At 39.4% G+C, this 144,179-nt stretch overlaps 2 protein-coding genes across 10 annotated transcripts in view; both read right to left on the minus strand.

Annotated features, from left to right (window-relative positions):
* DNAJB6 (DnaJ heat shock protein family (Hsp40) member B6) overlaps nucleotides 1-26,869 on the minus strand; it is a 182,851-nt gene extending 155,982 nt beyond the window's left edge. For 4 of the 9 annotated variants that reach the window (XM_041408330.1, XM_041408332.1, XM_041408334.1 and 1 more), the window contains exons 1-7: nucleotides 25,566-25,711; nucleotides 17,664-17,772; nucleotides 16,200-16,309; nucleotides 13,473-13,532; nucleotides 13,007-13,117; nucleotides 1,586-1,720; nucleotides 557-701 (exon numbers count right to left, since the gene is read on the minus strand). In XM_041408330.1, the coding sequence (XP_041264264.1) occupies nucleotides 557-701; nucleotides 1,586-1,720; nucleotides 13,007-13,117; nucleotides 13,473-13,532; nucleotides 16,200-16,309; nucleotides 17,664-17,728 (626 nt within the window). In that variant the 5' untranslated portion in view covers nucleotides 17,729-17,772; nucleotides 25,566-25,711. Of the gene's footprint in view, nucleotides 1-556; nucleotides 702-1,585; nucleotides 1,721-13,006; nucleotides 13,118-13,472; nucleotides 13,533-16,199; nucleotides 16,310-16,838; nucleotides 16,949-17,663; nucleotides 17,773-25,565; nucleotides 25,720-26,820 lie in introns of those variants that run through there. The other 5 variants (XM_041408329.1, XM_041408326.1, XM_041408327.1 and 2 more) reach the window with 4 other exon arrangements.
* A 9,658-nt stretch (nucleotides 26,870-36,527) lies between these two features.
* Nucleotides 36,528-106,977, minus strand: UBE3C (ubiquitin protein ligase E3C). Its single transcript, XM_041408429.1, has 23 exons — nucleotides 106,623-106,977; nucleotides 96,198-96,251; nucleotides 93,410-93,484; nucleotides 92,616-92,762; nucleotides 91,816-91,931; nucleotides 90,243-90,400; nucleotides 88,074-88,227; nucleotides 87,080-87,300; nucleotides 86,644-86,798; nucleotides 84,691-84,878; nucleotides 77,503-77,589; nucleotides 76,720-76,877; nucleotides 75,940-76,172; nucleotides 72,093-72,197; nucleotides 70,960-71,047; nucleotides 67,540-67,637; nucleotides 64,095-64,227; nucleotides 63,103-63,350; nucleotides 50,400-50,612; nucleotides 43,251-43,439; nucleotides 43,087-43,153; nucleotides 42,114-42,244; nucleotides 36,528-39,010 (listed from the first exon to the last, which is right to left on the minus strand). Exons 1-23 carry the CDS (start codon nucleotides 106,686-106,688, stop codon nucleotides 38,840-38,842), a joined length of 3,255 nt encoding a protein of 1,084 aa, XP_041264363.1. The 5' UTR covers nucleotides 106,689-106,977; the 3' UTR covers nucleotides 36,528-38,839.
* Between the last annotated feature and the right edge of the window lie 37,202 nt (nucleotides 106,978-144,179).

Below are 144,179 nucleotides of genomic sequence, written 5' to 3' on the forward strand. Positions count from 1 at the left end.
AGCAGATGCTAGGAAAAATTCTTTCATAACATCTGCAAAACTAAAATTCTTCCCAGTTCCCAGTTATAAGCTTCACAGTCCGTAGACACCAAGCACACTTTCCTTACACAAGTTCAAGCTGACTGGTTCATAACATCTGCATAACATCTACAAAAATTCTTTCAAAACATCTGCAAAAGTTTCCAATTATAAGCTTCACAGTCCGTAGACACCAAGCACACTTTCCTTACACAAGTTCAAGCTGACTGGGCAGACCACAGTCAGGACCATAATAAAAGGTGCAGCACCACACAGGAGGTTCTGAAGCCTAAAAGAGCTCCAGCTACAGCATTAAGTAACTCAACAATGCCAAGAAGAGACAGAGAACCCAATAAAGTATTTCAAAATGTTTTTAAGCATTCAGAGAAATCCAAGTAATATGATGAACATAACAACAAAAGTAAAACATAAAACCTTATGTGTGTGTGTAAAGATGCAATATATTTATATGCATGTAACTATAGGTATCTAAGTCTCTCTACATATAGTTTCATATAAATATATTTATATCACTTACCTCTTTGTAGTAATTTTTCTGCCATTAACTATTTTAGTTGAGGTTGATACTGATTTGAAGTTTCCCATTCCACTGCCACCAAATGACGTAGAGGAGAATGATGAAGTAAGGCCTCCATGTCCCAGGGAGCCAAACGAAGTAAAACCTATTGAAAAAAAAGGCATTTGAATAAAATGTAATTTTGCATGATTGTGGGAACCAAATTTATCATCCACTCAGACTACATCCTACTTTCAGGAAGCCCTCAGCTGGTTTCATCACGTAGCATCAGTGATCAGATGGCATTAACACCAGCCTGAGAATAAAACCACGGCTCCAGCCCAATCCATTTCTCTCATATGGACCCAAAGTTCAAGTTCCAAATGCACAGCATTGTCCAAAAACCATTTGCCAGCTCCTCCCCTGAAAAGGCACTCAGCCTTTATCCACACTCTGCTCTCAGGGGAAAGCCAGCAACTCTAATGACTGATCATCAGCTTTAGTGCAGATGTTGGGATGCCCCGAGCTGGCAGACAGAACAAATCCTGTATCAGTAACACCCCAAACAATGCCCAGATTCCCAGCACTCTAACTAAGTAGCACCGTGGGATTTAGGCACATGTTTTTCAGGATGTGTAATAAAACTCATCACACTCCTGAAAGCAAACAAAACAAAAGAATTCTAAAGCCATGACGAAACTGTAGAATCAAAATAATAAAAACAGAAAGTTCCACTTCTCAGAGATCTCTTCACTCTATATGAACTTTCAGGCAGCCCAAATACTCTTAACTATGGCTTAATTTTCATTTACACCCTACAGATAGCAGCTTAATTTTAAAAAAAAAATCAGTCACAGAATTGCCTGAATGGAGAAGCCATAGCCCAAATACTCTTAACTACAGCTTAATTTTCATTTACACCCTACAGACAGCAGCTTAATTTAAAAAAAAAATCAGTCACAGAATTGCCTGAATGGAGAAGCCAGCTTGTTGTATTACAATCCTTTATGAGCCAAAATTGCATTCTTTCTTAAATACTATGATATTTACCTGTGTCAAATGGAGAGAAAGCACTTCCAAAAGCAGGGAATCCACCAAAGGCAGAGAAAAATGATCCACCACCACCTCTGTTCCTGCTTCCCCTTGGACCCCGCCTGCCACCGAAGAAGTCCTCAAAAGGGTCTTCTACGAAACAGAACATTTAAGAGTCAATATTACTGAGTGATTCTGTATTTAACCATTAGGGGTTATTTAATTTAAAAAAAAAAAAATGTTAACAGGCAAGATTCTTCCTTTGAAACATCTGAGGCTACTGAACTAGGATTCCCCCAAAGGTAATTGCTATTCTCCTTCTGGTCTAAATTCTGCTTGCTTCTGGACCTAAAAATAATTTCATATGTATAAAGTAGCTGATTTCCTTATTTTACCTGTTTAGCATTAAAAACTGGTAAACCTATTAGAAAATATTGCATACAGGTACCTGAATTTTCCAGCTTATCTCTATTCTATTCAAGATTTATTGTGGATCACCATGATCTGAAAAGTAACTTCCAGATAGGTTGTATTAATTATTGAAATCTAAAAACAGCAGCCAGGGACTGATGACTCATAATCCTAAAGTGTTCCAAGTGTTTAATTTAGCACTTGCCATATTAAATACTCCAAACATGTATTCTGATGCACATTTAGCAGCAAAGCATGAAGGTTTACACACAGTGTCCCAAGGAGGCATTCAGTCTGTACCAAGCAGGAAGGAGAGGGCAAAAATAGAGAAAGGGGGTCATGGATAAAATGATTTTCAAATTCTAGTTCCACTGTTATGTCATTCAGAACAGCTATTGTTCCACCCTCACCAGGAAGACAATAGTCTCTTTCCAAAAAGGAAAAAAAAAAGATGGGGGAGGTGTTGGGCCATGGGGTACAACACCAGACCTATACAAGCAGTCTTTATTTACCAGAATTATCAGAAAACTGCTTTTCTCTAATTCTCTTGAGACAAAGAACAGGAAAAAAATTCATAAACCAGAAAGTCAATAAGCATAATACTTGCATTAAAACCAGAAAAGTTTAGCAACTACAACTACTCTCTTCATCAATCACAACTCTCCCAAAATGAGTGTTATTGAGAACACCAATGATTTTATCAAGTTCTTCAGTACTGAAAGTTTAGAATAAGCTTTTAATGAAAACTGAAGAACCTGGTGATAGCAGCAATAGAGGTATGAAAGCAAGGAAAGACTTGTGACTGCCTGACTGTTCAGAAGTACAACTGACAAAGTGAAGGTCAGAAATGCAGTATTTGTTCCACTTCTGGTACCTCCACAAAAATCCAAGCTGATTTCTAACAAATCACCAAGTTAAGACAATATGCATTATGCATCATTAAGTAATCAATATGATAATAAAAATATGTAAGTTACCATCTGGTTTAGGTGCAATTACTTAAATGTGAAACGCCACAAAGTATTTCTGCTGAACAAGTGCAGCTGCTAAAAAATACCCCTACCCCCTTCCCAACCTTCATAGTCATTGAGTAAAACAACACAGGAACAAACTTTTATCTTACATACACTAGCAAGCAAGTGGTAAGATTTTTTCTACCTCAGACACTTTTTGTTTTGTAGCTTCTTTTTCTTCCATGTAAAGCAATTTTTCCTCAACATAAAGTTGACCTATTAGTACCTTTATAGAAGTCAACCAACACTTAATGTGGAAACGTGGGAATTTTATAATTTCCAAAACAAGCACTATGTCCATTTTTAAAACAGGCTAGTTTTGTCAGTCTATCATATCAACCAGCAAGTACAACCACAGCAGTTAATTGTTTTGTAGTCCAATTTATTCTCACAGGAATGACTCATGGGTTAGTTATGAAGGTCATTCACTCACGTGTACAATGATCTATATACTATATTACTCCCACTGTTAAGCTTTCTATTTATAATCCAAATTTTCTCGTTACCTGGAGTTTGAATAAAAACAAAACAACCTATCATGTAAGCTCTGAGTTTTTAATCTCCCACAGCGTATCAGCCTATTCTCCAAGTGAATCTCTCCTCCCCAGCACAACAGCTGCAGAAACAAAGTTATTTAAGGAAGATCATGGACTCTCCTAGAGATCCCTGATATCAACCCAGCTTCTCAGTGGATTATTGCCACACCAAAGCCTAACCAAGACTTGGCCATGCCTTATCAGCCTGCACAGCAAAGGAAGAGGTCAGCACTTGGTATCAGCACGTGTTCAACCGTCAGGTGATTGCTGTCAGCAGCCTGGGAACAATTCTCCAGCGCTCTTCCTGTAATTCTCTCAAGTGAGACACAGCAACCACTCTACCGCAGGGCACTGCAGAATGCTCAGCAAGATGGATTATGCTGAGGCAGGAAAAGGGGCAGGACTTGTCAGAGAAACTATTCCTTTATGATTTTGACAACCAAGTACAGCAGGCAGAAGAAAAAAAATACCAAAAGCACTGAGAGAAGGCAGCAGGAGGCTGCTGCACTATCATTTGTTGTATCTACCACCAAATACACATTAATATAGCTAGGCAGACCCTGTTTATGCTTTTGCTCCCTAAATCAGGATGATTAATAGCACCACTCAGCAAATAATAACATTTCAGCCCTCTAAGTCTATTTTAGCAGAACTTTTCCATCCCTGATAACCTTTTCACAAAAAAAGGCCTGTTCCAAACAGTACAAATGCAGGGTGTTGGGTTTTTTCCTAATGATTCCTCTTACTGTAGTCATTTTGGTACTTCCAGTCAATTTTTTACTGAATGTGAGCAGCATATCAGATTAAGAAATCTAAGCAGCAAAAAGAGAAGGGGGGGGAAAAAAAGTCAAGGCATTTCTAAAAAGGGGAAAATACTATATAAATACAACTTCCAAGCTTCAGAAAATCCAAATGTTAAACCACTGATACTTAAGAGTATTACCAACCACTGTCTGGAGATAAATTCAGTATATTATAATCTAGGTATTACCAGAAGCTTATGGGAGGACAGAGTATTAGATTCAGTTTCAATAAAAATGTTGGAGTATACTCTGTCTTCTAGTGCAGAATTTGTGGTGCTGTAAGAACAGCAAAGATCAAGAGAGAACAAAAGGTGAGAAGCCTCAAGGAAGCCAATAAGAAAGACTTTTTATCTATCAACAACAGCAGATGACATGAACTCTTCAGAAAAAGGCAAATGCTTAAGCAAAGAACTCAGGGTAGCCCATTACCAAAACACCAGGCAAAATGAAGGACCTCAGGACTCTTGCTGTTACTAGGTAGCAAGACTGAAGTTACAGAAGCCAAAACGTTATGTGGATTTTGGAACACAAAACCCCCAGCAACACAGAAAATTGTACACTAACAACTCTGCCTGAAAATAACTGAATTTCAGGTAATGTTTCCAGGAAAATCATTGCCAATTCAAATGCAACAACTGTCTTGATCCTCTGGGTAAAACATTAAACCTGCTCCCTGCAAACCAGGGAATAGTACCTTGCTTTTCTGTAGTCAGAGGAAAAGCATTTCACCTCTAAACAGGTCAAATAACAAAAACTACTGTAATAAATATAACACTAAAGCTCAAAATAAGGCAGGTCATGATCTCTCCACACTGAGGTGTCCCCAGCTGTAACACAGAAACAGGATTTTTTCCTTTTCAGCTCATGGCAGAATACGACTTAAAAGACCTAATTGTTTTCCCTTGCTGCCTTGTGATCATAGAACCAAATAAGTTGCATTAATTCACTGATCCAAAAGAAAACACTGAGTTGTTACTTTTACGTTGCACCCATGAGCTAATCTCTGATTAGCACTGATTAGCACCCATGAGCACTGGAAAGACTCGTGTATCAGAAAACAAATGGGCAGGAAAGCACCACACAACAGGGGAAGGCAGGAAAGGAGTCAAACCCCACAATTTGAAGCAGCCCACAATGCAGCTAAAACTCAAAATTCATTATAGCAATCTAAGGCATTAGCTGAAATTGCAATGCATGATAAACTACAAGTGTCACATTTCCTATGGCAGTCACTTCTACCAAGACCCCTGTATCCTGGCTGTTGCTTGGAGAACTAGATCAGGAATTGATATGCTGAAAAGAACATCTCCAGATGAAAGCAAGTTCACCCACATCAATTCTTTGCTAGAGTTCACAGGGTGGCTGTAAAAGCAAACTGTGCTGGATACAAGACAGGCAGCAGCACAAGTGCCCAAGAAGGGCCAAAGGCAGCACAGGAAGATTCTTTCTGCCATAGAATGATGCCATCGCTGAGTGCTGAGCACATTCCACTGCAATGCCATCATTCACCTCCAAAAATCAAAGGTGTTGAGATAAATGGTGAGCTGTCAGCAAATGCTCTCCCATGCATGTACTGTCACAGTCAGAGATGCTGATAATCTTTTCAGGACAGTATGCAAAGGGAATTACCCTGTCCAAGCAGGACCACTGCTCAGGCCCCACTCACTGCACCACCTCCCCAACCAGTGAACCTTCTTTCCTTTATTCTTCACCACCAGAGCCTGACCACTGCCTCTGCAAAAACACAGCACCTGAGCTGAGTGCTCCTGCTGCAGATGCAGGAGGCTGGCACTGGCACAACAGAGGATAATGGAGAAAGGATAAAGGATGCTGTGCAGACCCAATGGAAGGGCACAGCCAAACCCAATGGCACTGAGTGCTGCTGCAGTAAGCAAAGGCTGCCTGCCCCATCCTTTCCTCATATCAAAAGCATCCTGTAATGACTTTACACATCCTGCCAGAAGAGAGTATCAATGCAGGTCTGAACTGTGCTTACACAAAGGGCTGCAGACACAGTACCCAGAATACCCACAATACCTAGACACAATACTCAGAATTCTTGGAGTAGGTGTTTTCTACCTTGTATCCTGTCTGAAAAAAGTTTCAAATATGCTAATTTGCAGTAAACACACACAGAACCTCATGCTACAGCTCTGGAGAGCACTCAGGCACTAAAAAACTTACTATCAGAACTGGAGGGGCCACCTGTAAGCACTCTTGCATGGAAATATTTTCTTCCTTACAAAGTAAGCACACTGTTGATGCCCCTTACTAAGGAGAGACACTAAGATGTTGTTGCAAGCACTGTTGCTTCATGTGCCTAATGTTTCAGTATGGTTTTTGTAAATTGGTCTTTTCTTTGGTCTTTTCATAAATTATATGTGAAACAGATGTTTGTCCCACTCATTTAACAAATTACCAGAAGAAGCATTTGGAGGTCCTTCTAGTGATTTATAGCAGAGATCTTGGGATTCATTCGTTTCTAGAAAAGGAGACCTAAAACATCACCTTTGAATGCCATCTAAATGGTAATTACAGAGATGCTGGAGTATGCTAATTAGCATTTCATACTTATCAAATGAATGCTCAAATGTTCAGGCACACCTTAAAAATGGAGGCAACTTCCATTACCTTCCATTTCTTATGACCTGCTCTCCTTAGAAGATGTTCAGCATTTGTGCTCTGACCCATTTAACCAGCTACCTGTCCAAGAAAACTGAATGAAAATATTTTCTTGGGGATTAACAACCTCAACTGGACTAGGACTCCCAAGACACGCTTTGGCTAGTATGCTATCAAACAGTTTCTCAATCTATCTAATGGGACATTAAACAAAGATTAAAGTTTTAAGATAAACATAAGAATTTGGAGCAAGGCCTCCTCCTTTCAGCAGGGCTAATTATGTATTAGTTTGGCCATGGAACCACAGCACTACCTACTCCTGTCTGATAATGCTGTCTGGGTGAGACAATTCCTCTGTTTCAAAAACCCTCTTTGAACCTATCAAGTTACTTCTGAAAAATTCATAGTGAGACTTGGACCACTCAGATCTAAGACTGGTGGTTATGAAATAAAAATGCACATTCATACCAAAGCAATGAATGCACATGCAAATCTGTCAGCACTTCATAAATTGCACCAAAAGCACTAAATTTACATCAACAAAAAGATTCATTACCAAAAAGACACTGCTGTTCAAGATAGCTTTAAATGAAAGCCACCTCCATTTTCAGTTTTAATAACCCATTTTACTAACAAATACATTTTGCATTAGAACATTTAAACAATCAATTATCAGAAATTGGATAGCATGTGAATTAAAACCATGATCTGATTCTTATGTGAATCTTTTGCTACAGCAAGACAACTTTCTGTCCTTGAGACAAGTAGTTGGATTAAGCTGTCCCATTCAGTAAAAGCATCCTAAAGCACCTATCATGTAGAGTTTGCAATGATTACTGCACATAAAATTTCCTCTCTCTTGTCAGGTTAAGACTCTTTTGCCTGGATACTATAAGTAACTCACTATACTTTTCCAGAATGGTCCTGCTTCTTTTTATGTAATCAGTATTACAGTAATCAATCTGAAGTAATTCTGACTTTTGATGGAACCAAACTACACACCAGATAACCAGGCTAGCTGACATTCTCTGTGACGAATATTTATATCTAACTAGTTGTATGAAGGTTTGAAGCTTCATTTTACCTTTCATTTCCAAGAGTAGATTTTTAAATATCTCATAAACCAGGTAACCAGAATTCTCAGGGGAAAACTCCACAGAATTCCTATGGGCTTAAATGCATTTGATTAAACTACATTGTGAATTCTACTTCACAAACTAAAAAAAAAAAAACATTTAAGACATTTATATATTACCATCTCCAAATGTACATTTAGAAACCACAGCGAAACTGTCAAGGCTACAGTCAATGTTTAAAGAGACCCACAAACAGACTTCTCCTGGGACATCAAAGTCCATAGGGGGCATCCACCAGGAACAATTTATAATGTCACATTAATAACATATTCTGCCAGGGAGAAAAGCCTGGTTCCTTGTGGAATTCATTTAACTACACACCCCGGCACTGGAAGCAGTTTGAAATGCCCTAAACCATCCTGTCAAGCTTGTAGACACAGCTGCTGGAGGATATTGGTCTGCTGTAGGCCCCGAGTTGTATTTCCTAGGCCACACACAAATTATTCAGGCATCATTGATACATCTGGAGTCCACTGAGATGGTTTAGGGTGGGTATGCAGTTCAAGTGTAGGAAAAAAAATAATTAACTCCTTAAGAGGTTTCTGTTGGGTAATGTCATGGTCATGCTATACCAAGATCATCCATCTTTCACAGTAACTCCTCACTGACAACACCTTCCAACACCAAACCCACTCTTGAAGTGAGACTCTGAAAAGCCTCTAAACCAAAACCAAATCAATTCTTCAACAGCCCAGAAACACAGCCCAGCCTACACCAAAGCACATAATTTTCTGTCCCTCAGCCTGAAGCACCAGTCTTTCATCAATACACTTCCATTACCAGTGGTAACACTGGAACCTTTCTCTCCTGTGAACTGTTAAATTACAGAAAAAAAAAAGGTCCTTGAAAAGTTTACATGTAAAATACAAATAAAACACAACACAGAACACAAACCAAATCAAAGCAAGCACCACACGGAGTAGGATATAGCTGAAGTATAAAAGTTTAAGTACACTGACATGAAAAACCAACCCTTACATTAAGAGTAAACAGTCAGAGAGCCAGAGGTGTATGGGACAGACTGAACAGCACATCACTGCTATACCAAGGCAGTACTTTGCAATGCAAAGTGTAGTGCTGCATAGGAAGCACCAACTTTTCTTCCTGTCACAAGGAGCAGCATCCATCCATGTCAGCAGCTAAAAACTATCCCTAGGAGAGCTCACCAGGAATACTCACTCTGCTGTAACCACGTGCCACAAAAAGCAAGCCCACAAATCTCAGAGTAAGAGTTAAGTATCTGTCATAGGACCAGATCAAGTTTTTAAAAGTACTTGCCTTCATGCACCCCTAGATTTACAAAGAATTTGCCTGGAAAAAAGCAATGAAAATAATCTGTGACTGTCTCCAGTGCAACACACAGCACCTAACATTAACTTTGCTCCATCTGGAAGTGTTCAGAGCTGTCTCCAACAGTATTACAGATTTTCATTTGAAAAGTCTGAAGGGACTCATCATTTAAAAATCTACAGTCTCCTCTTTCCTACAGATGAATAAAGATGCCTCTGTTTATAAAGAAAACTTTCTGTAACTGCAAGAGCAGTGCAGTATAGTTCAGTAGAGTTGAACAGACTGAATTCATAGCACCATTTCAGAAATTCTTCAAATCCATAAATTTACAGGAATTATGCATATGAATGCTGCTCTTTACATACTCAATGACAATCAGGATATAGAGAGGCCCACCTGCATTCTGTGGGCTTCACTACATGCCACTTCAAACTGCATAAAAAGTACAAATGTTTTAAAGTATTTATTCAATTTCGTCTTTGATTCCACCAGTACACATTTTTAGAAAACATGACCTCAGTACTTATTTAGTGGCTTAGAATATCAATTATAACCTGAGTAGGTCGTTAAGAAGTTACTAATTCCACAGAAAACTCATCAACGAGTTGAAAACTCCTCATTTTTAGAAGATAAATTCTCTTATTATTCAGGACAGAACTGTTTCATTAGTGTTTCAACCTAGCAGAACCTATAAGGGCTGCAGTTCACCAATACAAATATTCATGCTATACATGCAATTCTACTGCTTGCTTTTGGAATTACAAAATGCACTACATTCAAATGAAAGCACGCATATTTTTATGTTGTACTATCTTGAAATATCCATGTATGTGCAAAGACCAATTCAAATACTTTTTACAGAAATTTGTGGAAAAAAATTGTTTGGAGTCACAATTGTTAAAAGTCACAGATTTTTCCATGTTAGAGAACGTCTTAAACATTTTAAAGGAAAAAAAAAAGTGCTCACTTTGAAACCTTCCAGCTACAAAAATTTCAGGAGCTTATGCTCAAAATCCAAAGCTTAACTGAGGGTTTTAGGCCTCTGGTCACTGACACTGCAACTATCCACATAGAGAGGCAGCTTAGGAACGATTAGTTTTCATTAATAGGAGTGCACACAACACTGCTGCCACCGCCAGAACGTTGGCAAGAAGCAGAGCCTGTGCTCAGTGCTCTTATCTTCCAGCTGACAAAGACAGTGATCAATACATGAAGTAGATAACCTGCTTCTGAATAAATAAATAAATCTGTGTGTTAAGCAGGGGGAGAATGTCTCTCTAGGTCACTAGTGCAGAGGTACGTTGTTAAGTCCACTGTTGCCCAAGGCAAGATGGATCACAGCCTCTACAGGAGGGGCTGTTGCAGCTGCAGTACCCCAAGGAACACTGGCAGCAGTGGTACCTCCATTTGATAAGGTGGACAGCTCTGTGCACTGGGCTGTACAGCCTTCCTTCTAAGGAACCCAAAAGGCAGGGCCTCAGCTTTCTTTAAGCCTATCATTTATTTAACAGCAGAAACTAAACTTCATGGCTTTAAGGTTAATCATGAATACTGACATTTTCAGAGACAGGAAGTTAAGTCTTCTGCTAGTCTTGATGAAGTAAATCCAATCAAAATCAAACACAGCCTATGTCAGTCTCCCACTAGTAGCATCTCACCTATACAATTTACTATAAAGATATTTGATTGAGAACCAACTATTTTGTTTAATAGATCTTCAATCAAAAAATTAACTAACTAACTGAACACTCTCTCCCAGCTCCTCCACACTAGCTTCCTACTCAACAGCTTGCTGAGATTTTTCCAAGTTTTCTATCACACAATCACAAAAAAACTGAGTTTGACAAGGACCTCTAGAGCTCATCCAGTCCAATCCCCTGCTCAAACAGGATGTACTGGAGTGGGATTTCCAGGACCACTCCATATGCCTTCTGGCTATCTCCAAACGTGAAGATTCCACAACCTCTCTGGACAACCTGCTCCAACACTGCTGCCCTCACAGTACAGATGAGCTACCTTAAGTTCAGGCAGAGATTCCTGTGCTTCCATTTGTGGTCATTGCCTCTGAACTCTCAACTCCCTTCCCAATGCACTGATGAGACACTCTCATCCTGAGCTTTCTCTCCACTGAACAATTCCAGCAATTCTCCCAGCCTGTTCTTCATGTGAGAGAAGCTCCTGTAATTATCTTAGTGGACTCTTCACTGCACTCTATCCAGTAGCTCTGTTTCTTTTACTGTGGAGCCCAGAAGTGAACCCAGTACTCCAGATGTGTCCTAACCACTGCTGAGATCGCTCACCTAAATTGAAATCCTTGCCTAGCATTTCCTAAAATTCTGCTGCAAACAGTGAAGAAGTTGCATTTACGCAGTTCAGAGCTCATTCTACTCATCAGTATTTTGCTAGAAGTTTCCTCCAATCTTCCCTTTCCTACTTTTAGCTGATTTCACACTGGATCCAACTGCCCAATTCAGCTGCCTATCTTCTACCAGATTCTTCCTCTAGCTACTCACCTAATCTCATCTAATTCATCAACTACCATTCTACTGCATTCAACCTCTAGCCCTTCAACCCCCTTTCTAATCCTTCATTAGTCATCTAACAGCTGATGATCCTGAAATAGCAAACCAGAGAAAGACAGAATTAAAATCTGAGCTGAACTACCTCCTTAATGCTGCCAAAGACAATAAATTACTTATAAAAGTATTAAAACATTTACAAACATTATTACAGAGCTAAATCAATATCTACCTACTGAACAGGAAGAAAGCCTGGTTTTTCAAGTACACTTCTTACAGTTTTCAGTGTGGAACTTTCTCACAGTAAATACTGAACACAGGATCTGTTCTGCTTTATGCGTCAGCATTTTGCTGAGCTGAACACACAGAGAGAGATTGCATAAGAATCAGAGCACCTCTGAAAAGACCTTCACTAGAACAAGCAAGAAGACCTTCGGCAAGAGGGCAAAAAGATTACTTTGACAACTTTTATCACATATTGCTTCCTTTAATGAATGCTTCCTAAATGAAGAATTCAAGCCTCAAGAACTATTAATCTGAGTCTCTAAAGGTTCTATACCCCAAGCAAACAAGTGACATGAATTTGGAGTGCCTACATTATGTATACAACTGTTCTTATTCTGACATAAGAAAATCAGTCCTGCTAGGACATAAATTCACACTGAGAGTTACGGTGTAACAGTGATAGTTAAGCTGTCCCATTCAGAAGCTTTCAAAGTTTTATTTTTTCATTTATTTACAGGTCAAAAGAGAGAAATCAACAGACTAAGTTAGCCTGCTCAAATTCTCAAGAGAAAATTCCAGTATGCACTTTTTCTGTTGAATATGATTTCCTTTCAACTTAAGAGACATGGCAGACATCATTTTATGGTTTAGCAAACCAGGCCTTCCAACAAAACATTAACTGGCAAGCCCTACCTGTTCTGTAGTATAAAATTAACCAAGAAACGGGTATGAAACAAAAATTTCAAATATCATACAGAATACCAGTTGTTTGCCTCATTTTCAGAACTATTTCTAATAAAACTACATTAGCTATGTTTGTTTTGTAAGAGTGAAGTTTTAGCCACACTTTAGACACATGTAACTAAAACCAGGGGATCACTTACCGAAGAAGTCAAATGAAAAGGGGTCCCTTCCACCAAAAAACTCCCTGAAGACATCATCTGGGTTGCGGAATGTAAATCCAAAATCAAATGGATTATCATGATGATTTCCACCTGCAAACAAAAAAAAAGGGAAAAAAGTTAAATTTCAGTTACTTTCACATATTCTTACTTATAAGAAAGTTCACACCTATAGGGTACTTGAATAATCTAAAATTACAAACAATTCCCAAAATTTCTCTTTCAGATATCATTTAACTTCAGTACACACATTACTTCATTACTTTTTATAATAGTTTCTCTGTTTTCACATAACAGCAATACCTTTTATAATAACTAGAAAAAACTGTAAAATAATTGCAATCTTGATTTTTAAAAGACTGAATTTTAGGCCCTAGTACAGGCATTTCCAGATTCCTGTCTTGAAAAGAAAATAGAGAAAGCAAAAAACTGCTGGTTGTCAACATACCTCCACCTCCATTTATTAGGCCTTCTTTTCCATATCTGTCATAGATGTCACGCTTTTTAGCTACAAGGAGAAGATGTACATCAGTAAACAGGTTTGTTGGTTTTGTGAAAAAGTGTGCAAAAACACTTAACCAGCATTCTCAGTTAAGCATCTTCTCAAAGCTAGTTTATTTAAGGAAGTTCTGGCTGAGCATCTTCAACAAGAACTGCCAAAGCAATTTACTTCAGAAAGAACAGTTACTGAAATTCAAACTTAAGAGTAAGTTGTAGAAAGTCCAGTCCTGATGTATAAGAAAAAGTTTGGTTTAAGAAAATAGAAATTTGCCTTTAAGAAGAATATGGCAGATTTCTTCTTTGGACAGCCACCATGAAAAGCTTTAAGGCTGTGAAGGACCTCTGGACTTCAACCTGCTCCCCCACACAAGTCTAACTGTAAAGTTGGTCACATCTTGCCTGAACAAAATGCTGATGGCATCAATTTCTGAGAGAAGAATTCTACAGGCTCTCTGGAGGGCAGTTCCAGTGCTCAGGCATTCCCTTCCTTCCATCCCACTTGCAAACCTTGACCATTGCCTCTTTTCCTTTTCTTGCACAAGGCCAAGCCCATTGTGTGGAGGTTATGAGAACAGGAGACCAGTGTTTATATGAATGACTGCAAACCCCTAAAATTAATTATAACCACTTCTGCTGGCTTAATTGTGGGATATGGAATGGAGAATGAAGTGATGTTCCAAAATGCCATGGAAGGATGTGACTCAAACTGCTTGCTCTCTATTACTTCAGAAGGCATGGAATGACATTAATTTCATTGCAGAACAGACAGTATTCATGAGAAAGGAGAGAAAAGTGAACTCTACACTACTGCACAAGATCAGATGGCACTTTGGTACTGGAAGGGAACCTGAAGTCCTTAAAGAGGCAGACAAGACAGTTCACTTTGCCTGCACTGTTGTGGGAGTATCAGTCAAAAACCAATCAGGGCATTTGATTTTATTATCTTAATATTATTATGCTTTTCCCAGTGGAATCTCTTCAGTGAAAGATATTTTTAAAATTTAAACAGCATCACTGAAAGAACATGCAGTTACCTCAAACAGATGCCTGAAAGTAAAATACTTCTGACTAACAGGAATTAAAATTTTATATAATGGTTATCATCTCAAGTAATAGGAGCTTGCAATAGGTTCACATGCAGACAAATCCCCAAAGCTTGATACATTATCTGTACTGCCCTTCTAGACAGCAGTTTTTAAAGAAAGGAGGTTAACATACCCATCAGATTATGAAGAAGAAAGCAGCAAGGTAGATAAACTGCCATGGGCAGGAAACAGCAAGGGTGCCCTGAGGGCTCACAAAGACCAAAATTCATCTTGAAAAATGTTCCATTTTTGAAACCACAAGGTTTCCCACAAGGGAAGTGTGTTCAATGATCACCCAATTTCAGTTTTGTTTTTTTTTTTTTTTCTTATGTAATCCCTTACAAAACTATTCTTCTGCCAAAAATCTGTCATCATTCAAGCCTGTAATGGTGTCAGAAAATGTAATTAAGTTTGCAGAGCATTTGACTGCCTCTCAACCACTGGGCTCAGGATTCTGGTATCCCTGCTGCACAAATGATTGTTAAGACACCAGTAACTTAGGATTTGGCATAAATCCAAAAACTGGCAGCACTTTTAGAAGCTGTTCTAAAATTCTAGCACTGTACTGTTTCCAAAGAACTTAGAGATCTGTTTAACAACCAGACCAGTATCCTATTTTTATCCTGCCCAAAAAAATTAGCTTAAGAAGGATAAAGTACTCTAAAAGACAAGTATACAATGAACTAATGATAAATTAAGTTCTTTTTCTCCCCTGTTAATTAAATATCAAAACCAAGCAAAGAAACACAGTGTACGAGACTGCAGCTCACTAAATCAGGCTGAACTCTGAGAGGTAATCTAGATGCTGCTAGAGCTTTAAATATAGCTTTCCCATGCTCACTGTCTCAGGTGAAATCAAGGACACTTCAGAAATAGCATATAGACAGCTGCAGTCAATTACAGAGGAAAATAATCAAAGTAGCTTAAATCACTTTGTTATGATTCAGGCTGCTTTTGTCAGAACACTGGCAAAAGTTAATGATACTCTTCAAGGAAAAAGACATGGGTGAACTGTAATCTGCATTCCTGCACTACGTGGGTCAGACTAAACACCTCTTTCAGAACAATTCAAAATAAACACTATCTTTAGTATCACAGTTGACCGAATTTACAAAATTCACTCAAATGAAATTCAAACTTTCAGCAAGTATGCTTGGGTTTTGTCAAGACTAGTTTACTGTTACAAAAACTAGAAGCTGTAGGCCCAACAGTGGATACTTCAGAGTTGGTGTAGCCTGACTTTAGAGGATAAACACAATACCCCTATATTGTCAGTAACACTGGCCTCACCTGCTAACATAAAATTAACCTTGGGATTCACAGAAGTCTCTACAGAAATGTCTAGCAGACACTGAATTTCAGTTTCTAGTAGTTTGATTACCTATCTAGAGAGATCCTGAATTTTTTATTTCAAAATTTCTGCTTATTCTGTCTTATCTGCAAGCATCTTTCTCTTTCCTTGCTTTTCAAAAGGAAGAAGTCAAGCTGGATGGTGAACCAAAACTACAATATCCTTTCAAAGATCAACACTTTCAGTCTTATCCCCAGGACAGAGACAGGCAGTTCAAGAGCCCTTTTGAAATACCTACCATCTGACAAGACTTCATAGGCCTCAGCTACTTGCTTGAATTGCCGTTCTGCCTCATCTTTATTGTCTGGATTTTTATCAGGGTGCCATTTCAGTGCCAATTTACGGTATCTGAATGGAAGGAAAACAAAGGATAGTTTACTCTGAAATAATAAAATATGCTATAGAAATAAACACAATGCTGTCAGGTTAAACAGGTTGTCAAGGATCGAAATAAATTCCTGGTGCTTTGTACCTTGCATTTAGATGTTGGGACCAACAGATCCTGCAGGAACACAAAGAACCCCCTACTCAGATATGTTTTAAATTAGAAGGTAGGTTTGGGGTTCCTAACTTATTCTGAAATTATTCTTGTGCATTTCTGATGATCCACATCTGCGAGACCTAAGCAAAACATTCCAAAGTATCTCTGCTGTGGGCTTCTCCTTAGAGCTCTGTAATTATTCAACACTACAACCAACCAAGAGAAGCATCAATAGGGACCTGGTATGTTAAAAGTTGATAAAGCTCCAAGAACAAATAGTCAAGCTGGATGGTGAACCAAAATTACAATATCCTTTCAAAGCATCACAGATCAACACTTTCAGTCTTATCCCCAGGACAGAGACAGGCAGTTCAAGAGCCCTTTTGAAATACCTACCATCTGACAAGACTTCATAGGCCTCAGCTACTTGCTTGAATTGCCGTTCTGCCTCATCTTTATTGTCTGGATTTTTATCAGGATGCCATTTCAGTGCCAATTTACGGTATCTGAATGGAAGGAAAACAAAGGATAGTTTACTCTGAAATAATAAAATATGCTATAGAAATAAACACAATGCTGTCAGGTTAAACAGGTTGTCAAGGATCGAAATAAATTCCTGGTGCTTTGTACCTTGCATTTAGATGTTGGGACCAACAGATCCTGCAGGAACACAAAGAACCCCCTACTCAGATATGTTTTAAATTAGAAGGTAGGTTTGGGGTTCCTAACTTATTCTGAAATTATTCTTGTGCATTTCTGATGATCCACATCTGCGAGACCTAAGCAAAACATTCCAAAGTATCTCTGCTGTGGGCTTCTCCTTAGAGCTCTGTAATTATTCAACACTACAACCCACCAAGAGAAGCATCAATAGGGACCTGGTATGTTAAAAGTTGATAAAGCTCCAAGAACAAACTCATTGCGACATCCTAACATCAATGCCTTCTTTGACAGCTACACCTGCACACAATTCCTATCCTCAAACGAAACATTTTAGGCTAAGTGTTCATAACTTCTTACTTAGAGGGGCAAAGCTAAGCCTGCCCCTAGGTTGATGTACTTTGCAATCATCCAAGATCACAGCTCAAACATTTGAGTTGATAAAGTAGCATGTGCAGGAATTTGCAAAAGAACACAGGAAGACAACGAAGCGTGAATCCAAAAACCATGTTATTACATCTGTCTCTTAAAATCCATAACATCTACAGCAGTGACACTCACGCTTTTTTGATATCCTCTGCTGAGGCATGCTTCTGCACTCCCAGAACTTCATAATAATCCACCATGTTTCAGGAGTTCTTGTGGTAACAACAGCCGAGTCTTTCCAGTCCTGTAACAACAACAACTTGTAAATAAAGCTTGTCCAGTACTGCTACCTCATAAAAGTCAGGTAGGAGCCTGGTATTGCCTTGTGTCAAACCTGACCGAAGAAAGACAAAGTTCAAATGCTCCAAACCCCAAAAAAAGAAAACCACTTTACTTTAGGTCAAGAGATCAAACAATTACTTTAATTCAGATTTTTATGTTCTTTAATCCCACTGAAACACAGTACACAAACACACAGATATATAGCAGTTCCTGAAACAGATCAGACTGATAAGCTAAATTTAGTCAGTATTTTAAGAAGGGCATCTGGATCACAGTTTTCATGTAGATATTAATAACTCTGAATGCAAAAGTTCACCTGTCATCTATGACACCTGTCATGTCTAAAGCACATATGGGCATAAACAAAGGGATCCATCTTTCACATCTGTTCTTCAGAACATTACTTCCACTGACATACTCCCTTCAGAAAAGCAATGTTTGTGCAGGTCTTGGAAATTTAAAACTTAGTCTTGGTGAGACAAAAAAGCCTTTCTTGTACTCAGACTTTGACAAAAAATGTGCACGTTGCCAAAGCTACTGAATACCATTTGCCTCCTTTACATTTACCAAGAGAAGCACATAACCAGGCAAGATTGCTCCAACTGCAAGGTAACAAACCAACTCAAGTGCAGAGGCACCTAGTGCTTGTTAGTATAAAGAAACAGTTACCACAGGCATCCTGAGAAACCTAGAAGTTAAAAAAAGTAATTTAAATATTAACAGTTTCTTGTCAACATTAGAGAATAATTACAAGGAACAGTTACACTGACCATTACTCCAACTAAATGACTCTAAGATGAAAGAACCTTTCTAAAAATTTTCAAGAATGTTACATGTCTTCATGCAATGGTGCCCTTCTCTCCACCATTAAAATATCTCCATTCTGGCAAAACTTCCAAGCCCCTTTCCATCCTACCACTGCTGGTTTGTTTCAATTTAAGGAACAAGGAAATAGTGACCTTTACCAGTAGTTATCAACTTGTTGCAGGGAAAGTCACCTAAATGCTCTCAGAACATAATACAGTAATGTATTAGTCACATTTTCTTATCTTGTGCATCAAGAACAAAAATTCATTGAAATAACAAATAATCTTTTCCCCGTCAAGTCATTCAGCATTTTTCATTTTAGCCCAGGCAGTCTCAGTTTCCTTTTCTTTCCTATAAATTCTGAAAGAACCAAGTGTGATGTAGCCTAGTGAAATATTCTGAAATCAATTTATTGATTTTTTACATGTATCTTTCAACATTCTGGGATATAAACACTCAAAAAAGACTTCCTTTTAAAATAAACTGGTACATCTTCAAAATATGTTCCTGCTGTAGGTTAAAATTTAATTAACTTTAATTATGGATTATGGTTACACACACATTTCCTCAAATGGTGAAACCAGTTTAAGAGATACCCTGCCATGCTTCTTGCCCTCTCCAAACTACTTAAAGAAGCAAATGTATTGGAGGACCCACGTGTTTAAAACTTGCGTGGTTTTAGCAATCCACTTAACCATACAGTCCCACAAACACAAAATTAAAATGTAGCAAGTAAATAGCCCTTTGAAGAAATCTCCACATCAAAAAAACCCGTAAGGGTATAGTTAATACTGTGACCAACACCAAAGGAAGTTGGGGGACATACATTAACATTAAGAATGCCAATAATAATATACTGATGGCAGGGTTCAATATGTAAACACAGAGATTACCAAAAATATCCCAGGATATCTGCTATCAACTGGCCTCTCCAGTCTTGCTGTTTCCCACACAACAATTAGAACAACTCTGTGAACACAGAGGCGAGAGCAAAGTCAGTATGGTTAAGTGTGTTATCAAATCCCACAGCCAGCTCATGAACAATAGTGTACATGGAACATAGAGGTTGCAAAAGCAAATCAGAAGGAGGGAATCCAGTACGAGTCAAGCTTAAGTCTAGAGGTCAGAGCCCCTCCTAAAAAGAGAGACAAGCCTAAAACTAATAAGCAAACAGCAAGAAGCCAAAAGAACAAGAGCAGATACCATGATACTAAGTATTCTTTCCATACTCTCCTTTTCTTACATACAAGATTTTCAATAGCTCTCCTCCCAATTCTGGTACCTATCTTAGAGGGAAAACTTAAAACTCAAGCTTCTAACTAGGAAAAGCAACACTTAGATGTAAAAAATAAATCACATCTTTTCCTACTGAACTTTGTACACGCAGGTAGTCGTACTGATTTCAACACAGTATTTTTTTTAAACTTTCCTGCTTGTTTAAAAGCAATGTTGCAGATCTGTGATGTTCAGATTCAATATAAACACTATATATCCTCGATAACAGAAGCCTGAACTTGGGACAAAAAAAAAAAAGCTGAAGCAACATGATGACCTCTTAACAGATAACTGTGACCCTAAAAAGCTATTCCTACAAGATAGAGAAATTATTTGTTTCAAAGAAATATCTGGGGATTGCATATTCTGTCTTTAGCGAGTGTAAACTGGTCAGTTTTCATTTGTCACTAGTATGAAGTTTGGAATTAAAACAAGCCAGAAATCTCCTGAAGAAAGAAAGAACGAGAATATTAAGAATTTGTTTTGTTTCTTTCTCCTAATCAAAGTGTCACTAAAGTCAGGTGACAGGAAGCATTCATCTCTGATATCCTGTTATTTCTATCTGCTACTTATCATAAAGCATAAACTGTACTGCTGAAAACTTCAGTTATCATAGGAACTTTTTGTATGTAAAAAGGTTTTTAAAATATTTACAAGAAAAAATTCTGCAGCGTCTTTTGTCCAGCTAAAGAAAAAAAAAGTCAGCTTGTGTTTAGCCCCTCAACAGCTGGACAAAAAAACACCATGCACACCCACAAAACCCCCCTCGTCCAAACTATCCAACAATATTCACAAACTAGAAAATACCTCTATCTGCAATCTTTTCAGGACAGAATAATTTAAAATATTTACTCAAGAAAACAGCCACCATTAGCTTATAATAAAGCAGAATATGAATGATCATTGACTTAGAAAATAGAAAATGGCCAATTAAAAACCAAAAAACTGGTACTTTTAAGGCTAGTAGAAATATGCATGGTGAAAATCCCACAATGTTTCAAAGATGCAAACCATATACCTCCCTGCAAGAAACCACCCAACTGTCCCAATCAAAATGACATGACAAAAATCTTCTCCAGACACACAATCTGTCAAATAATTTGTCTCCAAATATACAAGCAAGGCTCATTAATTGCCTAATTAGAGTTTTTAGAGTTTTTTCTAAAGCCAGGAGGAAGCCAGCTCACATTAGCTATTTCCTGCCTCTATCCACAGAAAATCTTCAAAATTTCAGAAGAAAAGACAAGCCAAAAAAATAAACCAGCTGAAAGGAGATGTTTCATGGCCTTCATGTTTGCTCGCAAAAATCTGTATTTCCCTGAGCTGGGAACTGCACTATGCTTACAGTCTGCTATCAGCTACTCCAACTCCTTCTCTGGGGCACGAAAATCAAACAGGCAAATGTTTATGTGAACCAAAGGTTTCCACAGTTTATGGATTTCTCAGGCATCACAGCCGAAGGCAGCCTTGTTCTGCTTTACAGAGCAGTGGCCCTGAACCAGCAGCTCAATGCAAGTGACAGAGCCACATGACAGGCCCAGGCCCTCCCCACACAGCTCAGCCAGAGTTACCAAACCTGGCTCATAAACTCTCTTTACAGTCCTCAGCTACACAAAAAGCATAAGAAGTATTGCAAAAGACATATATGTAGAGAGCTCCAAACTTTTATAAGATCAGATGGCAGAGAAAAGCAAGTAATCACACGAACAACCAGCAGGGCTGACAAAGAAGCACCCCTAACTAAATACGGAATGGGGGAAAGCATCCAAACGAGAAATTCTTTAGAGCAGCCAGGAGGGAATTCAGACAGCAAGGGGCATGCGACCTTTGCAGTCAGCTTAGTCAGAAAAAGTTATCTATTTCTGGCCATGAAGCAATGGGCAGCACAGAGAGTCCTCAAAGATGCCAGAACAGCTCGAGCTTAGTGACTCCAGCAGTCACCTGGAGAGCAGGATGGAGTTCCAAACTCCTGATTCACAAAGTTCACAGAGCAGGCACTCATCAACATCCTCTGCAAGTCCCACAGCCACCCAGGTGCCAGCACCTGCCTGCTTTCCATGGCCTTGACTAAAGGATTGCATCCTGCTGTCAGCTCTGAAGGAACAAACACCCTGCTCTGAATCCCAGTTCACTTTGACTGAACTCACAAAAATACGAAAATTCCCACAGTTTACCAGAAAATGTTTAAAGAGTAAGAATGCTAAGGAACAAATAAAGTTACTGATGAGTGCAAGAACACAGAGCAAGAAAACCTGCGCAAGGTTTTAATGTGATTAATAAACCTGACAAATACATTTAAACAAGGCACCAGCATTAATTTTTTCCTCCCACTTATACATACACAGTGCAGTGCAGACTAAAGCATATTAACAACTTCAATACTTTTACTTACCTAAGCTCAGAAAAACTGTTTAAAACAGTTTAACTTCACAGGCTCCTGAAATTTATTCTTTCATGGAAAAATGTAAATTTACCATATAATTTAAATTAATACAATGTACTTAAATAGCCACGTTTATGCTCATTATTTTAATACTCCCTCAGTATCCCCAGGAGATGAATTTACTAAAATGCACATTCCAAAAAGCTTAGTTTAATCTCATGTTTACAGCAAACATCCTGCTTGTATGTCAGACAGCAGAGTGGATTTGGATACAGTTATCACGATACCAGCTCACACAGGGAGAAGGCAGCTGGGCTGACTGCTTTACCTTGCAGTGCATGTTCCACTGCAGAAAAGCCAGCAACAACAAAACTCCACCACAGCCAAACAAGAGACACCTGTACAGGACACCCTCACCCCTTAAGGCAGCAAGCCACAAAGAACTCTGTCCACTCCTCTGCTCCCCAAGGCAGCAAGACAACTCTGGCAGGAATTACGGGGCTTGGTCTGTACTGCTGCCCGGCACATGGAAAGCCCATAGAGGGCAACAAGTAAGAAACCATTAAAAAAGAGTGAACCAACCAAAAATAGAAACAGAAGAAATCCAAAATCTTCATCTGTGAAAGAAATGTAAACTGGCTCACAAAAAACAGGGAAGGATGTGGATCAGTCAACAGGCCACCCTCACTCCCTTGGCTGAGACTCTCCTGCTTATCCATCCGATCTCTGATAAAAAGGGACTTATTCATGATCTTTCCTTAAAGCAAAGGAGCACTTTTCCAAAACAACTCAGGTGTCCAAATTTGGAATTGTGTCGCAAATATCTGGAACACTGTCACCCTCCTAAAAACTAACCATAAAAGGCTATTTTATACAAAGTAAAATCTGTATCTTATCTTAAAAAATGTATGATCTGCATATGATTAAGCAATTAAAAATGGTGAAAGCCTCAACTGAAAGACATGGCCCAGAAAGTTTTAGGCAAATAATAACATGCAATCAGATGATCCTTTAGGGAAAGGAAAATAGTTCAAAGTTTCTACACATTTCCCCTGAAGTGTTTTTGAGTCATGATAACTTTATTTAAGCCAAAAACGAAAAAAGAAAAAAAAAACCTTCCTTAAAGCAAAGAACAAGTTCTTTTTCAGAGTGTTGATAGGCTGTCATGGATTCAAACTACATTTTAAGATAGAAAAAATATTTCTAATCAGAAAAGTTAAAGTTTTAATAAATACTGGCTACAATGTAGCTATGAATGGCTTCAGACTTACTATATGGCCTTTAAGATCCTTGTTAAGTACTGTCCTCGCTAATATCAGTGGGATTTCAGTATCCAGAACAAATAGAAAACATAAAACCTACAACTAGTAACTGTAGGAGTGAAATGCATATGCATGAATTATTTCTTCCCCAGCAGTTAAATAAATAAAGCAGAATTATTTCATTAAGTCTAAAGTACGGAAAATCCAACATCCATCCAAATGTATTTCATTCAAAAGAAAATAGAATTTAAACTGGAATTTAGGATCTGTGTTAAATGCTGCCAAGCTGAATTTTTTTTTTTTTTTTTTACTGAAATATGACCATTTGGGGACCCTCAACTACAGTTTTGTTTTAAATCTATCTTGAAAAAAAACAATCATCATATGCAAGATCCAACAAGTTGTGACAAAGCAAAGCAATTTCTCACTAATCCTTCCATTGCTTGAATAAGACAAAGGAAAAGCTTTGTCAGGAAATGTTTCCAGCGCACAACTGATGAGGTTCTTTACAAATGCTATTAGAGAAATGGAGCACTTCCTACTTAAGGAGCACAATGCTTAAGCATAAACCTCACACAGCCGAACGAATTCCCTGGGAAGCATCCCTGCAGGGCTCAGAAGCGGTGGATGTGCCCTGGAAGGCCGGAGCGGCCCCGGCTGCCCCGCTGACATTCCCGCCCGTTCCGGGCACCAGGAATCACCGCCCCCGTCCCACGCCGGCTCCGCTCACACAGCTCACTGCGCCAGCGAGCGCGGCACGGACGCACAGCAAACCAAACACCTGGGATTTGTTTCTCGTGTACGGTTAGCAACTCCTATATCCTGCATGAGATGATGATTTAACTAAGTTATCCCATCTACCCGCATACATTCCAGAACTTCTAATGGATAAAAAAAAGAATACAGTCGGTAAAGAAATCTATTTATCCATTAAAAAAAAAAAAAATCAGTAGCAAAACACATTAGCCCTCTAACTGAAAGTTCAGCGTCACACAAAAGTAAAGCCCTCCCCTCCTTCTTCCCAAACCCAGCCAAGATAAATCAGCAAACTGCATCGACCTGGGAAGGACAGAGAAAATAAGACAGAGAAGCTGTCTGGGTAAGAATCTGCTGTAGTTTGAAGCACAAGTACTAAAAAGACAAGCCCGATGGACAAGGAGAACTCTGCAGTTTACAGATTTAGTTTACATTATTAGTAGCACTGCAGTCTCAACAGTGCTGACAATAAAAGAAGCAATTTAAATTTCTACTCCAATAGAGCTTATTTAAGAAAATTAATTCTAATTTAACTTCCATTTTCAACACACTCTTATTCTCCACTGAGAAGTCAGCACAGACGCCAAGAGGAGTACACAAAGTTAGAGCAGTGTTGTGCAATAGTTAAAATTCTGGTTGTTTGCAGTAAAAAAGTAATCACAGAGACAAGATCTTTAAGTACATTTACTCATTGGGCCAAACAAATCTTCTTTGACAACATAATCCATCAAACTAAATGGTATTTTCACTACTAGGCTCTTGATCACCAGCTGAACACAAAATCCCTAACTGGAGTGCAAGGATCTCCAAAGAGTAAACAGAAATTAAGGTCAGCAGGCAGCAGTGACTGCAACCTCTGCTGCAGGACGGGAGAGGCAGAGCCTTGCTTCATCCCAGTTGTTCCCTTTGTGTCAACACCTTTTTCTTATCACTTTTTGACACTTTATACCCTATAAACTCTTGGGTTTGATCACCGACTACGCAACGACACAAGCCTAACCATTTGTACATTATAAATGCAGCTTTCAAGTTACCATACCTAAGTAAGTAGCAGTTTATTATTATCATAATTTAGAAGAGATCTGTTCAGTATTTTGAATGATTTCGAACACCTTTGTTAGCATGGCTGAAGCACACGTTTTCAGCAGCCAAGGAGAGCTCAGACAGCAACACAACCCGAAGTGTTGGTGCAAACAGGAACGCGAGCCGTAAACCCAGCCCACTGTCCCCTCCGGAGCGCAACAAACACCGACGACAAACTGTGTTCCTTACCTGGCAGGGTCAGTTTTCAACTCGGCTCGGAACCTGGCAACAGCGAGCTCAAAACACCCGACCTCTGCCGACCTCACCCACAACAAACCTCCCTCCTGCCCCTGCCCCGAGCAAGAATCACGGAGCAGAACGTAACGAAACTGCTTCCATCGGGGGAGAAACACAGAGCGTTTGGCTTAGGATCATCGGGGGTGGAAAATCCTCCGAGATCATCCAGTCCAAACATCCCCCAACACCGCCACTTGTGCCCCTTAACCACCAACCCCACCCAGCGCCACATCCAGGCGCTCCCAAAAGACGGTGACTCCAACGCCGCCCTTGGCAACCTATTCCAATGCCTGACCAGCCTAAATGTGAAACATCTTTTACATGATCTAATCTGAATCTGCCCCGTCTCATCCTAAGGCCGTTTCCTAGCAGAACGTAACGAAACTGCTTCCATCGGGGGAGAAACACAGAGCGTTTGGCTTAGGATCATCGGGGGTGGAAAATCCTCCGAGATCATCCAGTCCAAACATCCCCCAACACCGCCACTTGTGCCCCTTAACCACCAACCCACCCAGCGCCACATCCAGGCGCTCCCAAAAGACGGTGACTCCAACACCGCCCTTGGCAACCCATTCCAATGCCTGACCACCCTAAATGTGAAACATCTTTTACATGATCTAATCTGAATCTGCCCCGTCTCATCCTAAGGCCGTTTCCTCCGGTCCTCTCACTGCGGGCACGGCCAAAGAGTCCGGCCCGTCCGGCCCGACCGTCTCCTTTCAGGGACTGTGGAGAAAACGAGAACACGACACCGCTCGCAGGCCGCCAAGGCACTACCCTGCGCCAAAACGCGCTTTAAGGACAAGATCTGTTTAACGAAACGAGGCTCGCCCTCATCCCCTCGAAACCGACACCACTGTGAGCAAGGAATGGAAATCCGGCATTTTCTCCTGCCTTGCGGCGCGCAGGCGGCAGCGCGGGCCGGGGCCGAACGTCCCGGGGCTCGTCCCGCTCCGAGTGCCGGGGGCAGCCCCGGGCAGCCGCGAGCTCCCCGCGATCCCGGAGTCCCGCCAAGGCCAGGCAGAGCCCCCACGGCACCCGGGGCCGATCCAGCACTGCGGGGCCTGCGCCGGCCGCGCCGCGAGGCCCCGGTACCGGGGACGCCGCTGCCGAGCACCGCGGCCCGGCCAAGCGCCCGCTCCCCGCTGCCCCCGCCTCCCGCACGGCCGCGGCCGGGCTGCCCCGGGCCCGTGTCCCCCGCACTCACCCGCCGGTGGCTCCTCAGCGCGGCCGCTGCTCCCGCCGGGACAAACGGCAGCGGCCGCAAACAGGAAGCGCCGCCAGCGCGCGCCGTCACTTCCGCCCCGCCGCTTCCGGAAGTTTCTGGAACGGCCCCGCCGGGTGTCCCGTGTGAGCGGAGAGCGCCTCCTGCCGGCGGCCGGAGGCGCTGCGCCGAGCCGAGGGCGGGGCTTCCAGTGGGGGCGGGGCTTCATGAGGGGAGGATACACACACATACACATATACACATACATACACACATACATATACATATACACATACACACACACATATACATATGTATATGTTTGTGCACTGCGTGTTTCAAATGGCAATGGCTGCTCCTGGCTCCACAGAATCACAGCCTGTCTGGTGGGCCTGATGGTGTTCAGTCAAGGGCTGGACTCTCAAATTTTTTTTCCAACCTAACTAACGATGTGATTTTGTGAAGCAATGCCCAAAGCAGCCGAGGGGAAAGGAGAAGGAAAAACAAAAAGAATAATGTTAGGAAACATTCTTTGAGTAGGTGAGTTTGGTTGCTAGAAGTGAGATGGCAAAATTTCTTCCGCTTTTGTGTCTTTACTCTCAAAAACTGGGAGTGCCGAAGAGGACGGACCAGGCTCTGCTCGGTGGTGCCCAGAAGCAGGAGATGAGGCCATGGGCAGAAAATTATGCACTGGGGCTCCACTGAACATGAGGAAGAACTTCTTTACTGTTTTACTTCTTCTACTTTAACTCTTTGCTTTTTTACTGCACTGTTTCAGTGCAGGTGACCGTGCACTGGAGCAGACTGCCCAGAGGAGCTGTGGAGTCTCCCTCACTGGAGATATTCCAGAACCATCTGAACACAGTTCTGTGCTGGATGCTCTGGGGTGACCCTGACTGAGCAGGGAGGCTGGACCAGACTGACCCTTCCAGCCTGACCCATTCTGGGATCCTGTGAGGGGAAATGCAAAAAGTGATGCCTGTGCTGTAGGAAAAGGTGGAAAAACAACAAATTTAAGAAACATTGTTTGAATAGGTGAGTTTGGGTGCTCAAGGTGAGATGACAAAATATTTTCCTCCATGTGTGTTTAAGTTGTAGCCTCAAAAGTTGTAACTCAGCCACACAATTCTTTTGAGGTCAGATTCCTCTCCATGCATGTAGCACCTGGACAGAGCCCTGCACTGGGTGAATGTATTGGAGCATCCTTTGTGCTATATTCAAGTATGTCGTCTTCTGAGTGCCATGGCTTGAGAGCAAATTATAGGGCACCAAAGTTATTATTCTATTTTTAAAATGTGGATTTTATCCATGCTTTAAATTGCTGTAAATTTCTATTTCTTGCCCCTTATTTAAAAAATGGAAGCATTAATTTATAGACCACCAAAGTGAAGTTAGAGAGTTTCCACACCTGAAATGTATGCTTCCCAAATAAAGTCAATTAAAAGGCTAGTCATTATTTAGGAAGTGTTTGTGTGGGAGTGGGAGTTCAAAAAGACAAAAGCCGGCTTGGAATAAAGCAGAGGAAAACCTAAAACAAATCAGCAGGACAAGTAGTAGGACAACCCTAAGTATAGGCTTGGGGAAATGCAAGCTTCAAAAGAAATATTGTTGATTGTTGATGCCAAGTTGTGGTCGTGGAAACAATTCTTCAAAATTAGAGCAGAGAGACACCTCACTCCATCATTAGTTTCTCATCAGCAAGCAGCTGTGAAGTCCAAGTTGTTGGTCCACTTGGAAAGAAAAAACCTGAGGGATTAGCAGGTTAGACTGGCTCTTCCTAAGGGGTGAGGTTCAGACCTCAGGATTCACAGCCTGGCAAAGGCAGCTCAGTACTGTGAGGTGTGGGAGGAGACCATATAAAATGTTGATTTAATCCTTTAAACGTTTCTTGATGTGGAAATAAAGGTTTTTCCCCAACCTTTCATAACTGATTACAGGGGAGAAAAAAAGTGAAGAGTCCTAAAACCTGAGCTGCAGTAAACAAGGCAGAAGTTGCACGAGACAGCTTCTTCGCTTTAATAATTTAAAGAGCAGATTTTATATTTACAGTTAAGATATGATGGATGCCAACCATAAAACTTTCTGTTTATCCAAGCAAGCAGAACCTGGCAAAGAAGCATGATTCCATATGGAACTAGAGGGCTGGAATGAAAACCCTGCCTGCATCAATGCAACCAGGACTATGGCTTCTCTAACACAATTGTTATCACTACATTAATCTGCCCAGAGATTTTCTAACACTGTTCTGACTCTAGACAGCACAGCCCTGCTTTAGCATCCTTCAGATATAGGAATAATATTTGGGAAGGCTTAGAGACCAATTTTGCCTTTACAGAAAGGCAGGTATGAGGAGGTAAAGTGCCTGCTCATAGCTGAGGGCAGGGCAGTTTGAAAGCAAAACACTGAGAATGTAAATAAATGTTTCCTAACAATGTTATAGATGAAAACAAAAGATTGTGTAGTTATTTTTTTTAAAAATCAAAAATACATTTTAATTGGTTTATGCTTGTTTCTGAAGAAGATATGAAGACATTTCCCAAGACTTTGCAGAACGGGCAGTTTACAGAGCCACCAGTTACAAATATCATTTATTAGGGCACCTCTTTTTTTTTAACTTACAATCTTTGCTAGCTCAGATTATCTCTAATGCTGAACAATAACAAGAATTATTTATTTTTTAAAAGTTTGCTCAAATTGTGCACATGATAGTTAATTTTCTGTTCTCTGTTACAGGGAAAAGCAGGTGATTTCAATTAAAATAGCACATGGCAAGCCCCACCAGAAGAGCTACTGCAGGGGGTACTGAAGTGTATCTATGATATTTTATTAAAAATCCTTTCCTAGGATTTTTTCCCTCCTGAGGAGCAGGAAAGAAATGTAAACAACAACTATCTGCTGCTGTGGAATGCATCTTCCATTGGTCCATGTGGATTGTTTTCCATTGATCACCAATCACAGCCACCTGTGCCGAGGCTGTGAGCAGTCACAGGATTTTTGTTATGCATTCTATTCTATTCCTGTTCTTTGTAGCCTTCTGATGATCTTTTCTCTCTGTTCTTTCAGTATAATGTAGTATTTTAGTAAAATAGATAAGATAATAAATCAGCCTTCTGAGAAACACGGAGTGAAGGCTCGTGTCTCCACACAGGGGGTGTTCACCTCAGCACTGAAGCACATACATCCAGGAGTGCCCTGTTGAACTTCATGTGGTGCCCTCTGATTTGTCTGGGTCTCTGCAGGGCCTCTCTTCCCTCAAGGCAGTCAGCAGCTCCTCCCAATTTAGCGTCCTTGGCAAACTCAGTTAGTATCCCTTCCAGTCCTGCATCCCAGTCGTTTATGAGGACGTTGAAGAGCACAGGGTGAGGCCCTGTGGAAGCCCACTAGGGACAGGACACCAGCCTGGTGTAACCCCATGCACTGTAACCCCTCGTGCCGACCCGTGAGCCCGGTGCTCACCCGTCCCGTGGTGTGTTTATCCAGCTGTGTGCTGCACATTTTGTCCACACGGATCCTGGGAGAGACAGTATTGAAAGTTTTACTGAAATCCAAAAGGATTACATAACTGGCTCATTAACATATTTCATTAGTTTATTTATAGGACGGATAAAACAGAAACGTTTTCGATTCAGAAAACCTTCAAAGGTATTTGCAAAAGTATGAAGTCGAAATGTCCTGTGTTTTTATGGCTTGCTGCTTGCAGCAGCAGCCTGGAGTACTGTGTGAAGGGGCATTAAATCTGATGTTGCTGGCAGAGCATCAACATTCCAATAACAAAAGAAGGTCTGGTGGGTCTGTTAAAGCTGGTGTCAGAGATCCAGGCTGATATCCAAGTGCTGAGTCATTGAGTCACAATAAATGCTGCTATCAAAGAATCTCAATTGTTTAAGAACTTTCAACTCTCCTCTGGGAACATGTGGGAAAGGTCTGGTCACTTCAGCCAACTTCAGCTGCCTCAAACATCCACTTTGAGGCCATTGACTGTGAAGAGAGAGGAGAGGGCACCTCTAGAGCACAGTTCATCCCATCCTCTTTGGAGAGGGTGGAATTTTAGTTTTGTGTTTCAGTACAGAAGGAACCTCCTGCCAGAGCTCTGTCCTGGAGCTGCCTTTTCTCCCCAAGTGCCTTGCAGCCACGTCACAGATGCCTGAAGTTCAGTGAGTGAATTCAGGCCTAACTGGTAGCTATAACCTAATGATGGAAATCATGTGGCAGCATTCCAGGAGGTATTGGCAAATCACGTAGTTCCCAGATTCTTTTTTTAAACCATCTTTTATGATTTATGGAGGTCAATTACATAAAGCCCATCAGAACACAAGAAATGCTTAAAAATGCTGCATTAGAGAGACATGAATATTAATCCTCCTGAGGTGGTAATGGCTGTAGCCTTCCCAACCTGCTGCTCTGCCCTGCTGCCTTAATGCAACCCGTTTTTCTATTTACAGATTTACAGATTCTCTTTTTGGTGTTAACAAAGAATATGAGCATATGTATCAAAGACTGTTCTCACGTCATCTAATTATAGTACTGCTGGCAAAGTAATTCTGGAAAGTGCCACTTAATTAAATATAAGCATTAACTTTTTGCTGATAGTTTATCAGAAACAATTAGACTTGAAATATGGGGAAGACACCTAGAGTTTAAAACTTCCAGTAGAAGCATTAAAAGAAGCACAAAATAACCTATTTTCCCTTGCATTCTCCAGTGTTTTCCTGTGGAGCACAATGTCATTTTTCATTGGTACAGTGTGTCTTAGGTAATCTAGAGGCTGCAAGTTTATCTGGATTCCTCTTTGTGTGCAAAAGCTTGAGCTAAGTGGATGCTTTTGAAAGTAGTTAAACCACTTCAACATACTTGATGTTTTTGCCAATTCCTCCTGAAATATCAGATGTATTTTGCTGATTATTTGGGGTCTGCACAGAACAACCCAGCAACTATTGGGGCAGTCAGATGATCTCACAGCTTATGCCAAGTGCTTATTCTTTGCAAGGACAGCTTGCTCAGCATTTATGTTCATTAACTTGAATCAGGGATATGCTTTTTTGTCCATGTGACAATGTGAAATATTAGTTAATTAGTAATTTTTCATCAACAGCCAGATAGGTCTACCAGACAATTGTACCTGAAGTATCTCTGCAGAACTTTGAGCCCTGCTGCTTTCTGCCTGAAAAGTGAAGAGGGGAAAAAAGAAAAACAGAGCCGTAACGAAAATAATTCTTGAGGGCTAAAAGAAACAATTCCTTCAGAAGGTTTGTTTGACAACATACAGCCAAACTACATAGCAACTGAGGAGAGATGCTTTTCCCAGGTCTAACATTTGGGCAAGCAGCAGTAGCAGGAGGAGCTGAAATAACACCATCTGGTGAATGCCTGTTTCTTTCTTCAGCAATCAAGAACTATGTGTAACTATAAACAAGGAATAAAATAGAAATAATGCAAAACTACTTTTCAGTTAAATGTTACACAGAATGAACAAACAGCTGCTCTGGGAATGCAGAAAAGAATGATGTTAAATATAGTAGGAAATTTGAGCACGCTGCTCCTATAAATACATGAACCAACTTTGCAAACAGAATGTATGATTGTGGACAGGGAAGCTTAGCCCCAGACTGGAGAGAACTATTCTGGCAATAAATGTAGCAACGATTTAACCATCACACAAGAAGAGCTCATTCCCAGATTTCAGTGTGAAATCAAGCTGCAGGACTTCTGTGCATGCCTTTTTGTCCCATTTTTTGCCAGTCAGAATTCCCATTCCCAGAATTTCCCCAAATTCTCCTGTCTGACTGTCTGATGTGCTTTGCTTAATTCTGGGCTACTCAGCCTTCAGAAGGCAGTCAAAATACAGGAGTTTGCACAAGAGGTTGCACTTGAGTGTTTGATACTGTTGGTGGCAAAAGCAAATCTACATTTAGGTGATTTAGCATTAGTCCTATGGTTTTTATAGAAGCAAATATACATTTAGCATTAGTCCTATGGTTTTTATATCAACGTTTAGCATCCTATCTATAAAAATCTGTAAAAATAATTCTGAGCTCAGTTTTTACCAAGTCTGCTATTTTACATTGATAAGAGATTTGCAAAATCCTCGAAAAGTCAAAGCAGCACTGGAAGTTGAAAGAGCAAAGCCACAAAATCTTAAATCCGACCTTACCTGGTAAATGCCACTGATTAACAACCACAGGAATGCGACAAGAGGTTTACTGTCACTTAACTCAGTCCCCAGTCACACCAAACTCCACAGAAGATATTTTGAAGATGCTGATGGGGTCACTAACAAGCAAGGCAGAGACAAAGATGATTAAGGTTTTGGAGGCTGTGTCATATGAGGAGAGGCTGAGAGAGCTGATGTTCAGCATGGAGAAGGCTCAGATTCCTTAGTACTGCCCCACAGGACAAGATACAATGGCACAAACTGGAATACAAGAAATATGTTTGAACCTGATTTAAAAAGTTTTATTGTGAAGTTAATGGAACACTTAAAACAGGTTGCCCAGAGAAATTGTGGATTCTCCATCCAGTAAGACATTGAGAACTCCACAGGTGAAGGTCTATGCCCAACCTGCTGTAGGTGATCCTGCTTTGAGCTGGGGGTTGGAGTAGGGGATCTCCAGACATCCCTCCTGACTTCAGCTATTCTGTGTTCTCTCTAATGCATTCAGCTTGTGTAACTTCATGATCACTTCTTGCCTTGTTTTGTCTCTCTTCACACATGAGAAATTTAATGCCCTTTCCAGACTACCGGATACATACTGAAAAACAGGTCAGGCACATGGGCATTTGTGTTTTTATTAATGTTACAAATTAGGAAATGCCCTACAAGAGGAGTTTTCTGTAGTTTTATGTTTACCACATTTTTAGTAGCAGGTAAGCTGAAGCCTATATGCTGCTATTTCTAAACATTTAAAAATAAATATCCACAATACCAACTTTATAAAGTAGAACTAAAAGTGTATTTAGCAATGAAAATAATAAATAAGCAAAGGAAAGCAGGTAAGTAATTATCAAAGGAGATAAAAACTAAATTGCACCTTCAAAGGAGCCCACATGTGCTAGAATTCCAGAAGAAGCTGAAAGAGAAATCTTAGTGTGTGCTGACAGAGTAGCTTTCTTCACTACCAGTTACAGCTTCTCAGACTTCTATCCATGGAGTTTTATTCTTTCCAAAGATTCTGAAGACGTTTTCACAAAGCAGAGCAAGTGCATGGTTTGAAAGACACCCTGAAACAAAGGGAACCATCAGAGCTGCAGCTTCCTTGGCAGAGTGGGAAATCACAGCCCAAAAGCTGAAGGTAGGAACCATCCCAAAGCAGAACCACAGGAATGTTTAGGTTGGAAAACAGCGGTGACTGAGTCCAGCCATTAACCCAGCACTGCCAACCCCACCACTGAACCAAGTCCCTCAGTGACACATCTCCAGGAATTTTAAATTCCTCTATGAATGGTGACTCCATCACTGCCATGGGCAGCCAGTTCCAACCATACTACCTTCAAGAGCAACAAGCAGTTAGTATTAGATTTTTTTAGAACCTATTCAGTACCATCAGTTTTTAACAAGAGAATACCCAATTTACTGCAAAAATTGAAAGAGTGTTTCTGCAGAGTTTCAAGAAAACTCAAATTATTTTATTCAGAAAAGCAGAAGTCAATAAAAATATAGATATCCTGATCAGTCTTACAGACCATCTTCATTTCTTCTCTCCTTCACTGACAGGCAAAAGCATAATGAAAAAAAGAAGTAACAAGCATTTATATCACAAACCATTATTAACACAGATTCATGTATATGAACAAGCATTACAGGTCCAAAAAACATTCCCATTTGTTTCTGTGCTGTAGTGGTTTCAGTGGTGGTAAGAATATGTGCTGTCTCACTGGTATTTAACTAATAGTTTTTGGTAGAAACTGAAATGTATGAACTCAGTGCACTCGGTGTTGTGTCTGAATTCCAAACCCCTTTATAGGATTAAATGAGGATGTTTGTGCTATATTACTCACGTGATGCCAAAAAAAAAGTCAACATTGCTACTAATAGCATCAGGAAGCTCATTTTTACTATTCTTATGGAGCACCTCCCAAAAAATACCTGAAGATATCCTCCCCATTCAAATCAAACTTCTATCAGCTAAGTGTTTATGCATGGAACGGAAGATAATCTTTCCTCTTTTGAGGATATATAAATGTACCCTAGAAATCAGTTTTGTAACATGTATACAAGGCTGGCTTTCAGGACCATGATGGAAGACAACAGAGATTAAAGACAAGGCCAATTACTCCTGGTTTAGTTTGCTGTGCTTTATTTTTTATTTTTTTTTTATCCATCTAATAGTACTGAACCCCCATCTGGAAAAACTCTCATTGGAAGAAAGAGACCAAGTGCTAGTTTTATTTCTTTATTCCATTTTTAACGCCTTTGAACTTTGTAGAGATGAAAAATTTGTGAACTCTTCTATCATACAGCCCTTGACAAAAATGTTTGTAGAACAGGTTATGAAATTACAAGCCCAAACTTACTTGAAAACAAAAACCAATCAGAAAATGCTTGCTTTTTCAAAAAGCAAGTACTGAACTAGGAGGAAGAAACACTGTAGTACAGAAACTTACTTTATGGAAGGGTTGTCTTGTACAGAAACCAACCCCAAACTCATAATTATTACTGCTATAATTCTGATGATCAAATCCACAATAAAATTGCAGGTTACTTGCATGCAGAGTGTTCCTGCCTCTGCCTACCTAAACCCTGGGAGCATCAGCACTGGGGGACAGCTTGCTCTTCTTTTCAATACCAGAAAATCCAGTTTTACACAAACAGTTCTTGCTATGGAAGTGCTACAAGACATCATTTCAACCCCCTTGCTCCTCAGGACATGACTGTTACCTCTCACACCTTTACCTCCCATTCCTTAAAATGTCCAGCAATAGATCATTGGAAAGCAGGGACTCGTGCTCCATCCTGCCTGTCTGAGAACAGCTGGCAGAGCTGGAAGCACTGGTTGTAAGGGAAAGCCCCAGTCTCCTCTCACTGCAGCCTGGATTCTGAAGGTGGTGGAGCTGCACAGCCCTGCAGCCTGTGCACAGTGAAATACAAGTGCCTGCCTGTGCCAGTGTCACACTTCACGTGCAGGACACACAAACATCACCGAGTGCTGCAGAACAAAGACATAAAACATCAGAGTACTGCCAGCAAACTCAGGTTCTCCCCTGAAGGTTTCTGCAGCTCTGTGATGGCTGCAAGTACAGCTCTGTGCAAGTCACACTTCCCCAGCCTACCCTCCCTGTGGCACCCGCTGCTCTCCTGGCCACAGACAGCAATAGTGGGCACTGGCTCCTTTTCAAAAGCACTAAGTGGACAGTACCAGTCACCAGTACTTGGCATGACTCCAACACAATCTTCAAAATACAAATATTTAATAGAAAAATTTAATTTAATTTTACAAAATACAGATACAACACTACTCAATGTAGCAAAATAATGGAATTGAAAAATAATTTCAAAATATTTAAAGCATTAGGTTCTAAAATAAATAACGCTATCTAAAAGAAGTGTTCGGGTTTTGCAATTAGGAGGAGGCAGTTTCACTATTACTGATCTCTTTGACTTCTTTACAAGTTTCATAATTTATGTAGAAAAATATACAAGAAAAGAATTTGGGATAAAGAATAGGTTGAGCATGTAACAATTAACATAAATAAAAAGCCTAAAGCAAAACCAAAAAGAAAACCAATCATTTTATTTCTGTACATCAAGACTACAAATAGTATTTTAACACTTCATTTATTACCCAAATTAAGAAATTATACATTTTTATATGGTTACTAGTAAACATCTTAAAACCACTCAGTTTCCCCACATTTAAAAGGATATTGCTGGTTACTGCTTATTAAATAGGAAATCCAGCACAGTTTCCAGTAACAGCAAAATTTTTTTTTGCATAAGAGATGAATACAAATTTGATTGTAATTTTTCATGATTTAAAATATAAAAGTAAAGTTCAGAGGGATGAACTGATGAATCTTACAGTCTGAACTATAATTCCTTTTCTAAACTCACTGGAGTTTGCATACGAAACCCTAAGATGTGCCTACTATTAGAGGATCAGCTCCTTCCATGAGAGCAATTTTCTCCCCAGATATCAAATTACATTAAGCAGCATATTCCCACTTACTTTTCTCAGCAGAAATACTGCAGGGAAATGGATATAAAAGCTGTTTAATCACAAAAAAAAGTTAATTTGTTTAGTGTCTACGGCACAGATATGGCATTTAAGATGGAAAGAAATGATAGGGAAAAGGAATGTGAACACCACAGGCTTCAAATATAAAAGATAAAGCCTGATAACTTTGGTTCAAATAACTTTAATAATTATTACATGTATATTTTTCCAAAGTGGTGATTTCTATATGTACTGTATGCAATAGGAGACTGATTCATTTAAAACCAACCAACCAACCAACAAACCTGTACAGGCACAAAAGACAGAAACAGGACAGAGAAAACCTGGAAAGTCACATCCATTCAGAACAGTGTCCAATTAACAATGATGCAGCAAAGGTTGAACTTAATGCAAATCCGTTTTCTTCAAAGTGTTTCAGAAAGCACAAATGGAATATTACACCCATTTCATCTCAGTGTCTACCATCTTGAGGGAAGATAGTTTGAAACAAAATCAGTTCTGCAACAACTGTCATAGAATCATGGACTATGCTGAGTTGGAAGGGGTCAATCAGGATCATCCATCCAGTCCAATTCCTGGTCCTGCACAGGACACCCCAAGAGTCACAACAAGCATCTGGGAGCATTGTTCAAGCACTTCTTGAACTCTGGCAGACTCAGGGCTGTGAGCAGTCCTGGGGAGCCTGTTCCAGAGCCCAGCCACCCTCTGGGTGAGAAACCATTTCATGATACCCAAACTGAACCTTCCCCAGTCCAGTTCCATGCTGTTTCCTCAGGTCTCATCACTGTCACCACAGAGCACAGATCAGTGCCTGCCTCTCCTCTTCCCTTCACGAGGAATTGTAACTGCAGTGAGATCTCCCCTCAGTCTCGTCCAGGCTGAACAGACCAAGGGACCTCAGACATTCCTCACACAGCTTCCCCTCCAGGCCTTTCACCACCCTCATGGCCTCCTCTCGATGCTCTCTAATAGCTCAGTGTCTTCTTTATATTGTGGCACCAAAAACTGTCCCCAGCACTCGAGGTGAGGCTGCCCCAGTGCACAGCAGAGGGAACAATCCCCTCCCTTGCCCAGCTGGCCATGCTGTGCCTGATGCCCCCAGGACAGGGCTGGCCCTCCTGGCTGCCAGGGCACTGCTGACTCGTGTTCAACATGCCATCAACCAGGACGCCCAGGTCCTTTTCCACAGCTGCTCTCCAGCCTCTCATTCCCCAGTCTGTCCACACAGCCAGGCCTACCCTGTCCCAGGTGCAGAACCCAGCACTTGCCCTGGCTGAATTTCATATGGTTGGTGATTGCCCATCTCTCTATGATTTGTAAACAACTCTACAATATAACTTACAATGTTAGCTTGTCAGAAACGAGCATTCCCATCCTCTCAGTTCTGGGATATCTGCAAACATCTGCTTGCCTTCCTTCTATAAGATTCATTACATGATGTTAGCCCTGTCTCATCCCAACGCACCGCACAGTACACAACTTTATTGCCAGTTTGCAAAATTATTTATGTTTGAACAGCACAAAGCCAAAGCTTCATCTTTGGTTAATTTCACTGAGATGTCACTGTTCTTTAAATGTGCTCTTTCTTCACACAAACACAGAAATCAGCCACGCTGCACACAGCATTCATTGTTTTGAGTCATAAAGCAGTGTCAACGCAATATTCAGTAATGGAAGCTATCTAAGAAATCGTGTTTAGAAATGAAACCTATTTGAGGGCATTTGGTAAGACACAAGAGCTGCAGAAATGTAGACAGAATTCCCTTAAAACTGCTTGGGTAGGGGTGCTGCTTATAGAGTAGGCACTGGTTCTTTCTTCTGCAGGTCATCCACACAAGCATGGGTTGGACTCAGCTGAGTTCAAATCCAGCAGCACATTCAATGGCGTAGAGGAGCTTGCTTCGCATCAGGTTCTCGTCATAAAACTCAGGAAGCTTCAGCAAGTTCATGCAGGTACTGGCAGTAGGCAGCCTGTCTAAATCAGATCCTCCGTTGTGAATGCAAAATGCAGGATATAACTCCTGAAAGATGCAACCCAAAACAAAAAACAACCACATATCAAAAAATGTATACAAGCCAAAATTACCCTGTAGCAGATGGCACACATTTCTACAAAGTAAATCACTAGATGAAAACCTGTCACAATGACACTCAAGTGGGATTTCTTTCATTCCTCATACCACGAAAACCACTCTTGAATTGTGTAGTGCCTCCCTCTGCCTTGTCCCAACAAGATTCACTCATTTGGAATACACGAAGCAATTTATGTGATTCTAAGGAAAACACAATGACTTGTTATTGTTCATACAGTCTATGGTACAAATTTACAGTGCTACACAAATATCATATCAATGTGCATAATGAGTCTGTAACGATAAAAACTTGTCAAACCCTGATTATTATTTGATGTGTTAACTACTGAGCTGAAGAACACAATTTAAAGCCATTTTGTATGTAGTATTTAATTGGTTTAATAATATCCCATTTATCGTCTTCCAAAAAGTAGTATAGTGAAAAATATATTTATTTTTTACCTCCAAATCACTGCTTTTGCTGGCAAGACAGTATTCATTTGATCAAAGGCTTGCCTGAGGTTAAAAAGTTCTGATTTTAGAAACTGGAAAAAAATTCCAGCTTCAAAGGCAAAAGGTCAATGAGATTCTAAGCTAAATTATTGTTCAAATGGAGGCCTTAAAAGTATTTCATGGCTAAAATGTTGCAATTTTAGTGTTCCTTTCAAAATGCTAATTGAATTCCCCTACTCTAGCTTTAAAAATGGAAAAATGGAGTTCTAAATTGAAATGTCATGCCAAGGGCACCATTTGTTGCATAATTAAATGCTGTACAACGGGAAACTGCAATAGTTTGGAAGGGAAAAGTATCATCAATTTATTATGTGACCTGATTGGAACTTAACAATTTTCAACCACACTTTAATGATTTTTTTTTTAAATCTGTAACAATCACATTTATTAAACTTATTAAACTTTAATTAGCTTTAGTAAATGTTATTCTGAACCTGACTCTGGCAAGGAAAGTTGAACATTTTTAAATGATGCAAAGCTAGACTATGTTATCTATAAGCTATGACTGTCAAGACGTTTCCTAATCTTAAATCAACATGCACTGACTTACAGAAAACATGCTGGTCCCACAATACAATGCATCCATAGAAAACTTCAGAGTGAGAACCAGAAATTGTGCTTCTCTCAGAAAAATACAGCACACACACAAAGTGCAAACAGATTTTGAAGATGGTTTGTCTTCATGTCTCCCACCAACATAAACACGTTCTCATGCTTACTTGGCTGGTAATACTCAGCACTCCTGTGGCTTCACACTCTGCACCTTCCAAGCTCAAACAATGCACAGTCTTGGGCTAGCAACACATTCCTGCTGATGACAATACCAGTCACCTACTGCCTTTCCTGGCAGACACTTCCTGGCCACCCTGGTTTGGGGGTAAATCCCTGTTCACAGGTCCTGCTGCAGCCACCACGGCCGAGGCTGCGCTCAGAGCTGCCCAGCAGAGCAGCTCTAATGCCTTTTCCTCTTTCCTCTGCCAACACTGCTGCATGGGGCTGAGCATGCAAGCCCCTTGTGCAGTGAATTCGTCTTTTAACTTACTGCTTTCTTGCTGAACATCTGGTGACTAATTTGCTTCCATTTTTTCCTAGCCATGTCTGCTACAGGCAGTTTGTGGCCCATCTCCCAAGTGAACACACAAAGTGCAGCTTTCCACATTTAGCTTTTCTTTCCATTGTGTCACTGTCAGCTCTAATATTTTTAGACTTTTGATTCACTTCCTCCATCTCTTCAAATGTCACACTGGATACCTCAAAGCTGGGTACCTACATCTGCATTTCCTCCTCTCTCCTTGTAATTAAAGGAGATGACAACAAATGGGAACTCCTGCTTACTTGTTTCCCCAGCTGTTCCTCAATTCTCCCTTCCTCATGTGACTGATGTGCACTGTTCTATCTTGGTCTCATCCTGGAGTTTTCCAATTGCTCTTCCTGCTATCCTGTAAAATCCTTTTGACTGCTAAAGTACTGTACAGTGATACCTGCATGGGGGTTTAGGAGAAAAGCCTGCAGAATTTTAAGTAAGGAGTCACATAAATCAATACACAAATACCTGAGACAGGATTCATGTGATTCAACAGCCATGTCCATTGTCTCCATATCCATATCTTTGGACACTCTTTACTGTTAAAGGGATCTGGCTAGCATGTTTTGGGGAGTCTGAGACATGACTCATTTCATCTTGAAGCTGACACACAGAACAGTCAAACCAATTACCAACTGAAAGTACCACTTCCAATCCTAGATGTCTATAAAAGGAGTGTAGCTGAGCTACAGACTACAGACACTGAAGATGGAGGATGCTGCCCATCCATCCACATGGTAACACCACCACACAGCACTGTATGTTCCCACATTTTAGAGGAAATGATGTGATGGCTGGTTCTTAGCCAAAATTTTGAAGTCCACTGAAATTCACAGGTAGAACAACCCCAGAATTTAGTTTCAAAATGTCTTCACCTTGCCTTGGCCTCTCTTTAGTTTTATCAGCAATACAGCAGATTTTGATACTTAAGCTTCCCTGTAAATAGCAATTTGGAGACTGCAGCTAAATACTTTGCTGCTAAGGGTAATGAGCTGTGAGCTACAAGCAGATAAATGGCAATTAGAAGAACAGAAAATACATTGTCCTGCTTCAAATGGTTAATTTAAGAGAATCAGATTTAATAACTGCTTGTATATCCTAACTTCTCTTTTGCCTGACTTGGAAGACACTAGGCTTAACTCAACCTATTGCTTGAAACTGGTAGCAAAATTCTCCTGCACAACATAAAACAGCAGCAAGGACCTTCCACCACATGCAGCAAGTGCTCTAATCAGTGATCTGCAGGCTTATCAAATTTCACAGTTAAAACAGAAAGCAACAGAACACTTCATTACATATTTTAAAACTGTACTTATTATACATGCAAATGCAAACACTGAAGCTGTTTCTGTAGTCATGGACAAGTATTCTCAAATTGTAGATGCCTAGACAAGAAAAACTGGGACCAACATCTGCAGCATTTCTCAAAGCTTGCCAGGAAGTCAGGGGACATACCTTAAACCCCAGAAGAGGTGGTCGAGAACAGCTCGTTACAAATTTGAGTAGTTTGCGTTTCTCTTCATCAGTGAAGCTTTCTACAACCCTCCAAAATATTTTAATTACAGGATGGTCTGCTGTGTAGCCACCTGCAATGAGATTTAAATTATTTACAGCTAGACTAGTTTTATGTAAGAAATAAATTCCTCAGAAAACCTAGCATCAGTCTTGAAGGTTTGGGGAATATATTATAGCCAGCAGGCTTGTACTGCTAACTTCCAGTACCTACAGATCTGTCATCACTGCAATTTCAGTTTCATTGCTTACCTATGGCTGCTGTATCCCTCAGCTTCTTAAATGCAGTTTTCTTCACTGAAGCCTATTTTAAATTTATTTTATTTAGTTTAGTATTTAGCTAGTAACTTCAGATTATTACCTTTCACTCCAAGAGTGTGCAAAATCTGCAAGACCCAGAATGTTACCGAATGAATCCGCTTACCCTGAGGTAAGCCCAGATGTGAACTGATGATTTGGTAGATACTTTTTGATTACATTCATGATAAATGCAGGGGACAAATGAATTAATGTACCTTGCATTTTTCACAAGGAAAATATATGATCTCTCTTCAGACTGTCTGAGAAATGGTAAGTATCTAAATGAGGTAGTAGAAACTACTATCCCAAAGTAATTTGCAGACTTATTTTCAGAACAATCAGACACAATCAGTGATTAATTTTAATTTAGAAAAGAAACACCCTCAACTCATCTGGCTATAAACTTGCATTTAAGCATGTGAAAAAAATAAACTGTGTATCTCAATTCCCCACCATTTCATAAAACTGGTCTGTAATTTTAGCCAATTTTCTGAATTTGGCCAAAGGTAACAAGAATGACCCTGCAACTTTTTCTTAAAAGGTAGAATGAAAAGCAAGTTCAGTTATTCCCAAGTCAACTATAACAGATTTTTTTACTTAAGTAAAATATGCTTACCTGAATAGTTTGTGAAAGATTTGAGGTCATCCAAACTAATAGGAACTTGTGCACCAGAAGTCAGAACCTAACGGTAAAGGAAATTAGAGCGTTACATTAGAGGCAGAAATCAGCAATTCTTTCTGTTGAGAGCAGTTGTTTTGTGCAGCTCTAAGCACAAGTACCTGTATTTCCTGCTGATCAAACATGCGGAGCCACTCGAGGTTCACCACGTTGGCCAGCCCCTGGCGGAAGGCCAGGCAGTGCTGCCGGATCTGTTTGTTCAGCCTGTAGTCCGCCACCAGGTGGATGTACGCGATCCGGTTGGCGCTGGTGACGGGAATGTCCTTTCCACCCGGCTTCAGCTCAACCACCTACAAACACAGCCATTCTCGTCACCTGGGAAACTGCACTTCTGTGCCCTAAGTGTGAAATGGGGCTGCAAAACATTCTAGTCAGTGATGTATGGCTAGAATACACTCGGGAATGTTCACCTCAAAGGAAGACAGAAGATTAGGAGGAGTTACAAAGGCAGGTCTTTCCTCTGGTTATGTCTAAGAGCACGCTCTGTGGACCCAGACCTCCAGCTGCCAATGCAGCTCATCACACAGCCCCATGGTTTATCATGAGAAAGCTGGATTAGGCATGCTCTGCTTGACTGGCTGGGCTCCTCCCTAACTGCTGGTGAATTCTGCAGAGTCACGTTATGGTAAAAGCAACGTCCACTGAGTCAAAATTCAACGTCTGACATAAGCCTGATTTGCAGAATGCTCAGCATTCATAATTCATACTGTGGAAAATGTACTGTTGTACATACTCAGTATATTCACTGAAAGTAAAAAAAACAATCAAACAAATTAACCCTACGTTTTGTTTTTCTATTGGGAAGCTCAACTTTTGTCTCTTCAAGTACACCAAGGTACCTCTCTTTAAAGAAAATCCCCAAAACTAAAGACACTGTACTTGCATTAAGATATAAACAAGGTTCAAAGACAGCTGTAATTAGAACACTATAGGCCTTCACATATTTTACTCTTTACTACATGAGGTTCATTTAGCTAAGCAGCAGCCCAACTGGAAGGTATTATTAGAACTTAAGAGTAGAATGAAAAAAAACTGAAAAGCCAAAATACCATCACCTTCTGACCTCTTCCAAAAACTGTTGGTTTTTTCCTACACTCTGGAGTCAGCAATTTCTTCATTTAAACCAACAGTGCACTTCAGTATGTGGTAATAATAGCATCTTTAGAGCACAGAGAATTAAACACATGAATAGCTGCTTTTCTAACATGCTACCTAATAACGTTCATGTACTAAGCAAAACGTGCAAAATGGTATGATTAAAAAGTCACAGAGCTTTTGAGCATTCAGGTTTTTTCTTGATTCATAGCTCTTTAAGGCAAAAGAAACCATTAAGATCTGTGAATTCTGACCTCCCAGATGACACAGGCCAGAGGATTCTGTCTAGATTCCTGTACTTAACTCCATAAATCCACAGATGAGTTACAGCACATTTCTAGAGATGTGCAATCCTGTGATGGTGTATCTTTCACTTTCTTTGATAAGCTACCACAACCTGAATTACAGTAGGTGTTAAAAATATGTCTTACTTTCCACTTTAATCCTTCAACTGCAAGCTTCTAGCTTTTGTTAGTTCCTACAGTAAAAAAACCTCATCAGTACTCCACCATGTCTGTGTGCAGGTACTGATGATGCTTAAACCCTACTCCTGCAAGAATTAAGCAAAAGGAAGGTGTCAGTGTAAGTGACACCATTTCACACCCTGTACATATCTTGTTCCCTTCCCCAAGATCCAGGGACACAAGAGCCAGGAGGGCTCTCTCTGGGATCCACCCATGGCAGCACCTGGCCTGGGACACAGCCAGGGATCGTTTCCAGAGGGCACAGGCCAGTGCTGGGGCCACTGGCTGGCCTGAGGGTATTTTTACTGGTAAAATCCACATGGAGTATTAATAGAAGTGTGGGACATGTCCCATACCATAGTGGAAACAGCTGATGAGAAGGGGTCCCTGCACTGCTGAGCTCTCTGTGTTTCATCCACTGTAATAATTTTACTACTGTTGCTGAACAGTTAATCATCAGATGAATCCAATTATTGACAAGAAACATTCTAATTTTCACTTCAAATCCAACAGGTAAAGTTTGTTCATACCTACTGTCCTTATTTCAGTGTTGAAGAGCTTAATCAGCTCCTTCCTTGCTCCTCAAATATATCCATGATGTATTACTTAAGGGCAGCAACTTAATCTTCCCAGAAACTTTTACATGGAAGTAAAGCCAGTTTTTTTAACTTCCTCCTATAAAATACCTTTCACAAAGCCTAACAAGACCAGAAAGCTTTCTCTTCTTCAATTCTTGTCCTCTTTAGCTTTACAAGATCAGAGCAACCAGTGACGTTCCACATGACAGATCAGTGTTGTGACCTCAATATTACCAACACTTCACTATCTGCCCACTTAAAAACCTTCTCTACTTGTTTTGCAGAATCCCTTGGGTTTTTGACACCATTCAATACAATCCCTCTCTCTGAGGTATGGACACACTGAATTAGGTCATATTAAAATGCATTAAAGCATATTTGTATCACCTAACTCATCAAGCATCTCTTAAGAATACAGACACCAGCAATACACTAACAGGTATCACTCCATGTGCACACAACAATTTCTGTGAGCTCAGTATTTACACTAAAAGATGCTTGAACTGTCCTCCTTCCTAAAATAGCCAAAGGGAACTACTGGCAGGGTGTTCTAGAAAACTTCTGTATTTTAAGATTCATCCCAGCACTAGGTGAAGTATAATGTCTGACCTTCCCTGCAGGCCAGCAAACAGAAATCGGGACACAGATTAATTTACATTTGTATTGTAAGAGCACTGGCTCCACAGTACTCTAGGGATGTCAGGAAAGCTGTATTCATTCCATAATAAAAAGCTACTCTCTCCCCATAAAGTTCTTCCTTCAAAACAAAAAAAAAAAAAAAAAAAGGTGTTGCACTCTTTCTGACTGCTATTTTTAGAAAACAGGACAAAGTTGTTTCGTTTTGGTTTTTTTAAATCTTATTATTCCTTTCATTTTTATATTTTTAAGTAGCAAATCTTGATTTCTGATGCAGCAACATTTCTGTAGGTCCCCTTCCTTCCCAGAGCTCTGCACTGCCACAAGTACAGGCACAGCACTCAGTTAAGGGCATTTCCTGGGGTTTTCCAGAGACCCAGTTATCCATTTTCAGAGTTTGTCAGTGTGAGTTTAATTTCACCACTGCTGTGTTAAAGGATCATCCAAGATCAGAACAAAAGGGGTAACAGAACACAAATAACAAATATATTATTCCAAAAAGGCTAAGAAGGATGTAAAACAGAAACCAGTAACACTTGGTAAACATTAAAGTAAAGGCAGATGGACCCAGTGTTTTCATGGCATTAAAGGAAATATAGTAGAATTCCCACTTAATTCTAAAAGTCAGGAATGATTGTTGAAGAGTTCCTTTTCATAAAGGCCATAGCACATCTTAATAGATCTTAAACACTTTATCAGCTTCATTTTTATTTTATCTATCCAGTCTTGGCCACTAGATGGGGGAAGACAATAACCCAGGTTTCCCAGGATGGCTGGACGAGGAAACCACAGCCCTGTGTCATCTGTTTCTATTCTGCAGATCTAAGTTTAAACAGACAAACAAAAAGCATTTTAACTTGGTTTGTAATCAAAATCGCATGTACTAAAGGCAATCAAATCATAGATATAATTTAGGAAAGTATTCAGATCATTCAGACAAATTTGATTGCCTACTCACGAAGTGCATCTTCAAAATGAAGGGAAAATACCAAAAGGGGAGAGAAGTCCCATATGAAGACATAAGACATGTTATCTCTTCAGAGAATCACAGAACCTCCAGTGCAATTTCATAAAGCTCTTATAGATATTCAAGAATTCCTACAAGATGAGAATCTTTTTTCTTTTCTCTTGGGCTCTGCTCACTTTTGTTCACATCACGCTTACAGTTTTCCCCCATTCTGAAAAGAAGTCAATAAAGTTTGTTGTCCTTTCCCTGTCATCTGCCTACCAGATGTTCATGCAGGAGTTCCAGGTAGGAGATTGCATTTGAATGCCTAAGAATGCATTTTCTGTAAGTATTACAAGTCTGCCTGAGAAGGCTCAGCCTCAGCTTCATTACTGTGCTGCTGGAAAACTTCTAAAATCATCCATCTAAGCCACTGCATCCTAGTAAAGAGGCTGTCAAGATAGAAACTTTCAAAACTCTTTTTAAGGTTTCAAAATTATCCCCCAAAGAAATTTAAAAGCAAAGAATTCCCCTTTGGTGAGTCAGCACATTTTCAGTGACAGCAATGGCATTCACACCTGTTTAAAAAGCCCAAGGTGTCCCAAAACCAAGTTCTGTATGACATGGATTTCACAGAAACTACTGCCATATATATCGTAGTGCTTCTCTGTGGATTTGTACTTTTACACTTTATTTATAGAATCTTCTGATCACACTCAACTTGTGATCCATGTACTCTCAAGTATCAGTGTTTGAGACAGATATTCTCAAGCAGAGTTTCTGAGTACAGCAGTCAGCATTTCTGAAGGAAGAGGAATGAGTATTTACATCTTCCTCTTGCCCTGGGCAGCCACAGAACTTGCCCTCCTCACTGAAAGAAGGGGAGGGAGGAAGGTCTGAGAAGAGAAGGTATTTCCTTGAATTTGCTACCCTGATTCTTATACACCTTTCATAACCATCTCATCTAAAAGATAAAAGGAAAAACTAAATCAATATACAGACCTGTAACCACAGGCTGACCTCCTCTGAGACTTTGCTACTGGCCACCATTTTCTGCAGGAGACCCAACAGCTGAAATGTAGGCTGGTATCACTGCATTAGATAGATCTTTATCAAAAGCTATTTGGGGCTGGAAGATAAGGTTGATGGCATAGCTCCCCTAATTAGCAGGTCTAATGTGCAAATTATTAAGTACCTTTTTCAACTTCTGGTGAATGCACTTTGACAATAGTTTAATGGGGTCTAAAAGCACATTACAGGATTGGAATCAATACACTGATAATAGAATTTCTACCTTCTACTACTGACAGAGGCAATAGAGCCTCTTTTGAATGTGTCTTTCATTGCAGATAATGCTTTTGTGTCACAATTGGTGGATGGACACTGTCATGAGCAGAGCTATTTACAATGATAGATTTATGATGCATTTATTGGGCTCTAATTTATTAAACACTAAAGTGGCTGTTTAGCTGAAAACTACATATAATGTACATTCAACATAAGGAGTGCAAATTAAGCTCTTATCCCAAAGTGAACTAGCCTTACCTTGGCACAATCAATTAGTATGCAATGGTTACAAGTCAAACAGCAGATAAAATGTATTTATCCATATGAGGTTTATTAAGGTAATGAAGTGAAGCATAAAAAGAGACTTGCTGCATTGAAGGCAGAAGAAAGTGACAAGAACCAATGGGTTCTGTTGAACTCCACCAGGCAGTGAACCTCATAAAAAGATGGCTCATACCTAGTCAGTAAAATGTTCTCTCTTTGAGTATAAACACAGCAAACCAGCATCAGAATATTTATTTTAACTTACATTTCACCTTGTTACTCAGTAACTCACTAATATATTAAATCTTCCTTTTAAAGTTATGCCAAACAACTACAAGTCATAAGTCTTCAAAATAGCAGCCACAGCCCTCATTTTAGTTAGATACTAAACTGGATTTGTGTTAGCTGTGACCAACAAAACCATTACTTGAAGCAGAATTAAATTGTTTTAGAATTCAGACCTTCCTCCCAGTGTTAAAAATCCCAGGTAATACTGGAAACTGCCATTTGGTGTGCTTTGCTCCCTAGAACCCAACCTCTGGGTGCTCAGTTCAGTACCAGCCACACAGAGCACTCTAAGAATGTGCTTTTTGGGCACAGATGTATCATAACTTTATCTCAAGTTTTTGAGTGTTTTTCTGAAGACAGTGGAGGTCAGATGTTTTCATACAGGGATTATAATCCAGGGAGGAAAATGACATATGGCATGTGTTTAATATTAAATGTTACTTACATCAGGCAACTGTTGCCTCTCCCCTTTAGTGTGCTTTAGGAATCCCAAATCTGAGGGTACTATTTTAAAATTTAATCCAATCCAGCTTTTAGGATCTTCCATAACGACAGGAAACTGATGACAGAAGTGTAAGATAAAATCCAAGCCTGACACCATTCAAGCAGAAGTTTTGGCCAGCAAACTTGCCATGACTTAAGCAGCCTCAGAGAATTCAAGCTCCCAATTTCCAGGACAGGTTACTGCATCTCCCTGGTGCTGCTGCACTGGAGATGTGCACAGTCCTGGCCTCCCTGAGAGCAAACCCAGAGCACTGCTCACCCCCTCCTGGAGTCTCTGTTTCTTCCTCATGCTAGGAGGCTGAAATCAGATGCTGCTGCTCATCACAATGTGGTCAGGTCCACTTTTTTCATCCAATTATATGCCATAATCAAGTGTAAATTTTAAATCCTCAATTTTAAATCCTCAAAATCAAAAGAGGAAGTATGACAAAAGACTTCACCTAGGAGGTTACCTGCAATAGCACACTAAGGCAGGTTTTTAGAGCTCTAGTGACGTTTATTTTCTACTGTGAGTGATCTTTAGTAGATACAACAGAGCAAATAAAAGCTGTAATCAAATTATATGGTGCAACTGCATTAAAAACTCAGACTTAAAGACCTAAGTAACTGCTTTTCAGAAGCATTAACACCATTCATCCCCTCTGACTAACCTAGGATCTCAACCCTTAAAAAAAAAAGAGTGGGAGGTAACAAAAGAAAATTCAGGTTGATCAAACTTCAGGCTCTCATACTTCAAAAAATACAGATAAAGGAGACAGTGTTTATCTCACAATAAAGGGTCTTTACTATCATTATTATTTAAAACCTCTCTAACTGCTAACTGCAACTCTAAAACTAGGCAGTACTTCTGTAGTTTACACATAATCTAAATTTTGCTATTATTACAAGTGCAATTGAAGAAACAACTTTTTTTTTTCAAGAAACATTCTCAAGCAATAGAACTTTATATGTATGACTGTTAAAAAACAATCACTGCAGTTCACTCCTTAAAAGATCAGATCTTTAAGGTTTTTTTTTAAATACACAGTTAGTTACTCTCTACTCCAAATACTGAGTGAGAATCCCAACTGATGCCTCACAGCACCTTTAACAGTTTCCCATCACATTTAAATTAAAAAATTAGTTAGTAGGGATAATAAAGATTCATCATAGATTAAAGAAAAAAAAACAACTCAAAGCCATTCTTACCTGCGCTTCCCCAAGGTCATTATTTACCACGGTGAAGTTTAGTCCAAGTTCTTCCACATCCCCTTCATAGCTCTTCAGAAAAAGCAAATTTTTGTACATTTCAGGGTCTAGTGAAGCTAAATGATGAATGTCAACATCAGCACTTGTTCCTAATAATTTTGAGAGGAAAAAACTAGCAAAGGGCAGCTCCACCAGCATATTTTCATAAAGAGCCTGAAAAAGAAAGCAATTAAAAAGCACATTAGATTTTATTGTTTGTACATGCAGGAATTCAGAAGGTTATTGTTTGTTTCTCAACTTCTGAGTAATTCTGTCTTAATTTGGTGCCTCAGTAGGTTCTTATGGCATGGAAGTTGCTCAAATATTGCATAAATTTAAGAATATTCATCCAAAATTTGAAATGTGAATATTCTTGTGAAATACCAAGGTCCCAAATTATCTGTCATTACTCTTCTTATCCAAATTGCATTTACTTTCAGGAAAAGCAAAGTTTGCTAAAGGACAATTCAACTGCATCAAGAGTGTCTCACAAAATAAGTTTACACTTCTACTTCCATTAGCACCATACAAGTATTATTCCATTCATATCAATCACTACATGTAGAACTGTCATTCCCCTCATTCCCTTAAACTCTGTATATTCTGTAATAACTCTGTATATTCTTCAGTATATTTTAAACTAATAAAAACTATCTGGTGCATGTTACAGAGATTCATGGCTGCACGTTTGGTGAATTCCACTGCTCTAATGCCACAGCCAAAACATCCTCGTTTCCAAGCCAAGAGTTTACCAGCTCTGACTGTGTCACAGGTCCAATCCTTTCTGTGCCTGACCCTGCTACAGGTGTCAAAAAATTAATGAACCAAACATGTACCTGACGCAAATCTTTTGACTGCAACCTCAAATTATCCCCAAGAATTTTCCAACTCCAGCAACACCATTCTAGGTTCATCTACTGTATGTGCACATTTCCACATAATACAAAGTATCTTTGCATTGTTTTTTATGAAGTCAGTAACAACTGCTTGCTTGGAAGAAAAAAGTACTTATGGTAGCTTCTCAGAAGAAAGAGAGGTGCACCCTTCAGGGCTATTCTGAATAAAGGACCACTGCTGTAAAAAGACCCATTCCTGGCACCTGCTGCCTTTCTCACTGTCCACTCTGTTTGCCCCACCAGCATCTCTGCCAGTGACAACCAGAACATTAATATCACTGCCAGACTGATCAGACACGGCATCACCAACATAACATCATTGTAACATCATTGTTTGCTCCCTTTTAACTCTCCAAGAGCAGAGTTTTGGTGTTACTTGATTCCTCCACAATCTGCTGCAAACTTAGAAAAGGAATCCCACTGAGGGGAAAAAAAAAACAAAACTGAAAAAAGATGAATAGATGTAGCTCTAATCACTCAATGATATTCCAACAAAGACTTTAAGAAAAATATACACGATTCCTTAAACTTCTGAAAGAACATTTTTCTATGAGGTGAGTTAGACCTTGCAAAAAAACCCTGAGAATAACGAGTTCAAAGCCAAAGGGTGCATTATATTTAGAGCTATATGATTTATTCAAGGTGTAGAAGTCAAAATCCTCATTTGTATAGCTGACTTTAAAAGCAAACTAGAGGGATAAATCATTAATTTGCAATGTGTAAGGTCAGTGTTTGCTGTTCCTGCATTAGTAACAATAAAGCTATTGTAATTCCTTAAATATATCAAAGCTACCCGAATTTAAAATGGAATTCCATCTGTGACTCATAAAATGTAAATGCAGAGGTGTAATTTTTTACACAAGGCAGGTTTAAGCCTTTAGAGCATTCAATATACAAGGACTAATAAATGATAGCACTAAAAACTATGATCACATCAGCTAAATGGATTATAAATTAAATTTCCATAATGCATGCAACTGAAATACAAATGTAGACATAAATCAAGGTATTTTCTAAACACAGGTTAATTACACAAATTCAAAACCTGTCTATTTTTTATGCAAAATAATCCACTTAGCATTTTTCAAACTGGTCTTAAGTCTTCACCACTTGCAACACTTGATCCTAGAAGCCTATCAATAATTCCTTGTCAGGAAAAAAACAGCAATAGGTATATTGAAGAAACTTGTATGTTATTTTTCAAGTGTCTGTCTTTTATGAGTGTTTATTGCTAGAAATTGTGCCAAAATGATTTGAAATAAAAAGGATTAATTATGGTAGAAGCTTTTTAATATAAGTGAGTGCAGCTGCAATGCAATTAATGCAAATTGTGATGCTATCAGGAAAATAAATGTGAACAACATCACTGGCTATTTCTGTTTGCTGCCAAATAACTTCAGTAATTTACTACATTAAGAATCAATAAAAAAATAATGCATTTCAAATGCATCACTATTAATCTTCAGGTAGTTCCAAAGTGAACATTTATAACTTCATCTAAAAACTATATAAAGCATTTTTAAATAAACTAAATTGTGCAACTTGAGAATAACTTTAATTACTCCCTCTCTTAGCTAAGTGATTGCAATATTCAAAATAAAGTATTTTTGGAAAGAAGACAAACAGTAGTGTTTTAATTAGTTTGAAAGTCAAGCTATCCTAATAAAGTTAAATAAAAAATGCACTAAAACTCTGGTGAATAAAGTGAGGAACTTTGGTTTTGTTTCAAAGAGGTGCAGGCCACCATTACAGCCTGAGCACTGTGCAGAGATGCTGACAACTGCTGTGTACAATATGAGTAAATAAACTGAAAGTTTATTTTCTGGATTCCATCTAACTTTTCTGTTTCTCAGTCAGCATCAACTGATCAAACCACCTATTCTTACTAAAAAATGAGATTCCACACAATCCTGCCAGGGCAACAAAATCATCAGCTGCTGATTCCCCTGGGTTTGTCTGCAAGCAGAGCAGTTGTACAGTAGAGGCTAGAGGGTCATTACAACCTGAATAAGGATCAAAACTCGCAGATTATTTGTGCTGTGTTTTTTTTGGGCTGTTGGATTTGGGGTTTGCAGGGTGGGTTGTGTGCTGGTGGCCACAGCAGGGACACTGAAGTTTCTTCTAAATTAAACAACCTGAATAAGGATCAAAACTCACAGATTATTTGTGCTGTGCTTTTTTTGGGCTGTTGGATTTGGGGTGCTGGTGGCCACAGCAGGGACACTGAAGTTTCTTCTAAATTAGAGTAAGATCCAGCTCGCAGCCATGGCTGAAACAGGGTGGGAACTGCAGAACAATTTGTTTTCACCAGGAGCACAACCTTTGAGCTGCCAGCTGCCCGTGGAAGCGCACCCTGATGAGGATTTTTCTCACTAAAGCTAATCTAATGGCCAAGAGGGAGACTTCCCTCCTTCCTTGTTTTTCCACACTGATCTCCCTTGGGAAGCTCTAAGTTACCCTGCTACACGCTTAGTTTTTTGCCTGTCTGAACTCTCCGAACTGGCTTTCTGCAATATCAACATCAAGGAGGCAGGAGCCCAGCATCAGGAACAGCCAACGGAATGGTGACCACCTCTACCAGAGGAAAGCAGCTGCCAGATGAATCAGCTGCAGTGTGAAGCTGCATCATTAGAATATACTTACATAGTCCTTTAGTACAATATATGGTCATTCTCTCCACACAGATCTTGTCCTCTTTCTTCCTTTCACAGCCAATGAGCAACAACACTGATGGCAGAAACTGGCTTGCTCTTGGACAGTGCTGTCTATTTCTGTTTGGCTAAATCAGAGCTTCCTGTTCATACACTGCTTCAGGAGCTCAAAGCCACCAATTTAACCAATGTGTATTCTAAAACTAATGTTTAAAACTTCAAGTACGCTCACCCTTTTCCCAAGTTTCCTCTCATTCTGCAGGAATCACCGATGGGACCGATGCCTTTTTATGATGAGCTCTGACAGTTCCCATTCCCAGCTTTCTCATCTGAGCCCCTGACCCCACTGTCTCTGCCCTGCAGCCCATAACCTGCAGCAGGGCCTATGGAAGGCAGAGTCCAGATGGGAGGTCATGAAAGGAGCAACTGGTGGCCATGGATGGCATCAGACTTCCAGCTCCTAACATTCGGATGTGGGGTCAACACCAACAATCTCAACCCATCCTACAGAGCTCTGCCTCCCTGAAAGGCTGGGATATTAGCACTCCAACTGGACTGAAGGGCAATTTGCAGGTACAAGCCTGGGGTAAGAGACTGGTCTGAAGCAGAGACAGTGATGTTCACAACAAGGGCAATCCCACAAGCGCAGTAATGCTCACAGGTGACACATTCCCAAGCAGTTAAAAGGTAATGTCTGCTGAAAAGGCCAACCTGGATTTCCCAGCACTCTTTCAAACTCATGTGGATGAGGGATGCTCTTTAGTTAAAAGCTGACATCTCTAGATATCAAAAAAAAAAAAAAAAGGAATTTAAAAGGTTGTGAAATGACTAAACAAAAAAAATTTCTATTTCAGTAACAAATTATTTTTAGTACCCTCCAACCCAGTATTCTAATTATGCCAAGCCTTTTCTATTTTTCTGAAGAGATGGTTAAAATAAGGGGTTTCTTCCTGGTTAAAAAGCCAAGAGAAATTATTTCACTATGGAAAAAGTAGTATTCAGTGAAAGGAACTTTGTGAGAATGCCTGTACAACACACCAGAATATCAAAAACCACAAAGTAACAGAAAGCCTACTGTGGATACTAAGTTTTCACTTCACATGCAGTCTGAAGTCTGTTGTTCCTCTTTTAAATTACCTCAGCTACCTGTGATTACAGTGTAGTTTCACACTAACTGATTGTTACAAGGACTGGCCTTGACTCAGTTCAGTGACCCAGATCACAATGTGGGCATTTGAAGTAATGAAAAATATGATCTTCAGACACAAATATACTGAATGCACTCACTACACATCTGTGACGCGGAGGAACAAGAAACAGTTCTTTAAAGCAAGCACCCTTCATAACACAGACATGCAATTAGTATCTGTAATATATCATGGAACAAGGATCTGGGCTGAAGGACAGCTGTACATGGTGGCAAAAAGAGAAGGATGACAGTTCTCTGGACAAGGAGGATTTTTCTTCTTCCAACAAAATAACAATAGTGCCTGACAGGGACTACAGATGGTAACTATCACAATACCATTTAAGTACTCCATAGTCACACAAGGTATAGCTCAGGTATGACCCCAAAATTGGGGAACTGCTCCTCAGAAAGAGAAGATTCCACACCATATTTTAAATTTGGACAAAATGTAAGCTGGTGTAATTTCAGTCAGATTAGCTACACACAGTAGAGGTTACATGAGCACTACAACGTGCTGAATAAGGTTCAACAAATTGCATAAACAAATTCATAGATGAATTAATTAAACCTCCCTCCCTGTAAGGCAGCTTTAGTGCCTTTACTTACACTTTCAGGTCTACAACTAATTCTCATTAATTATTTCAACTAAAATCTTTCTTAAGAAAAATAAACAGTCAATGCTGCTACTTCCCATTAATCCTTCACAACCCAGAACTGCATTTTGAAGCATAAACAATGCTAAAGTCGTATCCCTAGAAAGATGCACAGCTTTTGGGATAAGGCAGTAAATGACTGGACTTAAATTCAGTTATTTCCATAATCAGTCCTCAAGACCATAACCCTTTCTATTTCAGTAATTTTAAACAGTTACTATTAAATAATACTTAGCACTTACAGAGTGCAATAGATCTTCAAAGCTGTACAGAACCATTAATAAAAATGATCGAAAAATAGCAAAACCATTAGAACTTCCTTCTATCTTATTATTTATATCCTAGAAATATTTCATCACACTCACAAAGCTTTTGAGAGCAGCAGAGACTTTTCAACCCTAATGAAAAAGACTAAACTAAGAATTTACATTAAAATCAACCAGTACTCATATTTTGCAGCATTTTTAAGAGCTACTATTTAGTAATCTCTACATAAAATAATTTCTTAAAGATGTGCTTAGCAATGTGCTCAAAAGTGAGCAAACGCCAAATGATATTGTTTTTAATGCCAATACAGTAAAATAAAATGATTTTTCCCAGGTGTGTGTCTCAATGCAATGTGTCCTGTTACCCTGGAGCTCTAAGCCACTGTTTCCAAGCCTCTGAGCAGTGGCAGATGTCTAGATGCATTTGTACCACCATAGTAATGGAAAATCTGGTGCATTATCTTCCCTGTATTACTGTGAAAATTCATAGCTCACCTTTGTTGTGTCTTTTAAAAGAACAGGAGTCCAAAATTCCACAGCTTGATGCCTGTAATGAGGCTTCTGCGAGCTTTAACAGCCCTTGCAGCAGTGTCAATATCATTACATTTTAAAATTATTGTTACTGGTTTTTTTAGAAAGAGCCTTTTGAAAATTGGTTGCACTTCAGATTTCCCACTCAGTGGGAATTTGAAGGTCAGTAAGTACAAGTTTATAGAAGTTTCAGAGATTTGAGATCTGCTGGTCACAGCTGCTCCAGTTGGTGCAAATCCCTGAAATGGATGGCAGGGGTGTGGCAGCACAGACCAAACTCCTAAATCCCAAACACAGGACCAGGAAAATGTAAGGATCCATTCCCAAAGACTTCATTGGATCATATCAACTGTAATGACCTTGAGTTAATTTTTAATTTAAAAGTCATGGCAGTTTTTTCATTCTGGGAATTTAGGATGTCTTTAACTACATTAATGTTTATTACTAAAACAGAGTGCTTCAGAAATGCTTCAGTAATGTTTATTACTAAAATAGAGTGCTTCAGCACATGCAGAAAACTACCATTTCATCAGCTTGATACTTTCTTTCTCATTTAAGAGGAAGAGTTATCTCTGTAACTTATGCCATAAATATGATATAAATTGCTATCAATGTCATTTGGGAGGTTTGAGGGATGAGAGAGGAAAGCACTATGGATACCTGTGGATGCACTGGATAACTGATAGTTATCATTCATTACTGAAGTTCCAGTAAAGGCTTAATAGATTTTTCTTGTTTCAAATTTAAACATAATTTAGGAAGAACTTGAAGATAAAAGGAAAACTTCTCCTCCTTATTTAAGCTTTATCTTCTGACATACTGAAACACTTAATACTATATAACTAACCTCTGGATATGCTTCTAAGATAAATCTGTATTTTAATAGCAGTGAAACTAGTAATTTTTAAAGGTCAAACCAATTTAAGAATTTCAGTAAATATTCCAAAGCTAACTGACTGAAATGGATGTAGGTGTTCCCAACTGTGAAAAAAGATCAGGATACCATTACCACACACTCTAACTGTTTATTTATTCCCTGTCTAGGAACCTGATTTAGAGGCAATAAAATGCAATCAGTACACAAACCAGAAGCAGGAATCATCTGCTAATGGAACTTTTAATTGAGGAGTGACCACTGACATGAGGTAATTCTTTCCATGCAGAACTCCTTGCAGAGACCTCTATGCACTTTATCACGGTAAACAATCACTAACATATGCATTAAAGAAAATTTAAATACATTATGACCCAATAAATATCACAATCCATCAATAAACACTTTTCCTCTCTAAAGATTTAGAGTTAAAATACCACATTTCAGTAGTCTTTTAGCACTAGACATATATTTACAAGGTTACTACTAACATAGCTATTTGTAATCAAAAGATAATTGGTTTTGTTAAATGCACCAGTACACAAAGGAATTGTCAAGCTGAAGAACTGTGTCAGAAAATAAATTCAAATTAGTTTACATCTGCATTCATAAATCATGAAATAACTTCCATAAGGTATCAATTCTGCTCTCTTAGGATTGTGCTTCTGCACTCTAAGTTTATCATTAAAGGACCACGCTACTTTCCACAGTAAATTCCTGCTTTGATTCCATATCAGATGATTCAGATCTTCTGAGACAAATGATCATCAGCTGACTTGCTCTTAAGCAAAATGCTGAATCTACAAAATCATGTGAGAGGTAATTGAAATTAATAAAACCAAGAGTTTATATCAATTACCTCCTCTTTGCATCAGTATCACCAATTCCATACCTACCACTCCAGGTACTAGTAGTATCAAGTGGGGCTGCAGCACAAACTAATTAAGGGTGTACTGATTTAAATTAAGCCAAAGAGGGTCTAATTAAGTCAACAATAAGAAAAGGGAAAGGGCAGCCTAAAGAGTAGAAGGAAAAAACCACCAGCCTCCAACAGTCAGAGTGGCAGTGCAATGCTTGACACCAAACAATCAAGTATATGAAAGTCAGTTCTCACTGTAGTTTTCTTGCTTTGCTTTCTTTCCACAAGATTTTGGTGCATGAATGGCACTCAAATACGTTATCAGAAACATCTCCTTGAATGTTTTAACTCCATACATGCAGCTTATTTGTAATTTAGGAGTTTAGGATCTGATGCAGATCTTGCAGTGGGAAGACTCCCCTGCATCAATACTTCTTAGATAAGGCCTGAGAATGATTAAGAACTACTTCAGTTTTTCTGCAGAATGGATTCTACAGGCATCATCTTAGAATTGGACTTTCCAGACAGGCTCACATTGGTTTTCTGTATATTGGAGAATGTGCCTTATGGTTACTGCTTGTAACATTCAAAGTTACAAGCAGTAACCATAAGGCACATTCTCCAATATACAGAAAAATAATCTAATCAATAACTAGGTCACACATTTACTTGTAGTGTAATAAAATATGTATCTGATCTACTGTTACTCTTCTAAAGCTTTATTTTACCCAAGGACTTATTTTGCAACTCCTTTCTTCAATTATATACATATATATAAAATAACATTTAGATGTGTGCAAAGAACAGTCTTCTGTTAGATCTTAAATCAGTAAACTATGAAAACTCATAGGAAAACAAACAACTTTAACTTTCATCAATATAATATCCACAAGTCCATTATTACTGAACCTCCTATCTACCATTAAATATTAATGATCAAAGAACAAAACCTAGAGTGACCATCAACATAATGCTAAAATTTAAAATGAACACGTTAGTTTTTTCTCAATCCTTGTTGCTTCTTCTACGAAACTTCTTGGTTCCACAAAGAAAGGACTCAGTTCAAAACAACTCAAAAGATGTTTTCTTCTCCATATTGCTTTCCCAATCATTTAAGGCAGAAGTGGGGTTTTGGCAAAACAAATCTTTTCAGAAAACCTTAGTGTCTTCCAAGGACTGCAGGTTCTATTGTTTAGAAAAGGGGAATTAATATTATATTGCAAAAATAGATGTTCTTCAGCAATACGAATGTGTGACTCACAAGTGCTATTTAATATTCTGGATTAGGAGAGGTGGAAGAATTCAGTAAATTCAAAGACACAGTATATTATACAAAAATCTCTACTGTCAGAGTCACTCTGCTTAACATGCAAAGACAGTCACTGTAAAACAAAATAAATGCAAGAACTAGCAGGTTTATGTCAAAAGGGAAGAAGAGGAAACCATAAAAATTATCATACTAATCCATCTATGGATTTCCTGACATATTCTTAAACTAATGCTGATACTTCATGAAATTTAAGTGAATTATCCTAAGAATTAGCAGCTTGATGTTAAAGAATTCCAAATGTAAATAATGTTTTTTTCCACAACATCTGTCACAGTAACATCACTGAATAAATGCAAATGTAAACTGGAAATGGAGAAGTATGTTGTACAGCAGACTGAGTTTAGGTCAGAACACGGTGAAGTTCAGATTTTAATTTTCTGTCACCGTTCTTCTACCTGGACACTGTTTCTGCTGGAATGGCTAACCAGTGTTTCCCTCTTTTCAGGTTTGCAGCAGACCACTCAAGAATCAGCACAGAGAAAACCCTCATTCAATATTCTCAGGTGTTGCTTCCAAGTTTCCTTGCTTTGTTGCTTCTTGGCAGCCTGTCAAAAAAGCACCTTTTGTGTTCTCCTGAGCCAATTCCACTACACCCCAAACCTGCAGCAGCAGAGTCTGCACGTGGGGAGATTTTTAGTACAGCCAAAACAACAACTACTGCATGTGGAAAGAAGTGGAACCAAACCAGGAGCCTGCCCACAGCCCACAACTACCAAGAGAGCAAAAGGATCACATCCATCCTTCTGGGACACCACTGGGGACAACAAGACTTTGCAGAGAGGACAACAAAGAGGATTTGGGGTTAGAACTCCTCTGCCTGAACACTCCTGACAGCCCAGGACACCCCTGGCTCTCAAGCAAAGCCTGGAACTCAGTCCCAGCTGTGCTTCCTGTGGGCAGCACTGAGAGGTTCAAGTCTCTAACCCCTCTGGCTGTAGGAGACTCACCAAAGGTGGGCACGGCAAGCTGAGCCTACCTTCTAAGGAAGAGAAAGAAAAATGCTTAAAAGGCACCAGTGCTAAGGTAATATTTACATTTCAGAGTAAAGTTACTGACAGTTGAGAAATGTAAACTTTGGAAGTGTTTGAGTAGCTGCTGTTTAAGCAAACTCATTTCTGTTTTTTTTTAAAGGATGATTTCAGACAACATATGCAATTACATGATCACACACTATTATTTCTACAATACCTTTAACTCATCCAGTGACTACAAAAGCTGCATAAACAAGCTATGGCATTTCTTCATTAACTAGGAAGATACCAAAAGTCAGTAATTTATTCAGGATTAAAATTATTTCTATTTTCAGATATACCATTTTTCAAGATATGTTTTATATTTTAAGATGTTTTTGTTTCTGAACTGACCAATTAATAAAGAAGATGCCAAGTTGTTAGAAACTTCCTGATGAGAAGAAAAACTGAATTAGGTGTAACATCTTGGTGCTGAAAGCTAAATGCATTTGGATATTAGTATGAAGTGGTTACCAAGAGACACAGAATTTCTATAAATTATTATATTTTAATGTATTTGTTTTCTGATAACATTGAAGCTTCTTATGTGAGAGTTTTTGGTGGCAGCACTCTTTACACACTGATTTCCACAAATAAGAAATTGCTGTGGATGCCTGATTGCTTCCGTTGCATTATATCTACTTTGTTTGCAAAGGGGCTTTTAATAATTCACTATTGCTCACAAATAACCCTGTGCAGAGCATAAAATGGACACATTTTTGAAAACAGATGAGTGGGTATTCAATAACCTAACCAAGATCACAATACCAGCAGGTTTTGAATAGTATGGTCGTGCTTTATCTTTCTGTTTAATTCATCAAGTCACTAAATACACTACTAAAAAGGTTTCTGTGCACCTGGGCAAGGGTAATTATTAAGTAGCACTGTCAATTCTTACCTTATCTACACATACTGCAAATACAAAAATAATTTATGCTTTCAAAATGTTAAATAATGGACTCTCTGATTTTAAAAAAACAAAACCAGAAAGCAATGTGTTGTTTTGACACAGGAAACTGAAGACTCAAAATTACAATCTATTTTTTTAAATGATGTTTCAAACTTTCCCTGACAGTTGAGTCCTTCCAAGATATATACAAAACATTTTTGTGGTGAAGTAAAACCCCTTAACAATACCACAAATGTTTGCTTTCCCACTCCAAAAATCTATACATGTAGAAAGAAAGTGAAGTTTGGACATGTAGTATCAGACATAATTACCAACTGTTGCATTAGTAGTGAATCCATCTCCCAGCAGGAGTGGGAACATCACTCCAAGATTATTTATTGAAATGGCCGACTGTAATTTCATTGTTCAGGGAATTTGAATATTCAGTGGCTGGGATGCATTAGCAGGGTATTTGCTCACAAAGAGGCAGTTTGATCTAAATCAGTTGACTGGCAACTCCCAAGCACAGCACTGGTTCAACAAGTCACTGTTTGCCAACACCATCTCTTGAAACCGCTTCCAGCTATACTACAAAGACATCCAACTGCACATCAAACCTCACTGCAAGGCAGCAGCAGGATTTTAGCCTCCAAAATACTGCAGGCAGTTAAATGGGACTTGTACATCTTAAATACCTTCAGTATTAGACAGCTAAGTAGCAGTTAATACTTGGGTTTTTTTTCTGAAATGGAATTTGTATTTCAAATTTTGTTTCACAATTATTAGCTTTATAAAAATTATTTCAAGTGCTTAGAATGAAATAGCCTCAGTATTAAACCTGACCATAAAAGAAAATTGAATGTAATTAATGTTTGTAATGGTTTCTGTCTTTGTTCCTCTCCCTTCATTTTTCATCTAGCTCAACAAGCATCTATTAGCCTTTGAACTCACATATCACCAAATTATCAAGAACTAAAACTCAAGAAATGTGCAAAATATACAAAATGCCAAACAGAACATGTGAAAAGTAATCTGCATGTGCCTCCTAAGTATGGTAGATGCAGATGGCAAATTTTCAATGCTACCAAAAATTGTACACCTCATACAACTAGCAACTGTTGAAGACATTCATTTCATATATTCCAAATGATGGAAATGAAAACTGCAGTCATATTCCTAAAAGCTCCAGGTTGAAAATCACTATATGCAGAGTAGAGATGGTGACTTCAATCAACTTAACCTTAGGCATGAGGATTTCCACAGAAGCAAACATATGCAAACTTTGCTCAACTGGCAGTCAGGATAACACAAATTTCCTGTACTTCCCAAGTATATAATTTATTTAAATCACCCAGAAATTTAGTAGTAATGTTCATACCCAATATCTGAGAGTTACTGTCTCTGAAGTCTGGGAAAATCTTTTATTTTTCCCATCCACTCCTCCTAATTAGAAAAAAAACATTACTGAATAATTGCAGTACTGCTATAGCTTTGTATTCCAGAACACTGGTTTTACCTTTCCAAGCATTCTCCCAAGGAAGTAGTAATGTCGGGCATATGAGTCTCCAACCAGCATCTGTGCAGCAGGGTTAGGGTAAAGCAGTCCTTCATTGGTGGTCTTAAAAAACCCCTGGTTAGGGTTAAATCCTGATTTGAGGAGTTCATTCAGAAATTCTCTGAAAATTCCACCACCATCAATACCAGCTTCATCAAGACCGTGGGCATTAAGCAAGTGAACACGAATGCGCTTTTTTAGGTCAGGTTCTGCAGGGAAAGGAAAGAGACAAAATCAAATACAATTTTCTGCTTCAGTTTTGTATGGATAAAAACACATGTAATTACACACACAAACTATATATTAAAACTGAATTAAAACTGACCTAGTGAACAGCAGCAAAACTCCTATTACTGGCTTGAATTTTGGAATATTCAGTTTGCGAAATGCTAACTTTGTAGAAAAGACATTGTCTTTTGTCATCAAAAAAAGAAGTGGGTAGGGGAAGATCCTACAAAATATTAAGAGACCCAGGAATACCTTGAAAACTGTATTTATTTAAAATATTGTAAGTGCAAGATCACACAGATTCACACAAACACGTGATTAACTTCAATGTAGTAAAATTTATAGTACTACATCCCATCATTAAAAGAGCCCTGCATTATTAACAGACACACTGTACCAAGCAAATCCTGTTCAGTCCATATGTATTTCTTGGCAAAGATTACCATATATATGAATTATATAGAAAAATATACAAATTACAATTACTTAGATGAGCACATGGGAAGAAAAACACCATAAAAATAGATTGTAAACAGATCATTTAGACTGCAATAATCAGAAAGAATATGGGTGAGAATTACTTCTGTAAAAACAAGGAAATTTAAGAACTTTCACATCTCAGAGCTGATACACCTACAGCATACCAGTCAAATAAGCAAATATGGAACTATATGGTAAGAACAATAAAGGGTTGTAACAAGCTGATAATGTAACTGCAAACCTACCATTCTCAGGAGAAAGTTTATCATAAGCATCTTCATAAATATAATTTCTTCTGATAGTGACATTAATTCCATCCAAGAATGGCCCATCTCCTTGAACTTCTTGTTTATCAGCATAGATCAGTCTTTGAAAAATCTGTTTAAATTAGTGAAAAGAGCAATCATGTCATTGTGTAGATCTAAATATTCAATGAGAGGTGATTATTCACTACTGTTACTGTCCTTTGAGCTGCCTCTGGCACTCACTTTCAAGTTATTTGTCTTCTCTCTCATTGAGCTGCAGAAACTTAATACAGAGCCATGATCCATGGAAGGGGAGGAGTGGGACAGAAATGTAAAGAACTTTTCTCTGCTAAGATAACATCCTCAGTTCTTTCTACATAAAGGACATCTACAGACATTGTGCCAGTGCTTCCAGTTTGCTTTTCTCTGCTAAGATAACATGCTCAGTTCTTTCTACATAAAGAAGCACATCTACAGACATTGTGCCAGTGCTTCCAGTTTGCTCTCCCTAACTTTCAGAGTTCTGAAATGCAAAGTATTCAAAAACAAATGAAAAAAGTCCCATGAGCATTTCAAACACAAAGAGGTTATTCTGAATGATGGTAAATAATTTTCTGTTGCTGTTTGCAATGGTCAGGAAGATTCTCAGTAATAAGAAAATAGGTACCAGTTCCCCTTGTATAAGCAGTGAACAAATAATTCAGATTAAAATAATGGATACTGCCATGTTTAAAAAAAGAACCAGAGCACCAAAAAAATTCAAAACAATTATGCCAGGTGAAGCACAAATTGAATTTCACACTGTCCATTTTCAAGTCTTCACAACAGGAAACCTGTTCCCCTGAAGAGTAACTGTAGCTCACTGTGTTTCTATGCCAAGATGTAGCATGGGAGGGGGCTGCCTAATGTATAATAATACTGCCTCTATCCATGGTTTACTATATCCTCTCTTGCCATCATTCCCATATTCAATGAATAGTCTAGCATGTTTTCCAAGGGATATAATCTCCCAGTAATGTGTCAGATCATTTTTTAATTAAGGACATTAAGTAAGAGTCTGCAGGGATTTTTAAAAACAACAAATTTACCACGAAAGAGGAAATCTGACCACAGCAAACAAAGGAAGAGTAACGTCTCAAATCTGTTATGTTTATATGTGCAACTGTTGCTAGTGGAGAAGATGCTTTCCGACCAGCAAGATTACAGTACAGACAAAGAAGGAATCTTTCCTAAGGTACACAGCAGGAAAACAAGAGAAAACAGTCCTAAGCTGCAGAAAGAGCACAAGGGATGGACACAAAGAAAAAAGTTCATAATAGGAGTGATGAGGTACTGGAAAAGGTAACATGAGAGTTTGTGAAATCTCCATTTCTGGAGATAGTCAAAACTCATTTGGACAAGCCCTTGTGCATGCTGACCCAAGTCTGAAGTTATTCTTGTGTGAGGAAGAATGTGGACTAGAGTACCTTCAGAGGACTCTTCTGGCCTGAATTTTCTACAGTTTTATAACATCATGACATACAGTCACAGGCACCTTTTTTTTAATATACAGAGCATGAGAATATGCTCACCACCACTCTCCTTCCTGAAGCAGCCCTAGATACAGTTTATTAATTTTTGTTACCCAACTCTAGATGGAAAAAATCACCTGGTATTACATCTCATAGAAAAACTCATTTTGGTACTGACTCTGACTCCCTACACAACCAATGTTCATGGATATGTTAGTCCTGAAAATGAGAACTCTAATGCACAACTGAAGCACCTGCAATGACTTCAGACAAATAGAGAAAAACAAGCAATGCTGATTGAAACACACACCATGGAAGTACCACCACCATAGGCAAGCTGACCAAAATACGGCCCAAGGAGGTGAGAACCAAGGCACTGCTACAAATTGGATTCATTACCTCCCACAGACTTTAGAAAGGTGCATCCCAATGTGCCTTAAGGCTGAAGGGAAAAACACTCCCTGGGGCCAGAAAGCTGAAGAGCCTACCACGGAACTGACTCTGCAATTGCTTGTTAGAGTATCTGTTATCTGGTAAGTCAAGGTAAAAATGGCATGAGGAAGTCAGAAAATGAAAGGGCACATGGAACAACCCCCACAAGGAGCATTGAGCTCACCATATTAAACTAGAGAGCAATGGACAGCAACTGACCAAAAGGAAAAAAAAACAACTTATTATGGTCGTAGTATTTTCTTCCCTTATTGCAACTTGCTCTGTAGAGGCAGTGGGAGACTCCAAGGAATGCTGACTCCCACTATTATACAAAAAGGACTATACACACTTGTTCCAAAACACAGTGTAACAGGATCTTCTCTTTCAGCTATAGAAGTTCAGTTGTAGCTTTATCCTTATCTCCAAGCTCTCATGTTATTGTTACTTCAGTTTTTTGATAAAAACACCCAAAGTTCTATGAATTCCAGTTCCAAAAAAGGCTTTATGAATTCCAAAAACGTAGCATGTATGCATCTCAACATAACTTTATGAATTCCAGAGGTTGGAAGGCAGTCACTAAGTCATGATATAGAGATCCCTGCTTGAGATCAGTTCCTATCATTTCCCTGTAATCCTGGTGTGGGATTGCCATACAGTAATAAGATGTTTTGCTGGAACAACTGTTTCATAGAAGCCTGAGAAAAAACCACACATTTTCTACCAAAGCAGCCTCTGTGTTTTGACAAATAAAGACTGACTTTCCCTATGGAATTACTCTTCATTCCCTTGATGGTGTTTTGAAATGCAACATTTCCAACACAATTTAGGAAGCAGTTTTGAAATAATTGATATTATTGAAAACTAAACCAGTTTTTAAAAAATGTGCTTAACAGAAAAAAAAGCTTTAAGAATATTAATGATGCAAACTGAAACAGGTAATGGAACAATTACATCTATAAAATCTCAAAAACATTCAAAAGCAAATCCAATCAATCAAGTCCAAGAATCTTGCAAGTTTAAAGCTATACACTCCATTAAAGTTCAGCTATTCAGCTATGAATGCAGGAACTTAATCTGTAGGTGTTAATTTCCCGAAATGGAGATCCATAATGTCATTTGGAGCAAACCCCACAGTGCTCCCGAGTCCCCAGCTGTGACCCTGCAGGCCGGTACAACACACCACGGCCGGGGCTGGGCCACCACAAGAGGGTGCAATCATGTAGAGCCATCTCAGCCGGCACTGCAAACTGCTCCCAGCTGGCTCAGAATAAATGTTCCTAACTTTAATGCAAATATTAATAAGGGCAACATAAGCAGGAAGGTAAGAGAGAAGTCCGTAACTTCAGATGTGCAGCTGCTGCATGAGTACTGCAGAAAAAAACAGTGCAGAGTGCCAGCTCCTTCTGCAAGGAATCCATCCAGTTTCTACTCCACCAAGTGCTCTTTTTACACTTACTGAAAACAAAAAATACCAATTGCATATTAAATTAGAAATTAGGTACCTTTACTCTTTCTTCAAAAGGAACTACAAAAGGTAGCTCTGTCAGAATTGCAAGTTGTCGCTCTTCAGATACAGAAAGAGGTGCTGGTTCCAAACCCACTTAAAACAGAAATAATAATTTTAAATATTTTGGAAATAACATTTTTTTAAACAATTTATTTTGTATCAAGTGACTCAATCTACTTCGTATAAAAGATACATATATTAAAATAGTTTATTTACTACATATTCACTCAAAGCCTTACCTTTCTTTAAACATTAGTTGCTGCAGGCAAACTGACATATAAGTAGTGAAAACACACAAAAACAAAATGCATATAAAAATACATACTTTTGTATCTCTATTTTATTCAGAAAAAAAATCTCCTTATTGACATTTTAGCTTAGGAGTTAGGAAAAAATGCATGATAAAAGACAATTAGCAACTGTGATGATTTAGAATTTTCATTGCAGGAATATACAATATTCCTGTTCTCATGCTCAGAATAGTTTACAGTAATCATGCTTTCAACTACATAATCTACTTTCAATCCAGCTGTTTTAGGTAAAAACCTTAAAAATTAAACCAAATCTAAGGAAACCAACAGAAAGATAACACTTATTTCAGTGAGTTTTCTCTCCTAACAGCAGTCACAGTGACCACATTGAATCCCAGTGACTGCAGAAACACCAGAAATTAAAACACCATCAAGAACTTGTATCATGTATTTAAGACAAAAATCTTAGAGAAGAACTGAAGAAGCCACAGCAGAGAAGTTCATTCAGTAGTTCCCAAACTACTGTGCAGCTCCTTTGTACTCACTCACAGGGTAGTTTTAGGAAAAACAACTCAACTTTTGGTGATGCACAGTAGAAATTACAATCCTGCTCTAACTTTAAGGGAGGAAATTCAGTTGGTGAGCACATACCCGACTGTAAATTAATTAAGTGCAGTCAGTACTGCTCACTGACAAGAAACTATGGCCAAAGGTCCACCTGACTTCAGCCTACAGAGGTAACAACACCCACAGTTCCTTGCTTGTTTCATTTTCATGTTTAACAAACACCTCTGAAAAAAGACTCCAGAGTCTGGACAATTCATAGAGTGTATTACAAAATAAGTAAGTGCTTTATATCACTACCATGTCTGCAAGCTTTTGATTACAGCTTCAAGGTTTTTTTCTTTGGCTTCTACCCATGGTGACAAACATCTTCTGCAATCTTCTGCACTGAACACTTCAATGTTCTTTTTTGTTTGTTTTCTATATCCTCAAAGCACTTTAAGTAGGGATATTTTAAGCACCAATTTAATAGGACATGACCCTGAACATCACTAATCTTGATATATCTTCATTGGGAGCAGTTCTCAACTTTGCAAGCCTTTGGAATTTCTGACAAAATGCTGATTTGTGATTATCTTTAGTTTACTTAGTAAACATTTTTAATTAAACTCAATGTATGAAGCCTATTAAGCTAACAGTTAAAATCATTTTAAATGAAAAGTGCATGTACAGCAAAGGTAAACTGCTACATGACTTCGACAGTTCAATTATTTCAGTCAATTAGTCAATTTTATCTGCATTTCTCCATCACAGCTTTTTTCTTTAGAGAGAAATATGGGATGGAGTCATCAATACAGAGGGCATTTAGAACTCACAAGTCTGCCATTTAAGTAAATGAAAAAGCACAAATAAACATGACCATATGTGATTCAGCAGTACTTTCATGCTAATTGGCTTTAACCCATATGGAGTCAAGAGGGATTAAACAAGTCATGTGCACAAGGTTACCTGCTTGTTTTCACACATTCATGTTGACTGCACTTTGTTTTTAGCCTGACTTTGTATGAAAATGAGGTTTACATTAACACATTGTGCCATCTTTCCTCACCATCTTCCCTCCAACACACCTCTTGAGTTCATCAGCTGAACTTCAACTTTGGCAGACAATAGGAGATTCAAAAATACCAAGTACTGTGAAAACTTTCAACAGGCCAGAAAGGAGAAATTCCTTTAGCAACCTCATTACAGGCAGCACCAGGAGAGCAGTGCTCAGTGTGCCAGCTCACCTGGAGCCAGCCAGGAAAAGGAGGGCACAAAGCTGCTCATCACACCAGCACAGCACAGGCATTCCTTATCCCCCAGCTGCCCACACCAGGAGAGACATGAAATGGAGGGAACTGGGGAGGAAAGACCTGGCAGAGTGCTCAGGACAGCATAGGTGTGAGGGCAAGGAGAGCAGGAGAATGTGGATGTGATAAATGTAGAATAGGTTTGGCAGTGGAGAACATCCAGACAGTATAAACAGCTGTGGAGAGTCATGTGGGTCAGTGAAAGAAACAAGGATTGCTGGCATGGAGAAGTGGTGACTTCCAAAGAAAGAAACTAACTGGAAAAATATGTAACCAATAATTCTCAGCAGTACTTGAACTGAGCCAGCTAGTTATTATCTGGCAACTACACTAATAAGGTGATCAAAATAAACTTTTACCATCATAGCTACTCAAATAAAAATTATCACTACAAGTCTTTAGGTTTCAACCCTGGACAAAGCTTTTAATTCTGTACAATCCTACAGCAGCATTCAAAGGCTACAGTCTCTCCATGATCTACTGGATCTGGCTAAACTAACTCAAGCAGATTGCATCATCTTGAAAGAGAGCAAGGACTCAGGTAGATGAATCATTTTGCTGCTTAAAGGCCCCATTTTAAATTCATTATTAATTCTGCACAAGTGCCAATGATTTAATGATTATTTTACCTGATAACGGAGAGGTAAAATTCTAGAATAGTGAAGCTGAAAAGGTATGAAAAGAACATACCTTTTCATATGAGAGAAAGCATATAGAACACCCTAGTGTAACTGTACCTTGATTGCTAAGTTTGTCCCATTCTCTAATCTTTGTCTGCAGGTTTCATAAAATCATGGTATTTTGAGTAATTCAGAGGTTTACATTTCTGCCTTATCTAACTGGACACAGTATTTATAAACAGGAATTAATATTTACCATACAAAGCCTGTTTGTTTACAACAAAAATGTTTCTTTATAGTATACAGAAGAAGCAAAATTTCAATGCTTTACATCTTCTGCAACTGTGTTTATTTTCTGTTCTATGCAACTGCCTTTTATACATATTTATACATTATTTTAAGAACACATCATTTCTCCACCTCATCATTTCCCCTCATCAATGCCAGTGGAAGCCTGGGCAAAGAAATTATTAAATTAAATAACATGACATATAAAGATATACACACATGCATACAAGTACACAATTAAAAAAAATATCTTAACCAAAATTATGAAAGATTGTCTTGCTTTTGGTTAGCAAGATTTTACTAGGAAATACTCAACTGAGTTCTAGAAAAGACAGATTTCTTTATATAAGACAATTTCTTATCTTGACTTAGCAAAGCTGAAATTACATGGGCAGTGTCTTACCATCCAAAGTGGACTGCAGTGGTCCTATTCTCCCCATCCTCCTGACTCTCCAGACGTGTCTGGCTGATGGCACATACAGCTGTGTGACCTTACAAATTAACAGGATTTTACAGTTAAACAGAACTAATTACACATTACAATTTACTGGTGCATACTAAATACAGAGCTGTCACCTGCAGGAGTGTGTCTGAACACCTTAATTCACAGAATGACTGGGTTGGAAAGACCTTCAAGATCATCAAGTCCAACCCAGCCCCAACACCTCAACTAAACCATGGCACAGTGCCACATCCAGTCTTTTTTTTAAACACATCCAGGGATGGTGACTCCACCCCCTCCCCAGGCAGGCCATTCCAGGCCATCCCCCTTTCTGTAAAAATATTTTTCCTAATATCCAGCCTATATTTCCCTTGACACAGCTTGAGACACCTTCATTTCTGCTGATCCCTCCTTACACTTGTGTCTTACACGAGAGCTGCACAATTAACAACACTACAATATATAAATCCCCTGTGTTTAAAAACACCACACAACGTTACATTCAGTTCTGGTATTTAGGACACTAGAGAAGCTGACTTGGAATTTTGAGATATCAAATATTCTGTTTATTTTGTATTGAGCATGTCATGATTCAAAGGAATCTAGTCCACAGCAGGTATTAGCTTTTTCTTTTGCACACACATACACACTTTTTGAGATCAATGTAATTTTTTTCAAAAGCTCTTAAAAATGTAATTTCTAGGTGAGGTAAGTACAGAAAAAGCTGCTGAATTTCCTTTTATTTTGGAAGATAATTTTCCTCACTATAGAGCAATTATTTAATTTAGCATTTTTACTATGGGAAGATGCAACCAAATGCTACCACATTTCCCATTCTCCTCTGCTATAAATCTCTTGTGCTTACACTCTTGTGCTGTAGGGCACGTTCCCCTTTATGGATTGGAAATGTGCTTTAACATACAAGTTTCCTAACAGATACAAGACTCTTACATTAGAGAAAAGCAACATTATTCCAGGTTTTAAACCACACAATCTGTACAACATCAACATCACCAATGTGGTCAGGAATCAAACATTTCACCATTGAAAATTCAGCACCTGTAAGGCTTTGTGGAAAAGGGCATGACTCTTACCTTATCTGCTTTAATGTTTTCTTGTTCTGAGAGCCAGTGATTTGGTGGACAGAAATTTCTCCTTGTATCCCTAGATTTCAACATTTTCACTAAGTTTGTGATGACCTAGGTGTCAAAAACACATACATTCACAGTATACATCTAGCACTGTGAATAAAATTACATAATTCACAAAGCAAAAGCTTTTTAAAAAAAATCAGTAATGTATACAATTGTCACTTATTTTTAACTCACAAAAACTTGCTGTTAGACTTAAATATCTTCAAATGAAATTATGTAATTATGGTTCGCTTGCAAGACATCAAAAAACTTAGCTTATTAAAGTCTCATTCCAAAATCTAGGAACCAGGGCTACACAGGATTTAGTAGTACTGCACACCTGAAGTGCTCGATGACACTTCAAAGAAGCCCAAACAAATCATTATCAACATTACACTACTTATTTAAAGAAAATTACACCAAGTATACACACAATGTATATTAGGTATTTATATAATGTTCTTGTATCTTCCTAGCAAAATTGAGAGGCTGAGAAAAAATGTTTTCATGGTCACTAGAGTAATTTGCAATTTTAGTGTTTTTCCTGGCATTTTCCAAAAAAAAAAAAAAAAAAAAAAAAAAAAAAAAAAAAAGTAAGCAGAGAAGCCAAGCTAACAAATTCTCCACCTCAAGCAGAACTGCCATACTCAGCTGCATGCCTTCTGTCCAAAGCTGAATCAAGTTCACCCACCACTACATAAAACATAATTAAGTGGAATCAATACAATAGTAAATTACTAGGCTAAAAAGACATTACCACTGCTACAATGAAGAGCCATCTGTTTGGCAACTTCAAAGTACAGCACTTGAAAAATGAGTAAGAAAAAAGTGTACACAGACTTTTTCTGAAATAATCTTGCTAAAAGACAGTCTTAATAGACAGGTGTCAAGAGTAACAAAGTTCAAGGCGCCTTCAAAAGGATTCTGTGTCTAGATGCTACACAAAAGAGCTTTTAACATCCAGTTTTTAAGGTAATGTCTTTATTCAAGACAGAACAAAGAAAGCTATTAAGTGAACTGTCTGATTACATGGGAATTTTCATCACCTTTCCCTTATAAAATTCAGTGCAGGTTACATGAATCACTGAAGCTCTCTAGTCCCATTACCACTGTAAGTGACGCAAATGTTTTTAAAAATGAAAATAAATGAAGACCATGAAAATATTGTATTTTACAAGCATCTAAAGAAACCTTAAAGGAAGCTGAATCAGATTAGGTGAAACTGCAGCTTCTCCTGCAGAATGCTTGGGTACTGAGAACACTAACCCAGCTGCCACCCAGCTCAGCATTCCTTTGTAAAAATTTTTTAAGTATGTATTCCATGGGAAGGGAAGGTGTACTACAATAAAAAATATTAAAATAGGGATTTCTTTCCAATAAACTGTCCAGTGCAAGCAACATTTAAAACTAAAATTCAGTAAAATTAAAAACTTGATTTCACAGGTTAAACTCAAGATAGTGAAATAATTCTTTTGTTTAACAAAATCCATTTTCAAATACTTCTAACTTCAGATTTTCTATGGAATCTGTAACAGTTGACTATACTACTCATCATTCTACCAAGCCAAAAATGGGGGACTCTGTTAATGAAGACATTTGCACATATAAATCTTACCAAAGACCTCCAATCTGTTAGCAAATATGTAAGCAGCCTCACTGTTTCCAGATTTACCATTACCTTGCAGAAGTAAAGCCTATTTTTGCATGTATGTATGTATGTGTTTATATAATTTCATTCACTTCATATAGACACACATGTATTTCACTAGACACCAGAGACATGGAAAATACCCAAAAGAATTGAGGAGTTAAAAGAAGAGAAATTAAAAGTACAGATGATAAGGGAAGAATGTGCTTTTTTCCACCAGCAGATTGCAAAAGCTTTAGCAAAGATAACTCCTATATATTTGATAGATATAGTTGACATAGTGCAAAAGAAAGAAAAAGCAGTTTCTACTTGAATTTATAATTAACTACTTTAGCTTTGTTTAATGATTTGGAAGAAGGTAATGCTGCCTGCTTACTGGCAGGAAGCAATTTCAAAGCTGTCAGGAAAGACTCAGCGCTATACACAGGACAGCACTTCTTGATGACATTAACCTTAGCCATGTTCAATTTTTATCTGTAACAACAAAGATGCTTCTGAAGAAGTAAACAAGGGAAGCTTCGGTATTATTTTCTTTTTGGGGTAGAACTGGAGCCTTCCAGATACGCTCAAGATTTATATTTCCAATTCAGCTGATGGAAGACAACCCTGGCTCCTGAACATAGGAAGAGTACACCCAAATTTTGAGAGTTCCACTACAAGTTAAATTTCAGACTGTCACAGTGGGACAAAGTACCTCAGAACTTTACAGCTCTCTGAATGACAGCAAAATATGATAAAATTCACCTGAAACCCACCAACTTACACAAAGATTGATTAAGCATAACAAACTGAAGCAAACTAAAAGAAGGAGGCATGATACGAAGTGCAGGCATAAAAATACCCCTGGTCTGACATCTTTCTCAGAAAAAAATACATATTGGGGGTTTCATTAGTGACCTTTAAATCAGAAGTTTATTTGGCAATTTAAAGACAAGTAATTAAATTACATTGTGCAAACATATATTAGATCAATCTGTGCAAATTACAGATTCAGTGGTGCATTAGGACTGTATTCAATGCAATCAAAACATTATCAGTTACTCTCACTGCTATTAATGCTTATGCTCATAAGTGAAATGTGTTGTAAAATCAGGCAGAATAGGCTGGATAGAGGCTACCTTAGACTTGTAGAATGAATAAGCATTCCTTAATTAGCCCATCAGGTTAAGTGCAAGCCTTAATGGGCCTTTCCTAAAGTCTAGCATGACATCTTTCTCCAAACATGGCCAAGAAGAAAGTTCCATTAGCAATATTAATACAAGCTTAGTTGATCATTTTCATTCAATTAACTTCTTTCAATTAAATAGATAGCTTGACAAAAGCAGTGATAAAAGACCTGAAGGGACAGCTGATGACTCGAACTGAACATTAGTGTGCGAGAGGTCGCCAGTATTAAACAGACTGTAAATCTAGCATTCAATTTGGAAAATGCATTTCTTCTGCTCCCACTTCTTTAATGAGCAATTTTAGCTGACTAGATGTGTTTGCTGCAGAATTTTCATGACAAGTCAAGCACTCTTTTTTTTCAGCAATAGTTATATCAGAGGTTTTTTTCTGCTAACGTTTTCAGCTTCTCTTAACTCATGTCTTAGCCAGGACACCACAGATAAAACCAGCAGAAAAACACTAGTAGATATCCAGAAGGAACATATATTAAATTCAAATTTGCTAAGCCAGATTCACCTCCCCTTTAGTATTCCAGCAAACCCAAAATGAGGAATACCAACAGTTTTTAGGAGAATACCAAAAAAACCAATACAGTGTGGTACCAGTATAGTGAAGTCTCTAATACAGAAGTACCTGAGTAATCATTAGATTTTGTTACAGTTTTGCACCTTTAAAAAGTTATGACAACATGCTTAAGCACCTCGGTTAATGGGAGTCCAAAATAAACCCCATATTTTACACAGTAACTGTTTTATAAACAAGACAAGAAAGAAAATTAAAGAGTTGACAGCAGGAAAAAAAATTGTTACAGTTATCAGAATTTAGTTACTTGAAATTTAGCATTTATGGCAAACAGCAATCTTTCCAAATCCATATTCCTTGTCGCAACAGCAATAAAATTAGAGGAAAAAAAAAAAAAAACTAATTTCATATCTTCAGCAGAAACCTTAAAATTTTTTATTCAGCTATGTTCTGAAAACTGCCACCATTTACCTTGAATAACTGAATCCACCTTTTCTGTTCTGTCTGTATACATTGCTGCATTTCTGTGTTTTTTGTTACTCCAACACTCCGAAACGCTGCAATATATTCCTCACGAACCTCTGGCTTGGTTTCTGGGTAAGCCAACTTTATGATTCCTAGACACGCGTCTCGAAGGCAGCGGGAGAGTATTACAAGCTCTTCTAGTGTAAAAGGCATCATTGATGATTGTCTTTGACCTACAACTACATGAAATACAAGCTTAAGTTTCCTTAAATTACTTTTAAAAACCCTAATTATTTAATTCAACTTTAATAGTCACACACAATCTAGAGAAAAGAAATACCACCCAAAAAGAGAATGAGTAAACATTTAGAAAGGAGATCAAATCCTGGGATTGTGTGTAGTCACAATTATTTTAATTACAATATCCCCTTGATCTCTTTTGTGACCCCTGCTATGTTAAATTTATACATTAAACTACAGGTTCAGCCCAGAAGAAGTTCACTCTCTTCACTAACTCATTAAAAATTATCATGATTAAGAACTTCCATATCAGACCCTGTGTAAAGCTAGGGTTCCCAAGGTGCAGATCATTAATTTTTCTCTCTTTTTTCTAAGTGCAATCACCATAAAAGAGCCAGCTGACAGCTGAGTGCTCAGGGGACCATCAGCAAGCCAGGCCAGAAGATCCTTCCTCCCACATGTCAGCAAATCATTGCCCAGGGAGCTCTCCAGCCTCACACAAAAACATTTTACAAAGCACTGCTATTTAGCATGTTTGAAACTCACCTTCTATTGGGTCACCAAAGAATTCATTATCATGAATAGAAATAAGTGAGTGACTAAACAAAGAACTGAAAAGGTAGAAGAGAGGGATAATTCGGCTGGAGTCCTCTAAAGACATGGGAGAGCCTCTTGAAATCACTTGAAGGAGTGGCACCATAGACCTTAAAACACAAAATGCAGTGTAAAAGAGAAGTTAATAAAACACTCTATGACAGTACTACCTTCAGCATTCTAGTAAAACAATGTGGTAGTAGCTCCAACAGCAATATAACAATGGTATTTTCAGTTAAATAATTACTTCCAATTCCTGGAAAATAAAGTTACTCTTCACGAGTTCTTGTCACTGGTACCTCAGTGTCTCCATGACAAATTAACATGGGCATTAACTAATACAGACTGCAGATACTTTGGAGACACAAAGCAAAGAGAATAATTCTCTGCATGTCAGCACTGAACATGTCTGTAGCGCCCCAGCTCCCAGGAGGTTCTGCCACCACCTATTTCTGGACTAGTCAGAGCATGTGAGATAAAACTCACACACTTGGGATGAACCACCTGGTGCTTCAGTGTTTGCTACACTGATGCTTGTAAGCACACCAAGAACTACCAAATATTAAACCCATTTAAAATAAGTATTTTTTAAATTCTCTTTGATTTCCAAGATTTTGCTCAGTTTTGTGAAATCACAGGAGGTAAGTAACCACACCTCTATCTGTCCCATTCCCTTTTCACTAGATACACTCTATTTTAACAAAGAATCAGATCCAGAAATGGTACAATACATACCCTGTAATCATCCGTGTAGTCATTGAAGATATCAAATACCAAAGATGCCTCAGGAATCTGGCATTGAAGGCTAAACTATAAAGAAGCCTGCAAGAAGAAGTTAAATTAATTGGGTCTTCCAAAATACTCAAAATTCACAAAACTCAATGTTTCTATAACAACTTTTCAGGCAAGCATTTCTCAGAAATTAACAATTTAAGTTTACTTTTTCCACATGAAAGGTCTTATTCTGATCAAATATGGTGAAAGCCCCAAAAACTGACAACTGAGCATATAAAACCTTATACCAAAAATAACAGCTTTCATTATTTCAGCAACAAACCCTACAATATAAACCTACATTTCCAGTCTTTCGCTGAATTCAACATATATTAATTAAGGTAACGTAACACTGAAGTAATGATCTGGGACCTTTTAAATTCTAATACAGAAAGTTACACCAAACTAGTTAATAGATCACTTCTGTGGTTCTTCTGACAGTAACAAACATAGCAATTTTTTGCAGAAGGTAGATTAAAATACCTTCATTTATATCAGAACTATAGCAATGTTACTGATATACTCAGCTTGGCAGAGAGAAACAGAACATCAATGGAACAATACCAGGACTGCTACGTGTACACTAACCCATCTGCAGACTGAAAATGCTTATTGTTTGAAGATTTCTCACTAATTTGTAAAAGTAAATGTGTAATTTCACAAGCCAGTTATACACAGGACTGACTTTAACCACATTACTTCAGACATGACTACACTATCAAAAACTTTTTATAGAAAAGAGAAATAAAAAGCTTCCTCAAACTAAAAAGTCATCCCTAGCATATTTTCTTCCCCTTGTAGGAAACAACAGATGAGACACAATCATTTGAAACAATGTGTTCTAGGAACCAAACTGGATTTCACTGACTAAACAGTCATTTTTTCAGGTATCAAAGAACAATATTCAGGTAATTTTTCTAGATGCTACTTTCCTAGGTCTCCTAATTCCTATTAGGAAGTAAGTAAAACAAATACTGAGATCGACACCCCTCAGTGGCCAATAGTTTTGCAACATGAAAATTCTCTGTGACCAGGCATACAAGAGATGGGAGGCTGGGAAATGCAAGCAGGGAGGGGAAACTACCTGCTGCCAAAAAACAAAGTATTTCTTGTGGACCATGTGGAAATTAAATTTTGCCAGATGGCAAAACGAAAAGAAGCTCACATTTCATTAAAGAAAAAAAAAGTAAAATATCACTAAAGGCTTAAAAACCCTGGAGAATGGTTTAACTCCCACACAAGAACACCCACACACCCTCTCACAAACGCCCCTGGGTCCTGGCTGGCTGGCTGCTCCTCCTGCTGCCTTCCCACAAGCACAGCCTCAGTCCTGAGCCCACAGCTGGTCCCTTCCTCGGGCTCCCAGCTCACCTGCAGCCCCCAGACCCAGCTGCACAGACAGGATCTGGGCTGGGATAAAGCAGCACGAGGCAGGCAGAACTCCTCTCCGAGCACAAAGGATCGTTTCACTGGTACAGGGAGTTCTGGAAACAGACTGGGCCCATGCAGAAAAATGGGAAATGAAACAAGCAGCCTTGAGTTTGCAGTGTGCCTCTTTGAATTTTAAATGCATAGATCACTACATTTAAAAAGAGTTGGGAGCTTCACTTACTTCAAAGAAATTGCACATTGGGAACATTACCAAGTCCAAGTCAAATTTGAAGCAACTGCAGCTAATGCCAGTTTAAGATATGCTTTGCAGTTACATTAATTCAACTTTAACTATGTGGGGATTTTTTGAAAAAAAATCAACCTGAATTTGATACATGAGAATTCTATTTCCTTCTAAAGTCACATTATTTTGACATTTGACAAAAATTATGCATTAACATGTAAGGACAGCCTTATCATACCTAGCTAATTTAGAATAAAGATTTGTATTTTAATGTTTAAATATCTGAATGACAGGTCAGATGTCTTGGTTTCCGAAATGAGAGATTTCCTAGGTGACCTTCAGTTTTCAGCCTCATATTTAAAATGAAAAGTAATTTGGCACCTTGCCTTCAAGTCTCATGCAGCTTCCAAGTAAAAACTTGTTAATTTCACAATAATCCCTGGAAATTATTTAACAGTTTGAGCAGAAATGAACAAACATTATGGACAATGAACCTATCATAATGTAATTCATTTTTTCATTCTAGCAATATTCAGCAGTAATGAAGGGGAAAAAAGGACAAACCTTAAGAGCTTATAATAATAACCTCTGCCTAAGTTTTAGCCGTTTTTATTCCATATCCGTGATTCAGGCAGTCAATTGCAGCAACTGCTCTGTTTCATGGCTCAAATCCAGAAATGCTGAATTAATTCAACTTTCACATTTCCCTTTCCTGAAAATCTGGTTAAGTACAAAAATGTACATTAGGTAGAAGATGGCACCAACAGCCTGTTTCATTAGTGTGAAATAACTGTAAATACAAAGCAAATGAATTCATCTGTTCCAAAGCTTCCATTCTAAAGATTCTGTGCTGTGACCAGAAAACAAACACAGAACTGGAAACTGAACACAGAACAGTGAATTGGGCCATGTGTCAAAAGAGATTTGCATCGCTAGATTCACCTGAAATTTAATCCATTGCAAAAGTAAAAATGGCAGAAAAATCCAGCTACCTTCCCACTCCAAGTACAGAAACTGACAACTAGAACCAAAAAATACAAAAAAAAAACCCACCACAAAATGAAAGGATGACTTTGGAAAGTTGTAGCTACACAAAATCAGCTGTAATAAAGTTCCAAAATTCTTGGTTTCACACTGACAAAAAAAAAAAAGCACTGAGAAAAGCAAAAAACAGCCAAGTAAAAAAAAACTTGGAGAATCAAAATAGGTCAAAATCTATCTTATCTGATCTTTTTCCTTGGCAGATAAAAGATATTCATTGGCTTAAAAACAGCCTTTCCAGGTAGAGCTACATTAAAATGACACCGTGCAAAAATTCCTGATAAACTACAGAAGAATACAGGGATGGCTTATATATCCCTGAGGAAAGAGCCTTAGGAATCCATAAAGTTTAGAGATCAGCTAACATAAAGCCTGAGTGTCCATACAGTCTTGACCACTTTTTCCTTTAAAGAAAAAAAAAAAAAAACCCACACAAGAAGAACTAGAAATAAAAAATTACAGACATTTTGATTTCTATGTAAACTTTTGTAAAATTTAACTCAGGGGTTTCATTTTCAATATTTGCACTATTCTAAAAAAAAAAAAAAAAAAAAAAAAAAAAAAAAAAAAAAAAAAAAAAAAAAAAAAAAAAAAAAAAAAAAAAAACACAAGCAGCTAAAGTTTAAATTTCTCATATCTGGAGGTTTTGCATTTTCTTGAAAATCTCACTGAATGCCACAACTTCTTTATTATGAGATCATTATACATGCTTTATGTAATTGATTCATTAATAGATTTTCTGTAAAGCCCAATATTAAGATTCAGCACAGTCGTTTGGAAGAAAGAAACACTTCTCTGCTACCAGAAAGGATAAACCTTTTTCAAGTGCAAAAACACACACTGCCTCATCCTCAGGCTGTGATAGAGTTAAATTCACTTCAGTGATTCCTGTTAAGTATCAATTTTAATCATACCAAATTAAATTATCTCTTCCCAAAAGTAAGTACATAACGATCATTTATTTAGAACCTTGTTTCTCTCTCTAGGTATCTAATTGTCCACAAAGGCCACATGATTTATGTCTACTTGCCAGATTAGCATTTTGGGCACCTCTGGTTTAAAAAAAGAAGTGTCAAATTCCTCCTGTGCAATGGGACAGATTAAATGACCCATTAAGCTTAATTTAGCTGAGGCACCACTACAAGTTAATTAGTTAAAGGCAAGATTTTCAGTCTAGGTCATAAATTGGGCTCAGTTTCCCACTGAGACCATTTAAGTTAATGAAGAGAATACAGCAGAATGAGAGGAGCTCATACAGCCTGCGACAGGTCACAGATTCTGCCACTGCAGAGGTGTCACAGGTATGAGACAGCAGCACAGCCATTGGTAAATGAACTCTCCTGATCTTTAGGCTGCTTTATGCTTCTACCTCTGTTTGTATTGGACCACAAACATAAAGCAAAGCTTAAAAAAAGAAGAATAAAACTGCATATGCAACAATTTTGGCTTTAAGAAAAACACAGCAGTGTCAGAACGCCGCCTGAAGAATGACCCCAAGAGCCCCATGTAAAGCCTGGGTATCTCAGCACACACATGAGGACAGGCTGCCCACACCACACCAGAGTGACATTTGTGACATTTGCTAAACAATGCTGACATACAGGCCAAGATGAGCAGCTGCAGCAATTAAGCAGCAGTGAGGAACAGGGACTGGGCAGCTGTTAACCCAAAGTGAGCAAACTCAGGGGCACTGGTCAGATGCTGACAGCGACTGACATCCCAGCACAGCTTCCAGCACCGTGGAACACCCAGCTGAAATAAAGATCAAGTCTAAGGTAGTAACTCACACCCCAAAATATCTCACAGAAACAAAACTGACTTATTTAAAGTATCGCTTTGATGAAAAAGTCTTGTAAGTCTCTCTATAAGAGCTACAGTCCAAGACACAAGTTCACTTTTTTTTTTAGTAACTTCCTAATAATATGTATCAACTTCACAGTGAAAACATTAAAGCCCCATCCTTTTTGAAAACGAGCAGAACTCCCAATGGCTCCTATACAATCAGGATTTTATTTTACACCTCTAATCCTGGTTACTGAACACAGGCTACAGGTTTTTCTGTATCTTGTATTTGTATTTTTTACAGGTTTTTCTTGTATTGTGACCTTCCTTAATTTGGCTTGATTGCATATTTCCAGAATTATTTCAGAATTCATCAAAATTCCTAATAACTAACCTAAAGCAATGTGTTTTTGCAGTTATCCAGTTCTGGATCCCACCACCCTGTCTACAGCATCAGAAAATAACTTTACAGGCCTGCTCCTTTCCAAACTACATCACACTTGTGGGCATCCTGTTTTGGTCTTGGTCTCTGTTACAAAACCAAGGAAAACACTGAGTTGATTCAGCAACACCCATGTTCCTAACATCACACAATATCACCATCATCAGTCAAATTATAAAAGTACTGAGAAGCCTCAAGAAAAAAAAAAAAAAGCATTCAGCTTTAACAGAGTGATGCAAGTCTATATTCTCAAATTCTCATTTTTGTCCAAGAAGGAAAAAAACCTCACAACTACTAGAACAATACTGAGATATTTGTCATTTGCTCCCTTCTAAAGCCTGTGTTGATCTCAGCCCAATTATCTTGTTATTGAAAAATTATTTTCAATTATTACTGTATTTATCCTCACATTTTTCAGATTTGAAGTTTCTGTTTTTATTGTTATTTTATATCACAGATGTATTTACTATTAAATAAACTAAGTCTTTTTAACAACTCCTATTTTAAAACATTTGACTCAGTATGATTTCAAACATGAAATAAAAAAGCACTATTAAGCTCTTAGAATATATTAAAAATAATTTGAGATAAATTATTTTTGCTTAATTATTTCTACATGGTTTCATTAAGTAGATATACTTCACTCTGGATATTAAGTAATTTAAGAGTTTCAAAGCAAGTGTAGCATCTTTCAAAAGACTATAATTAAATTTGATAAAATTATTTGGGCATTAAAAAAAAAATCACCAGACAAAAAAAGTGAAACTTAATGACAAAATGTCTTTTAATTATATTTTTAAATTCCACAAATAAGCATCATCTGTCCTTCAAAAAGCATTCACAAATTATGTTTAGAACAGCTGGTGGTAACCCAGACCAGGTTTAAAATGCACTGAGAATAGGACAAAAGACTGACAGCTGCTGAAATGATGATCCCTGGCAAACTCAGCATTTACAGCTGACTTCTAAGTCAGAACTAGTAATTAAATGTCTACTTTAATTTACTAAATATCTGTATAAATTCATTTTGACCACACAAATAATTGCACTAGTATCATTGACTGAAATCTTAGTATCTACTATTCATTTCTAAAATTCAGCTATTCAAAAGTCACAATTTGTAAATTATTTTCTACTAGAAGATGCTGAGTAGAACTTTCATAACTCCTGAATTTATCCAATGTGTAAATAGCTTGTTATCACAAATAACTGCACAGCCCCAATAGAGCTCCTCAGAGGAAATAGATGCCATACTCACACAATTAAAGTCCGGTGACTTCTTTATTCATTAAACACCCTTTTCCACACAGTTCACCAGCAAGCCTCCAGTCAAAGCAGTGATGCATTTAAGCTCAGTAATTACTATCCAAGGCAATGTACTACTTGCAACAATAAAGCTGGCACACTAATTCAGCTGCTGCTATGATCTTCAGGTCTCACATCCTGCTCTAATGCAATTAGTCTACAAAGAACTAATTACCCTAATCGAGCAATCACAGTTTCACTGACATCTTACTTCCTCTAGCAGCTATAAACACCATTGGGCTAAGATAGCACCTAATTAGTTTTCTGTATCACTGTTTACAATGCAGTTTGAATTATGTTTACAACATTCCCTGAATACTTACTTTACTACCAGCAACTACACAGGTACTCAAAACTACTTGCACAAGAAGAGTGTTAATACTTATAGGTCTCAGTCTGACAATAAAAAGGTCAAAAATCTTCTCCCATTGTTCTGACATTTGTGGTTTGCAATCTTTCTAAAAGAATACTGCACAAATGAACATGTCCTTTATTTTCATCTCAGATGCCAAACCCTCCCCAAACAACAGCAATTCTCAATAGTTAGCAATAACTTTAGCTTGTAGCAAAAGATTTTGGCATATATTAAAGAAGGGTGTGAATGACTTGGTTTCAGTGCTCAGCTAGCCAGACAGACTGGGGAATTCACAGCACTGAATGTTTTAGAAACAAGGTAGTCCAATTTCTACTAGAATGACACTCACCACTGCCTCAGAGCAAGGGAATAGATAAAATGCTCACAAGAATCTTGAGAGGGCATAGTGACCAGCAAGAAAAGTAAGAAACAAAGAATCCACTCTTTGGTTTGCCTCTAATTACTGTTTAAATTCTGAAATACTAATTTATTTTGGCTAGTTGTAAAAGAAAACACAGAAAAAACTCCACAAGGCATTTAAAGCAAGTCTATCTAAGAAAACTAATTTTAGATGTACTACATCTCAAGATGACTATTATTTCTACTTACCTGACTTTTGGCACCATCATTCGGTGTTGTACCATCAGTGTGTGGCAAATTGATGCCATCAAGGTAAAGACCTCTTCACTGGCTGAATCTCTCCAAACCATATTCAGTAGAGTGTTTGTCTGCTGCTTTGTGTCCAATTTCTTGAGGCACTCCTCAGTTATGTACTGGACTGATATTCTCCCATCACCCTACAAACACATCGAAGGAAAGTTTACTTTTAATTATTTTTAATGATACCTTCTTTTCTATTAAAAAATACTTATAAATTTAAGTAGAATGACGTTTTCTTGTACAATAAATAAAACAGAAGCATAAATGTATATCCAAGTTTTAAAGAAATCAGATCCAAAAGCCAACTTAAAGCCCCAGGCAGGTAAGTGTTGAGCTTTGGTGTCCATCCTTCACTGAGGCCAGCAGAACTGCCTTTACTATAAGCATACTCTGCAACACTTGCATACAATTAGGCACAATCTCTAACTGGCATGAAATGTGTGAATAATTATCTCTCCTCCACTGACATCAGACAGCATTGGACATAAAACCCAGAAATGGATGTTGCCTCTAAATTCCTTCACAAGGAGTATTTTCACATTCACAATTCTTGGGTTAACAAATGACAACAAAGTTCAGGGTGTTCAGTGCATGTCTGGGTAGTACCAGCAGTGTGTGAAGAGGAATGCTTCTCTTGGCATGCAACTGAGTCCACCTTAACTTTTTCCTAATTTCCTATCTTTATCTTGCCCCAGCTGAGCAAAGCTGTCAGGCTCATTGCAAGTTATACATTCTTAAGAAAGAGGGGCTCCCCACCCACTCACCTTTTTTTTTTTTTTTTTTTTTTTTGGTAAGACAGGCATGCATGAAAATACAGAATATGTACAAAAAAATCACAGGAGAAATACATGAAAAAAACATATTGCAATAAAAAGTATTAGTTATATAAAGCCTCCTCGGAGCAGATTTTGTTTTTAAATTTATGAATTAGTGTAAGTTATCTGTGAACAGAAATTACTGCTTTGTTTTTACCTAATCACTGATCTCTAGGCCACAAGCAGAATCTGCCAATATTTACATTGCACACAGTGTATGTGCCTGGCAAAGAAAGTATTTTATTCACACTACACTGGTAAAGATTTTGGTGTGACAGCAACACACAGCATCTAAAAACACTCAAGTAAAAAAATGCTGCAAGTACTCCCTTGGCAGCATGGCTCTTCCTAAGTCTGTTTAATAGACTTTAAACATGGTGAAATTTCCCACTTTCTAGAAGGAAAGCATGCACACTAAGTCCTTTGAATGGCTGTGTCTTCTGAAAGATTACATAAAGACCAGTAAGCAACTGCTGAGTTTCCATCTGTCCAACTTTGGTTAGTCAAAGCCTTGATATGAGTAGTAGGAGGCTGAAGTCAGCATGGATTTATTCTAAGTTTGAACTATAGAGAAGAAGTTCTATTTATAACAGTGTCTCTATGTATTATTACAGAAAGCAGGAGCTGGATTCCCTTTGAGGGCTTTTGAGTTAATGGGCATATACTGACCTATTCTACCAGATAAAGACTGTAGTTATTTCTGTGAGAAAGAAAATGAAAACACAAAGTTGGAGTATGAGTGTATTTCATGATACCTCTGCATCATTGTGGACATACAGAATACAGAGTAAGAAAATCTCTGTAAAATACAGATGTAGAAATGCAATTTTAGGCCTTTTTTAAATAAAAACTTTGTACTTTCACAGACATGCTATCTCTAGTTTTGGATCTATTATTACAGTAAGGAGTTTGTCTTAATGTAAACAATCAGTTCCACTTGCTTGCAGGGAACAGTCATCAATTTTTAAGAGGTAAACAGGGCTCCCTTCTACACGTATAGAAAAATACTGGACTTAGAGTGATCATGTTTTTGCCTATTTCTGCTGCTACAGCACAAATCCATTCACAGAAATTCTTCACTTCTTACAGGTGTAGTTGTCATTTTACTGATCTCTTCATCCTCATCTTCAGAATCACTGTTTGCGTCTTGACAATTTGTACCAGCAGCAGACACAGGCAGCTGAGAGAGAAAAGTTTGGAGTACCCTCAAATACACAAGAAGTCCTTCCTCTGAAAGGGATCCTAGAGCACATACAGAGAAACAAAAGATCATCAGTGAGATCACAATGTGCTATAAAAAATATTTTACCAGAAATACCTGACCAGAACAAGTTATGCCAAATCTTATCAAATTAGTGCATTTTTATAATAAAAAGGGTAAGAACAGGTAACAGAACAGATCTCTCCAACACTTTTATCCACAAACTGTCCTTTTTACTTGGCCATGAACCATGTTGAGGAAATACATAACATATTAATTCCAACAGGAAGAAACCAATGAAGTGTCTACTCAGCTTGCTCACCCAAATATGTTTCTCCAACTGTTAACACAAAGTAGAAAAGCCATGGGGCTTGATCACTTCTTCTTGAACATCCACCTTCTGCTAATAATAGTGCATTCAGAAAGAGTTCATAAGGGAAAATGGTCTGCACATCAGCAAGCGCTGGAATGATGAAATGGAATATCTGATCTGTAAAAGGTGCTGCCAGAAACTCCTCTGTGAAGGCTGCAAAAATCTGCTGCCTGAAAGGAAGAAAAATTGTTGCTATAGAAAATATAGGCAAAATTTCCCACAATTATACCAATGGACTAACAGATCGTTTTGCAAGTATGAACACATCCATCAAGAGGACTGCAAAGATGTGCCCTATTAATTCCATCCTAGTACATCAGATTTCTCAAAAATTAACTTCTTACACTAAATCCTCTTTCTAATGATCTTATATGCAATTTTATCCTTTAAACTTTTCATGAGCTGGGAGAAAACTTCTGAAATTAAATACATTTTTTATAATATTGGGAAAAAAATACATCTAAAAAACCCTTTCTACACAAAATCCTATTGGAACAAAAACACTACTGCATGTGATACAACCTGAATTTATGTTCCCTCTGTCTACATACCTGACTCATTCTGCTTGTAAGCTGCCTTAGTAATTTCTCTCCATAAACCTCAGCTTATCTGTCACAAAGTTCTTTTGAACTCTAAAATTCTTTTCATCTACCCCTAGCTACATCTCTGCTCTCATCTAAATTTTCCACACCCTCATTCCTGTGTACTGATATCTGTTATTCTCTGTGCTCTGTTTATTGCAGCAGTCAACATTTTATTGCCTTTTTCTTAAAAACACCTGAAACTACATTGTTTCAGTGATGTACAGTGTTACCAAAAATCATTACTGTACAAATAAATCAACAAACTGCACTGAAAGAATGGCTGGACACTAGACAACAACAAACTGCACCTCTGACTATAGCAAATGAGTACATAAATGTTTCATATTATCTTTATTTACCTTGCACCTTCTGGACAGGAGCTATATGTAAAGTGCAATGGCTTCAGAACATTCTCCAGAAGTATTTTTGCAATAGGGACACGAGAAACATCAGAATACTCAATACTGGAGGGAAGCTTATTGTTAATTAACAAATAAAGCGACTTGTAGTAGCCTGCAAATAAAAAAAAATCCCTTTTAAACACAGCATTTTTCTTCTTTTCCATAAAAAACAATACAAATGAAGTAGAAAAATACTATCTAATTCATTACATGAAGCTTGACTTAGGAAGACATTTTACAATAGTCCAAGCCACATTCACATAATTAACAGGCTATATCAGCAATCTCTTTGGAAACATCACATTATAAAATCATTCATAGATAACCATATTCAGAGTCAGTTTGATTTTGAAAGATCAATCAGCTCTTGCTAATGAAGTGAATACTTTGATTTTTAAAATAACGATTTATGACAAAGACGTTCTCTTCTCCTTTGACTGACTCTAGTCGTGCTGTCCTTTCACTCTTCCAGAAATGAAAAATTTTCTACTCTATTCCAAAACATGACTGCACCATACAGGCAAGAGGCCTACTGGCAAAATGTCCCAATTCTGTGACCACCCTGCCTTAGCAGGCTGAAGAATACAATCACTATTTCCAGAGCAGGGCTCTCTCAGACAGTAATAAAATGCATTGTCACCCATGCCATAAAAACATGTATAGAGAGTAATTTATTTTTGTCTCACTGAAGTACAAATGGAACCACGTGACTTCATTCTTCTTAAACCAACATCCTTCATGCTCAATGAACTCCCAAACTAAGACACAAGTTCCACAATTACAGGAACACTGTAAATGCATAAACAGTGTCACATCAATGAGAGTCCAGCCTAAGAACCCTTCTCAGGGACCACCTAACTTGTCACAGTGGAAGTCCCCATAAAGGAATGACTTAGCAATGCTGACCAGACATACACGGAAGGCAAATTTTATCCAAAAACATACACTAATGAAAACTGGTAACAGATTCTTTACAAGTTCAGCATCAAAACTTATTAGGAGACAGAACACTTGCAGTTGCACAAAACCACTTTTTTTTTGTTTTCACTGTAAGTAATCAGAAAGCTAAATTAGTAAAAAAAACTATGATTCTATAATCTCAAACATTCATATATAAGTTGTGAGGACACAATATTATACTAAAAGAATAAATACATGCATATTTATTCTACAAAAACCAACGTGACAAACAAAGTTTCTGTTATACCAAGGCAAGCAAAATAAATGTGCTACATTAAGAGTAATTTTTTTCCTCATAGTGACTCCAACACACGGTCCTTAGTGACAGGATTAAGTACTCAAGTCCACTGAATGTACTGTAAATATTATATAGAAATATTCCAATAACCAATGATTGGAAGATGCTCTTTCTGCATTTTATATCAAAGAGGCTGGATCCAAGAGATTTATTTAAAAATGTTTTTGTCTTTCCTCACAATCAACAAGTTTTGCAAACTCAAGCCACCATATCAAAAACGCAAAATCATTTATTTTGGACATTCCCAGAGTAATAAAGTTTCTTTGCTACTAAACATCATTTTAGTGCTAACTATCCAATTCATTAACTTTTGGTATGTTTGCACAGGTGTCACTGACTGCAGTTAAGCAAACAGTTTTGCTGATGATGGTAGGAGACAAATAAAAGCCAGGCCACCACCTCTGCTGAGGTGTCTCAGTGCTGGCAGGATGAAAAACTAATGCCAATCTAGAATAATAATGAATATTAATATTTACAGAAAACAATATTGCAACAAATTGACCAACTTTTACACAACTGAAGCTTAGATGTGCCACAGTGTGTGTGTCCATGTGAGGGTATTAAACATCTACCAGAATAAAACTTGTGTTAGGCAATATCCACCTAATCTCAAAAGCTGTGCTATAGGTCTATATAAATAACTTAGTAGAATATTCAATTTATAAAGAGAATTTCCAAAGAAATCAAGCAGCAATTTCTCAAGCCACAACCTCATTACAAGAACAATATCCGCCTAATGCATAGGTTAGTGTATGCAGCACTTTACTCTTCATGTCTGTGGTAAAGACAAAAATTTTATTAAACAGTATGGGCTTCAGGTGTTCAATTTTTGATTTATTTCCCAGAACTTCTGGTTCCTAGCTACTCACCTTTTTGAACCATGTAGTGCAAAATTTGTTCAATTAATGATGTCACATAGCTGACATCTTGTAAAACAGGCAAATACGTATTCTCAGATGAAAATACCTCAAGCATTCTCATAGGAAGTGCAACATTCAGACTGTCATCATTGCAATTTTGCAGTAGCCTATAAATGAAATTAAAATTATTTAACAAGATATTTCTCATATTTCACCACACAATCACCTTAAAGTAACGTTTTTCTATCTACTTGGTTTCCAGGTGCTCTCAGTGGTTTAGCTACCACTATTTATAATAATAACTCCTGATTTACAGGTAGCTATGAATATGGCATTTTACCTTTAAATCCTACTAAATTCTTGCTCTGAGTGATTTGAGAATTTGGAGGTCTACTGCATAAACTAGAAGAGAAGCAAAGAATAATACATGTTTTATCAACATGTACCACTAACCACATTACAAATGAAGCTATGAAAGCCCCAGAGCAACACAATCTGGGAACAGGTGTTAGGGAACATCATGTGCATAACTAACACAATATGTCTTTGATTACAGACTGAAATATTACAAATACAACCATTCCCACCCTTTTAACAAGTTGCTTATGTAACAGCTACCAGTAGCCACAGAAATTTGGATGATTAAGAGCCTATTGAGAATTCCAAGTATTTTTTAGTGAGAGATGTATATGGACTGATTTGTCCTAACAATGTGCCTTCTTCCTTATCCATATTAAGAGCTGCATTTACAAAAACACAATTTCTGCTGTAGTGAAAATGTACAATTCCATGCAGTGGCACCACATCTGTGTCCCACTGCACACGGATTTAAAAGCCCACCACCCAAGTCTCCTTTAGAATCTGGTATCTCTGTTTCTCATGCACACAGTTTACACACTTATAAGAACACAAACTTCAGTGATGTAAATGAAACAATTTTCATAAACCAAGTATTTTAAAGCTCTGCAGAGTGTAACTAGCTCCTATTATTGATAAGAACAAATATATTCTTTTCTAATAGTAGAATAACAACAGCTGCCAGATATTCAAGTCACCTTAACAGATTCACCTTCCTGTGATCCTCCCACTACAAATAATAAATTAAATGCTGAAGACAGTAGTGTACTAGCTCAATATGCCTTCAGTTCAAAATAAAGTGTGAGGAAAGCCAGATTCAATTATATTAGTTTTGAAACAACATCTACCCAAAGTGTATCCTTGGAACATCAGTCTACTTCAGACAATAACATCTAAACACTATCAGTTCCCAAGAAAACCTGGTTTCCACAAATATTGTCAATGATATCACTATACAGTTGAGAACATACTCAGGCCTATCCCAGCAGAGCATCCCATAAGCACATGTTGAACTTCAAAGTCAAGAGAGCTTAAGAACATCTGACTGTTCTACATAGGAACAGGTATCCTATACCATGGCGGATACATATTTAATATAAACAGTCCTCTACATAAAATTAATGTATATTTAATACTTCACTTACTACAAAAAGAAACAAACAAGTGCCCAACATAATTTCTGAACACTTTTTACATAGTGGCACACAGAAAAAAAAGAAATTACCTGCAACACAGCCCCAACAGTCTTTTTATTTGGAATAAGCAAGTAAGTCTGTCTGGACCATCCAATTGCTTAACAAACTGAGAACTCTGTTTAATTAAATTCTGACACATCCATACCTGCAACAAGATATGCACAAGTTTACAGTTTATAATGACAAGTTCTATCACCTATGACAATTCAGACAGTGATATTTCAATGCTGTTATGGGTACCTTTGGAGGACTTACAAAACACAAACTCAGACTGAATCATGCTCAGCTAAGAAAAAAAAAAAATTGTCACTCCTTATAAACTCCACAACCACTAAGTACTAAACTTTCAAAGTTAAAACTTAGTTAAACCATCTGGTAATTTTTTTCTTTTTAAACAGCCATAATTCTTTAATGTCCATTTTTAACAGCCACTACAAATCACACTTAGTCATACATTTGGGAATGAGGAAGGCAGTGACCTTGCAACTGATACGCCAACAACACTGAACAGTGAGAAAAAAACCACCACCCAAACATCTTGGGAATGACCATGGGGCTAAGTAGAAATACTGTCTAAAAATTAAAATACTAATAGAAGTATAGTATTTTTTAAAACTGACTGTGAATAATACACACAGGATTTTTCAAGGTTTCATTTCACACACTATGTATGTGTGTGAGCACACACACTCGTAAAATCTAATTTTAAGTCATTGGGACTAAATGAAAAACAGCAGAGTGCAGTGAAAAGTGCACTCTGAAGTAAAACACTACTTTAAAAGTGCATGAAGTGCAAGTACTACAGATCAAAGTATGTAAAAGCACTCACCAAACGCTTTGAATCCTCATTCTGTCTGTAGAAAAAGAGTAACTGGCGAACTAAGAGAGTCAAATTCGCTCCATTAGCAGTGGAAAAGGCTCCTCCAGACTGAGCCAAATTAGCACAGCGATCAAATTCACTTCTTTGGATAGAGTACTTAAAAACAAAACATGCATCAATACATCAGTAATGGTTCTGATTTAAAACAGAGCAAAATCTCAGCCTCCCATCCCGCGAGGCTGCAAAGCAGTAAAACAGATACAACACATATTTGTTCAGAGACCAAAACATACACATCATATAGCTGAAGTCATAACTCCATTCTGTAACTCAGAAAGCACAATTGCAACAAATCTGTTGCTTACCAAGCATTATCACATCAAATATTTTAGTCCAGTTTACTCAAATTAACAAATTTAAACAAAACTCTTTCTTAGGAGAATCTATCCAACAGCAACCTAAACCAACTTTTTGACTCAAACTACCACCTTACCCATACTGTAAAAAAAAATTAAAAGCTCTACTGGTGTGTGGAAGTTCTTAATACCTAATGCTTTTTATCCAATTTATCAGCTAAAAAAACATTGCAGGGTCCCACTCAGGTCCACTGACATCCATGCTTTCCAGGATATACATCTCTTTAAAATATTCAGTTTGAAATGAAAAATGCCAAGAGGGGAAAAAAGAACTTGCTCTTTCTCAAATACTCAAAACGACTTTTCAATTAAATTATTTATTACAAGAAAGTCTCATTTTCAGCAAAATTATTTAGCATCTTTCTTATTAAATAATCAGGTACTAACCTGATGTTTTCTGTCTCTGTACCCTCTTACAAATGACTGGATTATTATTGCATTTTTCAGCCTCCGCCTTTCTTCCTGTAAAACAAAGCAAGAAAACTGCAATCAACACCATAGGACTGACTAATTTCTACCATTTTATCAAATACAGTTGTATTCAATATGACTTTTTAATGAAAATTAAGCAGTAATCATTAGTCAAATATATTATTTTGATGTTTCTATCTAATACACATAAATCTGTGAGAATGTTTGTTTTTAAATGCAAAATTACATTAAATATAGCAAAAGAATATTTAATACTTAGTAAGGATGTAATACTACAGAAATCAACATGAATATTTTATTACTTTGCATCACTTTATTCTGAATGCATTTTATTAGACAAAGTCTTAACACTATGTTGCAAAATGTTGAAAGAGTCATCAAATTCAATTACATCATTCCTCTTTCTGCACAGAGCAGCAAACACTGACAACCCACTTATTTGTTTTCACTCAAATAATATAAAAGCATTATGATGCTGGCACCATTTAGATGTGGGGAAAACAATAAAAAAATTCTTTGGAGACAGTACCTCTGTCAAAAGGAAAATGAGGCTTAAAGCTCATTGTGGCCCAGACTTGAAATATAGAAATTAATAAAAAATCTTAAGTCTCTTTTTCAAACCAGACATATCCAGTGAATCCTTTTATGACATCTTCCTCAGAAGGGGGAAAGAATAGCAAAAGTCACCCTTTACAATGGCTCTGAGGAACTGAAAGCCAGCTTGCTTGAGATGCCATGGAAAGAGCTCTTGGAAGGCTCCCTGACAACACCCTGGGCATATCCCATTACAATAAATATCTATGGGAAGTGGCTACTGTAATTATATTTCTAATAATGTCCATACAGTTTCTTAGGGAATAAAAGAGGTGAAATAAAGAGTTGCTCATGAACCTAGAGCTACAAAGCAGTGGCTAATGGAAAAGTACAAGGATCAAGAAGCCTGCTTTAAAAACAGAAATTTTAAACTAATCAATCCTTAAATTATATTGAATCTATAATTCTGAGAGTCACCAGGCAAAACAGCACACCAAGAAGTTTTCATAAATTTCATTAAAACACTTCCGGAAAGTTCACATAAAATTTCAAGTCCGGAATGCTTGATTTCCAATTTATTGTCCTATAAAGACACATCCAACTTAAAAGCACCACCTGAACTGACCAGAAAGAACACCAGACAAAATCACTATTCAAGGCCTATTTTACTTTTCTTGGAAAACCCTGGTTCTTAAAGCAACTTATCTGAATAAGCAGATTCTTGAAGATTCTGCCTCTAAATTATGGACCAAAATCTAAATTTTGATAGGCCAAAGGGTATTTCTCTCTCCAAAATATTGACAGCAAAAGTGTAATGAGGAGAGAGCTTCAGAGAGGTGGTGCCTCTTCGTAACCATAATGTAAGGCTCAACTAAAACACAGATACACAGATAACCTCTCCTTCTCCCTAGGTACTGGTTTTATCTCAGAACACATAATTGTCAATTAGAGACTCCTAACTGCACAGATTTTAAGTCTGAGGTCACTGCTAAGATTCTGCTACAGGCAGTTTTTAAAAGCCATAGCTGATTCTATTCTCAGAGGAGTCATTCATTTAGTGAAAATGTGCTCCATGCCACAGCAAATCACTGCGTGCACATGTGTACCTGCACTGAGTGTGTGGCTCTGCATCAGCTTTGCACAGGACAGAGCCAAGCAACTGAATGGGTTTATGGACCCCAAAGAAGAATTTTTACATGTGTTGCTAAAGACTCACTGACCATAAAGCTGATTCATAACACGGAATTCTGAACTAATGGGTGAAATCCTGGTACTTTCATACTTGAATTTAGTCCGTAACTACAGACCCATGTTGGAGAGAAAAAAAGCACTAACTGTGAACAGAAACTGCAGAACTTGAGCTTAATCTACACAAAGTCAAACACACCTTTATGGGCCAAAGAGTTGTTTTCTTCATGAGCATGAAAGTTGCACAGTTATATTTTTTAATCAGTATTTAACATCAATTTTTTTTTTTTACTTATATGGGAGGGGTGGGGGAAAATGACAAAATTAACATACTGACTCAAATGCCATCCTACTAAATTGTGGGTTCTTCATTTCAGTGTCTATTCCTCCTTTGCATTATTCCAGCCTCAATTTTCTAGAGCAGTAAGCTCTCATCATAAGCCAGTATTAAGGCTGCTTAAAGCCTCACAACTCAGCTTCTCACTGGTCCTTCATTATCAGGTGATTTCAAAGCACTTGAGCTTTCTTGAATTCTTTTCAAAGAATTCAAGAACCATTGTTCTGATTTACCTTCACAGAACTGAGGTACACACTGGGGAAGTGAAGTACTAAAGGTCAGCCAAGAAACCATAGCAGAACCAGGAGCAGAAGAAAGTTCGCTGAGTCCAACCCATAGTAACAGATTATGAACAAGGTAAAATTTGCAATTTACTAGCCAAGTCCTTATCTTTTCTCAAAAAAAAAAAAGACTAGATCAAATAAACACCAAAATAAAAGAGAAATTTCCCTTTGCATCCAGTGCATGCTTATCTTCTTTCGAGATGAAAAGCACTTCTAAGGAATAGCTTAAAGTACTCATATTCTTTTGCCAATTAAAGCATACTTTAAGACTATACAGAACTTGCAAACTGAAAGAAAACATTTCTGAACTAAGTATGGCAGCAGCAGAAGTACTTTGCACTGCAAATGTAACACCAAAGGAAAACCCAGCAGGCAGGCAAACGCTTACAGGCTACTTTACCTCTCGTTTTCTCCTTTCTTCCTGAGTTCGATGAAGGAGAGAAGCCTTTTCTTCCTATGAGACACAAAGAAAGACACTACTGCATTTTCATTCAAACACACTTCAACTGTGTTCAGGATATTTAATGCAGACTTCACTTCAGGGATTGCTCCAAATGCACACAAAACATAGAGAAAAGTAGGTGTAAATCATTTTCTGAACTCACAAATACATGGCAGGCAGCCCTCCCAGAAGAACACTGATGGAGGGAAGTTATGTCCCTGTGAAAAGGGACCAGCAAAGAGCAGCAAACTGTACTGATCCCTGTCCATGTCTGTGCTCTCAGCATCCCAACTACCCTGGCAAACATCAGCCATTTACAAATGGCAGAGCTGGAGCACAATAAGGTCCCAGTCCCACCAGATCATACCAGAAGTCTGAGTGTTTTCCTGCCTGGAGGGTACATAAATCCCTGGCCCAGGTGCACACAGCAAGCTGTGGCACGTTCAGAGCAATCACATCCTGTTCCAAAGCCCCTTGCTTTTGTCTAACTTACAAAAAAGCATGAAGCTCTTGTATTTACTTATCCTTTCTCTCAAAGCTTGTCCAGAAAAGATGTCAAGAGAGACACAGCATAAATGGCAGGAATTTTTTCTTTGAAAATTTTGAACTCTTCACCCAAATTAAGGCTACACATCAAAACTTTCAGGACAGTGATCTCACCAACAGAGAAAAAGACAAGAATACTGAAGTGTTCATGAGGCCTCAAAACCCAGTATTATTACAACAGAAAAACCAGGCATTTGCTTTTAAACCAGTCTTATACAAGTACTCACAGATTACAACATATAAACAAAGCTTTATTTGCAAGAGTCTCTTACTGGATGGTTCTGGGTAATTTCCAAGGAAACATACAAAATAACTCAATTTTGGTGCACAGTATTCAGTTTCCACTGCAAGCAACAGGAGATGAAAGCTGCCTGGCACCTTCCCAAATCCAGTCTAAAACACACAGCTGACTTAAGGAAACTATTTTCATTTACTGACACTACAAAACAAATGACAACTTTGTTTTTTTCTGTATGCCTGCATTTGCCTAGAGAAGAAATTAAAAAACACTCAAGCTGAAAATGTACTGTATTTTAATACACAAAAATCAATTTGAGGTTGGCAAACAAATGTTTATAAAATATTTAAGTACAGCTGAAACAACTGTGCTGGAATATTTTCTTCAGTGTCTACCAGCAGATAGAAAAAATGAGAGCAAAACTCTTCAGCACCTCTTTTTTGAAGATACAGAGGAAGCAAAGTCATGATTCTCTCAGTTTCTTTAGGATAGAAAATACTCTGACCACCAAGAGAGTGAAAAACAAAAAAATCCCAGGAGAAGGTTAACCATCTTTCCTCTAAAGACAGTATTTATGGCCAAAGACACCACTAACTACAGCTGTTGCCCTCTAAAGACAGGGTTTGCTCCATGTGTTAAACACAGGACAAACGAACTTAAGGAAATCCATACATAAGGATGATGTATCTCCACTCAAGCAGTACAGAAAGGCACACACAAAGACAAAACAAGGTACTAAATTAATAACCAACAAATGGCTTAAAGTTTCAGGACTTTTTCAACAGCTGATACCTGATGTATTAAAGAAGTTGGTGAAACGTCCCAGTTTAGAAGTGATCATTCTGCTGAAAGCACCATGTGAAGTGCATTTCTGCTTAGAAAAAACGTTTTGTAACTTGTCCTTACACTTCAGACAGAATTGAAAGAAAAAGCAGAACAAAATACAGAAAACAAATTGCTACGTGTGAATAGAGAAGATAATGGTATGAAAAAACACAAGACAGAAAATACAAAATATTAGTAGATAAAGGAAAATAAGTGGTCAGAGGGTTTATCAGAAAAAAACAATTTAAAATCATTTGAAGAGGGATGGAGATACAACAGGGCAGTGTATCCTTAGTATATCACCAGCTTTTCACTGATGAAGAACTGGGTCTCTCTGTAGCAATCAGTCTTTAATCCAATCCACTCTTAAACTAACAAAAGTTACGTTTTTAGTCAGCCACATACTTGCTTTGAGTACCTCTAAAGAAAAATGCCAACTTGCTAGAGTATAAATTAAACAAAATAGAAGAACTGTCCTAAGACAATAAAATATTCAGGTGTAAGTGCATCCCACCTTTACCAAATTACTATGGGTAAAATAATACTGTTATTCCTGTTCACAAGACATACACAGATCATAACTATGACTAAAGAATACATTTAAATTAAACTCAATAAAAATATATCCCCTTAAAGAGTTAGTAAATCAAGATGGAATACACTGCCCCTTCAGAAATTAAAAAGTAACCATGCATGTGCAGAAGAAAACAAACCTGCAGCAAGAAAGAGATTAAAAGAAACACGAAATAACCTTCTTCCAGTACAAAGGGCGTTCTATCAAAATCATTTCTTAAAGAGAGGTAACTGCAGTCACCTCTGAAATCCTCCCTGAACTGGCCCTTGACAAGCAGCGCTGTGACAAGGAGCTGACCTCAGCCGCTGCTGTTCTGCAGGGCTGGCTGTGAAGGATGACAGCGTTACTGCAGTGACACCCGTTTGACAACTCCCACCCAGAGCCTCCGACCGCTGCCAGCGCCAGCCGCAGCTCCAGCACCTCTCCCGCTGCCAGAGCTGCTCCCAGCAGGAGATGGCCCGACAGGAACTCCCAGAGATGGAACTCCTGGCTCACTCCTGCTCCCCAGCTCGCCCTGATCCCGGGCTGCCCACGCCACCGTCTTTCCTCTCCTGCCAGACAGGCACACGTCCAGTGTTGAGTGTTTCTTTCAAGGTAGGCAGGCAGACATGGCGGGGGGAACGAAGCCTGAGCTTGTCCTGACTGTCACTCCCAACTCAAAAGGGATGAAAAGCCCTTCCCTGAACCACAATCCTGACTTTTTATGGTGTGGTCTTCTTCCTTCCCTCCCAAGTGCAGAACAGGGAATACACCACCCGTGAGTTTTCATGCAACGTAGGACACATCTGGCTGTCCCTTTCCTGCCCGATGCTTTCTCCAAAAGAGAAAAGGCAACCAACCTCTTGCTCTAGCATTGAGCTGCACCGTGAAAACCCCATTTGAGAGGTTTTCTGTGGGGCACGGCACAAAGCAACAAGAAAGCAGAGACGTGACAGCAAAACACAGAGCGACATCGCAGAAACGACTCAGAGGGCAAGACAGAAGGAGGAAAGTGGTGAAAACAGAGAAGCAGATGGAGGACAGTACACAGAAAGGAAAATGTGTGACTGCCACCAAAGAAATGCTGAGTAACATCCGAAATGTTAATTTGTACACGGGGATAACACAGAGTTCCATGTACTGAGCTGTTCATCACAGCCAAGTTCCTGGTGGCAGCAATCGGGAACAGCCACATCTGACAGTGGAACAATGTCAATGTCAGCGTTTCAAAACCAGCAGTTCAATCCATCATACCAAAAGAATGTTAAATTGAAGTTATTTTCTTACCCTGGTTTTGCTGAAATACACTTTTTGGCTGCAGAAGCAACGTTTGCAGAACTCCTAGCTTTCACATACCCTAGCCAAAGACTGAAGTAAGGTACAAAAATATAGAAACTATTACTCTTTTCCTTCTGCACTTGAACACTTTGTCTTGAGAGAAATAAACTTTCAGCCTTCTTGGCTCAAAATCCAGATTCACAAAAATAAAATGTATACATAATTAAATCCTCTTCAACACTTCTAATATTTGTTGACTCCTAAAATCTGAAATTGAACATTCTTGGACAGCTATTTACTGGCTATCCTATAGCAAATAAATTTAAAACCTAAATATGTCCAGATGCAAAGATGAAACTGAATAATAATTTTCAGGTACTAGCTAAACACAGATTTTTTTAAAAAATTAATAATAACACACTGAAGCAAAAATTTAATATCATTAATAAATGGTTGATGCCTCTTTATAAATGAAGAGAGTTTATTTTGGTTAGTAGCTGAGAATGCTTTGTATTTCACACTACAAGAGGTCATGCAAAGTACAAGGCATGACTTTTTATGAAATTTTCTTTAAAAAACAAATAAACACTTGACCTTTTTTAATTTTTGTGGACAATTATAAAAACTTGTGTGGTTTTCATCTACAAAATCCAGGAACTTGAATCCTTTTTTTCTTTCCTTAAAATAAGGAACATGACTTTACAGCTGAATTTAACTCAAACCACATAAAAATCAGTAACAACTCCCAAAACAAATGAAGTGACCTAAGCAATTTATAGAATAAAATTCCTTTCAACACAAGCATTCAGTAATTCCAGCCAATAAACGGAAAAAAAATTAACATTTATTTTTACAGAATAAATGTGACCACTGGGAAATATCCCCCACCTTCTCTCTTTCAACACAAGCATTCAGTAACTCCAGCCAATAAATGGAAAAAAATTTTAACATTTATTTTTACAGAATAAATGTGGCCACTGGGAAATATCCCCCACCTTCTCAACAATGCTGCAATCTCCTGACATTATTTTAGACAAGATGAACTCCAAGTGGGTTTTTTTATCTGAACAGTAAAAGAAATTTGCATTTTAAAAGGCTTACAATGCCTTGAACTGAACCTCAACCATTTAAATTCCATTGAACATGTCTGAATATGTTCAGCAGCCTGAAATCTTCTGCTTTTAACCAGTTTGTGATTCTTCTTAATAAAGATGTAAATAATCAGACAAATTTATATGTAGAGCAGACAATCCTGCAGAAGAAGGGAGTTTGAACTTTGCCCAGGAGAGGCGTTTGGCCCTGCAAAGCCTGACCTCACTGAAGCCAGTGTCACAGTGCTTGCCAGAAAACACCTCAGCTGAACTTTAGCTGAAATTTACTCTGGGGTGTAGGGAGGATCTGGAACCTCTTCTATCATGGTACCCACAAAACCACACACGGGGGAACCAGGATTTGACTAGAGGCTCTAGAGGCCAACTGAAATGCAAGAAAGTTGTGTTTACATTTATGCTCAGTTTGTCCCTGTTATGATTTTTAAGATGTATATTGCACACAGAGCTGTAGGTGAATGATTTCTAGTGGAAGGTGTCCCTGCCCAAGGCAAGGGGGTTGGAACTGGGTAATCTTTAAGGTCCCTTCCAACCCAAACCATTCCGTGACTCACCATTTTCTCAGGAACAAGGGGGAGGAAATGTATTTATAAAAGCAGAAAATTTTGATTTGAATCTGAAAAAATAGCACATAACTGAAAATAACAGTGTAATCACTGCTGCCAGCTAACTACAACTCCATCTTTTGTAGCTTGCTTTCAAGTGAGGAGAATTTCAAAAGTAACAGAGAGAAAAAAAAGTAACTGTGTAGTTTCCTACTGACAGGCAGTCATTATTTTACAACATGATGGTCTCCTTATACTTCCACACCACAGATCTGAAATTCCAAGAGTGTTTCAAGACTTGGGCTGTGACACTGCAAGATTCCAGCTGACTCAGGGTGAGGTGTGCTCCTGCACACACAGCTACGCCATGTGCCTGACAGGACAAAGGTCTTAGGGAGCAAAGGTGAAATTCTTTCCCACCATTTGAAAATAAACACTCAATTTGTAATTCTGATCTAGAATTCCCATACTAAAATCCTTACCATCATTTCACTTCCATTGTGCCATGGTGTAGGGTCAAATAAGTTATAATAAAATAGAAATTATTTCCTTCCTAAAATTATTTTCCTCAATCCATCAGTAAGAGAGAAATAAAACTGGTCCATCAATGCTTATATCCTACAGGCATCTACCACAACAACCAATCCCAACTTGGGCAAATCTCTCCATGCACTGACAATTTTACAGCCTACTGTTTGTAAAATTTTAATTTTAATTCCACAAGAAGTTATTCCTTGTCTAGACTACAGACAACAAAGAGCAAGCAAGGTGCTTCTGGAGTTCTACCTCTGCACTTCAGCTGAAAGCAGGGGGGAATATAAACAATAATCTAATGTTTAATGTCATGTTACTAATTTAAGAAAACAAATCAGAAACTACTAAATTAAAATATAAACAAACTTTGCAAATTGAAGATCTCTGATTAGTAAAAATATCCATATTAAAAGAAATTACTGAGACTTATTTTAAAATAGAGTCATCAATATTTGCTCATTAGTAAGCTTCTACATCTTCCACAAAAAAAGCCAAAGACAAAAAAGAACCTCAAACTCAATGAAGTTGTTTTCACTTTCATGACCATGTTAACTCATCTGTATTACAAATTCTGAAAAAGGAGGGATTTTTAAATTATCTCATAATGCATTATAATTTAAAATACTCTATTTTAAACAGTCTTGGGATTTATAAAAGCATGGTTTTGATAGCTCAAGTGATACCGTACATTTGACTTAATATTCTTTTTTCCTGTTAGATTTCCAAGGTGTCATTCATACATTTCACAACTTAATCAAACAACGTGGAGCTACAGAGCTCCTTGTACATCTCAGCATTGGCCTGGGGATGCCCTGCACGGATGAACTAAAGCATTGCTACCTCAAATTTTTATTATTATTACTGAAGTTAATGAAGTAACACCAGGCCTGACTGTCCCAAGTCAGGCTGACGTGGTTAAACCAATTCTGTGCTGTGTTCAACTCCGTGCTAAAGTCAGTGACAGCTGACAGCTGTCCCCAAAAGGCCCGGTGACACTCCACCTAGCAGAAATATGCTCACTGCACGGGACACACGGGATGGGATGGGCTGGGAAGCAGCCAGGTGAAGGCACCATCTGCTCCAGTCCCCTCACAGTTGGGTTAGGTGAGGCCAATCTGGGTGAGCTGCACCCCAAGCCAACCCTTCATGCACAGCTCTGCATTTCCTGCCTGACACACCACAGACTCTGCAGCCACAGCCTTGCAGGCAACGATTACTGTCCTGCACAAAATGCCCATGAGTAATTCAAGACGTTCCTGTATTGAACTCCAATAACAGCACTCATTTTTGGAGGCTACTTTCCCTAAGAAGCACAAATATGGTTTGCCAGTTACAATTAAACTAAATTTGAAAATTTCCTTTAAAGAGCCTCATAAAGCAAAAAACCATGTTTTAAAGGTGATGATAAACTACCCCAAACATTACAAAAATAAATAAATCCCTCTAAAATTAGATGATCACATTGTAAACAAAATCCTGTATCTACACCCTCACACACACTAAAACAGAGCCAACAGTCCAGATGAATCAGCAGATTCTTAAAAGTAGGTATGAAAGGAAAAGTTCAAGCACTGACAATACCACCTACATTTTTGCACTTTTGTACAATGCATTATTATAAAGCTACAATAATATTCTGAAAGGATTAGTCACTGAGGTAGTAATTTTGAGAACATCAATTTGCAGCCTGTGACTAGAACAAAAACAAGTGATGCTTGATATGGGTGGACTGAAGTGCCTCTCAAAAGCATGCACAATTCAGACCATAACACACATGAATAGAAGATGCAAACAGCTCAAAAACAGAGCCAAAGCTCTCTGCTTTTGTAATTCAGAAATTCCATACAAGCTTAGTGATGAGAAGGCACACTACATTCAGTACCTAACTGCCACAACTATGCAAGTCCCCAGTTTTACTTCTATCATTGTGCTCCTACTGACAGAACTTACTGAAGTCAGCCCCTGTGAGGCCCAAGGGAACGCTACAGACACACACGGCAGTGCCAGACAGGTGTCAGCACATGTGAGCTGTGACCAGCACAGTCACTGCTTGCAGCTGCAGCTCCATCAGCAAAACCACACTTCTGACAGTGCTGCTGATCATTATTTTGTGTAGCTGTATTCACACCAGGCCCCACTGGCACCTTTAGCACTGACTGGCTCCTCAAAAAGGCGGTTTTGTCATTGTTCTGCAGCGCTGCAACCACTCAGGGAAACTTCCCCAAACTGAGTACAGAGTTATTCTTAGCATTAAGCAGCCTGCATGGCCCCAGTGTTTCTGAATGATGCCTTCTCCCACCAAAGGAATCACAACAGGCAGCTCTAAGTATGCAGCTAGCTGCCAAAAGCATGGCAGAGGTACAGTGTTGATCCTTCTAAAGTTTTACACCATTTGGGAGGGCAAGGGCATTTGTCAAAAAAATGAGGGTTTTTTGTACGTGCACCAAAAGCTGGAAAGAAATAATTTACAATTCACTTTCTGTAAAAATGAAGCCAATACATGAGAGAAAGATGATCCCAGGAGCCTATATGAAATAATGAGAAACTCACATGATGCCTAATTCATGCTTACTTAGAAACAGAGACCAGTCAAAGTTAAAAGATAAAAGCAGATATATTTAATGAAGGGCCCTTCAGGTACGTGAAGAGCAGATGAAGCCTCCCCAAGGGGCTACACCCAAAATGGACCATGGGCATAAGTTTTCCACACAGATGTAAGTTTGGTCTGTTTACAGATCAGGGGTTAATCCTCCAATTACAGCTTCAGGTAATGAAGTCCTATTCCCCCAGTTTGCTCCCCCCCCCAAATCACTTTTGTTTATACTTTTCAGGGCCTGAGGCTGTAGGGTGTCTTTGGATAACAGGCCCAGAGGGACTGTTTTGTCTAATCAAAATGTGAAGACAGTTATCTACAGTTTTAATGGAGTTTAGAGCTATGCACTAATGCAGTACAGGACTTGAAAAATACAAAAGCAAAAATCTTAAGGCATCATATGGAACCCAAAAACATTTCCCACAGCAATCTCTGCCGTAGTACGCTTTCACAGAAGTTCAGCTAAACTGCATTTAGAAGTAGTTTTTATTACTATTCAAATAAATTCTTTCTTTAGTACTGTACAGAGCTTCTGAAAATCAGCAGCTCTTTCAAGGACACTCTAGGAAGTCTATGCAACCATGATGCCCAAAACTGTGTGTAACTGATTTGCACTGATGCAGCACAGGCACTCTGGGAAGCGATGTAGAATCATGAAATCTGTGCACCAGTCACTATCAATCTCATCATGAACCACAACCTCTACTGCACACAGTGAAGGTTATGCATCAATTTCAGTTTCCAGTCCTTTACATGCTAATATTTGCCCTTGGAAATGTATGCCTGCATAACATTAATAAATTTGTCCCATATAATTATAATAGACATAATTCTGATACATTTGCATGAATTACTAAGTGTAAAAGAAGATATTATGGCAGTTGTTTACTTCTGTAGAAGGAAACATGTTCAGGAAGAAACACTATGAGCAAGTCAGGGTCAAAAGTTGCAAAGTACCTGAAGTGTACAGCTGAGGACCAGGGCATGTTCTGCCAACTCCTACTTAAGCTGGGGAGTATTTATGGCATTTTGACTCATGTAATGCCAGTTTACATGGCCTAATGAACAGACATGTCTTAAGATAAACAGAAGATGAATCAGAGGAAAAGCTGCATAATCTAAATACAGTTCTGTATACAATCTCTTGTAATCTCTTTTATTATGCCAAAATGCAAACTTCACTGTAATTTTAATATCTTATATTGCAGAATTTTTGCTCATTTCCTCATTGTACTACCAAACCTTAAAAGTTCCCAAGAATCAAACTTGCTTTTAGTGCACAATAATAAAAACTTAAGATTTTTTTTTTACCCAATTAAAATTCAAAAATACAAATGGAAACACTCATTAGCTTCCCACACACTCATCTCCAATGACAACGGGGAGACTCAGTATTTTTACAGTGAATTAAAGTGACCCCTACAGATCAGGCCACTTCTAAAAACACTTTGTCCTTTCTGTCATTCTTCCGAAGTCCTGTGCCCTTCAGCGCTCGACTAAACATTTGCTTACCCTGTCCAATCAGCGAGATCTGGATAAATCACTCTGCTTCGTTCCCATCAATAAACACGAGGAAATCAAATAGCCTGATACAGCTGACAATTAACCGCTGCTAACCCTGCGCACGACAAATCGACTGAACCTAAACTTGACAGAGACCAAGCCGGCGGCCGCGGCTCACGTGGATGAACCTCCCCCGGCAATTCGGGTTGTGCGAGGCTGCGTGCGTCCCACATCCCCCCGGCGAGGCAGCTCCACGGCAGACATCGCCTCTGGAGGGAAATGACAGGAGGGCTCCGAGTCCTTTCCCCCTGGAAGACCCGGAGAGCGACTGCTGGGGAGGTGCCACCGGCCACGACACCCGCGATCGATCGATCGCCCGCGGGGGGGACGAGCCAAGGAGACATCTCCTCGCTTCCCAGAATTCTTACTACACTACAAGCCTGGGATGGTGTGGCCTGATTATACAAAAAATAATAATAACAGGGAGGCAGGGAGATCAGAGATAAACACATCATCAGGAGGGGAGGGTTTTTCCCCTCTATTAAACCTGAGTCATCGCTGCTCCCATTTCTGAAGGCCCGACAGTAAAAGCACCGATAACAGGGCGGGGGGCGACAGAACCGACACAGACACGGGCACGGCCGGGCGCCGCTCCTTACCTTCCTGCTCGCTCCTCCGAGGGACACCTTGGGCCTTGTTTTGAAATCGCCTTCAAAGCTGAACATGTTTACAGCTTATCCCATGGGGAGCGGGGCCCGGCCGGCCGGCAGGGCGAGCGGAGGGGCCGCACGAACCCCCCGGGCTGGCGCCCCGCGGCCCGCCCGCCCCCGCGGGGCTGCTCCCCCGTCCCCCGCCTTCTCTGCGGCCTTCGCTATCCCGGTCGCCCCGTTCCTGACCGGCGGCGACGGCGGAGCGTAGTGGGAGGAGGGAGAAGGAGGAGGAGGGAGCGGAGGAGGGGGCAGAGGCAGCGCTCCCGCCGGCCGCGCAGAGAAGATGGCGGCCGCCCGCCGCCCGTCGGGCGCGCTCCCGACACACGGCCGCGCCCGCCGCCCCGCCCCCGGCCCGCGCCGGCCGTCCCGGCTGCGGGTGTTCCACGGGAAACTTCCCTGCTCCACGGGAAACTTCCGTGCTCCGGCTGTGCAGGGGCGACTGGGGTGTACTGCCGCATCCTGCCCAGACGGGCCGCGCTGAGGGCGAGAACCGAGCTGAGGATCCACCCGGGCTTTGGCGTAGGGCTGACCCCCTCAGCGTCATTTAGCTACGGGAACACAGTTGCTACACACACACACACATACATGTACATAATTTGTACTTTTAGTAGCATAAGCATATCACAGAATGAATAAGGTTGAAAAAGACCTCTGAGATCATAAGAGTCGAACTTTTGACCAAACACCTCCACCAACCAAGTGCCACATCCAGCTCCTAAATAACTCCAGGGACAGTGACTCCACCTCTCTGGGCAGCCCCATTCCAATGTTTAGTCACCCTTTTCTGTGAAAAGATTCCTCCTATGTCCTACCTGAGCATCCCCTGGTGTAAGTTGAGGCCAGTTCCTCTCATCCTGTGCTGGAAGAAGAGACCAAGCCCTTCCTGGCTACACCTTCCTTTCTGGGAGTTGTAGGGAGAGTTGAGAATTCACAGAATCTTAAGATCATCAAGTCCAATCCAGCCCCAACACCTCAACAAAACCATGAGTGCCACATCCAGTCTTTTCTTAAAGACATCCAGGGATGGTGACTCCACCACCTCCCTAGGCAGGCCATTCCAGAACTTTATCACTCTTTCTGTAAAAAACTTTTTCCTAATACCTAATCTATATTTCCCTTGATGCAGCTTGAGGCTGTGTGCTCTGGTTGTGTCAGTGCTGCCTGGAGAAAGAGCCCAGCCCCAGCTGAGCACAGGCACCTTTCAGGAGCTGTGCAGAGTGAGGAGGGCACCCCTGAGTCTCCTTTTCTCCAGGCTGAGCACCCCCAGCTCCCTCAGGGGTTCCTCTCAGGGTTTGTGTTCCCAGCCCCTCTCCTGCCTCGTTGCCTCCTCTGGATGCACTCAAACATCTCAACGTCCTTCCCAAACTGAGGGGGCAGAACTGGACACAGCACTCACCAGTTCCAAGCACAGGGGAAGAATGACCTCTCTGCTCCTGCTGGCCACACTGTTCCTGACACAGGCCAGGATGCCATTGGCCTTGGTCACCAGGTCATTCCGGAGTCTCTTCTTCTCCATGAAGAGATGGACATGGCCCCATTGCAAAGATGTCTTGAGAAGGGTGAACACTGAACAAACACACTGATACAGGCTTCCGTGTAGCCATGACAATACACTTGGGAAAATACACATGATAGAGGTGGAGTCAGGAATGGGACCTCAGCTGATGAGGAGTGGAAAGAGAAAAAGGCTGTAATGTAAAAGCAGCAGACCCAAATGGTGAAACTACACCTGAGGCTGCTTTACATTTTGTAGCCCATTCTCCATTTTTTCAGCGTCCCTCCAGATACAGAGGTGGCATAGACAACAACAGTAACAAAAAGCAATTACTCAGTCTGCAACTCAAGGTGGTAAATAAATATAGGTGGCTGAATCCAGCTTTCATTCCCTTCAGTGGAAATTTGATTTCACAAGCTCTAGCTTGTGAATTCTCACATCAGCATATCACAACAAACAAATGGCAAGCACCCACATCAGGAGAGGATGTATGTGCTTTGCAGCTGTTCATACCAAGAGCACAATGCTCTTTAACTGTTGTCAAGCTGACTGGAAAATGAAATATTTGTTCAGATTTCATTGGATTTAGATGATTTAGAAGAGTCTAAGTTTTAAAATTTCAGACTTTTCATAAGGGAATGAGGGCTTAGCGAGAGTAAGCATTTGCCTGGCATTTCCCCAGATAACGTCATCTAGTATAAGCAAGCCTGGCCTCCCTAAATACTGTTTACAAATGCAGATGGGGTTTAGGATATTGTGAAATACGATGTCAAATGTTTGTTCATAGTTTCAACACACTGCATTGCTGATGAAATATCCCACCACTCTGTATTGAAATGATAGTAAGTTTTTTCCCAAACATGACAAGATTCTTTTCAATTTGATTTGGGCCTTGATAAACTTTTTATAAGTCTCATACAAAAAAGGACTAGTCTAGGTGTCTCTAGCAGTTAATTAATTAATTTTCATTAGCACAGAAGCAATCTGGTAAGTCATGAGTTTATGCCATCTTTATCAGTAGCAAAGACAGCTTAGAGACATAATCTCTCCTTATGTAAGAAGTGAAAGAAACTTGAAACTGCAGAGAGCAGAGTTTCTATGAAGTAAGGTTTTCACTGATACACATTTGACATGTTCCAGCTTCAGTGTGAGAAGGACACAAGATCTTCTGCTGACCCTGGCTGTTACCTTCTGCAGAAGTGGTTGGTAAATGGCACAGGCCCAGTTGATGAGTGTCTGAGAAGTCTTGGTGATTTCTGGCATGCCCAGCACAAGAAGGACATCAGCCTGTTGGATTGAGTCCAGAAGAGGCCACCAAGAAGATTAGAAGGATGAAGCACCTCCCATATGAGGAAAGGTTGGGAGAATTGGGGCTGTTCAGCCTGGAGAAGAAAACATTGTGGAGTGACCTCATTGTGGCATTCCAGTACCTGAAGAGAGCCTGCAAGAAAGATGGAAAGAAAGTTTTTACCATAGAATATAGTGACAGGACAAGGGGGAATGACTTTAAACTGAAAAAGAGTAGGCTCAGATTAGATGCTAGAAAAAAATTCTTTACATTGAAGGTGGTGAGGTGCTGTAGCATCTGTCACAGTTGAGACAGCCATGAGTGGCACCATACAATCTCAGAAAGATTCATCCCATACAGAACAACATCATATGACATCAGAAAGCTGTGTGTGCCCTTCTTGCTCCATAGCTCAACCTTTTCTACCCCTGATTGTTCATGCACTGCACCTGTGTGCCCTCTGCTCCCTTTGGTGGTTGGTCAGTGCCCCTGGGCACTCCATGGCTCATTGCTGTCAGTGCTGCTCACCTGCTGCTCACAGCTGTGCCACTGGGGATGAGGCTGGCCCACAGCCCCATCCCAATCACCACAAACTGTGTACCTGCAGTGAGGCACTGGAACAGGCTGCCCAGAGAAGCTGTGGATGCCCCATCCCTGGAAGTGTTCAGGGACAGGTTGGATGGGATTCTGAGCAACTTGGCCTGGTGGGAGGTGTCCCTATCCATGGCAGGGGGATTAGAACAGGATGATCTTTAACGCCCCTTCCAACCCAAGCCATTCTGTTATTCTATGATCTACATATGCCCCTCAAGGCCATGGCTGGTTTAATATTCTCAGGGAGCAGCAAAAACACGTTGTTCTATGAAGCAAGCAAAATGGATGCCCCCTGCACGGGCCCTCCCAGGTCAGAACATAATTCCACAGCAACCAGAGAGAGAGGGCAGAGCCTGGCAGTGGTGACACAGAATTCAGCTGCAGGTAGGGTGAGTGGACGAGTCCTGAGAGGCCAGACAGTGCTATGATGTAGTCCAAGGTGCATCCAGGAGGAAGGGCTGGAGACAGGTACACCTGAGCTTAGAGGGACCGATGAGCAGTGGGGTGAGTGAGAGGGGGCCCCAGATATGGATGTTCAAGGCAATCCAGGGCCCTGAGAAACACATCCTCCAGGATGTAGGAGTATTGCCCTTGTATATGTGCTGTGTTAACCCACCTGCCTCACCTGCTGCAATCTTTCTCATCTTTTTCACCTCTTTATTGCACACTCCTCAAGACTTTTTGTGTTCTCACAGTTCTCTGCCCTGTGATTGTACCTTTTTGCCTCTGCACACATGTGTACACGCTGCTCCCAGATACAGGTGGCTTGGTTCAGTTGTTTGTCAGATGCAGTCTATTAAAAAGATGCCATTCCTCAACATTTTCTTCACTCCCTGAAATCAAGTTTCCCAAGTGTGTGCAGATACCCTCCTTTTCTTGTAAATGCACGCCACAGAAATTAAAACAGCAATGCAGAGGTAGTCACAGTTGTAGAAAACATGAGTAAATTGTGTTTCAATCCACATTACAGAGAAACTTATCTATAGGGTGTCTCTAGGGCTTGCTTCTAGGTACCAAGGGACAGGAAAAATCTGTGGTGCCCATATGGCTGTCGTAAGAGCTTCCTTTTTCACTGTGAGTGGCTCGGAGCAAAGCCATCTTCTGAATGTCTCTTGTTGAGCAGAAGAAAAAGAAGAATGAAGATTTGGTGGGTAGCAGTAATAACAAGAAAAATTATTCCTTCCCAGCAATGACAAACATCTTGAGTTGTTGTGCTGGGTGCCAAGGATAACATTACAGAGGTGGCTTACAAACTTTTAAAATTATGAGCTCCTGGTACCTTAATGTAAGTTGCAGCACACTCTGCCTCTGCCAGGGAGATTTTTTTATTTTTGTAAATACTCTTTATGCATATTAAAACAAATCAATGGCACTTAAATTTTAGAAGGAAAATAAATATTACTCATGTTTTACCCTTTTAATGAGCACTGTTTTATGTCTACAATCTTGTTTCTATTCTCAGACTATCCCCAAACAATTTAAGTTCTGATGCATTGTCCTTCTGGCCTCATTCTGTACACACATTCCTGATTTAGACAGGGTAAACAATCAAGACTGTATTTGGCAATTGCTCAGTTCTGTAGGATATGATGGCCAAATTGTCACCACCTCACCATTACATTCCATTCCCTATGCAATTATATTAAAGTGTCCTAAACTTTTTTGCTGACTTGCTGATGTCAGATGAAAATCTAAGATACACTGACAGCACCTCATTATGTGCTACATTATTTCCCAAGGTACAGAAAGATTTTTTTTACAAGAGTGCATAAAAAATGAACAGTAAATAAGTTAGAAATGCTTTAATTTACAGGAGATGAGGCTTGAGATTAGTCCAAATGCTGTGATAGGCCAATATCTGATTTTTAGTAATGCTTTTAGTAAGGTTTGCTACCATATGGATTGACGGTGGGAGGTAATTTTTTTTTTTTTTTAATTTATTTACTCTGAGTAAAACACTGAAAATTAAATCTATTCTATCAAAGAAGATACTGGCAAGACTGTAATGTAAAAAGCACTTCACTTAAGCACTTCCTTTAGTTAAACCTGAGTGCCAATAGACACTGCCAAGGAATGAAGACATTTTATTTAAAATTACACTGGCAAGAGACCATCAAATTATCCTTAACATTTTCATTAAATTGAGATACAGATATAGTTAGGATAGTAAATCTTTTCAATACAAGGAGTTTATTCCTGAGCCAAGGCCAGATTCAGCAGTAATTGTAGGAACTATTAAGACCTAAAGGCTCATCTACATTACCAAAACAACTGTTCAAGGCTTTGGCCCAGTTTTGAAAAATGGACAGGCTCCATCCTGTACTACAGAGCTAATCACATCAGCAAACTATGGTGATGCATCTCTGGGCCATGATTCCATGTTTTGTTGGCTTGGCTCAGCGAGATTTTGGGGGTTTCCATTAGAAATCTACAAATATCTGTTGGTTGCCTGCTGTCCCTGCTCTTATCGAAGTAAAAAAGTCAAACAGGTGGTTCCTCTCTCAGTATTGACACCTTACTCCTCTAAAGGCATGTTGAGCTGATGAGATGAGATGAGGAACCTTATATCCACAGCCTATAGTCTCAGCTTCTTTATAATAGCTACATTGCAAAATTTCCCACCCCCAGAGGTGCCTACACTTCATTCACAGCTTCTGGTGGAGCAAGATCATTTATTTTCAGAATCCAGTCTTCTGAGGAACACTGGGGATAAGGGCTTTTTATAGTTTTAGAGCTGTAGTTGTAAGACATTATGATGTTATTTGGCAAATGTTACTTAACCATAAATTCTGTTTTGTTTTCTAGGGTTTAAAAATATAAACATATTTAATTCAAATGGTAATTCTTGCTGCAAAGATCTTCAGCTAAATAGTAGAGATTAGGATCATCCTTTTCAAGTCTGCCTAAAACCGAAACTATTTCTTTTAATAGGAAGGGAACATTCAGGATTCTTGCATGTCATTGAAGGTTCGATTTTAAAGAATAATTACTCTCAAGTGAACACAAACATAACTTCATACTTACCTTACTATCTTTGGCTCACCTTTGATACACCTGGAAGCTTTCCCTAAACATAAGCATTAAAAAATTTGGGATTCCTAGCAATTCCAACATGTTGATTTTATCTTGAGAGAAACGTGTGCTATGGGTGAGTACACACCTAGCTGTTGTTAAAACGTGCTCCATTTAATTTCTTATTTAAACTGGTTGGAGTATTTTCACCCTCCCTTAGTGCCCATGTAAACAAGAACCTTGTAAAAGTCAAATCTTTCATGCGGTTTGAGAAATAACCAGACCAGATTATTTCTTTAAATTAGATCACCTGAGCTTTCCTGTGATCCAGAAAAGCACAGACACACATGCATACTTACGTGTGCATGTATTGATACAAGGATTTGTGGGTGAGTTTTCATGCAGGAATCCACAGAATAATTTAAAGAGGTCCTTCATAACAAATAACTCATAATTACAAATGTTAACAGTCTTAAATGTCTGAAGAAGATCCCAGTACACCCCAACCTCTGTTCATTAAATATGAATACTGTTTGTTACACAAGGCCTGGGCTCCTGTGAGTGAAAAAAAAAAAAAAATGAAAACACCTGTTAATACCATGTCCACTCAGAAAGTAAATTTTCCCTGACCAGTTCTTATGAGGTGAAAGTGGCCTTCATCTGGAAGCAGCTTGAAATTAAAGGCAGCCAGTAAATTCATATTCTGAAGACCTGTTTATAAAGAATTTAAGGGACACAAATTATGATCTGGCAGAAAATAATTATGAGAAAGCAAAAAGAAAACACAGAAATCAGTTTAGATAACTAAGGAGACACAATAGTATTCTGATATTTAAAATTACTCTGGAGAATTTACTACAGCTAGCAGTGGGATCGTGAACAATTGCTCTGATTTACATCTGTGTATCATTCAAGTTATTCAGATTCATTTTCTGTATGGGTGTTTTAGCTTAGTCCTATATGAGCTGTATAGGTTCCTCTCTAAGTTTAGATTTTGCATGGCTCAGATCCATTCACTCAGGTTTGCCATTGATAAAAATGATCAGGGGCACAGAGAATTCAGTAGGAGTAAAGACAGTTTATGCTGCCTTAGAAAAAAGTTCCCGAATTTTACTCCTACCTACTCTTACATTTCTTTTTATGTGACATCAGTGTAATCTAATTTTAGCTAAATATTAGGCATCTGGTCTAACCTCTTCATCTAGACCATGCCACATGGGGAGTTGCTTCCTTCCTCTTCTAAACTCCTCCCTTACAAGGAGTTCAGGTCACTGGATGTGCCGATTGACTGGAAGTTCATTATGAGATTGAGCAGTTGCCATGTGAAAGGCTGAAGTTGGCTGGAGTCAGTTCACTTTCAATGCAACAGAAAGGAAAAGAAAAGAAAAGAAAAGAAAAGAAAAGAAAAGAAAAGAAAAGAAAAGAAAAGAAAAGAAAAGAAAAGAAAAGAAAAGAAAAGAAAAGCCTATCCTTTATTCTTAAAGTAGGAGCAATGATGCTTAGGCACTTCTAAACAGATTTTAAGACCTAAATGACAAATGAGCAATAAAGTTATTCATTATTAGGATTATTCTTAATGTCACAGAAGGATATTGTGAAAAGTATCAGAGACTGCTGAATAATTCCCATTTTACCAATTCTGAAGTCTGTAATTAACATCTACTCTAGAAAAAGGCACAGAAATGACATTTTTCTTTTGATCTCTTCCAGTAAATTTGGATTTTCATGGTGCCATTAGGAAGAGATGAAGGTGCCACAGGATTTGGAAGATGTAGTTTGAATGCCAAGCACTTCCACTAACCTGCTGTATAATCACACCAAGTAAGCCAGATGGAAAACACCTGTGCACAGAAGGGCCTGGGCTCCAGCTAGGCAAGAAGTGGAACATGAGTGGCCAGTGTGCCCTTGCAGCAAAGAAAACCAGATGTGTAGCAGGTTGTATTAACTAGAGCATAGCCAGCAGCTTGATGGAACTTCTCTCTGCACTCTTTGCACTCTCTTCTCTCTGAGAATGCATCTGGAGAGCTCCATGCAATTCTGGGCTCCTCAGGGCAAGAAAGATTTTGGAACACTGGAGGAAATCATCAGAGCGCCAACAACACGATGAGGGACTGGACTGTATGATACAAAGAGAGGCTGAAAGGATTTGGTGTGTTCAGCCTTGAGACCAGAAGCTGAAGGAAAGACCTCCCTGCATTTGATTGCTGTCTAAACAGAGTGTATAGTGAGAGTGGAACCAAGCTCTTCTTGAGGACACAAGTTGCAATGGACACAATTTCCAACAAGGGAAATTAGATTATTTTCAGCTAGATATTAGAAAGAAACTTCTCATGCTGATGGTGGTGAAACACCCTGGATGGGACCCAGAGAACTACCTTGTGAACCTCCATCCTTGGGGACATTCAGACCTACACTGCGCAGTGTGCTGGGCAATCTGTTGTCCTGCTTTGTTCACAGGTCCCTTCCAGCCTCAGCTCTTCTCTGACTCTGTGACTCAGTTCACCAAACTAATGGCTGTGTGTGGCTGTTTGCATCTCATCTGGTTGCTCTGAGTTCCTTTTGGGATCACTGTTGTGACTCTTCCAGTGCCAGCCTCACCATGAGACTCACCAGTCTGTGGTCAGGATTATTGCTCCGTCACTGAGATCTTTCTGATGACAAAGGGGTGCCTCCTCTAAGCCTCAACTTTGTCATATCAGTCCCACACTCTTCAGCTCTCTTTCACACTTGCAAAGAAGAGAAACTCCTACTTAATACTTTTTTGGAGGAACACTTTTGTTAATATTTGATTCTCACTCAGAGACTGTGGTGTTGGCTGCTGTGTATGAAAAGAGAAGAAAGAAAAAAGGCCTTCCAGATGATGAGAGCACAGTGGCTCCCTCCTCCCCTAAGCAATGCCAACAATAATTTAAAATTAGCCTTTTATCTTCAAATGTATTTCAGAGCCACTTCAGAGTGAGAAGAGCTTCTTAACATATGAACTTTTGGATGGGTGGGTTGAAGAAAATATGGAGCTTTCCTTTAAACAATTAGAGACCATTTTGCTAATCAATTTTTGTCAGGCGCCTAGAAACATTTTTCATGATCAGATTCCAAATTGTCTTAAACAGTACAAACTAATGAACTTTTATCAGTCCAGTTTGGGGCACTCTGATACATCCCTGCTCAAATGAAATAAATCACAAACCTTAATTAACAAAGACTGGCATGGCTGCAAAAGCGATGAATTAGTTTGTACTCCATCTGAGAGATCACAAACGTACAGTAGTTACAATTAATGGATTTAATTTTAAATGCTAGGGCTCTAGCATGAAAGTGCCTGAGAAGTCCGTCCTGGCATTCTTATTACACTTTAATTATAATTGATGTACCTGGGAAAGATGTCAGCAGTGTACATTTTAACACAGGTGCTGGTTTCCCTTAAGAACTCATAGTCCTTGCTTGAAACAGTCAATGATATGCAACAAGATTTTGATGAAATCCAAATTTATTAGGGTTATTAAGAGTTATTAATTATTTGGCTCTGTAGAGATGCAATCTGGTACTAATTTTTAATAGACAGCTTTATATATTTAAGTTTCAGAATTGAGGTTTATTTTTAGTTTAAAATGTTTCTGTCCCTCTTGGCCCCCTCCCATCATTCCTGTTTCTTGCAGATTTGGGTTTTTTCCCCTTCCTAAGCTAAGCTCTTATCTTCCAAGCAGATATTTTCAGCTATTTTCCATGGGTTTTTTCCAGCCTCAAGAAAGGTCTTCACTGCTCCACTATCACCATTCCTGTATGAAGCAGCTCCCTGGAATGAAGTCTGTCAACTCTAAGAGATAAAGTCAGTGAACATCAGCAGAAGATAAATCCATCCTCTGTAAATTGCATCGATCCACTGCCATTGTTTGAGGTGTCAAGTTTGAACTGAACATAAGTGGCCCTAAATTAAACATTTTCCAAAGGTAATCCTCTGCTTTTCTCCATCCCACACACAGCCCAGCAAGCAGGGGTGACACCAGGCACAGATGAAGGCACAATCTGACAGCTCTGCTCCCACTGCAGCCCTGCCCATGCCATCTGCAGAGCAGGACCAGCAGCTCCTGCCTCTGCAGGGCAGAAAAGGAGGCAGCAGCAAGGAAGGAGGTGGACAGTCCCAAGAGCAGACATCACTGCTTCCACCCACCTCTCCCCTGAGGCACCCTGCCAAGGACAGCTCGGCTGGGATCTGCACCCCACTCTCCCTCCCAGCTTGGTCCTTCCACCTTCTCAGGGTTATCTGGACCACACTCCCAGCCCTGAATTCCAGGGCACTCCTGTCCAATTCATCAAATCTCCCTGTGAGACACTATCCTTTTCCTGCAGCATGAGTTTAAAAGAAAAATTTGCTCTTCAAATGACTGAAGACATAATTGGAGCACAAACCTTATGATAACTTGTCCTTCTCTTATTGCCTCAACTCCTGGACTTATTAGACTATGGGAAAACTCCATCAGTCTGTTAAGGAGGAAAATTAATTTTTTGATTACTGAGACTGGAAATGGCAAGTAGGTGAGTCCTGAAGGCTCATAAAAAACAAAAGGCAATTAAAACTAATCCCATATGGATTTCGTCATTGACTTTACAAAAGGTTTGTCATTGAGTTTAATGTATTAAGGAATCAGAATTTTCTTGATTCCTTTTGAAATATAATTTTAAGACTGTGTCCTGATTATTGGGATCTCATTCACGATTTTTGAATATTTTGGCTTGGCAATACAGTATTTTGTGGAACTCTGTAACAGAGGTACAACCATTTGCTGGATCTTGTATATTATGCATCTCTGGAACACAAACCTGTGATATGAAAATTAATTTTTTTAATAAAATAATGGATATACAATCTACACAACTGGATTTTGTGTTAATAAAATACTCACTTTCATCAGTTCTATTTTCTGTGCTTACCAATTAGTCTCTACAGCATTTGAAATCAATAACAGCAAAGTGATGGATGTTGGAGAATAAAAGTGAAATATTTTTAACTGAGAGATGGAAAACTTGCCTACAAGCTGTGTTTGTTTTGCACTCCCTAATACCCTAATCTTAAGCAAGAAAATATTTTGGCCAGATAAGAATGCTCATTTGGTCTCTTGTGAAATACAGCACATGGAATTTGGTTCATTTGCTTCTGCAGTGATCCACATACACTTTGGATCTAGGACTTGGAAAGGCATCCTGCACCATGCACTCTGGTCCCCTGCTACCTCACATTCCTTACATGCAATCCTTTGCACAGATTTATGGAGCTCCATCCTAGGAACACTTAGGCTGTTTGAAGCAGAGACTGATGTGTTTCCTTTTCAGGAGTTTGGCCATTCCCTGTTTGGGCCCATTTGTCCTTGTGGCCTCTGTGACATCCTCCAACAGCAGAATCCTGTTGCTGCATACTTATAAATGCTCTGTGGGTGAAAAAGTAATGCCCTCTGTTCAAAGTTTTTTTACTTGAGTGTTTACTGGGTGTCCCTCAGTGTTTATGTCTTTCCCATCTTCCTGACTAATCCCATTGGAAACTGCAGAATCTGGCTGATATAGAGCCTAAAACCAGTCTTCTAACTTGCAGCCCAGCTCTGTTCATGGCCAGTTTATGCCCATTTATTCTTGTAACAGCACTGGCTTCTGTCTTATCTGGTTGAATGTTGGTAGACAAAATCTTCTTTGTGCCCTGTCGAGTTTTTCTAGGCTGAGCAAGCCTTGCTCTGCTGAGTTAGCTGAGGTTGCCAGGAACAGGCTGAGTCAATCCATCAGCTTCTTGCCATTGAAAGAGATGATCCCTGATATTCCTCTCTTCCTCCTCTTCTCTCTCCTATTCATGTGTATATTTTCTCTGACTATTCAATATAGGTGATTAAATCAATATAAGTAAAATACATGGTTAAATCAATAAAATAACCCAGCAGAAAATACAAAGAGTTTTCTGCTGATTTAGAGAGCGAGATCAGTTTGACAGGTGGTCAAAACTTGCCTTGCTCAGGCCACCCCTAGGAACCACTGTGTAAGATCAGCTCCCCAATCCCAGCATCATCTCATTAACCCTTCTTCACGCTTTTTGCCAGGGTATCTGGCCAGAGCTGGGTGACAAGTTGCAGAGCAGGTTTCTCTTGTCAAATTGAAACTTTCCTTGTGCTCTTTGAAATACTTCTGTGGATGCATTTTCCTTCACTTTTCTCAGTTCTGCATAACATTGTTGTCTGCTAATAGTCCTGGTATTCACTGGTACATCCTGATCTTCTTTGTCCTCAGACTGGTGAGCTGATTCTCAGCCGGTGAGTTCAATTTACAGCAGAAGCCTCTGATGGCTCCCCTAAAGCAAGGCACTTCAGCACAATGGAATTTGGAGCCAGTTTTTGATTCCAGCGCTTTTGGTTATTCAGTATGTTCTTTGTCCTGGATATTCAGATCCCTTTCAGTATCAACAGTGCCTCTCAACTTTTACTTTTGGCAAATTCCTGACGTGTTGAAAGAAAAATTGTGCAAGACAAGCCCCAGGCTGGACAGGTGCTAGAGAACATCTCTGGTGACCCCTCAGCTTAGACAATTTCTGCTTGACTGAAGTTTTTCTTCACTAAACTCTGATTACAGTAATCTTAAAGAAAATGCAATGTTGCAAAGCAGACAGATGATGTCAGACAATTCGACCTTGATTTTTTTCCTCATCATCCATAAAGCCTAAACATGAGGGAAAGCTAAAAAAAAAAAAAAAGAAGGAGTGAAAATATACAGGTTAAGTGCAGTCAATTACTGTACTGTTCTTGCTATTTTCATTTGTTTGTGTGAAGCTTTTTTAAACTGGGTTTGTTTCCAGGGCAGATTGCCTTTGGAAGGCTTCTTGGAAAAAGTATATTTAAAAGTTAACTTTCAGCGAATAGAAGGTCATGAATTTGTTTCAAAAGGAGACTGGCCCATGCAGTGGCCCTTATTGCTTAGGAGACTGGCCCTTATTGCTTAGAATTGGTGTTAATAATTTTCAGGTGAGTATGCTATTTATTGTTATTTATTTGGCAACCAGATAAATCCCCTGCCTCCACTTTATTTATTCTTAAGTCACAATGACATGGTGTGTTTAACATCGTTGGGATCATCAGGTACTACACCACAGATAATCTTCAGATATTTACTTACCTGACTATAGAGATAGAATAATGAGATCTTCAATATTAGCTAGTTGTTAGCTATTATTAAGTTATTTTTAGAAACTGCCATGATGATTTTTCTTCCTGACTCTGCACCAAACTGACACAATTCCTAGGTAAATTCCTGCCCTCAGGAGCCACGGAAGCAAACAAAACACCCTGGGATGCAAAAAATTATACAGCCTTTGATATGCATTTGTTGGCCCTGCACTGTACACTACCTATCTAGTATGCAAAAGGACAAGGGAACCAAATTTTATGGATATGTTTAATTTTGAACTCAAGAAAAAACTCTTTACTTAGTTTCAGACTGTTCCTGCTCAAATGACAGTTTTGCAGGGCAGTCTTATGCTGTACTTGATATGTCACAAAAATTTAGTCAATTAGTAATCAGTCACTGCTGATTACTAATTTACTAAATAAAGTCTCTCTAGCAGCAATTTTCCAAGACATGACATTTCTATAGATTGTATTTTGATTTTAAGAACATTAATCTCAAGAAGTCCAATAGCAAGGCCTGATGGAAAGTAACATTTTCCATAGCATAACCCTGGTCTCTAGGAAAAGAAAATGGCTGAGTGAATACAAAGTATAATTATATTCAAAGAGCAATTATTGCTGTACTTGCATTAACCCTGCAAGTCTCCTGCCTACAATGCCTTTATAATGTATTTTACCTGGCATTTGGTAATGAAATATGATGAGCAGATCACTGTAGCAAAGGGTGATCAGAAAATGCTCACGGATGACCAGCACTGCTACAATGTGCAGGATGAAATGCTGCAATATGGAAACAAAAAGTAAAAACATACAAAGTGACAGGTAAGGAAAAACGAGGCAAGAGGGAGAAATGTCAAGAATCCTAATTATTTTGATTGTGGTAGATCATCTAGAGGCTTCCTGAAATTGGTGTTTTGTTTTTCAACAAAAAAAAAAAAGCTTCAAAAAAGTTCTGATTATTGGTGTCCAGGCAACCTTTGGAATTAAAAGAAAATAGACAGGTGGCTGGTATTTACAACAAAGCTAGGTGATGTCATCATTGAAATGTAGTTTCTAGTTATAGTTAAATCCACACACAGAAACTTTTAATTTAGAGAGATATGTCTTGAACTCAAGTTGATTAGGCCACTGGGGTAGAGAGGCCAAAGTAGCCCAGTCCACACTCAGTTCTTACACATCACAAGGTAAGGTGAGCCCAGCCCAGCTCTGCTCAGCCAGGGCCTTCTTACAAATCCTCCAGTAGTCCAAACTACTTCCATGTTCACTAGGAATGAAGTTGCTCAACAGATCAACTTTTACGAGTGCCGTGAAATATAAAACTTGTCTCTGTTGGACGAATGAATAAATGCAGAACAATATGGACACAATTTGAAGGTTAGTTCACAGAATGACTCAAGTGAATCTAACTAAAAAAAAAAAAAACTACAGAAAAATAAACTCTGCTGCCTCTGTAGTGATGACAGCGCTAAGATAAAATTAATTCAAAGCTGTTATGAACATTGACCCCTCCTACTATCAGACCATATCTGGCAAATGATGCAATTTTTCATCATCCAAAAGAAGTACAATGTTCATCTTCAATATTTAACATTAAAACTGGATTAATTCATTTAGCTATTCAAATTTAATTCCTTTACAGTTAATATTCTTCTTGTGATGAGAAAAAAAGATCAAAGACTTTTCATATTATTTGTCTTGTACAATTGATTTCTATGACAAGATTACAAATGGAGTTTTGGAGGCAGCATTTAATTGTGAAACCACTAAGATGTTTCTCCATTGACAGTTGAGATATGCTCATAAAACAGGAACTTGGGTTTTTTTGTGCTACACAAAGGTGCAGTTAACTACAGTAAGTTTGCTGAAAATTTACAAATGCTTTTGTCTAGCAGCTTGTATAATATAAGAAAATCAAAATTTTATTCTGGGGGTTTCATTATTTTTCTTTTTATTATTAGATTATTTTGTATATATAAAAATATTTTTTTAAAAGAGGGTTTGAACATATTTACCCTGTACTGAAGCATCCGTGTGAAAAGAACTGTTAAAGTACAAAAATGCATTTCAGAAATTTACTGCTGTGAAACCTGGCTACTGTTCTGTAGCAAAACAGAGACTGAAGGTATATTCTGGTTGTGTGAATCTGCTAATGTAGCATCCCTAATTCCATGGATTTATTGTTCCTTTTTAATTATGTTCATGGCAATGGCAGTATGCTATTTTTAAATTTTGGCAGTTTAAAAATCTTATAAATTTGGAGCAAGACTGAAAATTAATGCACTAATATCTTTTTGGGCCTTGCCTCTGCAATCTGCAGGTCATCATGTGAGTGTTGTCACTTAATGTTCCACTGATTACTGTTTTAGAAATAGTGACAGATTAATCACAAATGGACTCAGGGTTTGGTGGATTAATGGATTTGATGACAAATATTTAAAAGGCAGCCCAGCACTTGGGTTTGTATGGACATTTGTTTTTAAAATAGGAATGAAATTGTTTTCTAATACATGAATAATAAGATGTCACTGTCCCAAACTCTTAGTCATAGGAAACTAAAACCATTAGATGAAAATGTTAGATAAAGCCATTACATTATGTTCTAGCCATTTTTGAAACAGCTCCTTTGGAAAATTTTATTGGCAAATAAAATTTGTCTTTGGATCTGTGTAAAGGTAGTTTCTGAAGTCTTTACGTTGAAAAATGATCCATTTGTAAATTATTCTAAAGTCTAGGACAGGGACTATTTTAAGGTTTACTAATGTGTACATTTTGGCTTTCAGAGAGTCACCACAGTTTCACATTCCAGAGCTTGCCATATAACAGTCTTCCCAAAATGTATCTGCTAAAATTATTTTCAAAATTAGTTTGTAATAAAGTTTTTTCACGGCAAATACTGCATCACAAAATTGGTTTTGTATTCATTACTTGTGAAGAATAAGCTATTAATTGTATTCTTGCAGGACAAGCCACGCAGATGATAGCAGAGATAACAGATTTTATCAACTTGAGCTTTGCCAGTTGAATGATTCAGCATTTCCCTGAGTTTTAAACTCTTGGCCAAAGAAGCCCCTCTGCAGTCTGAGCCCCAGACTTGCCCTTTTTCTGTCTTCCTGCCCTAGAGCAAGTGGCTCTGTGTGATTCCCATCTTTCAAAATTTCAGCTCCCACAGCACTGGAGAAAACTTGAAATTCAAATCAAGGATGATCATTTTCTAGCAATAAGAAGTTCTCAACAATTCATGGATTTTGTTAGAATTTTTAAGCCATGCAGGGTCTTTCAAGAGATCTTTCTGAGTGACTCAGAGGAACATCTTCTTCATTTCCACAGGGACTGGAACCCATCATTGCTACTTCAATACAGCAACCTCATACAGCAGCTCCAGGGCCATGGGGAAGATGCTCAGACATAGGTTTGAAGGCAAAAGAACCATGAAAAATGGATTTGACACCATTGAAATAAACCCAAGGAAATTCACCAGCAATCCCACTCCTTTCCATGAACAATCAGTCCATGCTGCAGAGGGGCTGATGCCAAAAATTCACAGTCTCATCATGGCTTCTTCCAGTTAAGCTATTTTAGCTGTATTTGATGTCTGACTATTGTACAAATCACTCTGTGGATGTGATTACCTGGCACACATGGAGGAAAAAGGAGCAAATGGGATAAAACAGTCTCAGCAAGGGGCAGGAATTATCCCTTTACACAAAGATTTCCTTGAAATTTTGCATTCTTTTTTTTTTTTTTTTTTTTTTTTTCCCCAGGACAAGGAAGGAAATCTCAGGCATTTATGTAGTCTGAGAAATTTTTTTGGGGTATGATATTATTTTTTTTTTCAGACTACTTCAGCCAGCTCCTGTCAGGGTGGTGAGTCAGGACATCAGTCTGAGAAATTTTTTGGGGGTATGGCATTATTTTTTTTTTTTTCAGACTACTTCAGTCAGCTCCTGTCAGGGTGGTGAGTCAGGACATCCCCAAAGGCAAGAGGCTGGCAGCCATGGAGATGATCTCCCAGATGACTCCAGGGACCCTTGGTGGGTTTGCTTTTCACAATTGTTTCATTGCAGTTGCAGGTGTTTGGTGTATAAGACATCAACTCTCTTTTGGGAGAGATTACTCCCACCCTGGCACCTGTGATCAAAAAAATCACAGCACACACCTTCCAAATTACCCAACCTCATCTAGGAAAACCAGAAATGACCAATGATCTCTGCTAATTTTGAGGCAATAATGAAGTAGAAGGAACCTTTTATTAAAGAAACAAGACAAATTCTCTCAGTGCTCCTTAGCTGTTCTTAAGAGTAATTTTCATGTTGCTTTTAAAGCACAAGATGGAGTAATTGGGTGTTCTGGAAGCAGAGAAAACCCTAAAGAAATTATAGAGGTCATTTTAACAATCAAATTAGTTGTGATTAATACTCCATACTTTTATGCTTTCTAATCCTCATAGAGGAAACTTCAAATGACAGAAATGTCTGATGAAAGATGGCCATCAGCTGGAGTTTCCTTCTCATCTACAAGATTTTACATGGAGGAGATTAAATTGGCTGGCTTCACAGCCCTATTTCCTCTTGAGCTCATTGTCCCATTCATTCAGTCACTGCCCACCATTTCCTACTCTTATAACTGGGAAATTCCCTCAAATTAACCAAAGGTGGCACAGGAGAAACCCTCCAAGACCCTTTCCTAAGAAAAAGCCCAACGCCTAAAATACTTTTTAAAAGCTTTAACGGTATTCCTCACTGATTCAAAACCAACAAAAAACAGCAGTGAATGTCAGCATTCACCCAGAGCCCTCTGCCACTCTGGTGCTGACCCCCAGGAGCAGAATTGCACTGCACCACTGCACTTGTGTTCCCCTCAGCAGCAAAATGTGGGGCTTTCCCCAGCATGGGGAGGAGGTGTTCTGTCCTTTCAGACCTCAGATGTCCATGAGATGAGATCCCCCTGTCCTTCAGGTCCCCATCCCCTGTATTCTCACTCCCCTGTACTTAAAAACACCTATGGCTAATCTGCACCCATGGGCATTGTTGAGAAAAACCCATGCTAAGAGCTGTGGCCTTCCTCTCCCTATTTCATTTTGCCTTTCCAGGACCTGTCTCCAAAATCCTACAGAAGTCAGCTGCTCCCTGTGTTGTCCTTGGGGTCATGGGAAGCTGTAATAAGGAACCAAAAGGAATGTTCATGTTGTTCATGCTGGGTCTTGATAAGTTTGGTGGTTTTCCAGTTGTTTTGGATTTCTTTAATCAATTTTGTGATAAAACAAGGCTTCTCAGGTTTGGAGACTATTTGAGGCAGTAGAGCCCCTTTCAATGTAACACTGTCAAATGCAATAAGCAGGCTAAAGTTTACAAATTTAAATTCATGGTTACAGAATTATGGTGGTCTGGGCTTCTTTTTTCTGTTTCTTTCAGATCACATCTGGTACAGTTTCAAAATTTTTTTCACCTGCAAACTATATATGGAATTAGAATGATAATAAAGCTGCAGCTACAGAACTTGGGCTGATAATGAATAAACCAGAACAAGAATCCAAGAACCTGGGGTGGAAAGCATTGTAAGTTTGTTAGATGGTTTTTCTGCTGACTTAGTTCCCAAAAGTTTAGAAGTTGGGCCTCAGCTTAATCCAGCAGGATTTGGGTCCTTTTTTATTTTTACTTCTTTTTAGGTTGGGTTGGTTGGATTTTTTTTAGGTTTTTACAGCTTGAAGCTGCCACTCAAGTTGCTCAGCAGTTTGCATAACTCACACAGGAAGGGTGGAGGTATTTTGTCTGTCAGAAAACATCCCCAGCTCCCCCAGCTTCAAAGAAGGCCTGTCTGGATCCTGATGGTCTGCTCTGCTTCTTTGTCAGAAAACTGTTTTTCACAAGGTTAAAGCACCCTTCACAATTCCTGTTGGTACATGATGATAGTACAAGAAGGCTGGATTAGCCAGTCAGGCAGGGCTGTGTTCAGCATGGAGAAGGCAGGAGAACAAAGGAAACCTGGACACACTCATCCTAATCCTTGGGCACTCAACTGTTCATTAATCCCAGCTGCCTGTGGCCCCCAGGATTTATGATTCACCATAACACTGGGATTTTGGGCTCTATCCCTTTTCCTAGGAATCTATACAAAGGTCAGCCTAAAGCTGACTTCCAGGGTCTTTGTGATGTTGAATTGCTAGAAAATAATTGCATAAATTGCAAAATAAAATTAAATGTCTCCTCACAGCTCCCATTTGCTTTGGTGCCTGGTGAAAACTTTGTGAATATTCTCATAGTCTGGAAGTGGTATTTGTTGTAGTGCTTCATCATGATTTTGTGCTTACCTAGTTCTCCATATTCTCCTTCTAGTCTCCAGCTTAGAAGGGTCTTGTCTTGGGTTTGTGAAACACCCAGCACCTTGAGACTCAACGCAGAAAATAAATAGCATTGCAACAATAATTAAAATCAGAGGTCAGTGTCCAGTACAGATAGGGGGAAATAGTAGGTTTTCCCATCCAAATAATTCCTGAGAGAAAGAAAAAGCAAGGTCCTTTCCTTTCTTGGCACTGAGTCACTGATGTGACTTCAATTAGACTCTTCAGAAGCAACAAAGATATGAATGAATGCAGTTTAATCAGTCATTTTACAGCAGCAACAGTGGCAATTAGAAGTGGTTTAGTACTTTTAGGTCAAGATTAAAAATTATAGAATTTATTGCTGCTGATTTAGATATGTGTGCCAATTAATCAATTACTCAACATAAAGAATTGACAATTCATTGACATTCTTTGTCCAAAATGTCAAACTACTGTTTGATAGTTGAGAATTTAAAAATATATATATGGATCTGGTACAAGTCCTTTGGAAGAATTGCAGGTGGGTAAAAATAGGCTAAATAAAAATAACATTGAGAACCTTTGCAGTTTTCTTCAACCTCTGTAGCCACAGGGTTATTGTAGCATTTGATTCTTGTGTAGGACACAAACATACCCTGCAGCAAACAGAGCTGTGGTTCACAGGCAGCCTAGGAGTCACCTCCTCCCAGACCTGGTTCTGTGTTGCCTTTCTTAAGCAGTTGTCAGAAGGCATTTGGGGGAAGTTGAATGAGTGAATAACATACTAGGCAATCCCCCTTCAGTTTTCTCCTTGGGTTTGGCCATACCTACCTTTCTTGCTTCTAAATAATCCAGCCTGCCTGTTAAAGCTGGGCTCCAAAACCAGCCGTTCCCAGCAGATGCCCAGTCCTGATGCCAGCAGTCAGAATTGCCTGGAGAGCTGTTTCTGTTCTGCACAAAAGCAGAGTCAACCTTTGAATGGTGCCTCCAAATTGGTGTTGGTTTTAGAAGAAATAGCACCAAAGGAGTTTTAGAGGGCCTTGGAATTTGTGTAGAGGAATCTGCCCAGAAGTGCCAGTGTTATTCCCACCTCGCCCAGGAGGGATAGAGGTTGCAGTTTCCAAGGTGCTCAGAAATCACTGCCCTGTGGGCTGCTGGCCTCACTCTGGTTTCTCCTGTCAGAAAACCCTGTCTCAGTAATCAGAACAATGGGGCTACACAGTACTGTGCTACTCAATCAGAAGAGTATACACCTGCATGTAAGGAATATTTGCATCTCTGAGAAAAGAAGTCAAAGATCCAAATTCCTTTTGATGTGAGTATTCCTACACACAGAGAAATTGTATAAATGCAACATATTGCAGGGGTTTTTTTGTTATTTGAATCAAATCTACCAGTAGGAAATGGATGAGCAAGAGAGAACTTTTGCATTTAAATAACTTGTTAACGTCTAGAAACCAAAACAGTCACAGAACAGCAATAAAGAATCTCTTCAATTGTTACTGGAGGATGTCCATAAAGAGGATATAATGAAAAAGACTGCCCAAATGTGCAAGGATAATATAGTTAATGTATTACTTCTTTTATTATTTTATCATCTTTCATTAATTGCTGGCATCTTTCCTGCAGAAGCTGGTTCCATGAAAAGGGCTTTTAGTCAAATGTCCTAAATGAAACAACCACTTAGAACCCAAGAACAAGGTTGACATAAGGTTCACCTGACTTCTCTAAATCACACTGGAAGGGTAAGGGCAAGCCTTATGGATTTCATTTTTGGCATCCAAATGTCAGGGCTGAAGCAGACCCCACAGAAAGGTGTCCCCAGGAGTACAGCTCTATCCATATCCTGAAGTAAAGACCAGGTCTGAGAACATTAAAAGATATTTCTATCCACCTGGGCTTGGATTTAGTAACTGTCTTTACTGAATTCTCACAGAACCAAGCCTGGGGTAGATGCTGGTCAGGTGGGCTGTAACATTTTTGACTCTTCCTAGCCCAATGGCCAGGCCAACCCTGAGGCACTGAGCAAGCTTGCTCTCTCTCCTTCAGGGAGTCCTGGGCTCGGTTTTGAACAAACAAGAACAAGCCTTGGCCAGTGCAAACATTTCCTCTCAGTCAAAAGCTACCAAAAGTCAACAGCTTTTATAGAAACCCTCTGAGAACTTTATCAGGACAGGAGAAGTAGCCAGGAGGAGTGTCCCTGTTGATACACAGCTATAACAGCAGGTAAATGGACCTCCAGGTGAAACGTGGCGAGCAAAGGCTGGTGCTCGCACAGGGAACATTCTTTGAGGTCACTCCTCCACCTCTCCTACTTTCCCCCAAAATGTCAGCAGACATTTTGCCTAGCAGAGTGGCCATGATGGGCACAGGGCCTGGAGCAAGCCAGAGGCTCCAGTAACATTTGGCAAGGCCCGTTCCAGTTCTGTGCCAAGAAGTTTCCATGTGTGGGCACTTCAGAAACAGAGCCCAAGGAAGGGCTCATCCTGCCTGCTCTGAGCTCTGGTCCAAGTCCAGGGAAGTCTACAGAAACATTCTCAGGCCAGCTCAATGGGCTTTGAGTCAAGTCCTTCATGCAGGAGGGTTTGGATAACTTCTCTTCAGAAGCAGCAGTCGCCACTCCTCTCCATAACTTTTAAGATCCACAAATACACTTCCAAGTCCAATGGTTACCCCCATTTCCTCACTAGAGAAAGGTCATGGACTTGACTACATCAGGGATACAGGAGTCACTGATCACATACAGATGTCACTACTTTTGACTGACTGATTTTTATTAAAACTCAGTGAGAGTCAGAGATTTCCCAGTGTTGAACACAGGTACTTCCTTAATCACAAGCTGGACATTTTATGTTCCCATTGCAATCGTTCACAGTTCTTCTGCAGCAGAGACTTTTTTTCCAGCTACCAAACATCCAGCTCACATTAAAAACATGAACCAGTAAGGATATTCTGAAATTTATGGAGAAAATGTCTAGAAAGAAACCCATTCACTGATACTGGACTAGGCAACACAGAGACAACCCAGCAAATCAGAAGCAGCCAGGGACAAAAGAAATACTTTCTTTGTCAGACCAAATTTTATAAAAATCCTGAGCTTTTGACCTTTAGACCATAACAACCGATTTTAGTGGAATTGCTCCCAGGTTGCTTGACGATAGTTGGGAGGAGAATGAATCCATATGTCTTCACTTTATATTAATTTCTGACACTGTCAGGAGGATGAAAGGGCTGCTTTACCCCAGGCAGGGTGAGAAGAAAAAAGAACAACCCCTGACTCTTGCACAGGTTGTGTTGCTGCATTTGCTCAATGACTCTGATTAAGCTATACTCTGTTAACTGAATTCAACTACCTAGCTAAACTGATATGATACATAAGGGAATTGTTTCTAATCATTGGGACTGCACCAGTTTGTAACCTTCTGGTTTGAGTCTGTGCATGCCCCAGTTCTTGCTGAGTTTGGTGTCAGGATGCACCAGAACCGAACAGAAACTGTTCAATTAAATCTTTTCCAGTTAGCAAAGTATTTGGCAGAAACACAACAGTTTAAAATAAAATGTTTCCTCATTTCTGGTTGGAATTTTTGACCAGAAAGAGGAACAAAAAAGATTGATTTCAGGACTCACCTGTCACAAGGGAAAAGGGTCCTAATCTCTCACCCAAGCAAGTGCTGGTGGCTGCCAGGTTTGGTTAACAAGGGCTGTGGCGAAGACCTGGTGCTTATATCTGAGGCAAGTGCTGTGCATAAATCACTGGTAAAGCAATTGCAATGCCATCTGAGGTACCTTGAGGACCATCAGGCATGTTAAGTTCATGGGACTCCATCCAAACCTATTGAAATATAGGAAAGTTAATTCAAGTCACTTCAAATCATGAAGTTGCTGTTGAACAACAGACGAGGCAAGTGAGATAAAGAGCAGCTGTGAGATTTGTCTGCCACAGTCACAGGTAACATCCACTGTGCTTACACAGGGTATTTCTGCAGAAGATAAAGGATTTGTAGGCAGTCTTTTGCTGAACAAATTTAACTTTCTGTTTTACTCTTTTGCAAGATCATTCAGAAATTACCTGGGAGCTGTCACTGCATAGTTAGGTCAGCAGCTTCAGCTCAGGTTCACAAATTACAAAGTCATTTTTCATGAAGTATTTAGTCTCTCTGACATGTGCCACATGGCTGATAGATAGGCAAGGTGAAACTTTGAGCAGGACAAATGTAATGATTCTCAGGAAAGGCCAGTTTTGGTAAAGAAAATGAGGTATCCCACTGGCAAAAGTTGACCATTGTGTGGTGACTTAGAGCAAGGGCAGAAATCACACTTCCTCCACAGACACAAGCCACACACCATCCTGTCCCTAAAGAGCAAATTAAAATTTAGGTTGTAAAGATAGGAGATCCAGAAATACAGATACTCTGGGTCCTCTTTCTCATTGACAGCAGCAACTTCCACTGTTAATCACATCAAACTTGAGCTTTTTCACTTTATCCTTTGGACTTGGTAAACAAGGCTGTGCAACCATCCTTCTCCAGAGATTTGATTTCAAAGCTTTTGCAGCTTTTTTCTTTCATGCATACTTTCAGTCATTGACAACTTTTCCTTCTTTTTCTTTCCACCCTTCCCACTTCTAGGCCTGATGGGACATCAGACTTTCTTCACTTTTGAAGGGTTTGGCACAGAGCCACCATCTTGATCCCTGTGGTCCCAGAGTAAGTTCAGTGATCCTCTCCTGCCACAGCTTCTCCTCTTCAGGAGTGGCTCCTTTTCACTGCAATTTTTTGCTGACTGTGTTGCTTGCTTTCTCAAGAGTTTAATAATAGTAGGGTTTGATGATTCTCTTTCTCTGCTTGCCAAAACCGAAAGCATTTAAATGCTTACCTTGCCTCACACAATGGAAAGAACCTAATGTGCTTAAACATGGGTTTAGGAGTTCGTAGGCAAGAGGAGATTGCCAATGTTTTAAAGTCATTCATTTCCAAAACAGAGGGAAAAGCAATTCTGTCATGATCTGTATTTTATTATCTAGCTAATGATTTGTAAGCCAGGAGGACAGAAGGGACATTTTCTCTCTCTTGGATTGGCCAGAATAACCCATAGCTCATTTTAAAATCAATTATATTACATAGCAGATTTTCAGTAGTTCAGTCTGGAACTGCTCTCAGATCTTAGAAAATAGGATTGTCAAAGACCTTGAGAAGCCCTTGATTCAGCCCCCAGGGTGTGATCAAAAATATCTATGTAATCTCTGATTGAACTTTTGTTAGCCAGATCTGCTAAAAAATATTTTACTGCATTAGACTTCAAGCCCCTCCTGCTTCTGGATATATCCCTTCATGCTTTACAGGCTGCTCATGCAGGAGAACTGAGCTTCTTTGTACAGCCCAGTCCAGGATCAGAGTTTGGATCTGTCCATCACCTTCATTTCCAACTTTACTGTATACCTGGTGCAGAAGGTTTATTCTTAAGACTTTGGTTTCATTCAATAAAAGTGTAAGTCCCAGAAATATGTTTATTTGATGCTATGTAATTGTGTTTCCCCTGTGGTTCAGTATTTGTACTGGAGGGTTCTGAATGTATAAAGACTAGAGCTACTCTTAAATATTATTTAAACTTTTTTCAATTTTTTTTTTATCAAAACAGATAGTTTTGTTGAATCTGAAAGACCAAAAAGCAACAAATCAATAACCTTTTCAAATACAAAATATCTGAACTCCTGGGTAAGTCTCCAGATCATTGCAAAACTGCAGATGGAAAGTGGGGCCAGTTTTGTTCCCAGCCTGGATCCCTTTCCCAGGAGCCACCCACAAAAGCTCTGACTGCAGGTTTAAGGAAAGGGCTGGCCTTGGTAATTACTACCTTTCTTGACCCTTTTTTTTCATATGGGTGTGATAGAAAGGGATGACACAGCAGAGACTGGAGAGGCATTGGCTGTGTGTCCCAAATGAAGAGATCTGTTTGGAGTGAACAATGAGGCCCTAGGAAATGAGCCTAAAACCAGACATTTGTACAGGAGGCAGTATTTCTGTTGGGACAAGGGATATATAACCTTTATTGACTAAGAGCTCCCCTAAATAAAACTTCACCAGAAGCTTTGAATGGCCATCCTTTTTTTTTTTTTCCCTACTCCTTGTGCAAGGTTTAAAAGTCCTGTGTTTAGTTAAATAAAGGTTCATTCAGTTCCAGTGGTGAATGGCAGCAAAGGTGAAAATCTCAGCAGTGCCACTAAATGAAAAACTGCCCTGCTCTAGGAGAGCTGTTCTCTCCAGCAGCCCCATCTCACTGCCCTGCAGAGGCAGCTGCCAGCAGTGATGGGGAATTTGGCAGCAGGTGACTCTTCAGCCACACCCACCTGCACAACAGAGAATTTGCTCAGAAGTAGCTTTGGGTTACCAAGCCCAAAATACCTGTGTATGTTTGTGTGTGAAATGGTCACTGCATTACAGCCAGCAGTGCTGATAAAGGTTAATTACTTAGATAAATTGAAAAATCTATGTTCATTTACAAATGGACATAAAATGAAGTCTCAATTATTATAATTTATTTACACTGTCAGCTTAGATGACAACATATTCAAAAATATTGCTGAAAGCTGGGGCCCTGGGGCCTGATTCTTCAGAGTCTTACCCTCTGAGCAGCAGCACTGGAGTCAAAATAGTTTTGTTTTGCAGAGAAATAGAATTTAACTTATATAAGAGTAGAGTGCATCAAGAATTTTTTCCTTGCCCAAAAGTCATGCATATTTGATTTGGATAGTCTAGAATATTTTTGTGCTACAGTAAATTCACAGCAAATATAAAAACACACTTCCATATATTTATTACTCCAGAGAGACTTGTAGATGGATTTCACCTCACTTACCATACCACAAGCAAATTATGTTGAAATCCTTCCAAGATCTGAAATGATATGTTTATAAATTCTCCTTATTGAACTCTTGGCCTCAAGTAACTTTATTATAATAAAACATTTAGGGGTTTGGGGGGGTTTTTTTGTTGTTTTTTTTTTTTTTTTTTTTTTTTTTTTTTTTTTTTTTTTTTTTTTTTTTTTTTTTTTTTTTTGTTTGGTTTGGTTTTTTTTTTAATGCTTTCTGTTTACTGTGAGAGAGGTAGAAGCAGTTTTGACTTCACATTCATCGGCTGAATTCTATGCTGCGAAACAATCATAAAGCAAAAATGAGCCAAATAAAAAAATAACACCCCAGCATATCAGATATGTAATGAATTTCTGTATGTACTGTTGTTTTCATTATGCTGATTTACAGCCACTTTAATGTACCCAGCCCTCTTAAACAACTTAGAGTTGATTGTTCTGGAACTAGACTGTAATTCAAGATAGCACAGTGGCTCTTTGCCATCTTTTAGGAAAATTCTAAACCCCTCTGGGAGCAGACAGCCTTGTATTAAAGAGTTTGGGCTAGTCAATGTACAAATGATGTCCTAGCCATTAACACTAATTGCTCAAATGTGGTGGAAGAAAAATCAACACCCCTGGAGCTGGAGACAAGCAAGCAGTGGAGGATTAGTGTCTGCAGGTGTCTGCAAATCACACATCAGTCCTTAGGTACCAAGAGTTCCTGGGGCACTCACAGTAATTTCACTTGAGGATTTGCCTTTAACGGCACAAGGCAGTTCTGGCATTGCTGTGTGTTATCTGTATTCCCCTGCAAAACCCTGGCAGAGTCCTTTTAAGACAGTGGCACTCTGGCTGGTGTGTGCAGGCAGGAAAATGCAGGGAGAGCCTCGCTGCAGGAGGACAGAACTTTCCAGCAAGGTCAGCGTTTCAGCCAGTGCCTCACATCTCCAGAGCTGGAGGAAGGAGAACCTCCTTGGAATACAGTCAATATCAATGTACCTGCTACACTTGCAGGAAATACTTGCATCCTTAAAACAGCAGAGGGAAAAAAGGCAAGTCTGAATGTCTCAGAGAAAAATCAATGGCACTACAAATGCTGCAGCTCTGTTAGAGAAAAGCAACATCCTGAACTTTCGTTTCCTGACCACTGCCAGCCTTTTAGCCCGAGGGTGGCTTTCAGTGTTGTTTTTCCATTTTCCCATCCACCCCACCACCATGTCCTGTGATGTTGGTCGGTCCCCAGTATTCCTGCTGTGGATGGGGTGTGCCAGACCCAGCTCCTCCCTGCCTGCCTGGAGCCCAGGCTGACACAGCTGGAGCCTTCCTGCCCCACCAAGACGCCCCTGCTCAGCCCCTGAGGATGGCAAAGAGTAACACAATTCCAGGCTGCAGGAATGCTTCTTCAGATGCTGCTCAGGAGCTCCTCACCCAGAGGAAGGCTGAGCCAATACCTGCTTGTCACCACTGTGATTGAACCAAATTTGCTGGTTAATGGCAAGGTCTGGGAAGCCAACTATGAAACTTAACTAGACAACAAAACAGAAACTTAACTGGATCGCACAAAACCTTGTGAACCTCACATTTGCAAGAAACCATGCCAGGAGGGGACTCTGTGTTTTCCTCCTCGAGCATTTCCCTGTATCACTGCTGTCACTGAGCTCCTCTCCATCTCCCTCTGCTTTGTCAAGACAGCTCTGAGCAGCAGCCACTAATGTCACCAACAACAAAATCTCTCTGATTCATTCCCAAATCTGACTTTTCTTGCTCAGCACCCTCTGTTCCCCTTTACCATCCAACACCCTTGCAGGATCAGGCCCTGAAGCTACAGAGCCATAAATGCCAGCAGTGACTGTAGCAGGAGTTGAAACAAGAGTGCACCAGAGTTTGCTGCCAGAAATGTCACTGAAATTACTACTACTCTTCTCTCTTTTAATCTTATCTCTTTTACAGGCTCTCTCATCAGCTTCTCAGTGAGCTATAAGCATTGTAATAACATTAATTAGGTGTCCATTAGTATCGCAGATATCCCTTTTCATGCAGCATTACGGAGATACAGATTTATAAAATGTCAATATTTTCTTTCCCTGCATTATGTTAATCATGCTGTGGGTTGCCACATGAACGGGCCTCGTGGAGGCTGTGATATTTATGCTGATTTAACATTTACAAGCCGCCAGTCTGCCTGGGCACTGTGCTCTGCACAAACACATGTGAAAGGCTAATGGGCTGGACTGAAATATGTGCCTGACTTAAGTAATTTTATAAACGCTTTAAGCACATTAGGACACTTACACTGCTCTGCAGACACAGGGCCTGGTCCTATTCGCTGTCAAACTGGTGGCAAAATTCCCACTGAACTCCCTGAGACCCAGTTCACTGGACCCCAACTAAACAAACGTGCAATAAATGTGCAATAAATGTACAGTAAATGTGCACTAAATGTGGAAAATGCAGACTCACTTCCACCCAGAGCAGAGAACACCTTGAGTCCAAGATCCACAGGGGGGATCCATGCATGGGCTGGGCTGATCCTGCCATGTTGAGGAGGTGTTTACACAAGTGCAATGTGGCATTCACAATTTCTGAAAAATCCCTTCACCCAGGATTTTGCTCCTGGGAAGCTGAGAAGCCTCAGAGAAAAAAGGAAAGCAATTCTTATCTCATTTGCTTCTCCTGTGTTTTGCTCCTGTGGAAGGTGTTTGGAGATTGTTTACCCACAGGTGATTGTTCCATTGGATTCTGCTGTGAGTTGTTTTGGCTCTTTGGCCAATCAGGGACAAGCTGTGTTGGGACTCTGGAGAGAGTCACCATTTTTCATTATTATCTTTTTAGCATTCTGTAAGTATCCTTTCTGTATTCCTTAGTATAGTAGTATAGTATTGTTTAATACAATATAGTATCATGAAACAGTAAATTAGCCTTCTGAGAACATGGAGTCAGATTCATCATTCCTTCCTTCATCAGGGCACCCCGCAGATACAATAGTGCAATATTTGGAGCAGGGTTTATTCCTGCCCAAATTCCTTCCCAGGGTAGGTGCCTGCTGTACCTGTGCCAGGTGAGAGCTGCCTCACAAATATTTGTGAGTTCTGTCACCCAGTTCCACATTTTGTGATTCCCTTCTGGCTTGAGGCTGGACTGAGGGGACGTGTGACAGAGCTACTCAGTTGGGCTGCAGTGTTTGATAGACAGCTGGATCAGGACACAGCCGAGAATATTCCCCAAATGTCACACTGCAAGGAGGTAAGATGATGGGACATATCAACTCATCTCCCTCAAACATATTGATTACCTCCTTAAACACACACTTGTCACCATGATATTTTTATGAAAAAATCCCTTCACCAGGATTTTTTTCTCCTGAGAAGCTGAGAAGCCTCAGAAAAGAAATGTAAACAATAACTATCTGCTGCTTTGGAATGTGGCAGGTGCATCTTTGATTGGTTCCATGTGAATTGTTTTTATTTGATGACCAATCCCAGTCCAGCTCTGTCGGGACTCTGGTCTGTCATGGGTTTTTATTATTCATTCCTTTCCCTGCCTTCTGATGTATCCTTTCTCTCTATAGTTTAGTTTAGCTTTAGTATAGCACTTTTTAATATAATATAATATCATAACATAATAAATCAGCCTTCTAAGAAATATGGAGTCAGATTCATGTCTTCTCTAGTCCTGGGACCCATGAACACATCGACACATCCCTAGTTAGAAAAGGTGTTGGGTGACTCCAGCATCAGCTTTTCCTTCCCATCAGCATCAGCTTGCCAACTCCCACTCCAATCCTCCAGCCCCCTCCCCTTCTTCTCCATGACCCCGTGGGTCCCCGGAGCATCACCCTCCTCATCCTCCACCTCTCTCCTTTGCGCACAGAAAACTCAGCAGGGCAGAGGCCGCTGTCCTCACGTTGCCCATCTCGTCCTTTGGTCTGTCCTTGCCATGACCTCTTACAGAGACCTGCTGTCCCCATCCATGGCAGCTTTCTGAGCCAGGAGGGGCTGTGCAGCTCTGTGTTTGCTCAGCATCAAATGCTGCAGGGATTGATCCACCCCAGGAGCTCCCAGGCTGATGGAGCCCAGTAGCTGCTCCGGCTGCTGTCAGAGTTTGTACTGGAGGAGCCTCGTTTGTTTCTTTTCATGAGAGCAGTTTCTGTTGGCATTGGTTGGTCTAAATGTCAGCATCACGGTATCCTCATTTTGCAGCACTTATTTCGTGTAGTCCTGACGTGATAACTATGTCCACTTAATCTTGCATGGAAATTCCTTTTCAGTGTCCATTGGCCTGCACTGATTTATGCAGACACTGCTTTCTTGTGTCACTGTGAACTGCTCTCCATAGATTTTCTGTGTCATTGATTTGCCATCATCTCCACAATCCAATACAATTTTCCTCCACTTGCATTTGATATTCTTATGTTGACACCAAAGACCTGCATCACTAATATTGTATTAACATCATTTTGACATGGGAAGAAACCCTCACGCTAATAACATTTACTGATATTAACTCACCATAATGCAGTTACCAGTAATTTGCTTCCAGAGGATTGAGTCTTTGGACTTGACATTCACCCATTCTCTTCAAAGTGCTCCTGATGATTGTACCCTGCAATGCACTTTCCTCTCTAAATTAGTATTAATAATGCAATAGCAATAATCTGATAGATCAGATTTTCAAAGACACCACAAGCATTTAATTCTCACAACAACCTAGGCAAGAAATAATCTTCCTGTTGCATATAGCAACAAGCTGGAGAGGTTTTTAAGTTTGCTTTATGAAAAACCAGTAGATGATTCTTGGAGTAAGGAATAGCCCAAGGGCTTTGTCAGTTGTGTGAGAGACTCACAGCCCTTCAGCTCCTCTACCTGACCCAGACAGGCTCCAGATGGCTGCCCTGACCTGCTGGCCATTCCCCATTCAAAGATTTCATTTTTTGTTACAGTCAGAGATTCTGGCTCAGGCCCTAGCAATCTCTCTCAACAAAATTTAATCAGTACTGATATGTTCCCATGAAAAGTTTCAGTTTTAATAAATCAGCATTATGCAAGAGAAAAACATCTGGTTGGAAAACTCCCAGCCCACTCACATCTCTGCTATCAGCTACAGAAAGTCAATATTATTCTCCATCATCAGGACCACCTCTACACTCCAATTTTTTAGGAAAGTTAAACTAAGGTCCCAATAAAGAATATTATTTTTTTAAGGGTGCCCAGATGATGGAAGACCCCAGCAATTTCATGGGACTCCTGTTCCAAAGTCACTCGTAAGCTTTTGAAAATCCCAGTTTAAATCTATCATTTTGAAGTGCAGCTTGATTTTTACAGTCTGGGATTCAAAGAGATGGCAAAAGCTAAACAAAGCTTTTTTGAGACCACAAAGCAAGATGATACTGTGCACAGAGTGCTGAGAAGGGCAAGTTTTGAGCATTCCTCTCTTTCACGTGTGGATAGGGCAGCAAACCTGGGCTCTTTGCAGGTGGAGACAGTTCTTTTTCCTTTTTGATAGCCATGTTTGTCACTTCCACTCATTCACCAATATCATTTGAACTGTCAAAAAAAAAAAAAAAAAAAAAAAAAAAAAAAAAAGCCAGAGCAGGGCCCCTGCCAAAAGGATATGTTGGAGCCATGACCCACAGGTATCTTTTTGAAAACTACACTGAGCTCAGCCAGCAGAGGCTGTGGATGAAACCACTCCTCTGTGTATTATCCATTGCCAGAGTAATGGAATCGCAGAATCAATTGAATGGTTTAGGTTGGAAAGAACCTTAAAATCCATCCAGTTCCAACCCCTCAGACACTGGCAGGGATTCCACCCACTAGATCAGGTTGCCCAGGGCCCCATCCACCCCAGACTTGGGACACAAAGCAGCCCAGTACTAACTTCCAGTAGTAATCCTGAGGTACTCACAGCCACTGAGAAACTTTGGGGGAAACAAAAGGATTTTCCAAGTTGCCCACAGCCCCTCTTCTACTTGCTGAAACAATCTATTCAGCAGAGAGCTTTAGGAGAGCTCAGTATTAAATTGTCATTTTGTCAATAAAATGTCATTTCATCAATAGTACGTCCAGGTGGCCAAATGTTTCTGCATAATTAATTCAGCTGATGCATTAAGGAATGTTATACACAATATTAATCAAAAACTACAGTCAATATAAGGACCATACATAAACCCAGCTAAGAAAACTACAAACCTGTTTGAAACCTGAGCTTTTTTTTTCCAAGATGAGCCTTCAATCTACAGAGATGTGGATTCTGCTATTGAAAATATCATTAAGAAAATAGCATGATAGTCCATGGAAATATATTATTTAACTCCTCAACTGTTTTGTCATCAGAAGGGCGTTACTGGGATCTGAACTTAAATTGTACCACCTGATACCCAGGGATCACAGAGACCAGAAGCTTCAAGGAGGCAGCATTTGTGGTTCTTGGGAAACTCTATAATTTGGCATTTGTGTTTGTTCTGAATAAAAATAAACTGCAAATGTTGTACAGCTTTCTGAGAAAACAGAGCTTTGAGAATACTCTGTCAAGCCAAGTAAAAGCATTTTCTTGCAGTGTGGATTGAAATGGTTTGCCATGTCAAATTTTTTGCAAAGTGATTCTGCAGTGAAAATGAGGTTATTTAATCCCAGAACCATCAGGAATTCATTCCTCTATGAGCAGCTGCTGAGCACAGGGGGGGCTGATTACGCAGAGCACTGACCACCACTGACCATCACTGACCACTGCTGACCATCACTGACCACCACTGACCATCACTGACTACCACTGACCACTGCTGACCATCATTGACCACTGTCAACCATCATTGACCACTGTCAACCATCACTGACCACCACTGACCATCACTGGCGACCACCATTGACCATCACTGACTACTGCTGACCATCACGGCCCACCGCTGATCATCACTGACCATTACTAACCATCACTGACCAACACTGATCACTGCTGACCATCACTGACCACTACTGACCACCACTGACCATGGCTGACCACGACTGCCCACCACCGACCATCACTTCCCACCGCTGCCCACCGCTGACCTCTCCCTCTGCCTGCTGCTCGGCAGGCTCTGCCCCTCCCTGCCCCTCCTGTCCCTCCTCACCCGCCACCACCGTGTCCCTCCCTTCCGCAGCTCTGTCCCCGGTGTCCCCGGGCTCTGAGCTCCGTGCCAGCCCGCAGCGCCCCTGCCCCGGCTCCGCTGTCGCCGCTGTCCCCGCTGCTCCCTCGCTGACCGCTCCAGCCCACGGGAAGCACCAAATCCAGCGGCAGGGAGGGAAATCCCGCTCAGAGCCCGGCCGGGAGCGAGGGCAGCCCCTGGAGACGCAGCTAAGCGGGATGTGCCGCTCGCGGAGGAGCCACTTTGGGAAGTTTTATGGTTTGGCCCAAGGCTGTGGGATCGGTGACCGAAGGTGTGCCCTGTGCCAGGGGGCTGATCCCGGCCAGCAGCGGCTGTAAATCAGGGCTCACTGTGCAAACACCTCCACCGGAACACCTTAAAGCGGCTGAAAAAAAGAGATTATTTCTTAACCTGGGTCTTTGAAATGGCCGAGACATTTTTTGTTTAAAAAAAAAAAAAAAAAAGGGCAGGCAGATATTTCAGATATTCGGGGATTTCACCATTTTTGTTAAAAAAAAAAAAAAATGCAGGCAGGTATTTCAGATATTCGGGGATTTCAGTCCACTCTGATCAAAGTGTGAAAACGGAGGCAAGTAAAAACAGGTCTTAGAAAGGGTATTTTAGGCATATTTTTTTACAGACAAAGTCAGCAGCTCTGCTAACAGCAATAATAATTCGCACGGAAAATGCAGCATCGTTCTCACTCCTAAGAGACTCACCAGCATGAGGCTCAATGAACAATGCAGCAGCATCTGCAAGAGCTCTGTTGGATTTTATATTGATGATATACATGAATATTTTCAGAAGATTTTCAATCATTTTGTTTGCATCAGTCATTCTACCACAAAAATAGCTCTGCTGTAATCAGCTGCAGAAGCAGAGCAATTTAGTTCTGCTCTTAAAATTAAGCATTTTATTCTGAAGTTAATAATATGAACTTCAAATTATTTTCTAGCCTTCTATAAACAAAATTATGTTCTTGAAAATTTCATCAGAGATGTTTTTAATTCCATTACCTCCTTGTAATTATTTCCTATCCTTAACATGGGAAAGTTTATTCTAGGTTGTTATCTATCTCCAGAAAATTTTAGGTGTCACAAGTTGACAGGTTCTGCACAAATAAGCCACTTAAGCAAAGAAACCACTTAGATTTATCTATTTTATTTGTGTCTGATATTCTCAATGTGTCTGCATTTTAAATGTATTTTAATGTAAAGGTTAATGGAGTTTTAATAAAGGGCAGATGGCTACTCTAATTGCAGAACACACAGCATACTTTCTTAAAAACCTCTTTAGCTGGCTAGACAGATATTAATAATTCTGAATGCCATTAGAAAAGCAAAGGTTTGAATCAAATGATTCTTCGAAGTCACATTTATTATTAAACCAAAACTGCAATCATTGCATACATTTTGCAAAGAAAAAATTGTATTATCAATATATTTCCCATCAAGTAATCCTGTGAACTCTCTATTGTCTATTAAAATTATTTCTATGAAAGCACCAAGTGTTCAACTTCCTATTACATATTGTTTTTCATCCAGATGTCAATTTTCAGCTTTTTTTAATTTTAATTCTCTAAACATTTTGCTAGTCACTCAGTCTGCTCCCCACTCCACTGGTTTGATTTTTTTTTTTTTTTTGCAAGAGCATGATTCCTGGCTTCTTTTAATTCTGTAAACATTTTGCTTGTCATTCAGTCTGCTCCCCACTTCACTGATTTGATTTTTTTTTTTTTTTTGCAAGAGCATGATTCCTGGCTCACATACCATTATGCATGCACCTTGCAATCCCTGGTATGTGCCTTAAAAAAGAGAAGAGAAAAGGAAATAAAAAGCATGAGCTATTTTGTACTAGGCCCTGTGCCAAGGAGAGCTTCCTACCTCCAGAAAAAACAGTGAAAGCAAACTGTATCTATGAATGTCTCCAGAGCAGCCAGCTCACTGGGAGAGGAAGGTGGCCAAATGCTATGCAGAAATCAAGAAGCCACAGGTAAAAATACTGTGGAGTTTATCACCAAAATAATTTGATTTTTTGAGCATTTAGAGGCAGGCATTTCAAAGGGCTGATTAAATCCTCAGGCGCTCTGATATGAATCTGAAGGCATAGCAGAATGACCATGTAACACCTAAAATAATTTAAACTGGACAGCAATTTTCTGCTTTGGAAATAATTCCTCTAACCTCTTCCTGCCCCTGCTGCAGACCCCTCAGCAGAAGCCCATGTACACCATAACCATCCCCATCACCCTCTGAAATTAGCAGTTACATTAACAAGGTTTTGAATTATTGGCTGGGATGCGGTTTGGGGCTCTCCAATGGAAGAGAAGTAAGTTTTATATCATTTTATGAACAGACATTAATCAATGCTAAATCACAACGAGAGTCTTATGGAATCACATATTACAATCTCCTGAATCACAGGAGGAACTCGCTGTGATTGATGTGACTACAATGACATTTGGTACCATCAATAGTGGGAGCAGCTCACGTTTAGGTTTTACCACATTAGGTGCTTTTTTGAGCCCCCCATGGATGGGAGGGACCTCTGGAGCCCTGGCCAGGAAACAATAGTATTTGCCACATTATTAATCTACCCTTATGATTCATCCTTTATCCTTCCTGGCATTTATGTTGTTCCTCTGACATGCACATTGGATGCCCAAAGAGTTCCAGAGCTGAACAGCCTGAAGGAGAAAAGAGGCTTCGTGTATCCTGGAGAGGTGGCAGGTGTCCCACTCTCCATCCACTTGGATCTCTTATTTCTCCAAATAATTAATCTAAAATAATTACAAGAGGCTTTGTCTGGTTGGAGAGAGGGTCCCATAGAGGCAGGGCTGGAGATGGAGGTGGGAACAACCTAAGTATGGAAGCTCAAGGCAGCCTCCAAGATCTGCGAACCCTGGCACGCTCCCATTTGGAGAGTGAAGTGACCCCAGTGACAGCAAAGTGCAGCTCTGCCTGCTGCAGCAGGGACTCTGTGCACAGCTTTTCTTTGCCCAAACTATCATGGAGAGGTCCAGAATCACCCCAGATGTGGGTGGGAGGCAACTTCTCTGTGCCAGTGCTCAAGCACAGAGCAGTGAAGGACCTCCCAGGACGTCCCAGTCCCTGTGTGCAGGTGTCTGAGACACTCAGCCCCACAGTGACCCTCATGTGCTGGAGGGTAGGTTGGGATGGGATGGGCTGGACCAGGGAGGAGGCATCAGCTGAGGGATTTAGGAGACCAGGAATGTTCATGTCCATGTGCACTAAGGGGGAGCCCCAGGGGGACAGGGGAGCAGGAAACAAAGCGTGTCCTCCACAGTCCCACGCTGTCACAGCCCAGCCATGCTCACCTGCCCCACACAGTGTTTCTGCAGGTCACTCACTGCACCCATCCTGCTCCTGGGGGGCTGCTCTGTTGACCTTGTGTATATTCAGGTGTCCCCATAGGCTCCCCTCAAGTGTCACAGCGTGGGGACAGAGCCAGCCCAGCTCATGGAGAAGGTGGGACTGCGTGGAGTCTGTGGCTGTTCAGGGAAGGGGGGCTGCACCGTGGGTAGGATGACCCTGGGAAGGAGTTAAACAAGATCACCCATGTTGCCCAGCCTGTGTTTTAGGGCAGCTCTTCGGGGTCTTTCCTACTCAGGAGAGGGGAGCAGAGAAGGTGAAAGAGCAGCACCCCCCCCAGCTGCTTCTGCCACAGGAGGGA

Source organism: Onychostruthus taczanowskii, unplaced genomic scaffold (genome assembly GCF_017590055.1).
Source record: "Onychostruthus taczanowskii isolate IOZ18803 unplaced genomic scaffold, ASM1759005v1 scaffold3, whole genome shotgun sequence".
In the NCBI taxonomy this organism is placed as follows: Eukaryota; Metazoa; Chordata; class Aves; order Passeriformes; family Passeridae; genus Onychostruthus; species Onychostruthus taczanowskii.

Coding starts and splice junctions, on each gene's coding strand:
- UBE3C (XM_041408429.1), bottom strand. CDS start 106,688: ATGTTCAGCTTTGAAGGCGATTTCAAAACAAGGCCCAAGGTGTCCCTC. Junction 50,613..63,102: donor TTGGGAGAATGCTTGGAAAG/GTAAAACCAGTG, acceptor TTTCTTTTTCAG/GCTCTTTATGAAAATATGCT. Junction 42,245..43,086: donor ATCTTTCACAAACTATTCAG/GTAAGCATATTT, acceptor ATCTCATTGCAG/GTGGCTACACAGCAGACCAT.